Source organism: Leptinotarsa decemlineata, unplaced genomic scaffold (assembly GCF_025532065.1).
Source record: "Leptinotarsa decemlineata unplaced genomic scaffold, Ldec_3_MD MMD2_tig00026299_RagTag_RagTag, whole genome shotgun sequence".
Taxonomy (NCBI): Eukaryota; Metazoa; Arthropoda; class Insecta; order Coleoptera; family Chrysomelidae; genus Leptinotarsa; species Leptinotarsa decemlineata.
This window is the reverse complement of record NW_027412676.1, coordinates 6,642,477-6,764,372: the sequence shown is the minus strand read 5'-3', so window position 1 is coordinate 6,764,372 and position 121,896 is coordinate 6,642,477. Positions and strand designations below refer to the sequence as shown.

At 34.3% G+C, this 121,896-nt stretch overlaps 2 protein-coding genes across 5 annotated transcripts; both read left to right on the top strand.

Moving 5' to 3' along the window:
• The first annotated feature begins 16,069 nt into the window (after positions 1–16,069).
• LOC111510310 (putative inorganic phosphate cotransporter) lies at positions 16,070–119,762 on the top strand. Of its 4 annotated transcripts, XM_074180771.1 has the most exons (9): positions 81,611–81,730; positions 84,672–84,753; positions 87,752–87,891; positions 91,924–92,236; positions 100,788–101,005; positions 108,932–109,081; positions 114,084–114,216; positions 117,826–118,070; positions 119,555–119,762. In XM_074180771.1, the coding sequence occupies exons 1-9, from the start codon at positions 81,722–81,724 to the stop codon at positions 119,750–119,752; spliced, it is 1,488 nt and encodes a 495-aa protein (XP_074036872.1). In that variant the 5' UTR covers positions 81,611–81,721; the 3' UTR covers positions 119,753–119,762. The 4 variants fall into 4 exon arrangements, with proteins under 4 accessions (XP_074036873.1, XP_074036874.1, XP_074036875.1 ...); XM_074180772.1 differs by lacking the exons at positions 81,611–81,730; positions 84,672–84,753 and adding an exon at positions 16,070–16,226; XM_074180773.1 differs by lacking the exons at positions 81,611–81,730; positions 84,672–84,753 and adding an exon at positions 45,637–45,850.
• On the top strand, positions 28,647–29,885 carry LOC141484983 (uncharacterized). The gene is made up of 2 exons (XM_074180770.1): positions 28,647–29,262; positions 29,322–29,885. Exons 1-2 carry the CDS (start codon positions 29,092–29,094, stop codon positions 29,622–29,624), a joined length of 474 nt encoding a protein of 157 aa, XP_074036871.1. The 5' UTR covers positions 28,647–29,091; the 3' UTR covers positions 29,625–29,885.
• Positions 119,763–121,896: the final 2,134 nt, after the last annotated feature.

Here is a 121,896-nt window from a genome sequence, read left to right as displayed (position 1 = left end):
AGTGCAACAATCTTCAAAAGCTAAAACAGGTATGTCTCTTTCCAATCTGTATGATAAACTTGAAACCCAGTTAAGAGCTTTGGAATCCCTAGGAGTTACTAGCGAAAAATATGCGGCTATGCTTTTCCCTCTTGTAGAATCGGCTTTGCCTGCAGAAGTTTTAAGAACTTGGGAAAGACATCGTAATTTCAATCAACGAAATGAGAAGGATGATAATGACACTTCCAAAGGTACTAATTATTTGAATATGTTATTAGATTTTTTAAAAATGGAGGTTGAGTCAGAAGAACGAATAAATTTGGCACAAAAAGGATTTGGAAAAGGACACGAGCACAACAAATATCATGACAGTAAGGATAAATATTTTCCAAAACAAGGTGAGCCCGAATTATATACAGCAGCTGCTTTGTACACAGCTAATCCCAAAGATTATTTAAAAGATAAGCAAAATAATTGTTTATTCTGCGATTTGAATTCACATGCAAGTAAGGATTGTTTGAAAGCTCAAAGTCTTTCAATTGATGAAAGAAAATCTAGAATAATGAAAAAACGTGGATGTTTTTCTTGTTTAAAATTGAATCACATTAGTAAGAATTGTCGAGCTGTAATTAGGTGTTTGATATGTTCAAAGAAACATTACCCCATTTTATGTCCTAATTTGCATGTGAACAAAGGTATCACTGATCAAGATGATAAAAATCCAAACAATAAGGTTGAAAATACTTTAACTAACAATTTTTCGAACGAAACTCTATTGCAAACGGTTGTTGTCAAAATTGTCAATAATGACAAACAGAAATTGATTAGAACGTTACTTGATTCAGGATCGCAAAGATCATATATTTCACGACAATGTGCAGCTGAATTACGATTGGATAGTGTTCGTCAGGAAAATATTGTACAAGGTGTTTTTGGTGGGTTTCAGTCAGAACCAAAAATACATGATGTGTATAATATTATTATTCAAAATCCAAATAATACGTTTGAAACAGAAGTGAATGTGGTGGAACAAGTGAAAATATGTAACAACTTACCTCGTTTGATTGATTTATCCGTTATAGACTATTTGAAACAAAGAAATATAATTTTGAGTGATACTAGAAACTTTGATGTTTCAAATGAAATACAATTATTATTAGGAGCCGATGTTTTTGGTAAGCTTTTGACAGGAAAAATCGAAAATTTGATGAATGGCTACGTTGCTCTCGAAACTTATTTAGGTTGGACAATAATGGGTCAGAGAGTAAGTGAATGTTCGACATATTCTACTATATTTGCCGGTTTTACTGAGTTTTCCATTGCAGATCTATGGAATTTGATGTGATAGGAATAAAAGATGTTGCACATATCAAAACCAAAGATTAACATGAAGAAGAAGTTTTAAAGAAGTTTAATCAAACGATAACTTGGAAGGAGAACAGATATGAAGTTCATCTACCTTGGATTGAAGGTCATCCAGAAATAATGAGAAATGATGAAATGGCCAATTCTCGATTGATGTCTACTACAAAAAAGTTAAGAAATACAGGTAAATTACAAGAATATGAAAAAATTCTTCATGACTGGGAAACACTGGCAATTATTGAGGAAGCAAAACAAGCTGAGGACAAAAAAGTACACTATTTACCACATCACGCTGTCATTAAAGAAGTCAGTATAACCACAAAGGTGAGGCCGGTTTTTGATGCTTCGGCAACTGATAAGAGAGGTGTATCTTTGAATGGGTGTCTAGAAAAAGGTCCAAATATGATTGATTTAATCCCATCAATTTTAGTTAAATTCAGATTAGGAAAGATAGGAGTAACAGCTGACATTGAGAAAGCATTTTTACAGATCAGTGTTACTGAAAAGGATCGGGATTTTCTAAGATTTCTTTGGTGGCAAGATGATTCATATGAAAAAATAAAATTTTTTAGGCATCGTCGAGTAGTTTTTGGTTTGAAATGTAGTCCATTCCTTTTAGCTGCAACTATCAACTACCATTTATCTAGATCACCTCCAGAATTCCAAGACACAGCTTATTTGTTGGAGAAATCGTTTTATGTAGATAACTGTTTATGTAGTTTTGATTCTGAGAAAGATATGAACAAATTTATTATTGAATCCAAACAATTAATGTCTTTGGGAGGCTTCAATCTTAGAGATTGGACTTCCAATTCCAATTCAGGCATGAAAGATGAAGTAGCTCAAAATGAAAATATATATGTTTTGGGATTCAATGGTTGCTCTCACATGGATTAAAACACAAGGTTACTGGAATACTTTCGTAGGTAACAGAGTGAAAGAAATAACTTCAGTGAGCAATGTTAATGATTGGCGACATGTACCTGGTCACTTAAATCCGGCAGACGTTGCTTCAAGAGGTTGCTCGAGTAAGACTTTGGTTGAGAAACAATGGTGGAAGGGACCAGAGTGGTTGAAGAATGATCCAAAACACTGGCCAAACGTAGAGATTTACTGTACGAATGATGAAGTTGATAAAGAAAGAAAAAAGACTGTAACTTCTTGTGTCAGTAATCAAAACCAGTGGTTTACACAAATATTCAAATATTTTTCTGTGTTCACGAAAATTACTAGGATGATTGCTTGGCTATTCAGATTTTGTTATAATGCGAATAAAGAGAATCATAGAAAATCAGGTCCATTAACTTTCGATGAAATTGAACATGCTGAAATTTGTTTATTCAGAGCAATACAGAATGAAAGTTTTTCTGAAAATATGGACGTTCTTCAAAATATCAATTTGTTTCGTTCAGAAGATGGTCTGTTGAGGGTAAAAACTAAATTAATCCTAAGTGATGATTCATTTGATTTCAAATATCCTATTATATTGCCATACAAACACGAACTTGTAGAAAGAATGATTAGACAACAACATCGAATACATTGTCATATAGGAGTCCAAACTCTTCTAGGATTATTGAGAGAAAAATTTTGGATACTGAAAGGAAGGAAGTTTGTCAAGGATGTTGTGGCAAAATGTTTGATTTGTATGAAACATAAGAAAAACCCCGCAGATACACCGTATGCACCGTTACCTTTGAATAGAATCAAACAGTCTTCACCATTCCAAGTAACTGGTGTGGATTTGGCAGGACCGCTTTTTCTTAAAGGAGGCGAGAAATCTCGGATTGTTATCTTCACGTGTGCGGTATACAGGGCAGTACATTTTGAATTAGTGCGATCCCTGTCTACTGAGGATTTCTTGATGGCACTCAGACGATTCGTGGCGAGAAGAGGAAATATTTCTGTAATCTATTCGGATAACGGTGGGAATTTTGTAGGTACTTGGAATTTGCTGCAGAAAATTTCGTGGAAAGAGATTGAAGAATATTCGACAACTAGAAAAATTAAATGGATTTTCAATTCTCCAACTGCTCCTTGGTGGGGAGGATGGTGGGAGCGAATAGTCAGAATTATAAAGGAACTATTGCGTCGTAATTTGGGAAAATCATCGTTAAATTACGAAGAACTCATGACTGTTTTGTGTGACTGTGAAGCAAATATTAATGCTCGACCTCTCACATATATCTCAAGTAGCGAAGAGGATCTGATTCCATTAACGCCTTTGATGTTTATCAGTTCAAATTCAAGCACCGATACTCCAGAGTTGGATATGGTTGATAGAGGTCATCTACTGAAAAGGTACAAGTATCTGCAAAAACTTCGAGAGGGCCTCCGTAGTCGATTTCGGAAGGAATATCTGGCAGAATTAGTCCATACTGGTCAAAAAAGGGTAACTTCACTCAAAATTGGAGATATTGTACTCATTGGAAGTGACAACAAAAAACGAGTAAACTGGCCATTGGGGAAAATTTTACAACTGTTTCCAGGAAGAGATGGAATAGAAAGGGTAGCACGTGTTAAAACAGAACGAGGGGAATTAATTCGTCCTCTTCAGCGATTGTTTCCATTAGAAATTGAGGCAGACACGGCGAACCAATTAAAGGAGACTAGAGAAGGGGATACTAACGAGATACCAGAAAATCGAAATGTAGAAAACAATAGCATATACAATGGAAAGGTAACACAGCAAGGAGAAGATGAAGAGGGAGAAAATAGATGCAAAAGAAGACACCAAGATGCGACGGCTTCATCACAAGTAATAACAAGATCTGGAAGAAGAGTGAAGATACCGAAGCGTTTTGGGTTGGAATGATTTTGCAATTAGATTGCAAAATGGGGGGAGAATGTTGGAATTGTTTATTATAATATATCGATGTTAATATTTTATCTCCCTATAGGAATAATTTTGTTTTATGTTTTTAGTAACTATTGTATAGAGTAGAGTTCAGTTGTTAAAATTATTAATAAAAGTCATTACGAGAAAAGTCAAAGTCTATTTTAAAACCGATAAAATTATAAGAATCCATCCCATTTACAATACAATCTTCAATTACTAAATTCGACCCAAACAAACAAACAGGGCAAGCTGAAAAAAACCGTTTGATAATAAAAACATCAATTCATGACAGTTTATCTTAATCCGATACTAGACGGATATCTATGTATATAGGAAACTCGGTGTGAAGAAGAAATTTGTAACCTGAACTTTTCGACATAAATAATTGGTACAAAGATACGGGATCAAGTATATTATTCACTACCGTTAATCAATAATGAATGATGACTCAATCACAATGAATAGAATAATCACCCACGATAATATTTAGAATTGATTGCAAAATGTGTTGCCTACAGAACGGAAGAGTCTATCAGACTATCAGAAAACTTTTTTACTTTTTCATAAATATTCATCACCTATTTGTGGCATCATTTCAAATGAAATAACTTTATAATAAGAAAAAAAACTTGAAAGCGTGAAATGAATGTATTGAAAACACTGTTTCCTTATCAGAATAAACATACTGAGTATTCAACTACAACTTTATTGTTAGATTTTTACTTCACAGTTTACGATAACGCCTATAGAATAATCTGAACACGCCTGAGAAAGCTATTTTATAGCGAAACATGTGTTGCGGTTTTGTAAATCGTTCAGTGAAAATCTCACAATGAAGAATCACATATTGTGTGAGTGCCCACTGTACCATCAAGAAAGGGTGAATCATCTGTTTTCAGAGACAATAGAAGATATTTTGGGTGAAAATTGCAACTTTAGGAAACTGTTTTCATTTATGAACAATATTAATCTATTGCAACGTATTTAAAACAATATTTTTGTACCAAACATTACCAACATTTTTCAATATGTACTGATTCGTCGCTAATAACCCTAGCGGTTGATGCGAATTGATGAATAAAAAAAAAAGTGTTTCTTGAATACGCTATCTATGGATTCACACTTTTGAATGATAGTAAGGCCCACTTTCACCAGACATTCAGTCAGTTAGTAAGATGAGTACAGGTTTGATGACGCGTTAGAGAGTATTATGTTTCACTAGAAAGTATCGAGCAGTTGAAGTTGGTAACGGTTATTTTAAATTAATTGTTCGATTTGACACCTGTGAAATATAACATCACAAATATTCATTCAAAAATGAAAGTGATGGAAGTAGCTGGGAATTTAATATTCGACTGTGATAGTGTCGAAGAATTAGATGGAGCCCATAAAGTTAGGTGACAAAAGATCATTTTACTGAATTTGATGATTTGGACTCTATCAGAAGATTCAGGTTGTCGAAAAGATGTACTCTCCAAAAATTACACTTTCTGTTCTTTTTCAAGGACTACAAGGAAAACTCTTAAGGTGCTTTAAGAGCGGTGCCTGAGCGGAAGTAACGATTCGCATTGGATTTGAATCGTTTAGGTTGAATTCATCCGAAAAAAAGTTCTCAGGAAGTTTATTCTACATAACCACAGTTTATCCAATATGACCGCAGCTCGGCCTTAACCATGTCCTCGGAAAATGGAATTCCTTTTTGTCCTAACCAACTCTGCATGTCTGCTTTTCTGGTGGTCATAGTTGCAGCTGTTCTACTAATCGGCTGTGATATGAAGCGTTATCCATTACTATTACCGAATTTGGCTCGACTCGTGGAAGAAGGAATTTAAACCGTCCTTCAAAGCATTGGGCGTCCATGCCTTCGTGATAATCCCCCGTTTTTTTGGATAAAAAAATTAGTGCACTATCGTTTAAAAAACGACTCTCGCTACCTATATGGGCGACAATTAGTAGTTGCTCTTTACCCGTTGGTCCGCGTAACCCTGTTGATAAACCACAAATGCTTGAAGATAACTAGTAACAAAAGTATCTTGCCATACCTTAGAACTGTGTGGCCAGCATTCACCACGTTTCGTGCAGATAATAAGTCTTTTTGTGAGCAGAACGCATTTCTCTAATAGAGCGAAGATATCTCCGTCGCCATGAGACTATCTCTTCTCTTTCTATTAAGACAGATTTACGGGATCATTTGACATATATAAATTTTAAATCTTCTTTTATTATTTTCCTCAACTTCTCTATGCTCATTTTTGGAATGAGATCATTATCCATTACCTTTGTCCTAATGGATTCGAAGGTTGGCTGGCGCTTTATTCTCAAAAAAGAAAGAATGAATGGTATAGCGTACAACATTTTTCTGGTACTCGCCAATTCAATTTTTTTTCTACCACGACAATGTACTTTTGGAGCTTGCACAATCCCAGTCACCTTTTTTCAGGTACGATGCGTTCAATTGTCGACACGGATATTCCCGTTAAAAATTAACACTGGGCTATAACTTCCACTGTACCAAGTGTATTTTTTAAATTTTCGAACACTTTACAAACAATCTGTTTTTTTCTAACGACATAAAATTCTGCTTTCTTTGTATATTACTTGGACCTGCTACAGCATCCATCTTAATACTATAAAAATAATATTATTCAGCTAAATGTCAGTTGTTTACTTACCTCAAAAACTATTTTAAAGTCGATTTTTTTTGAGAAACACTTCATTGTGAAATTTTCACTAGAACAGATTAACAAATCCGCAACACGTGTTTCACTGCACAGTAGCTTTTTCAAGCGTGTCCACTAACAAACTGAATTCTACGTGCATTGTGATTCATATATACTTTTTGAAATAGGTATTACTATTTATCTAGAAACCAATAATATTCTAGGAACTAATTAATGACAGTTATACCTAAACTGACCATACGTCCCGTTTTAAACGGGACTATCCCTTTATTCGACCACACGTCCCGTTGTCCCCGTACAATGATCCGGGACGCAAAATAGTCCCGTTTTCTGACACCGCGCGAAAATTTTAAATATTGGAATACGTCAGACACGATTGCCGAGCCGCCGAGCGGTGCGAGATCGCGTCGTCGACCAATCCGCAATTCCCGCCCGCGCGCGCTATCGGTTACCTAGTAACGGGTGTAGGTGGGGGAATTTCTTCACTTAGCCACGCACATGCAGTCTTCTCATTATTGTATTGTTTTGAGTAATTTTCTTGAAGTATTATAGTGTTAAACTGGTGACTTATTTGAAGATTTCCGTTGTTTTGTGAGATTATTATTATACAGTAATATGCCGAAACGCAAGTGTTCATTTAATGTAAACCTACAAGCAAAGTACCCGTTTATTAAGCAAAGTAATACTTCTTCGGATGTCAGATGCGAAAAGTGTCGCACTGAGTTTAGTGTTTCCCATAGTGGTGCTGGTGACATTGAACAACATTTGAAGTCCGAAAAACATAAAAATGCAGATCGTGCCATAGCGTCTAGTTCTTCAATGTTGAATTTTTTTAAGGATTCAAACGAGCCATCTTCAAAAGATTTGGATGTTGCCGCGGCGGGAGATAATTTCATTTTTTATGCAATAGGAATTGAAACATTTGGTACCTTAGGCCCCCAAGCATTGGAGTTCATTCGTGAAATCGGCAATAGGATATCCAAAGAAACGAATAACCCAAGAGCTACCTCTTTCTTGATTCAAAAAATTAGCATTCTGATTCAAAGAGGAAAAGCAGCTTCATGTTTAGGTACAATTCCTCAATCAAAAACCCTAAGTGAATTATCAATGTTTCCCATGAACAAAATGTATCGGCATGTACAGACAGTGCAAGAACTGGAGTTGTGCAGTTTGGTGGAAGACTCGCAGCAAAACCGTCAAGCTTTGACAGAAAAGGAAGTGGGAACTCTAAAAGAGGCTGAGTTTGGTCCTCTGGCTGAGCCCTCAAACGAACTAATATCTAATTCAGTTTTGAGCAGTTTTGCTTCGAATTCTTTATCCTACCAGTCCAATGAAGGGGTGAGTCATCCTATCCGTGTTTACTCAGAAGAAGATAGTAGTGGCAAACGTAGTTGCAACAGTAGATCGGTGATACATTCTTCAATCAAAACTCTTGGGTTCAATGGTTTAAAAAATCCTGGAAACACCTGTTTCATGAACAGTATAATCCGATGTTTATTAAACACGGGATGGTTGTTGGAATACCTAAAAAAGGATGCATACATGGAAGATATCAATACTAGTATTTCTAGTATGAAAGGTGTTTTAATCAAATCGTTCGCGGAAGTTATCAAGGAATTATGGTCAGAAGATTCATCTGATAGAGTAATTAACACAGTCTACTTCAAAAATCAGATTCAAAGATTTGCCCCTCGATACAAGGGTTCCGCCCATCAAGACGCCCACGAATTCCTTCGATATCTTTTAGAAGGTTTACATGAGGACCTCAAACAAAATTACTGAGAAACCTGAACCAATCTTAACTGAGATTGACGAAAAATTGAGCGATAACGGAAAAGCACAAGAGTCCTGGCAGAGATATTTGAATATGAACAACTCCAAGATTGTAGACTATTTCGTTGGTCAATTAAAATCCACTATGAAGTGCACACACTGTGGACACTCATCAGTAATCTTTGATCCTTTCTGGGATTTGTCCCTTCCCATACCACAAAGATCTGGCCAAGTGAGTTTGTCACATTGCTTGGATTCTTTCACAAGAGAGGAAACTCTGGATGGAGATGAAAAACCAATGTGTTCGAGGTGCAAGCAAAGGAGAAAATGTACAAAGTCCTTATCAATCTATAAGTTTCCCCGTATTTTAGTAATTCATTTGAAAAGATTCTCTCCGACGGAAAGGTTCAGTGGCAAATTGAATGTTTCCATTGACTTTTCTTCAGATGGATTAGATATCAGCAGTTATGCAGCAGACAATGTGGCTCCTTGTCATTATAATCTATATGCACTTTCAAATCACAGTGAGACTATTTACAACGGACATTACACAGCATATTGCAGACACCCATATAGTGCCACATGGCATGAATACAACGATTCACAGGTGTTACCAATTTCGCCAAAATCAATTGTGAGCAATGAGGCATATGTCCTCTTTTATGAACAGGAGGGAACGAAGCAGCACCTTTGATGTGTTTGTTTTTTTTTCTTCTTTCCTTTTTTCTTAATAATCTTAGTTCTTTGAATTGGTTTGTATTTCTAGTTGTGTCACAATATATATATATATATATATATATATATATATATATATATATATATATATATATATATATATTAAATCTTGATAATTATGAAAAAAAAAAAGTTCGTACATTAATAGTAAAACTAAAAGATAATGGCTCTAATATTGATGAAGATTTTGTGAAAAGAACAGCTACAGAATTTTACAAAACGAGCAGTGAATATCTCGAAGAATGGACTTGCATCCTTACTAAAAAAATGGAGATTTTTTTTGGGCTGATTTAAGAACAGTACCTGCATGGGTAGATGTACAAAAAGCATTGGATATATTAATTGAAAAGGGATACATTGACAGCAATAAAGATACAGAAGTATTTGACGAATTTACATTAATATTAAACTACGTAACTTCACAGAAAATTTCCGAATGGAATCATTTAAAAGTTCACACTGAAACTCGTTGGGTTGAAGTATTTCAACACTTTTGCGCCAACAATCTTAAGCATGAAAATTTTAGTCTTTTAATTGAATACATTTTATGTTTACCCGGTACAAATGCTTCAGTAGAAAGAATCTTTTCTTTAATGAATAAATTGTGGACGTCTGAAAAAAACAGCTTACAGGTTTCAGTTTTGAAGGCGATGTTGATAACTAAGGTCAATATAAACAAAACGTGTCAAGAATGTTATGCTAATTTAAAATCAACACCTACTTTATTAAAGCAAATTTGTTCCTCCGAAAAATATAAATATAACTAAAAAATATGTTGTATATAATTTAGTAATTACTGCCACAGAAAAGTTGCTTTATTGAAGCTGGTAATAACTTTTTTCTTTTTCTTATAATAAAAATAATTTTAATGAATGTGCACACAAAATAAAGAACATTAAAAAATTTGTGTTTATTTTCATTGTTAATATTATTATATATATATTATATGGGTTAGACGCCTTTGTTCATTTTCCCATTTGGTCATATTACCTAATAGATATATAATATCATATATATTATAGTGCCTATGGTCCATCCATACAGATAATATATGGACGTCCCGTTTTGAGCTTAAAAAAAATGGTCAGTTTAGTTATACCTGAGTTTAACGAACATTTATACCTGAGGTTAATGACTAGGTCAACTAATTATCTCACAATAAACTGTGACTATGATGAAAATCTATGATAATGTATTTTGAAAAACAAATATGGGCCAACTCTATCTTATATTTTAAATTTTAATAAATATAACAGACTATTTGATAAATATAATAAAATATATTTAATAAATAGAAAATAAAGTCACCTTCACAAGAAACAGAACTTACTACGCCTATAAAGATAAGGACGCTTGATAATGAAGAAACCGGATCTATTTATGGCATTTTAAGGACGCAAATATAATAGACCTGCGGAGTGTTGATCAGTTTACCGATATTTCAATGTACGAAATGGTTTACCTATTAGCTCGTATATCCTATCGATATGCCGAAGCTATCTTGTTACGGGGGTCAAATTTTATGGAATCATCTTAGTTTTCAATTATTCATAATGGCGATGCATAGACAATAAAAATGACCCTGGTAAGAATTTACTTCTAACATTTAACATTGTTGCCGTTAGCTCTCAGTTCAATTTGTATATGAGTTACATTCAATTGAAAATTGTTAGACTATAATATGTGTTTGTTTTCGAAAGCCATATTGATGATCACTCAAGATGTAGAAGCCTTCCAAATATTTAGAGATATGGTGGTTCTGGAATAATGCTGTGTCACCCATGAATCAGGTGCTCCTTTGCCTCAGATTTCATGCTACAGGATGTTCGCAGCTTACTGTAGGTGATTCCAGTTGCATGAGTGGCAATAGCGTATAGAATCATCATAAGGTGTCTGGAGCTATAGCCTCACTTTATAGAGATCATATCTTTCCCCCGAGGACATCCGCTGAGATGTCTAGAACACAAATGGAATTTTACCAAATTGCTGGTTTTCTTCAGGTGTTGGATGCTGTGGACTGTACTCACATTTGAATATGTTCTCCCGATAAAAATCTACATGATGAAATTATATTTCTCTACATACTGTAGTTTTCTAGCTGGTGATAATGCTGAATATTTCAGAAAACGGAAGAAAACGATCAAATTGTCTTCGATCAGAAAAGTTTGGTTTGAAGAACAGCGTAATTGTAATGTTGTTCTTCGTGGCGACTCTGCATATCAATGTAGACGATATATGATGACACCTTTAGCTGAATCTGAAGAAACACTATACAATAAATCTAAAATAAGGATACGGCTGTCGGTGTATTTTTACACACTTTATATTAGCTTCACCTGTATGTATGTATGTATGATTGTTTGTATGCATGTTTGTGTGTAACTCTCAAGATCGGAAGAACTGTATTGACAGAATTATCAGCATCATTGCTTGATCTATTCGCGGGCTGATGGCGCTATACGTAACTATCAATTATTGCTTGATCTATTTGCGAACAGATGGCGCTGTACGTAACTATCAATTATTGCAATCAAATCAAAATGTACTTTATTGTTGAAGATGAAATCTCATTGACAAAGTGTTACTATTCTGAGAAATATAAGATACACAACTTAAAAGATAAAATATTATTGTCAAAGTGTTATTATTTTAAAGAATATAAGTTATACAAATTGAAAGTAATAGTTGAACATTTGGTGATTTCAGCATTTTGGGGTGAAAAAGTGGTCAGAAAGTGATAATATATATGCTACATATTGAAATAAATAATAATAATAATAATAATGATTCTCATACTTACATAAATGTAAGTATGAGAATATAAAAACTATAAAGCATAAAAATATAAAAGTGAATAGATAGAAAATAACAGTATGAATTAACTTCGCTTGAGCTATTTGCGGGCAGATGGCGCTATACGTAACCTCCTTGATAGGTTGTTCAAAAGAAAATCAAAATGAAAAACATATTTTGAGAATTATAAGTGTTAGACGGAAGATACATTCACTGAAAAAATAGTTTTAGTTCATTAAAATTTTGAATGAAATTTCAAATTAAAACATCAAGACTGAATTGTTTTTTGAAATTATTACTACAAATTCTCTCTTTACTTCGAAACAAATTTTACAACTGTTTGCCCTCTGTTGGAGACTTACTAAGACCTCAAACCAATGTTCAAACTTTATTATATTGTTTGAGAGGAATTTTACGCCGTCTTCGTGAAAAAAAAGTATTTTTAACAATAAATCGGACTTAAAAGTGAAAAATAAATATAGTTTGAAAAACTAAAAAACAAGCTTTTGAAGAACATCGAACTAAAAAGTAGAAAATATATATTTTTTTAAATAAACTTAAAACAATAACGAACGACAAACACTATTATTATTATGAAAAAGGCGTGGGCGCTTTGTGCCATATTTTTATATATCAAGCGCACCTCGCTTTTTTCACAATGATACTAGTATTTTTCGTTCGTTATTGTTTTAAACTTATTAAAAAAAATATTTTCAACTTTTTAGTTTTCCGAAAGCGTGTTTTTTAGTTTTTTCAAACTTATTTTCATACTATACTTGACTACATGAAAACTAATTTTTATACTTCTGCTCTGAATTGGCCAGAAATATAGATTGAATAACAACTGACTTTCTCAAAATATTTGTAAATAATGGTGTTTCATTTTTCCAATATAGAATTAGAGTGTCATTAATATATTATCGTTTTATTTTCTTACCTCAGTCCCGAGGTGAAGGGTCAAATAACAAATAAAATCATTTATTGGAAATATTCAAGCAAGATGAAACAAGTTTCCTAATACTCTGATGTATATACTTGAGAATAGTGACGAATGAACTTCAATTTTATGCAGCAGAAAATAATTGATAGGTTTTTATCGAGTCTCACCTCAAGTTTTCGCAACACACAGCAGATGAACAGTTTTAACACTCCAGAAAAGCGCAGCAATTTGCCATATGGATTGCGTACAACTCTCCAACGAAAATTTTGACAATATTTTATTGCAGAAATATTCAATATCATTCACCAACTGGCATGAGACATTTGAAGAAAAGATTTCTTTCAAATGAGATTCACTATAGCTTTGATGAATTTAACTATTTATTTTTCTCGTACATGAAACGATGAAACTCCTGATCGTTTTGAGGTTTAACTCAGGACACCTCGAATTTGACTGTTTAAGAACTCTTTCATTTGAAGAACTGCGTTTATGTGGAATAAACTTCCTGAGAATTTTTCCAAGTAAATTTAATCTCAAGGAATTCCAATTCATCTTGAATCGCTACTTTCTCACAGGCACTGCTTTCAGAGCGTCTTGAGATTTTTATGTAGTGCTTGCGTTTTGTCCTTAAATAAGGGGACCAGACAGTGTTTACAGAGTTTCACTGTGATTTTATGGACTCGACCTGTTTAAATGATTAATTTCTCATATGTCTCAAAATTTCGATTTTAAAACTGAGTTTTTTGAGTTAATATTATCATTTTCTTCTTTTGAGAAAAATCTTAACATATATCCCTCATACACCAAGTCCAATTAATCAAAGTGAGTGTGATTCCACAGTTTAAGAAAATTTACTGTTGAGCTAATTGTTTCATGTAAAATAATTTAAGACAAAATGAAATATTATGGGGTAATGGAGAAAGTAACTATTATAGTTGATTCAGTATCATTGCACACGTCTTCTAAGTTTCTTGTAGTAACTGCATTTGTTATTATTATACCTGTTGCTGTGCTGAGTTTTCCTTCTGGGGTTATGTGGTCTGTTTGCTTTTAGTGAAGAGATAAAACGGATCTTTTGCTGATTTTGTCTATTCACAGAGCACAAGTACTACAAAAAAAAACTTAAAGGTGCTCTCAGGGCGGTGCCTGTGCGAAAATAACGATTCACGTTGGATTCGAATCGCTGACGATTGAATCCATTTGAAAAAACGTCCTCAGGAAGTGTATTCCACATTAACGCAGTTCTTCAGATAAAAAAGTTTTCAAACAGTGAAGTTCAAGGTGTACTGCTCTTGCACCGCTCTTGGTGGAATCAAATGTGCCAAATCACTTGAACACCTCCCGTGAAACTATCTATAGAAGAGAGACAACTCTCCAACCTTTTCTCGACGTTCCAGGCTATCAAGGTTGCACGTGATGATCACGTCTCCAATCAGGCGAATGATTGTTTTCTGGATGGAATCCAGCAACTTCAGGGTATGTTTGAGAGTAGAGCTCCATACATGAGAACAATTCTCTAAAGAAGGTCTGATCTCAGCTTTATAAAGCATCAAAAGTTGTTGACGTGTGTATAGTTTTGTGGTTCGGAACAGTATTTCTAGTTTTTGAGAATCAGCTTTTGCAATTCTACCGACACGATTGTGCAAAGACATATTGGTGTTCAACAAACTTATCGAAGCAGAAAGCGGAATTATCTGACTTGATATTAATATATCCGGTTCGGAGACATTTATCTTCTTGGAGAAAACCGATGCCTGGGTTTTTGTGGCATTGCATTGAACCTGATTACTTTTACCCTAATTCGAAATCACTTCTAGATCATTATTCAGATATACAACCTCCTGCCACACTAATGTGCTGCTGTCGTCAGAAAAGCAATATACTGGATTCTTGGTTTTTCCAATAAGTCGTTGATATACAAAAAAAGAGGGTTGGAGACAATATGGATCCCTGGGGATCACCAGTGTTGATGGTGAAAGTATTCGAGAGATATCCATCGACGGCCACTTGCAGGGAACGTTCTTCCAGGAGAGCCATACACAGAAATGATTCGACAAGCCATAGCATCGAAGTTTGGCCAGCAAACCTTTATGCCACACACGGTCAAAGCGCAACAGCTCTTGATTCTCCATGTTCCCTGATTGCGTTATTCCAAATATGGGTGATATACGATAGAAGGTCGCCTGTTGATTGTTTCTTTCTGAAAGCCATATTGATAATAATTGTCAAGATGTTGAAGCCTTCTAAATATTTGAGGATAGCAAAGCTACAGGTCTATATTCATTTGGGAGATTTTTCTTGCCCTTTTTGGAAATAGGCTGAACGCGAGCAATCTTCTAAAAAGAAGGAAAATACCCTTTTCTATAAGACAGGTTGAAAACGCCAGGGCCAGACGCCTTGTTGATATTGAGCTGTTTCAAAATTCGCCTGACTAGACGCTGTCGAAAAGTAATTTCCGGCATCGTGGATTCTACTGTGGAAATAGTAGCTGGTGCCTTTCCCATTATGTCGATTGAGGAGTGGGACGCAAATTGTTTAGCTAGCAGTTTCTGTTGTTGCAATTGAACCATCCGCTTTGGTACTTCAGGTACCGGTGTACTGACCCTGATTTTGCTCTGTTCTTGAACCGGGCCTTATCAGAAAATCTGTTTGACGTATATTAATCTGGGATGAATTTTTTTCATTTTTTCCATTATAAAAATCTTTCTGAAAATATATAAAAAGGGATTCATGATCAACATGTCGCTGTTATTTATGCACCTGAGTGTGTATAGAACAGCACAATGATGAACTATTTGTAATATGACCTCAACATTAACCTCAAATCTAATCACCGACCCAGTTGGTATATTTGATATGAAAGCACTCGATGTGAAAATATCTGAAACCTAAATTGATTTCAAGTGATAGACAGATATAAACATCTTTGAGTTATCTCCAAGAGAGACATTTTCGTTTGTGATTCTTCACCGTTGTGAATAATGTTATTTTAGTGCTGTTCAATTAGTAGTTAACGAAAAACAGATTTCAAAACATATTTCAAAAAATCAGATTTTTGATTGAAGAAGAGTTTTTGACCCCAAAATGACTGTAATACATGTATCGAAATCTTCTGAAGTGGGTAAGTTATTATTTTATGACTTTTTTTCCCCAAAAATACATCATACCCATAAAACCTACGATCCTGAATTTCAAAATTCAATTTTTGTTCAACATTTCACAACCTATTTGAAAAGGGTTCATTAGTGATATATAGTAAAGGTGCATACAGTTAGAACCAGAGAGTATACATCAATTGAGTACATATCAAAAATACGCGACGGACTGTGGCTGCTCATCGTTTTGAAGTTCAACCCAGTACATCTTGAACTTCACTCTTTAAGAACTCTGGAGAACTCCGTTTATGTGAAATTGACTCCCTGAGAACTAAATAAATGTATTCTCCAGCTATTCAAATCCAATGTGAATCGCTACTTTCGTACAGGCACCGCTCTGAGAGTGCCTTAAGGATTTTCCTATAGTGCGTGTGGTTGGTCCTTGAAGAAAAAATTCAGCACTGATATTTCATCAGAAAATTAGACTGAAATTATGACCTCAGAACTTATTGGACTGATGAAAATTCAAAATAAAAAAACTTCCAGAAACTTCATTTCTGGTAGAGACCTAGTATAATTTTTCAGTGTCACTATTTTTCGAGTTGGATCCCTGTTGCCTTCCGTACCAATGGGCTATGGTATCCCTGGGTTCTGTGTTTTCAAACAGAATCCTGTGTTTTCCTTCAGTGAGTGCGTGCTCTGCCACCGCCGACTTGTCCGTTTGAATCTAGTCTACAGTTTCTTTCATCTTTCTTCAGCGTTGTTCCCATGGATCTTTTGGTAGTTCCAATTTATACCTTTTACACAATTGCTCCGTATGCGGTGAATCCCTGCTGGTGATAGTTGGTACCTTTTGTCCTTAATCGACCTGAGGTTCTGCTGTATCTTCCTGGTGGGTTTGAAAACTGTTTTAATGTCGTTCTTCCCCAATAATTTTCCAATTCAGTCTGTAACCCTAATGATATATGGTAGATACGCGCGTACAACCATGTTAACCTTCTCCTCGTTCAGAACCGTATGACTCTTCAGTTTCAACAGAAAAGAGGAAGCGGTGAACCTCAATCGAATATGGAATTCCATTCTAAGAAGTTCTAGGATAGCAAACAGCAGGACGGCAGGTAAAAAAAGGTCAGTGTATGTTACTGACAAGTTATCTTATCAAGGTACCTGACACAACATTAATACGCGTTACGAAACTGTAATAATCAGTAATCGGATATTAACCCAAGATGTATAAACCTCTGAAGTAGGCAGCCACTCACGCCAGTGAAACGTTAGGAAGAAATTCCGACCTTCAGACCCGAAAAATAGAGACACAACAGCAAAAGCCTCAACCATAGTATCATTTCTTCCCTTTTCTCAATTAATGAATGCTACATCCCTTTTAGAGATCATTCACCTAATTCTCATTCTTCTCAGAAACAACTGTTGTCAGTACACCACAATATGCGGAGAGAAATACGAAAGTTGAATATTACCTGAACATATCAGATGAAGATCAACATAATTTTCTTGAGCGAAATAAAAAAATGGAGCTGGAAATTTCTCATTCGAAAGTATATCTCACTTTGAAATATATAAGTTTTTGCTTTCTATCCGATCTCAAGCTGTATTTTTAATGATTCCTTAGTGATTCCTGTCTCAAAAAAAATCATCACCAAATGAGTTTTCCGACTTACGCCTGATGAGCATTCTTTCATGTCTTTCTGAATATAGATGGACATATTTGTGAATACTTAGATACTCATTATATCTCACCACATTGCTAGTCTGTTTATGGTAGTGGCACATAGCGGCTTATAATGTCCTAATGTTACTCGAGTAACTCTATCCTAGTGTCACTCGACTATTCCAAGGTATTTGATTTACTATCATAGTCTGGTCCGGGATATGCCGAACTTCCTGTGCTTCTCTCTCTCAGCCTGTCAACTTATTGAGAGCTATTTGAAACGAACTGAAATATCTACGTCACTATATACATCATCAGGGGTTCTTCAATGCCCTATTTAGGGACCATAATTTTTCATCTTCTGTAATTCACAATTTCCATCGAATGAAGCTATGGATATAAGTTTTTGAATGTTTTTTCACATATGTCTGAATAGCATATTCCCTAGTGCGTTTGAATCCGGTTACAGTGTTTTTTTCATTTCTTTACACAAAATCTTTGAAATTTCATGCCCATTTTAATTTAGATACTAGTTGATGCCTTTTATTTTTCACCAACTGTTAACTTCCAACGTATTTTGTTATGAAATCTGTTCGTTAGAGAGAGTTGTCGATAACTTCCTGATTTCAGTTTGAGTATGTTGTTTTTTTCTGTTGTATTTTGTACAAGCTCAATAATAGTATCTGTGATCGAAAGGTTCATTATCACCTCTCGAATCAATGGGCCTGTTTCATGATTTTGGGTTTATAGTTCACTTGATAGAAATTTCAAATTGAAAAACAGTGCTAGGCCGGTGACGTCACGGGCCTTTTCCCACTTATTGTTCGATTGACCGACCAATAGGAATGTCAAACTGTAAGATTTATAAAGCCTATAATTATTAATTTAATTATGGAAGTGTATATGAACCCGTTAACGTTTCAATTATTGAAAAATTCTCCACATTCAATACAATGTACACAAAAAATCATGTTTGGAAATAAAATCTATATCTAAAATCAGTACACAGAGTCGAAAGATCACAAAATATTCACCCAAACTATGATTTTATGCATTATTTGATAATACACAGTTATGAAAATAAAAAAATATAGCAAACTGGATTAAAGAATCAGTTCAAATTTTTAATTTATTCTACAATCCTCAATCTGTACAACTGCAATTTATTTAAAAAAAAAAAAAACGATTCCTGCATACATAACTCTTTCTAATATTGCAATTAAATTCAAGCCTTATCCCTTATCCCTTGGGTAATCTGTTGAATCTTTCAAAACGAGAGGAATGTTGAAAAAGGTTAAGTATAGACAGAACTGATTGTACTTGAACTGATACAACGAAAGCTTCTGAGGTAATACCATTAATCATATGATGAAATTTAATGAAGTAAAATGAAAAGCATTTGATTTTTTTTCAAAAACATTAATTCATTTTATTTCATACTTTCAGCAACATTATTAACTTCAGATGATACTTTCTGTGAAGAATACTGCTGAAATAAAAAACTGTGTCATCAAATTCAATATTTCTGTTCCCCTTTCATTTATAGTCACTTTTTAAACGATTTCTATAAAATCTTGGAAGAGTAGAAGGATTGTAGTTCTTTCTTTTCAATATCTTCACCCATTTTTTCCATATCATTTCATCCTTTGGGAACCTAAACTCATTATATGAAATAACTCACTAGAAAACAATGCGCATTCTGTTTTCTTATTCCTTTCCGCACAATTAAAATCAGCACAAGAATGAACTATATTAATATTCAAATATATCTCTAAAAGACTTTTAAAACACATACAAACTAAACTCGATGAAATAACGAATTGTTCCTACGCGAGCTGTCAGCTGAGAGAAAGTTGAAACTCTATGTTGCAAAAACAAGCAGAATGGATCTGATATGACATGCATTTTCTATGGCGAATAAACCAATAAATTGTGATAGGGGTACTTCATTTTTCTGAGAAAATGAACGATCAAATAAAATTTTCTGTAATTATTCATTCATTTTTGTTAGGAATGAAGCCAGCAAACAAATAAATATACAAATAATAAGATCGCTCGAATCCACGAATCAAGCATAAAAATGGACAGTAATACTTGCCTTGGTAACTGATATAGTACAAGTTATATCTAAATATGATTCTAAATAGAAGTTAACGAGCTGTATTTTCAAATGGTTTTCGAATGGTCATGAACCCTAGTAAAATAAATCAATTTTGCATTCATGCCACTCACCAAAAATAAGAAAGTCAACGTTACTGGTACCTATCTTAGCCATATTGTCATCCAGTCAGCCAGCGCCCTCTGTAGTGTATGCGACAATGTGCTCTTTCTAATGTCAATGGTTTCCATACATAACTTCGTATTTTTGTTAAAATAATTTCAAAATGAATGTTGAGCCTAGTTTTGTTGAAGCTGACTCCGACAACTTACCAAGAGTCGATTAAAATGATCGATGAATTTTACTTGTAAAATTTGGAATACTTTGGTACCGAAATGAAGAATGGAAAATTGAAACGATAGGTGGTATATTTAGTAGTTTCCTTTTATTTATATGACATCCATACCAGACTTTTTGTCTGGTATGGATGATCTGTTTTTATAACTAGATATAAAACATATTTCAATCATTTTGGTGGTAGTAATGGTAAAATTCAATCCAAAAATAACCTGAAAAAATATTTTTCGGAATGTAAACTGATGACACGGAATATGCAGCAAAATAGGCACCCACCGATACCTAACTTTTACAAAAAAAACAGTTGTATTCATACCGAGTGGACAACAATAACAACAGAAATGGCGTCTGTCAAATTGGATCATCAGATCTATGATTGGATATTATAAACCAATACACTTGGCAACTCCGCTCTAGACACGATCAATTTTATTGGTCAACAGACACGCGGCCAATTTAAATTCTAGCTTTTCGAATTGTTCTTTTTTCTGCAAATATAAAGAGATCTCGGGACCGATTAGGCTTGATAAGTATAATATTCCCTTAACTCGATCAGTCTATAAGCAAACCAGTATCATTTTCCCTAGCGTGAAACAAGCCCATTGTTTTTTGGTTCAGTTCAGTTCATTTCAGTTCGGTTCTATTTTGTTCATACATCCGAAGGACTATACATATTTTGTAATTACCTTTCTGCAAAGTTCACTGAGTTTCATTGCAAATTTTCTCTACAACATGAAATATAGTTGAAGTTGGGTGGATTGTGCTGTTACGAAGCTATTGGGACTGCGAATAGTTATGATTTGAGAAATACCATCAGCAAGGCATTCTGAAAGATAATTTGAAAAATTAAATTTTTATTTGATCATCCTCATTTGGATATCAATAATCTAGATGAGAAGATACACCAAAATACATGATATAAATGTAAAAAAAATAGTTATATTGAAATACTCATTAATTCAAGCCTTGTTTTTATTTTGACATTCATGGAGTGAGCCTTATGCGAATTCTATAGATGGCGTCTTCGTAAGGGGAGATATCATCGCTGTTTTTTACTGGGGTTTGTATTTTGAGTCCAACAATGCATTCCTGATTCGGCCTAGTACCACTGATGACAACTATGGCAGGTAAAAACAACGCTTCATGGTTTCTGATAACGAATGAACTCTTTCCATCTAATCCAAGGGGTGTTTATTTCTTTGGGGGTCACAAATATACAGCAACAACATCGCATGAAGACGAAACTGCAAATTCACTTGACACTATTAATAACAATTTCTATCGTTTTTTCGAGGGAATTTATTAGTTGAAGTTGGGATGTTTCGGCAACGTTACATGGCTGACGGACCGCGAATAGCCGTGATGCTACCTAGATGACAATTATTAACATTGCCTACCTAGTACACGAGAATAATTACTGAAGTAGTCAATGCCCAAAAACAAAAAAACAATTTATATCAAAGTTTTCCAATACATTCACAAAAGTTATTAGATGTGAATTGAAAGGGTTATTTTTTTGTTACCATTCATTTAAAGTAGAACTCCTGTGAATGATATCTGATTGTATTCCATAACGAACATTCTTCCGTATAATTCAGTGTTCACATATTTCATATATTTCGAAAGAATTTTCTTCTTTCGTGTAATTCAATGTTTATATAAAAGTAGCTGTTTCAGGAGGGTTTTATTTCAGTTTGTGTCTGAAAGTTACTTCTTTGCATGATCTACACATCTATGTATAGAGTTCTTATTTTCAAATTGATTACTTTCTTTCCTTCTTTGGAAGATTCCCACATTTTTTTTTATATCGAGATGGAGTAGTAGAAAGCCAAAAACTTTCTTCCCAACAATTATTCACTCCTAAAAATATAACCCCTTCAATTCAAATAAGATTCCTCTTGGCTGGAATTTAATCAAATAGGTGAATGTCATCGATGTCATCGATGACATAAGTAGATCAAAATTATTCCGTGACATTAAAAATCGTAATTCATGAATAAATTGTGTTTATTTTCTATAATGTTATCCAGTATGGTGAAGAGCCTTAAGGCAAAAGTCTTACGTTGAAACATCGATGCCTACCAGTGAGGATTACATTGTTGCATGTAAGTGCAATTTATTACCATTCATTTAAAGTAGAACTCCTGTGAATGACATCTGATTTTATTTCATAACGATTGTTTGGAATACAAACTGAGTAGAGAAAAGTATTTTCTGTATAATTCAGTGTTCATATAAAAGTATTTGTTTAAATGTTTATATGAAAGTAGCTTTTTCAGGATGGTTTTCTTCTAGTTTGTATCTGAAAGTTATTTCCTTGCATGATCTACACATCCATGTATAGAGTTGATTATTTGCAAATTGATTATTCCCTTCCTTTCTTTGGAAGATTCCCACATTGTTTTTGTATCAAGATGGAGTAGTAGGAAGTCAAAAACTTTCTTTCCTAAAAATTATCAGATATATTCGAGGGGGTGATACACTAGCCCATGTAGAACATATTCATATAAACATTCTTATTTTCTAGGGCGTTTTTGATTTTTAAGGGAACTTTTACGATTTTTAGTACAAAAACCCAAAATTGGTCAATTAAATGCTAATAACTTCGAATCTTAACAGAAATGTCCGGTTTTTTAAATTTATTTTAGTAGTCTTATGTGTTCCTAATCGTACTGAAGTAGTTTGAAGCACCATTGTGTCCAAAAAAGTTATGTACAGAGCATTTAAACTTTACAAAAAAAGAAAGAAAATAAAAAATCTGACCTTTGATGCCCATTAAAAAAATAAATGAAATACATACAGGTGTTCAGACACCTTTTAAAACATGCTTAGTTATTGCTCTTTCGTTTGAGGTGTCATTTACCTAGCTAAGTCTTAAACTTTTTTAATTAGGGTACCTGAACCAGTTAAAGGTCGTAAATATGGATATTTGAAAAATTTAAAAAAAAGTAATTTAAATCAAATTCAGCTCAAAAACCTTTAAACGAAAATCCTAAAGCGAAATGCGATATTATTTTTAGACTTACATGGAATAATGAGAAACTTAGCCAAACTTGAAAGAAGAGAAAACTGAACAAAGGCCGGTGCCGGTGGCATTTTACAACAGAGAATTTGACCTGAGGCTAGTCATTAATTGGAATGCATTCTGTTGTTATGATTTAGGCCTTATGCTAGGGCCATAAACTTGCTTTTGAGTTTATCAATTTTTAGGTACCTGAGTTGAGTAATCATCTTGGACCCCTCGCCTGGTCGGTTTGGTTGGCCAAACAAGTTCTCTAGTCACTGCTTTGCCCTTTCGAGTTGCGAGTAGACGTTGGTTTTGTGTTCCCCATTTTTGTAATTCACCGTGTTCACTTGTAGCCTTTCGCTCCTGCAGGTGTTGTTTATTTTGGACTATCGAACTTTTTGTTGTGTGTGCTGCCATGGCTGAGTTTACGAGTCATGAACAAGCCGATATCATTTTTATGTATGGCAGAGCTGATGGTAACGCATTTCTGGCACAACGTTTGTACCAAGAACGTTACCCGAACCGCAGGTAAATTGATTTCTAATCGTAGCGGTAGTTGAATTTTGCCATTTTCACCTTCAAAAGATGTTAAAAATTAGTTATTTTATTTCAGGGTGCCTAACGTCCGTGTGTTTTCCAACACATATCGTAGGCTGCCTGAATCTGGTATTCATCATGCTGAACCTGCAGTAAATCCAGGAAGACATAATGTCTATGTTGAGGAGCAAATTCTCGCAGCCTTCGAAGCGGATCCTACCACCAGCATCAGAGTTGTAGCGAGAGATTCAAACCTTTCGATATGGAAAGTGTGGAGTACGATGCACAACGAAAAGAAATATCCGTTTCACAGCACGGGTGTGCAAGGCTTGGAGGAAACGGATCCGGCGAGACGGATACGGTTCTGCCGTTTTTTGCTAAACGCAGATATTGACGACGCGTGGTTCTCAAAGTCCATCCTCTGGACTGACGAATCGAAGTTCTCCAGGGAAGAAATTACTAATTTCCACAACCTTCATGAATGGGCTGATAAGGACAGCAATCCAAATTGGAAAAAACAGGTAAATACATGATTTTTATTATTATTAGTTTATTACCCATGTTCAACACGTGTTTAATTACCTGAATTACCTGAATTCAGATTTCTTTCCAAAGAAAATTTTCAATAAATGTGTGGGCTGGGGTCATCGGACACACATTGGTTGGCCCACACTTTTTGCCTGACAATTTGAATGGACAAAATCACCTCGAATTCATGATGCCGAAGTGCCAATATAGGACCAGGACAGGCCGATCACATTTCAGCAAGATGGATGCCCAGCATATTGGGCTGTAAGCGTCCGCGAACACCTGAACCCCTTTTTTTGCTGGCAACTGGATCGGGAGAGACTGACCCATCCCCTGGGCTGCCAGATCGCCCGACCTGACTCCGTTGGATTTTTTGTGTGGGATCGGGTGAAAGAACTCGTATACACAACAGAAATCACCACGAGAGAAGAATTACTTCAACGAATAGAGGCAGCGTTTGAAATTATGAAACAGGAAATGCAAATGAAAGTAACCACAACTGAAGTACGAAATCGTTCTAGAAAGTGTATACGCAATGGTGGAGGACATTTTGAACACCAACAATAAATTTTTACAGTACAAAACATTTTTTTCTTTAATTCAACAAAAATCCATATTTACGACCTTTAACTGGTTCAGGTACCCTAATTAAAAAGTTTAAGACTTAGCTAGGTAAATGATACCTCGAACGAAAAAGCAATAATTAAGCATGTTTTTAAAGGTGTCTGAACACCTGTATGTATTTTAATTATTTTTTTAATTGGCATCAAAGGTCAGATTTTTTATTTTCTTTCTTTTTTTGTAAAGTTTAAATGCTCTGTACATAACTTTTTTGGACACAATTGTGCTTCAAACTAATTTAGTACGATTGGGGACACATAAGACTACTAAAATAAATTTAAAAAACCGGACATTTCTGTTAAGATTCGAAGTTATTAGCATTTAATTGACCAATTTTGGGTTTTTGTACTAAAAATCGTAAAAGTTCTCTTAAAAATCAAAAACGCGCTAGAAAATAAAAATGTTTGTATGAATATGTTCTACATGGGCTAGTGTATCACCCCCTTAAAGGTTTGCACCCAGCTACCAAACACCCTGTATATTTGAAGGAAAGGCAAATGAATTTAGTTCGAACTTGGAGTAAACATTTTTCTAAAAAAAATATTTTCGTAAATGAAAATAGCCGAAGCAAAAAAGTGGCACTGATATCAGAAGGTTATTTTGACCTACTTCATTTATTATCTATACACTAGATAAATATGTAAACATATTTTCTTTCGACTTCGAGAATCACATTGTGTTTTTTATTTTCTTGACAATTGATTCAGAGATAATATACTGGGGAATGTAGACATGAAAAGCATTGTTGTTGTTTATTATTTGCACGATCTATTCCCAATGCATATATTATCTTAGCTGATAATGACATTAATTTCTTATCACAGATACAGGATTCATGTTGATATTGTTGGAATGGCAAAGTAAAGTTCTCTACACCAATTCTCCTAGGTTTTCGTGATCGTACTAGTATATTACGCAACAATTGACAATACCCAAGTTAGTAATATTAATTTCAGGTACATTATCTCGAATTTTCACTGACTATTATATTTTTTAGAAATAGAATAGATATTTCCGACTGGAAGGAAGTGTTTGTGAAATTCCAAATTGGAAAAATTGAGTCATATCATTTTAAATTCTAATTCTGAACGTGGTGGTTCATATATTGGGTGAATATTCGTTTTGAGGGCACCCGACGATTTTGAGAAAAATTTTGAGTGTACTTGCGTTTTTTGATGCATAGATTACGAATCCGAAAAAAAACAGCGCCCTCCCTTATTTATAAAGTTACGGCCCTTCAAAGTTCAGAAAAAGGCAAATTTTCAACTTTCTTTTTTTACAAGATAAACTATTTTGAAACACAAGAATTTATTCACTAGGTCACCTTTATACCTTATTCCTCCTTAATTGTAATATTCATTACTACACCAAAGGTTCCAAACAGTACATCATAAGTAATATGCCATTAACCTTAAAAACGTAAAATACAGACGTTTGTTTTAAAGTGATCAACAATGTTTCATGACTTCCATTGTCTGATATTATATAAAATGATTTGAAATCCCTGAAAGAACTGAAAAAGAAGAGATGAAAATTGGAAAAAATAGAAATGAATAGCGGAGAAAACAATTATATTAAGCAAAAACACCAGAAAAGAAAACACCAGAAAAGAAATAATAGAGATATAAAATACAAGAGATTCCAAGCCAAGTTACTTCACGATCGCTATTTTCACCAGTCTTAGCCAACATATATATGGAGTGGTTTGAAACTCTGGCCATTGAAGAAGCCCACAAGAAACCTCGTGTCTGGTTGAGATACGTTGATGACACTTTCATAATATGGAATCATGGGAATACTGAACTAGACACCTTCCTGAAGCACATCAACAGCGTGAGACTTTCCATCACTTTCACAATGGAAAAGGAAGCCCACAACAAATTGCCATTCTTAGATGTATTGTCGAAGAGAACAGACACTAAGTGGGAAACATCTGTGTACAGAAAATCCACTCACACAAGACAGTATCATAAGCACAAATCCAACCACCATCAATCGACTGCTAAAGGAATCATCAAAACTCTATTAGACCGTGCTTTCGGACTTTGTAATACGAAGGAAGGTCTCGAAAAGGAACTAGACATCATCAAAAATGATCTTCAACGAAATGGTTACTCAAAAGCGATGCTGGAACAGACTGGCTAAAAGACAGCAGGAGCCCCGAAAGCAAGAGAAGCCATCCCAACCAGTGCTTGCACTTCCCTATATCAGAGGATTATCGGAAAAGATACGAAGAATTGGATCCAAGTACAACATCAAAACATTCTTCAGATCCGGAGACACTATCCGTAGCAGCCTCACGAAAACCAGGCCACCAAACGCGAACTGCGATTCCAAGAATTGCATTTACCGGATACTCTGTGAGTGCGGAAAATCCTATATCGGTGAAACTAAGAGGCCATTGAATGTTCGCATTGCCGAGTACAAGAAACACACATAGTGAGGAGAAACTAGCAAATCAAGAATAGCAGAGTATGTTTGGACCCATCAACATAACATCGAATGGTCCCAATCTGGGACCATTCGATGTTATGTTGTCGATGGGACAATTCAAAGAAACCGCATATATGTTATCCAACAATGTATTGAGCCAAGCTAGCGTAGAGACAACATATGAAAACCCTTAATCAAACGAGAAATGGTCAACTCCCGCCAAACGGTCATTTCCCACTAAACCAGTGAAGCGGAAAAAGGAAAGCAGAGATAAGTGAAAGTACTCAAATGACCTATAAATAGTCAGCTCACGGAGAATTCAGTACATACATCACCCGAAGACGATTGTGGATACTAACAATCGAAACGTCGTGAAGTAACTTGACTTGGAATCTCTCAATTTTTCAATTTTATTTTCATTTTTTGTTAAATTTTTTCCATTTTTACTTGTATTTTATTTCACTATTATTTCATTTAAAGTTTTTTGCTTAATATAATTGTTTCTTCAGCTTTTCATTTTTATTCTCCTTCTTTCATTTTTAATTCTTCTTTTTTAGTGCTTTCAGGGATTTCAAATATATTTTCAAAATCGCCGTGACATCCTGTATAGATCCTGAAAAATGTGCTCACTGAGTTCCCAAGATATATCATTTCGAGGTTCTATCTTTTCAAACTATTTTATCAAGTAATTTATTAAATTAGGTTACCTTCTTGTTTACGTTTTGCAATATTCTTATTTGAATATACTTGCGTGGAAGAAATCATTATTGAAATCTTCAATACACAACAAGGTAACATTATTCAAAAATTTGAAGCAATTCACCTCAAGTTTGCAACCAGATGCAACCAATTTGTATTCATGCTTCATTATTTGCCCTTGACCCATATTAATATACACGGTATGTTAATTCCATTGGCACAGTCGGAAATAAAATTTGTCAAAACAAAATATATTTCATTGACAAAAAGTACACGTTTTTCATCAATGGCTTCTCAATATGAGATAAGGATATCGAAAATAAAATATATCACATTACAGACTTCAAACACGGATATAAAAATCAATTTATATTCTATTCACATTCTTAGTCGTCATTGATAAGTTAATCGGAAGACTTGAACCATTTTAGGCAAAGGCACCTGACGTGAACCACGTATGAACTTTGTAATATGTTTTTCATTCAGTTCGAATTGAAAATTTGATTCTGCGAAACTTTGACGCTGTATCTAATTTAATGTATCTAATCATCTATGATGTTACAGTGAAAGAGGGGTCAAACAAGAAGAGTTAATAGTTATTTATGTATCAAGGGAATTAGGAGGGCCTTAATTACCGATGGCAAAGTTTGCGTCCCGAGGGCCTCTGGCCCGAGGGACAGCAATTGCCTGAGGTTATTAAGGCTCATTAATTCCCGTGGTACATAGATAATTTTATTTCTGACCGATTTCAATAAAATTTTGTTCATTTTTGAAACGGAAAAATGTACCAATTCATTACCTTCCCGGTATATTTGAATCAGGTACCGTTGATTATAGTAGAGTTTTCTTGTTGCTAGGTTGTTGCTATGTTACTTGTTTATAAACAGAACTTTGTTATCAAGCTGTGTTTGCGGTGAAAACGTGTTTTCTACCCCAAATATAATGGAGGATATTTTGAAAAAAGCTGAACAAGCAAGAGAATCATTAATTCCATCGAAAAGTGAAGCCGTATACCAAAAAGAATACAAGATATATCTGGACTGGCTGACACGGAAAAATGTTATGCCAAAAGATGTCACTGAAACTGTATTTCTGGCATATTTTCAAGAACTGGTAAGGAATTTTCTATGTTTTTCGGTAGATTTGGTAGTAATTGTGTTTATTCGTTTCAGTCAGAAACGTATAGTTCGAATTCTTTATGGACTAAATGGTCAATGCTAAAATCGATGGTGACTATACATGAGAAACGAGATATCACCAAGTTCAATGAACTACAGGCTTTTTTGAAACGGAAGAGTAAGAGTTATAAGCCGAAAAAGTCTGCTGTTTTATCTCCTAAAGATGTTATAAGATTCCTAAAGGATGCTCCTAATGATATTCATTTATTGCATAAGGAAATTTTTTTCTTATTTTCCTTTTTGCCTTCGTCGCACTTCTGCTACTGCTCTAGCCAATGCAGGAGCAACTATGACTAACTTAAAAAGACACGGAGGTTGGAAAAGTTCCACGGTGGCGGAGGGGTATTTGGAGGATAGCATCGAATTGAGAAATAAAACGGCGCGTATGTTATCTACTTTGTCATCAGAAGAGGCAGGTAACTCGACTGTAGTGAACAGAAGCTCCAGCCATACAAAAGAAGAAATTGTTTCCAGTGGCGGAAGTAATTTTCAGGGAACATTTCAAAATTGTACATTTATTATTTGTAATGACGTGAATAAATAAAATATGGTTCAGTTTTCATTTCTATTTATTTTTACTTGTGAAAGGTAGAGGGAATTATAAAATCTATAATGTCCCAAGGTTATGACCCTCTTTATTGATAGCGTAACTATGACGATATAAGCTTATAATATCCCGGTCAGAAATAAATGTTTTTATTTCTGACCGGGATATTATAAGCTTATATCGTCATAGTTACGCTATCAATAAAGAGGGTCATAACTCCCTTGGGACATTATAGATTTTATAATTCCCTCTACCTTTCACAAGTAAAAATAAATAGAAATGAAAACTGAACCATATTTTATTTATTCACGTCATTACAAATAATAAATGTACAATTTTGAAAAGTTCATTGAACTTGGTGATATCTCGTTTCTCATGTATAGTCACCATCGATTTTAGCATTGACCATTTAGTCCATAAAGAATTCGGACTATACGTTTCTGACTGAAACGAATGAACACAATTACTACCAAATCTACCGAAAAACATAGAAAATTCCTTACCAGTTCTTGAAAATATGCCAGAAATACAGTTTCAGTGACATCTTTTGGCATAACATTTTTCCGTGTCAGCCAGTCCAGATATATCTTGTATTCTTTTTGGTATACGGCTTCACTTTTCGATGGAATTAATGATTCTCTTGCTTGTTCAGCTTTTTTCAAAATATCCTCCATTATATTTGGGGTAGAAAACACGTTTTCACCGCAAACACAGCTTGATAACAAAGTTCTGTTTATAAACAAGTAACATAGCAACAACCTAGCAACAAGAAAACTCTACTATAATCAACGGTACCTGATTCAAATATACCGGGAAGGTAATGAATTGGTACATTTTTCCGTTTCAAAAATGAACAAAATTTTATTGAAATCGGTCAGAAATAAAATTATCTATGTACCACGGGAATTAATGAGCCTTAATAACCTCAGGCAATTGCTGTCCCTCGGGCCAGAGGCCCTCGGAACGCAAACTTTGCCATCGGTAATTAAGGCCCTCCTAATTCCCTTGATACATAAATAACTATTAATTTTATCCAACGTTAAGTTATAACCATGGGTGTTTAACTATTCGGGCTTTGCATTTGTTATCCCTGTAAATACATGAGGATTCGAGGACTTTATGATTATCCCTTGGTTTAGATTAGTTCTCTTCTACTTCGAATTTTGAGGGATACGTTTCCATTTCATCCTCTAAGATAATAAGGCTATGGAATTTCACTTGCTTTCGGGAATTCAAAAATTTGTACAACTGTCATTGAAAGTGACATTTTTAATCGTTCAATTTATTTATTTCATCACGTTATGTACAGAATACATTTATGAAAAGTCCAATGGTATTATACAGTTTTTAGTAAAATACAAAATAATAGATGAGTGTCAGCTAAGTAGATGTGTGCGTAAGAAGATATTGTATATATAAAATATGTAAAGATAAAAAGGTAATATATAGATAAAATGCATGAAATTAAAAGCAAAAATAGTAGCAATGTATTGTATGGAATGTCTAGTAGAAACTACATGAAGTTTATCTGGAAGAATATCGAATGCTCGTCGGAAAGTGAAGATAAATAATTTTAATTTATTTTTGGTAAGAAAACTACATACTTATCAATTAGAAATTGCCTACGCTAAGGACTCTTCTACCGAATAAAAATTGAAATTTTCTAAAAATTGTCTAATCTTCCTTTTAAAAGGGGTGAGATTGAGATTTCTCCATTCACGTGGTAGCTTATTGAATAATTGTGAAAATCGTTATTTCTGTCAATATCACTTTTTCTTGTATGTATTTTGAGGATACTTTGATAGATATAGATAGAAGAAAGACATAGAATCTTGAGCTTCTTGAAGTCAAGTATTAAAAGATGAGCTTCACAAAGTAGCGTGTTAAATATATTTTCAATACTAGTGTTAAAAGTATTTTTATCACGATTTTTTTTGACTAAAGGGCATGAAACAAAACATAATTATTCAATTTACAAGAAAGGCGTAACATATCAGATATTTTATTTTTACAAAAAATAATAACAAACAAAATAAATTGTCCATCGTTATTATCAATCATTTACTTAAATGTTCCAAATAGAATAATCAGAGCACATGAATTATTTAATTTACCTTTCAAGAGAACAAACTGTTCGCAGAACTCTCCTCTATGTCGATGCGTTAAATGGGGTAATTCTCTTGCAAACTACTTCGATATTTTTAATACTTCTTTGCTTACTGCCAAAAAAATATTGAAAGATTATTTTCATAAATTATAATTAACACATTTCGTCAATAACTATTAATCAGTTTTTATTGTTATTGTATTTGATTTTAATTCATCCTTTACTTTAGACACTGTGTACATGTGTAGTATAGATATTACTTTAATTTAATATTAATTTAATTATGTGGATACTGTAGTGGATTTTTTTCTGTTTGAATCCCGAATATATAAATAAATAAATAAATAAATAAATAAAATAAATGAACAATAGATATAGATACAATTTAATTCTGTTCAAATGTATTATATACATTAATTACAATATTATTTTTATTATTTATGAACAATTATTACATTAATTCCAATATTATTATTATTTATGAACATTAATATAAAAAGTACAATCAGAACAACTGCCGATATATATACTTTGCGATATTGAAGAGCCTTGTAATATATTTGAACAATCTGAATTGACAATTTCATGGGCATTAACATGTAATTCTTGAAGTGAAGAAGATGATGCTACAACGCTGTTGGAATTATTCTTTCAGCAATAGCTTTTTTATAAGGAATATATTGATTGATGTAACTCTCAGCTACTGCTGTAGACTTCCATCCTCCGTGCTTCTTAATATCCGTTATATTTGCTCCTGATTCTGCTAGCAAAGAAGCAGAAGACCTTCTGAAACAGTGACCTGTATATTCTATTGGTTCCGGGAGGTTCAGAAACTCAGCAATGGTAGAGGGCATTTTTCCAAACGTATTTATAATAAGTGGGTTGGCAGTGCATTTATAATTTGAGTATTTCAGAAAAAAAACGTTGATTATTCATAACAAAAGGGTGTAATGCAACGTATTCATTAAATAAGTCAATGTTTCTCCCAACAATGCAAAAAGAACGACCTATTTTCGTTTTTGTATTTGGAATTTGAACTATTAATGATTCATCCATTGATTTAATGTCTTCTATTAATAAATGGCACAGCTCTTCACACCGGCAAGCTTCATGTATTCCGAAAATAGTAGCAATTTTCATAATGAAATATTTTCCATCGTCAGGAACACACAATTCCTCACTATTGTTCTTCATTATGCAAGACATGAAACACCAGCAAGAACTTTAAATGTGACTTTGAATAAAACGCGTGAGTTGTAAACAATACTGTTTGTTGGTAACCAGATGATTTGGCGTCACCTGACACGGCCACTTCACAGCAACTGCGACAACATGAAAACAGTTAACTGACAAGAGATGTCAAAATGTGTTTTATAGAAATATTAAATTTATATTATTTTAATATGAAAACAGGGCAGTTGTATAAAAAATTTTGTATGATATTTGTGTTGAAAGTAATTTTTATTTTGTTATTGAAATTGCTCAACTCGCTATGCTCAATTCGTCATGCTCAATTCGCCAACTTTTTCACTCACAAAATAAAACCTTACCTCTAACACTCATATCATACATAGCTGATATTATCGGCTAGATTGAGCCTTCATTTCCACGTTTCTTTTGAAAGTAGGTATTCTTCAAACATTTCAGTTAATTAGGAAATCTCTCTGATTCACGGATGAATCAAAGTTTTCAAGACGTTTTGTTTATTTCATTTTGTAGTGGCATCAGGTGGTTGGAGTTTTTGTTGAGATAGTAATCGGTTTTACATACATCCTCTCTGGATATTTTCCATCATCACGTCTATTCACAAATACCTACATATTCTTGCCAGCTGATTGTTCTTTGTTGTTTCCCGTTCAATTGTTTGTTACGTTTCTGGACTGAAGGTGTCCATATGAATAGAATAGAATATTTATTTCGCACAAGGGACAAATTATAAAATTTGTATAGAACAAGTCAGAAGGAATCGTGTACATTTTCATCTCATTACATCGGGAAGAGATTTGTTAAACACATTAAAAGGATTACGAACAACATATAACATATTGCTAGAGACAATTATCTCTTGAAAGTGCCCTCATCCACATCTTCCAAACCATATGGTTCAGCTGCAATAAGCATTTGTTTTAGTTTGTGTTTAAATACATTGTGCACTTTAATGTATTTTATGTTTTCAGGAAGTAACTTGTAAAGTTTTAGACATTTATAAAAACAGCCTTTTTCTAGGAGTGTAGTTTTATGTTGAGGGTACCAGAATATATTCTTATTTCTCATGTGGTCCGAGTTGTCATTTCCATAAGGTATAAATAGTGATTTATTTTTGAAGACATAGTTCAGACACTCAAACACATATACAGCTGTTGGAGTGAGTAGGTTCAGATTTTTGAAATATCCTCTATAAGATTCATTTACTCTTAGTCCAGCTAGAATTCTAATTGCTCTCTTTTGGATTTTAAAGACCACTTTCTGGAGTTCCTTCAAAGAGTAGCAAACTCTACTAAGCTTGCCGCAGAGCAGTTGAATGTGTTTCATCCAGCACATGTGTCTACCAATGATGACCCCCAGGAATTTGGTGGAGTCAACAAAAGAGACTTGCGTGTTATCGATTTCGATGTGTGCTGGGAAATCTCGTGTATATGTTTGAAGGAAAATATTCATTTCATTTTCTTTAGCATATGCTATTTCTAGTTCTTATGAAAATGTTATTACTTACAGGACCTAACAGGGTTACCATTGCAGTACCATCTATTTGTTTACAGAAAATACCATCATACCCTTTCATCAATGCAAAACCTTTTAAACTCATTATGGATCGTATCGTGAAAAATTTTCGGAAAGTATAATATAAAATTGGTATTCAGGACAACAAAAATCATCAGTGTGAGTTCAGGGTTCGTGAAGAACCTCAGGAGTATCTAAGAAATACAAAGGAAATACCGGATCACTGTTGATTAGTCTAGTTAGCAATATCGAAATGTTACTTTTTTTTTCTCAACACTCAAAAAAATGTCATATGTGATGGAATAGGATACTCGATGAAAATCCATAATGTATTCAAAACAACACTTCATTGTGAGATTTTTCACTAAACGGCTTTACGAAAACGTGACACGTGTTTCGCTATACAATAACTTCTTCAGGCGTGTCTATACTACACGTGTCGCGTTTTTGTAAGACTGTTTAGTGAAACTCTCACAAGTTTTTCTTGAATTCAAGAAATTGTCGTTTGTTAGCTAAATAACTCAGCAACTTAAATATCACGCCAAATAATTTAATCAGTGGAAACGAAGTCATGCCTATACCAAATGGGCTAAAATCAGCGAGGCCAACTCCAAAAAAATAGTGTGTTGTGTGTGATAGTGACAAATGAAACATTGTGTCTGTGGTTTTACCGTCTTTGATAATTTCTACTAAGATATACAGGGTGTTTCAAATTCGATCCTCATCATTGGCATCTTAAAAACTATGAGAGATACGAAGATAGTTGAATTAGGGCAAAGTTGCGCATTCAAGTTGGTTTTTATTTTGTTCTGGCTTTATTTTTTGGAGGATTCGAAAATAAATTGAACTTCCACATTGCCACTTTTTCCCTGTTACATAATGGTGTTTTCAGATTTGCTATCCAACGTTTCGTCCTCCGGCTACCATCATCAACTTTATTTTCTCTCATGGATGCCACATTGAATTCTTCCTCTTTTGAATAGAACCAGATTTCACCTTTTCGATGATGTATCATAAGTTATCATTCATTCTCGAAAAATTAGAGATATTGAAAAAAAAATCATAATAATCTTTGACTTTTATGTTTCTAAATTTGACTTTCAATTTGTTACACTCAATGACATTTTGTTATTGCACAATTCATTAAATTTTTGGCAAAACTAGCTTTCACGGATGGAGAAAAAAAAATGATACATATATATTACAAATACGATAGAAATGGTGTTAGGACATCGGAAATGTATTGAAACTTGTATCCCGAAAAACAATAATCACATCGAACTATGTTCAAGTTATTGGATCAAAATCTAACCGAATTTGGTTCGTTTGAAAAGCAAATGTGAGGTGAATTAGACATTGTGTACTTTTCAATGAAAATATAACTTTGAACTAATAACAATAATTAAGTGAGATGTAAAGACAAAAGTAAATCACAGCAAATGCTTAAAATGTTGGCCTCGTTCATGATAATACAAATGTGCCCATCTCCGAATATTATTCTCTGCTCTATCAATTTCCCTCCTTCTCAAGCTTCCGAACTCTCTAACAATGCTGTGTTGAAAGCCCTCAATATTTTGAGATTCCCTCTGACCAGAAACTCTATTTTTCAGTGTACCCCATTAAAATGTATCCATAACTCTTAAGTCTGAAAACCTTGCTGGCCACCTCACCGGCCCATTATTTCCTATCCATTCATCACCAAACCTTTCAGTCAACCTACTCGTCTGGTAGTGTGCGGTGGAGCACCATCATTGAATATCCCACAATTCGTAAAAGTGCTTCCATCTGTCCAAATAACATATTCCAGGAAAACAGGAAAATCATGTTTTCTCATTAGCCAATTACAAAATTCTGACGTGTAGATTTCCTCGGGTTCATGTTTATCTGCAAATTAATAATTTTTATTGAAAAGGACACAATGTGTAACTTTCCTCATACATACCTCATTTATCAAATTTTCTTTAGTTTTCTGGTCCATTATGTCTCCGTATTTTTTCCTCTGCTTTTGAAATGAACCAAATTCTGTTGAAAATCTGTTTTTCCGCAAAAGCGATTCCTATCGATAGGTAATATAATTATAATCAAAATTAAAGAATTTTTCCATATCTTGGACAAACAAATGAACAAGTTGCTTCATTTTTAACAAGACAAAACAAGATACTTAAATTGCATATAGAACAGGTAACTATATACGTTGGGAAAGTTAGTTGAAAATAATCAAAACAAAATATCCAAATTTGAGAAGTATATAAGGAGTATATGAATTAAAATGTGGTGCGTGTCCTAAGGTATATATTGGTCAAACTGGCAGATGATTCAGAAATCGTATCCAAGAACATCATAAAAGCTATACCTAATAAGGAAACACTTTCAACATATTCAAATCTTTTAGAAGAAAATCATATCTTCAATAAAGATTTCAAAATTTTACACACATAACATTAAAGTTTGAACTGAACTATTTGAAAGCAATGAAAATTAATGAACTTAAAAATTTTAACAATTATTACTCCTACAAAACAATGGAATGAAGTATCTTGATGAATAAATAATACCTTATTCATTGGGAAAGAAAGTCCTCCTAAAACTTTCATATAAACATTGAATTATACGAAAGAAAAAAATTCTTTAAAAAAATACTTCTATATGAACACTGAATTATACAGAAGATACTTTTTTCTACTCAGTTTGTATTTTCAACATTCGTTGTGGAATAAAAATCAGATATCATTCACATGAGTTATACTTTAAATGAATGGTGACAAATTGCACTTACATAGAACACTGTCATCCTCACTAGTATACACCGAAGTTTCGCCTTAAGACACTTGCCCCAAGACTCTTCAGTACCATATTGGAAAACATTATAGAAAATTCACACACGCACAAGTTTCTCAACTTCTGAGAGTTGTCGTTCGTATGGGGGCGACAGCTGATAAACGGAAAAACAGATTTCAAATAGACAGATTTTAAACTTCCATACATGATATACATATCTGTGTGAAGAGTCCATACTGAACTGAATTACTTTCTTCATTTCCTTGGAAGATTCCAACAAAAGCCAAAAACCTTTTTACCTATTCAAATGATATTGTTGTGATCTTTAGTCTACAAGTCAGTTGTAGACAAATGAAATAATATTCAAACTTTTTTAAATCAAATTATGTTACTTAACGAAGTATGTAGCATCATAAAATTTGGTCCCTATTGTAGGGTTAGAACAATTTTTATTTTGAAGAAATATCTAACTTTAGTATCAATTTAGACACATAATGCATTCTGAAATTGAAAATGAGTAAAATAATTTGTTAGATGTGTATAAGGTTAGGTTGTTTCGAAAGTTTTGTTTGTTTTTATGAGTCTACTTCGTACTGTATTATCTCAGTGAATTGATACTTATTCAATTCAATCAAAATAGGCATCATTTGAGTCAGTGTACTTCTGCTAACGTAACACATGTCGATTATTTCTGTCAGCATAAAAATTTAGTACTCGGGATTCGATGAAGTCGACGAAGGCTGTTTTTGCCAGGTCCTGATCGGCAAAGTTTTTATCGGTGTAGATTTATCGAAGTGCTTGAATAGATGATAGCCGTTTGACGAGAGGTCTGGGATGTATGGTGGGTGAGGCAGAACTTCGACGCCAAACTCTTTCGGTTTTTGGACGTTGATTTGTGAAACGTGTAGACGGACGCTGTCATAGAGCAGGTTCGGACGTCTCCTGTTGACCAGTGAAGGCTGCTTCTGACGAAAGTTTTGGTACATTTCGTCAGTTTCTTTACAATAGTACTCTGTTGTGATGGTTCGTTGAGGTTGCAGAACGTTATTGTAAATCACATTAGCCACAGACCATCATACAGTAATCATGATCTTTTCTGAGGGTTTGTTGCCTTTGGATAGTGCCTGGGTGGCTCAACTATCCTGTTGTCGTAGAGTCGCAGATAATCCACTTTTCTTCACACGTGAATATCCGATCCAAAAGAAAAATCGTTTTAGTTACCCAAAAGTAAAGAGCAGGCTTCGAAACATAACAATTTCTGTCTGTCGTTCATATCCTGGAGCACCCACTTTTCGAGTTATTTATTTTTCCAATACCATCAAAAGCCTTGGAGCTGACGCCCAATTCTTCCGCCATACCAGACAGAGTTTGGGATGGATCAGTTTCCACAAGGGTCCTCAAATTTTTGGTATGGATTACTGCAGGTCGACCACTTCGCGGCTCGTCTTCGAGGCTGAAATATCCGGAGTGAAATATCGGAAACCAAACAGTGTATTCATTCTCACTATCAGTGCCAAATGCTTGGTTAACATTTTAGGTTGTTTTGAAGGTGATTGATAATGTTACATGATGAATTTCATTAGTTTGGACTTCCATTGTCTAATATTATGTAAAATGATTCGAAATCCCTGAAAGAACTGATAAGAAAAATTAACAAAGAATAGCTGAAAATAACAATTATATGAAGCAAAAACCCTGAAATGAAATAAAAGGGAAATAAAATACAATTCAAAATAAAACAACTGAACAAGAAATGAATAAGAATAAGAAAAAGTTAAGAGATTCCAAGCCAAGTTACTTCACGACGTTTCGATTGTTCGTATCCACAATCGTCTCCGGGTGATGACCGGACTAATTCCTTCGAGAGATAACTATTTATGGGTCATTCGAGTACTTATCTTCGCTTTCCTTCATCCGTTCCGTCGATTTAGCGGGAAATGACCGTTTCGCTTGATTATGGGTTTCCATATGTTGCGTATCTCTACACTAGCTTGGCTAAATGCGTTGTAGGACAACATGTATGCGGCTTCTTTGAATTTCTTTCTAATAATGATGATAATGATTTATTATTCACCATAACATGAAATATTATTCTGATCACATAATGAGGTAAATAAATGGATTATGTTAGGTCTTAAAACCAAATTCTTCCACATAAACCAGAACGAAAATAAATAACAATTTTCTAACTATAGATACACCAGGATATAAATAGAACTCAAATATAATTGGGGAGATATTCTAAAAAAAAATCTTGTTTCATTGCTTCTCAAACTAATTTTTTTGTCATTTATTTTAAAGTGTGAATTGATGTAGAGAACTTGGGAACCTCCAGGAGATTGCCGTGAAGAGACATCTGGTAGGTAAATGACCTTTTATAAATTAATTTATTGTGTGCAGGAATATGGATCATATTTTTTTCTCCGAAGACTGCACATGCCCTATATATAACTTTTCTATATAAATATTCAGGATTTTTGAATTTAAGTATTTTATAGTAAACATGAACCACACAATGTCACAGTGATTGAAATGGGACAATGTCATAGTATCGCTCAACATTTTCTTCACTTCCAAACTTAAATACATTCTCTGCTGATATACCAAATTCAACGACGCCTAGGCCTCTCGAAGTTTTTCCGTAACATGTGCTTTAAAACGTAATTTAGGATCTATGAGTAAATCTCAATTTTTGCAGCTGTCTCTGAAAGTGAGCATATCAGCCCCTAAGTTTATTTGCATTTCACTCAAAGCTTCATGTTCCTGAGTATCGCTACCAAATAATACAGCAGAAGATTTATTACAATTTATAGACAAATGATGATCTCAAGAAATGTTTCAAAATCACGGTTGATATTTATATTAGCTTTCCTCATATTTTCCAATTTAAATGCACAATAAATTTGCGTGTCATCAGCAAACATTTGGCAATTGCAATATGTCAGATGATTATGAGAATTAGAGGTATACAATGTATATAAAAGTGGTCCCAATACACTACCTTGTGGAACCCCTTTGGTGAAGTACTATGGTATTTGATATTTCGTTTTCTATTTTAACGCACTGAGTTCGGTTTGATGAATATGATTTGAGAAAACAACAAACAGAATTACTCAAACCAATAAAATGTAAAATTGCAGTTGATATTTGATGATTCGATGTTCCTCCCTGTGTATGACCTCAGCTTGGGACCACTCGATGTTATGTTGACGATGTTATGTTGACAGCATCAATGTATATAGTCCAATAATCTATATTGATCAGTATATACCAGGACATAGTGGAATAAATATTCACTGATACAAGGAGCTACAAGAATACATGGACAAGACTTTCAAAACCACCTAATAACAAGCACCTTGAGTATGTCTGTACAAAGTATCCTTCGATCCAATAAAATGTGGTTTAATAACATATGTATTTCCTCGATAGTTATCAATTAAAATATATCAATTCCAGTTCAACATTCCTGAACTACTTAAGATGAAGTGAATGTAATGGAGGAAGTTTGCTCAGGAAATTAATGATATTATCAATCGAGGGACAATATTGAAGAGAATTTGTAGTACAATTCTATTAGTGTATTCTAACTGTTTGGTATATTGTTACAAATTCTAAAAACCGTTTTAAACTATTTTTGGAAATGATAGACTATAAGATGTATATCAGTTGTTCAAGGTAAACTGCTGCAATCATCGATTTCATTGACTATGAAAATGAGATTTGAACAATGTTAATGACGACAATAAATATGATGAGCCTAATAAAATATTTTCTGAAACTAAACCTAGCAGAGAAGTTGTATCAGAACATTTCATGACTATCACAAATCATCAGAAAACTACAATATTTCAGGATATCACCACACTCAAACGGTTTCTGAAACACCAATAAATTGCTAGTTCCATTAAGACACATCTCAATTGGATCAGCACATCAGAATTGAACTGAAAATCCATTTTGATTCAAAAAATTTATATATTGATGGTTTATGAAGAAACTATACCTGGATGGGTCAAAGTGATTTTCGTGTAATGTTCATATGAAAGTAATAGTTTTGATACGATTCATTCCTTCGCTGTAATTCAGTGTTCATGTGAAAGTAATTGGTCCGAAAGAAATTTTTTTCAGTTTGTATCTGATAGATCTACATGATCTACATATATTCATGAAAAATTCCAATTGAATTTATTTTCTTTCTTGTTCAGTTTCGAGGTTTCCCGCATTTGTTTGATGATGGAGAAGTAGATAGCCGAAAAGCTATTTTCTAAAAAACTAATATCTGCTAAACATCATATTCCTCTTTCAACTTGAACAAAATTTCTGTGACTGGGATTGAATTAACTATGATACATATGAATAAATCATTTGTGATAAGAGCAGAAATATCTTTTCATGTGATGTGAAGTCGCATGTTATGTAATGATGTTGTGATGTTATCCAAAAACGGTGCTGATATGGTAATGAGATAAGTAACGATGAGATTGGAACCTTTGGTGTGAAAGTTGAATAACTTTTTTCGAGATCAATTGCCCTAACATCAAACTGATATTTTTGCACTCGACGCGCGTTTCGCCAACAAAGTTAGCATCCTCAGGAGAAGAAAATTGATACCTAGTCTAGTCTGGTTAATCCTTATATACTAAAATTTGTTACCTGAGGTTGTATACCTGAAGTCCAATATGGAATTTCTCGGTAATTAACTACCTGCAAGTTCTTAGTAATTATTCTCTTCTTAACAGAATATTAAAAAGCGGGCGTCGAGTGCAAAAATATCAGTTTGATGTTAAGGCAATTGATCTCGAAAAAGCTACATTTTGCTATTTCTAGACTCTCACATGCATCGAGTAGCCTGGTGTCATGCACATGCTTAATCAGTTTCAGATTGTTTTCACCAATTCTGTGGTCCTTGTCTAGAGCATGTTGGGCGACACTGGATTTTTCTATCCTTCCGTATTTCATGTGTGCACAATGCTCCTTGAAGCGAGTTTTAATCGCTCGTCGGCTCTGGCCGATATATTTGCTGTTGCAATCTTGACAACTGATTTCGTAAATCCCCGACCTTTCTGGGTTTTCTAGTCTATCTTTTGGATTACCAAGAAGCTGTTGCAATTTATAAGAAGTTTTATATGCAACTTTCATGTTTACTTTATCGAATATCTGTTGAAGCCCTCTCGTGTATTGGGGTTCATATGGGATTACTATAAACTTGTTATTACTCTCCTCTTTTTGATAAGTCGAATATTTACGAAGTGCTTCCCTAAACTAGCATTTTCTAATTATCTTGTCAATTATATCTGGGTTAAAACCGTTTGCTTCAGCTACATACCGAATCACTCTCTTTTCATTGTCTTACTTATCTTTCTTTAAAGGAAAAGCTATAAACCTGTGTACCAGATATTGCAGTGCCGCCATTTTGTATTGTGGACAATGATTCGAGTCATTGGGAATGTATCTGAAAGTGCCCGTGTCTTTCCTGTGAATGTCAAATCCTATTTCGTTCTGTTCGTTCCTTATGACCAATACATCTAAAAACGGCAACTTTCTTGTTATCTTGTCAATTATATCTGGGTTAAAACCGTTTGCTTCAGCTACATACCGAATCACTCTCTTTTCATTGTCGTACTTATCTTTCTTTAAAGGAAAAGCTATAAACCTGTGTACCAGATATTGCAGTGCCGCCATTTTGTATTGTGGACAATGATTCGAGTCATTGGGAATGTATCTGAAAGTGCCCGTGTCTTTCCTGTGAATGTCAAATTCTATTTCGTTCTGTTCGTTCCTCATGACCAATACATCTAAAAACGGCAACTTTCGTTCTTTTTCTACTCCATATGTGAATTTCATACTCTTACACCTGTTGTTTAGAGCTGAAAGGACATTCTCAATTCTGGTTATCCTTGTATCCACTACAGCGAATATGTCATCAACATACCTGATCCAGACCCTAGGGAAGTTCTTTCCCAGGTCATAAGGAACGAATAGAACGAAATAGAATTTGACATTTACAGGAAAGACACGGGCACTTTCAGATACATTCCTAATGGCTCGAATCATTGTCCACAACACAAAATGGCGGCACTGCAATTTCTGGTACACAGGTTAATAACTTTTCCTTTAAAGAAAGATAAGTACGACAATGAAAAGAGAGTGATTTGGTATGAAGCTGAAGCAAATGCTTTTAACCCAGATATAATTGACAAGATGATTAGAAAATGCTAGTTTAGGGAAGCACTTCGTAAATCTTTGACTTATCAAAAAGAGGAGAGTAATAACAAGTTTATAGTAATCCCATATGAATCCCAATACACGAGAGGGCTCCAACAGATATTCGATAAAGTAAATATGAAAGTTGCATATAAAACTTCTTATAAATTGCAACAGCTTCTTGGTAATCCAAAAGATAGACTAGGAAATACAGAAAGGTCGGGGATTTACGAAATCAGTTGTCAAGATTGCAACAGCAAATACATCGGCCAGAGCCGACGAGCGATTACAACCCGCTTCAAGGAGCATTGTGCACACATGAAATACGGAAGAATAGAAAAATCCAGTGTCGCCCAACATGCTCTAGACAAGGACCACAGAGTTGGTGAAAACAATCTGAAACTGATTAAGCATGTGCATGACACCAGGCTACTCGATGCATGTGAGAGTCTAGAAATAGCAAAATGTAGCTTTTTCGAGATCAATTGCCTCAACATCAAATTGATATTTTTGTACTCGACGCCCGCTTTTTAATCTTCTGTTAGGAAGAGAATAATTACTAAGAACTTGCAGGTAGTTGATTACCGAGAAATTCCATATTGGACTTCAAGTATACAACCTCAGGTAACAAATTTCAGTATATTAGGATTAACCCGACTAGACTAGGTATCAATTTTCTTCTCCTGAGGATGCCAACATTGTTGGCGAAACGCGCGTCGAGTGCAAAAATATCAGTTTGGTGTTAGGGCAATTGATCTCGAAAGAAGTTATTCAATGAAATAAGTGTCATGTCCCGAAACTTTGAGGTACATCGTTCAGAATGATAGTGTACCATGTAAGTGATATTTTATTCAATACTCTTTCATATATTACGTCAGGTAACGTTTCTACGAATAATATCTGTTTTAATTCCTGAACTGATATTTGGAGTAACAAGTGAAAGAAAAAAAGTAATTTTTTCTTCCGTATAATTCAAGGTTCATTTGGAAGTAATCTTTTGTTCGAAGCTATTTGTTCTTCCAGTTTGTATGTGAAAGAACCTTCTGTGAATAATCTACATATCTCAATATCTCATAAAGTTATATCTCATCACAGTTATTTACTTCCTTTTTCCCTTCTGAAGTTTCTCACATTTCATTCAAGTAATTTCACCGAATAGCGGTTTGGATTGTTTCCATAAGGTATTTGTTCGGATTATGAAACAACTTGAGTTGCTAGTTCATAACCTATAATTCCTCAGAAAATTTAGTGAATTATGTAACTATTGAATAAAAATATATTTCATCGGCCAAGTTCATTAAAAATAAAATTTTAGACGTATATTACACACATGGTGAAATTTTGGTTGTCTGATTTTGTGACAATTACCTACAACATTTTGACATTCTCTAAGGCCGTTCGATAGATTTTGCTATTAATTAATAACTTATATTATAAATAGTTACTTGCATGCAATTTCAAAAAATAATCACTAACAACATTCAGTCATCTCCACATATGATAAAACTGATTTTGAAAAAAGTGATTTATCCAAATCAAAATTCAACCGACCTTTTTCGATAAATGTGATGCATTGTAAACAACTCTCATTGTAATCAATTTAGTACAATGATATTATTCGTGACACAAAACCTTACAATTTTTTTAGAAAAATGACAAAAATGACACTAAATTAAGAAGTTAAAATACGAAAGAAAATTATGTCATTTGCGGTATTCTGGTATTATCGCACAAAAAAGTGAAATAATTTCGATTCAATTAAATTTGTATGGTTACGAAATTTAAATAAAACGAAATAATTTGTTGAACTGAATCAGATTGAAGAGAAGGTAATTAGAGTACCGTGCTGTAAACAATAGTGCATCCACCCGACCCCATATGATTGAATAACCTTGTTTATAGAATCTGGTGGTAAGTACTCACTATATAGCTTATGGAACGCTTTATCGTTACTCAGTGTCAAACCTTAATCAAACATTTTTGTGCCAATATGTCGCGACGGTTGAGTGAGTGTGTTGAAATATTCAGTCTTTGGTACCCACTGGATATTCGTTCATCAATTTAGTGAAAGTATTGGGAAGTTGATGTTGCAAAGTTCTCCGTTAGATTTTATCAAGAAGTCTTCTGAGTTCTGAAACAATTTTGTTGAAATGGAACTGAAAGGTAATTTCTATGGAATATGACGAAGTTGAAAATTAGAAAATGTTCATTTAAATTGTATGGTGTTTCAAGTGTCATGACAAAGTATATGGTTATCATTTCAGAGGAGAATCATTCGAACTTTGTAGCAAATCCTTTATATAAGGAAGAATATGAAAGAAAATTGTAAATGACGAGGTGAAACAGTAATACTTTAACCAGGAAAACTGTCTATGGTAGGTTAAACGCGTTGATGTAAAAAAAATCATAGATTGCGGTTTGAAATTCACTAGGTAGATATAATAATGATAATAATAATTACTTCATTCTCAAGAGTAAGAGTACATTTCCTAAGGTAGCAAGTTGAATAAAGTATCTAGGCGATAAGTGCTGTTTGGCAAACAATAATTAATGAGTATACATATAATGATACAAAATACAAAAAATACAAAACAATAATATTGCATCATCAAAAATATTAATGACGATACAAATTTAATAAAATGGTTAAAACAATGTAATAATAATAATGATTTTATTGCTTCTAATATATATATATATATATATATATATATATATATATATATATATATATATATATATATATATATATATATATATATATATATATATATATATATACATCGGAAAAGTCTAGGGATATTTTTAAAAATGGCAATAATTTTTTTTGTAGATCGCTAGAGGGAAAAAAAGTTGACGGGTGATTATTGAACGAATGTAACTTACAACAAATTTTATTAAATGGTCAAAAATACTGAGTGCGCATATAAGCAAAACTAAAAAAATATGGCTCTTCTTTGGCACCCCGAAAAAAAATCATAATACAAAAAAAATTGGAATCAGTACAAAGTATGGCCTCCACGCTGGTTTATTACGGCCCTTCATCTATCGTGCATCGACAAAATGAGATTGTCAATGTCTTGTTGAGGTACATTTGCCCATTCAGCGATTGAAAGCTTTCTCAATTGAAACGTTGTGTGAATGTTCCCTATATGCGGAGTAATTCTTCGCTGAAGCATGTCCCACACATGCTCGATGGGATTAAGGTCCGGTGATTGTGCTGGCCATGACAATACATCAACTCCTTCGTTGGTGAGCCAGTCAGTCACTAGACGCGCGACATGTGGACGAGCATTATCGTGCATTAGGTGGAAGTTTCCACCAACAGCACCAGCAAACGGACGGACGATAGGTAGAAGAATGGTATCGAGGTACTGTCGGGCTGTGAGGGAGCGATTTGGAAAAACGAGATCGGTTCTGCCGCCAATCATGATTCCGCCCCATAGCATTACTGTACCACCTCTGTATGTGTGGACTTCCTGGACGTGTCTCAAACGTTCATTATTTCCAGGTCGTCTCCACAGTCTTACTCGACGAGAATCTGGATGAAATTCAAATCTGGATTTGTCTGTAAACAAAACTGTGGCCCAATCATTTGCATCCCAGTTTTGATGTTCTTGACACCACTCTAATCTTCTACCGCGATTGCCTCTCGACAAAGGTGGACATCTAAGTGGCCTTTTGTTGTGGATATCTAAGTGTGCTTCATGCAGTCGATTTCTGACAGTATCACGACCAATGGTTACCTGGTGCGTCTGCTGCAACACGTTAACCAACTCATGTGCTGTGATTGTCGGTTGTCTTCTTGCGGTTAAGACCAAAAATCGGTCTTGAACTGCAGTTGTAGCGCGTCCTCGCCCTGGATGTTGTTCGGCTGAACTGCCAGTTTCACGGAAACGCCGCCACAATCGACTGATAACACTTTGGGAGACCCCCAAACGAAGAGCTACATCATTTTGTCGCATGCCACCTTGAAGAAGCCCTACAGCTCTATTCATCTCAGCCAATGGTAAGTGATGGCGTTCCATGTTAAAGCACAATATTTCCAGTTTAATTGCTGAGCAAGAACTGCATTGAATGTACAAACTCGACACTTTCAGATTATTCATTTTAGCCGAAAACCTACAGTTTGTAAAAAACTTGATAAAAGATCAGTTACCGTTTTTGCAGGCTTTGTTCAACCCATAGAAATCTACGTGGTGGTCGAGTGTACCAATTTAATCGAAATTAAACGACCTCATGCATTTATTTTTATGATATTTAGTATGTTATCAAAATATCCCTAGTCTGTTCCGATGTGTATAAATATTTTATATATATATATATATATATATATATATATATATATATATATATATATATATATATATATACATATATATATATATATATATATACATATATATATATATATATATATATATATATATATATATATATATATATATATATATATATATATATATATATATAAATTAAAAATTAAACAATTTGTGGACACAACACTCAAAAAAGGGGGGCAAACGGCGGACACGTGTTTCTGGCTATTGGCCTCATCAGCGCGGTGCAGCCAAGTGTAAAGTTGGGAAACACTTGTTTGCCGAAATCAGGAAACAACACAAACGCACGGAGTCAACAACAGGAGTCAACCGCACATTTGTGGTTCCAGTTAGAAGACCTAGAATTCCCAGGCTACATCTAACATGACCACGGAGTCAACAACTGGAACCACAAATGTGCGGTTGGCTCCTGTTGTTGACTCCGTGCGTTTGTGTTGTTTCCTGATTTCGGCAAACAAGTGATTCCCATCTTTACACTTGGCTGCACCGCGCTGATGAGGCCAATAGCCAGAAACACGTGTCCGCGGTTTGCCCCCCTTTTTTGAGTGTTGTGTCCACAAATTGTTTAATTATTGATTTATATCATGCACACTCGATAAAATCTATATATATATATATATATATATATATATATATATATATATATATATATATATATATATGTATATATATATATATGTATATATATATATATATATATATATATATATATATATATATATATATATATATATATATATATATATATATATATATATATATATAGTATAGATATGATTTTTCATATAAAGAAACTTCATTGGACCATCCCTTGTTAAGATACAGGGGTATATAAAATTTGTATAACAATTTTTTTGACAAGCACTGAGAATGTTACAATATTGAAATTAACCTGACGTTTTCTACGTGAGTTGAGCAAGGTCAACAAATTTCTGAACACGTAACAGCACACCTTGATAATGACAAATGAGATTTTGTCGAAACGTCGGTGAAATTAGAGATAATATCACATACACGGATCAAATACCCGGAAAAACCAGTTCAGCATATTCCTATCCGTGAAAACTTCAGATTTCATATTCAATACCTTAACGGGGAGATGAGGTCGACTAAGAAGAAGAAGAACGCAGGTAAAACTCAACAACGTTTAAATAGTAGGTAGTAGAGGGTTTATGGACTACTCTATTTCTGAACACATAACGAATACCATTTTACCATTATAGTAAGAAGTGAGTTGAGCAAGGTCAACAAATTTCTGAACACGTAACAGCACACCTTGATAATGACAAATGAGATTTTGTAGAAACGTCAGTGAAATTAGAGATAATATCACATACACGGATCAAATACCCGGAAAAACCAGTTCAGCATATATATATATATATATATATATATATATATATATATATATATATATATATATATATATATATATATATATACAGGGTCCTGCAACAGTGGCGCGGTGTTCCATATCTCTATATAGGAAGCAGATAGGAATCTAATTTTCTATAATGTTACCTTATTGCTCGAGCTCGACAAAATAAAAATATTGGCGGTCACACAGGGTGTTCGATTTTTTCTGGGCGGATCCCAACTGTGTCTTTTTAAATGGCAACCTATATTTTTTATCGCTTTTTCGGTTTCTTCATAGAAAATAAAATAAACTTTATGTATATCTGCACTTCGAAAATATTGACGGTTTTCGAGATATCTAGCATGACAGGTTTTTTTTTCCAATATTCGTCACTCAGAATATTTGAAATTATAAAGTGGTGCCAAGTCCAGTTGAATTTTTTTTTTGGTCGAATATTCTACATTGGTAACTCTCTCAAACGATATATCTGAAATCGACCTGTGATATACAGGGTATGAAAAACCGCTTGCCAAATATTGTAAATGAAAATTTGCAAAATCTTCCTTATATTAAATGGAACACCCCGTATATTATTGATCCATAAGAAGCGCCAACGAAACCTCTACAAATTTCATTGAGTATTCCCTATGGCTAAGTTCAATAGTTTTTCTTAAATGAGCATTTCTTTCGAAAAATGGTCATTTTTTCAAAGCGAAATCCATTTGACGACTGATAAGAATATACAAAAAATACCCTTTCCTTAAAATATCGCCCATTCCTAAAATTACCTGTTGCTAGATAAACAAGTTGCGAATTACACCACAAAATGGACGTTCTTGAATAGTTACAATAATTTCAAAAATCTCGGAATTTGTGCCATATTCTTTCGGTCTAAAACAACCTTTCAGCGAATGAAATATTTATTGGAAATCAAGTAGTCTGGCAAATGACAGAACAAAATATTTGGCTGCAAATGAATATTGAAATTTTTAGTCAATCGTGAAGTTGAACTGTCGGTATAATTTCATCAGAATATTGTTATCAAAAAGTGATTTGATTGATATGATTTTCATATTAGGTGAATCAGACAGGAATTGTTTATTGGCAAGTAGAATTTATTCTCAACGGTATCCAGATAGAAGGCATCCAGATGAAAGATCTTTCCGAAAGGTCTTGGGACGATTCGTTGAAACTGGATCTATTAATTATTCCAAACATGAGCGCATCAAGCCAGCTACTAATGAAGATAATGAATTGCAAGTTCTTCTTGCTGTTGAAGAAGATCCTAGTAGGAGTCAACGACAAATTGGGGAAATAGTGGATATAAGTGAGAGATCAGTGCAACGAGTATTGAAGAAACATCGCTTGCATCCATACCACGTTCAGTTACATCAAGAACTACTGTATGCTGATTTCGAGAAAAGAGTGAGATTTTGCAATTGGGCCATGAACAAAATTCGTCGAAACGAATATTTTTTCAATAATATTTTATGGTCGGATGAATCGACATTCCATAAAAATGGATTTGTAAATCGACATAATTACCATTATTATGCGACAGAAAATCCTCACTTATTGAGACAGGTGGATTATCAACATAGGTGGTCGATAAATGTCTGGGGAGGCATCATTGGAGAATATGTAATTGGTCCATACTTTTTTGAGGGACATATGAATGGTGCAATGTATCTCAATTTCTTACGAAATGATTTGCCAGGTTTGTTAGATGATATTCCTCTTGACCTCCGCAATAGAATGTGGTTACAGCATGATGGTGCACCTGCTCACTATTCGGCAGAAGTGAGAGATCATCTAAATGAAGTATTTCCCAATAAATGGATAGGACGGAATGGGCCTGTACGGTGGCCCGCTAGATCACCAGATTTGACGAAACTAGATTTTTTTCTTATGGGGATACATAAAAAATATGGTTTACGTTGAGCCACCAACTTCTCCCGAAAATATGCGACTTAGAATAACGAATGCTTTTCGCAGCATTACACCAGCTGTCTTACGCAGGGTAGAACAGTCTTTCAAACATAGACTTCAGCTCTGCATTCAAGAAAATGGAAGACATGTTGAACATATTTTATAAAAGTTTCATTATCAACCTTAATTAAACTCTCCCTTTTGTAGTTTTGTAATTTGCCAGTTGACAAATTTGAATATCTAGAACTCAAGCTCTGAATGAATATAATAACATGAAAAAAATAGTTATTTATAATGTTTCTTTCTTTTAACTTGTTTGGTTTGATATTGCACGATTTATGAGTGAAATTCTGCATCCAATGAAAAAATAATTTTCCATTTAGCAAAAAGTGATAGGTACATACATTTATTTCGTTAAAAAATATTTATTTGGACACCTTCTAATGTACAAAATTGAAACAAGATATCTTTCGTATATTTTTATCAGTCGCCAAATGGATTTCGCTTTGAAAAAATGACCATTTTTCGAAAGAAATGCTCATTTAAGAAAAACTATTGAACTTAGCCATAGGGAATACTCAATGAAATTTGTAGAGGTTTCGTTGGCGCTTCTTATGGATCAATAATATACAGGGTGTTCTATTTAATCTAAGGAAGATTTCGCAAATTTTCATTTACAATATTTGGCAAGCGGTTTTTCATACCCTGTATATCACAGGTCGATTTCAGATATATCGTTTGAGAGAGTTACCAATGTAGAATATTCGACCAAAAAAAAAATTTCAACTGGACTTGGCACCACTTTATAATTTCAAATATTCTGAGTGACGAATATTGGAAAAAAAAACCTGTCATGCTAGATATCTCGAAAACCGTCAATATTTTCGAAGTGCAGATATACATAAAGTTTATTTTATTTTCTATGAAGAAACCAAAAAAGCGATAAAAAATATAGGTTGCCATTTAAAAAGACACAGTTGGGATCCGCCCAGAAAAAATCGAACACCCTGTGTGACCGCCAATATTTTTATTTTGTCGAGCTCGAGCAATAAGGTAATATTATAGAAAATTAGATTCCTATCTGCTTCCTATATAGAGATATGGAACACCGCGCCACTGTTGCAGGACCCTGTATATATATATATATATATATATGTATATATATATATATATATATATATATATATATATATATATATATATATATATATATATATATATATATATATATATATATATATATATATACAGGGTATTCCATATCCGATGTTCTATTAGAAGTATCTAGAAAACAAAAAAAGATGAAAAAGATGAGAGTTTCAAATTTTGGTTACCGATGTAGATGGCTGTGATCTATCGTTTGAAAATATTTTCATCTCCGCATTGTTGCCACATCTACATGTAACAGACATCAACTTGGAAATTTCGAATTCAACCAACCAATGTGAACAACTTTGATCAACTATGTCCTATACCTATCTCTAACCCTTTATGAGATATGAATTATTTAAAAAAAATTGCTCCTATGCAAGTATGCAAGCATAGAATTTCCAATAAAATTAAAAATCAAGTGCATCAAATGACAAACAATCAAAGCTAGATTTTTTTGAAGGTTTGATTTTCTGATGGTTACATTTGATACTGAATTATCCCTCCCTAATGCTTGCCATTTACCTAAAAACTTCGATAGATCGACGTCATAACCCTTTATGAGATATGGATTATTTTATAATTTTTTTGCGTCTTTACAAATATAACATTTCAAATACAAAATTCGGTAAAAATGTATTATTGAACACATCGAATGATAAATAATAACTTCATATTAGTTCAGAAAGGTTTAATGGAATTCATCAATGGACCTTCATAGTGGGTGTAAGAAAAACATTACTATTTCAACAGAACGAACACTGTTCAAAATTGAATTGACAACCAATTAAATTGACAACCAAAATAATTCTAAAAAACAAGAGATGATATTGTGAAACTAGCTTCGCAATTATTTGATATTTGATACTGACATGACAAAAATTCAGTAGCTCAGGTGCTTGAAATGCTGGCCATTCACTTGTAAACATTGATGGATCGATGTTAAAACGTGATCAGTCGTGGCTATGCGGATTTCCGACGGGTCAATTTCCTCGAAGGCCCGTCTAACCCGATCTTTCAGTTCCTGTTTCGTATGGATAGGTGTTCTATATACCTTTTCTTTGATTTTTCCCCAGAGGTAAAATCTAGGGGAATCAGATCCGGTGATCCAAGGACCCAAACGTCGTATCCACCGATCTTCGAACATATCGGTTAGTTCCCTACTCACTTCACTTGTGCAATGTCCAGGAGCTCCATCCAACTGATACCAACAATTCCGAGACAAGTTCAGCGGCAAATTGTCCAAAAAATCACTCACAGTCGATCTCAGAATATATAAATATTTTTCGGAATTCAACTTTTCTTCATAAATGCAAATAGAAACTTTATCATCCATGAGCATACAAAAAACATTAAAACTGATTTTTTGTTGGAATCCCCTTTGTCTGATGAAATGAGGATTTTCTGATGCCCAGAAGTGATTATTTCGACGATTAAATATTCCCTCGCGTGAAAATTGTGATTCATCAGTCCATATAGTTTGGATCTTCGTATGTCCATGTCAGTGCCATTTCGCAAAATTCTACCCGTTTTGGTGGATCATCTCTATGCAAAGCTTGCAGCCTAATGAATTTATAATCGTGCATATCATGTTTTTGTAAAATTCTCCATATAGAAGTTCGAGATATTCCTAAATCAACCGCAGCACTAGATACTGATGTTTGAGGATAAGCATAAAAATATCCTGAAATGTTTATTTAATTTTCCATATCACCAGTCACCGGACTCACTCGATTTTTTGAGGTACGAACTTTTCCATAGTTGAGGTAATTTCGTTCAAGTCTTCTGAATTTTCTTTCATTCATTGCCGGTAAGTTAGGATATAACTCATTAAATCTTCTACAGGTCCTTGATATGATTTTAGCGCACTCTCCATGAATATAAAACAAATTTAGGATTTCAGAGTTCGAATAACTATTATTATCCATATTCACTACTTCAATATAACAGTCGGACTATTTAAACAAGTTATTGACAAATCCATTCTTTTGTTTTTCAAATCAGACTTGGATCATGACACACCATTATCCTTGCCGAAATTCAGTTGCAAAATTCAAAATTAATTTTTAAAACTCTTTTGATATTCGAGTAGTTGATTGGAAATAGAAAAAAAATCACCATGTATTGAATTTTTCTTTGATTTGATAATATTCAAAAAGTATTTCTTGCAAAAACAATCTCATTTTGTCATAATTTTTAATCTGAAGGAGTAAATTTCCGAAGGCCCGAGACCTACGTCCTATTGCAAACCTGAAATTTTTAAAATGTGTGTATTATATGTATGTTATTGAGAACGTATGCATATTATTAGGAATTCCAGATCACGTGATGTCTGGGTGGCAAACACCAGTTTTACTATGGAAATCACACTTTTGAGAAAAAAAGCAATGTTTCTGGAGGGCAGATGCCGTCCTATTGGTTCATTTTGTCATATAGCCAGCTTAATTTCGTCATTTGACAAGTATCTGGAATGCCTTATTAGATATTTACAGATGAACCAACTTTCAATTTGAGGTTATGTTCCTTACTGAAGTTAAAAATCTGTTTACACCTCAACGGCTTTCCGATAAACAATATCGAGCTCTCATTGAATTGAAAGGCCAATCATCTTTACAAACACGAGAACAGTATTAGACAAAAGGCAATACTTATCGTGCGGATACTATTTTGGCACATAAATACGAGGTGAATTTTGCGCACGGGTCCCCCTCTTTTATAGTCATGAAATACTTGTGTGAAACATGTTTTTACAATTTACTAAATAAAACACCTGTGTCAGAATCATTAAATTGTATGACACTTATCCATTTTGTTTCTGCTTCCCTCTGAATCACAAATTTGAAGTGTCAAAAATAATGTGGATGTTCTGAAAACGACTGTGAGGGAATGCCTGAACAATAGTTTGATGACGTGAGCACAGAACTTACTGATATTTTCGAGAATCGGTGGGTACGACTTTTGGAGACTTGGTATTCGGTCACCGCCCGGTGTTCAGAATACCTGGGATTAGATAAAAAAACACTAGAAACTAGGGTGTCTTCAAAATAAGCGACCCGCTGGAAATGTGCTGTGACATGACTGACTGATCATGCAATGACGTCGATCTATCGAAGTTTTTAGGTGAATGGCAAGTATTAAGTAGGGATAATTCAGTATCAAATGTAACCATCATAAAATCAAACCTACAAAAAAATCTAGATTTGATTTTTTGTCATTTGATGCACTTGATTTTTAATTTTATTGGAAATTATATGCTTGCATACTTGCATACGAGCAATTTTTTTTAAAATAATTCATATCTCATAAAGGGTTAGATATAGGTATAGGACATAGTTGATCAAAGTTGTTCACATTGGTTGGTTGAATTCGAAAATTGAATAATATACAGGGTGTTCCATTTGAAAATAATTAGTTATGGTCGTTTATCAAAGATACAAATTGAGACGTATTTTTCAGACACTCTGTATAAAATAAGATTTGAGTTTTGTTCTGAAATAAAAACCATCATAACTTATCTCAATGTTGCCAGAATTTGAGTTCAGTCTATCAGTTAATTCATGCGATATTAAATAATAAAATTACCATGGTTTGGCCAAAAAAAATTACAAAATAATTAATATTTTAAAAACGGTGAGAGATAGGTATAGAACATGGTTCACAAAACTTATTTGGAATGCGATGCAGAATTCAAAAATGATATAATATATAGGGTGTTCCATTTGAAATTTCCAAGTTGATGTTTGGTACATGTAGATGTGGCATCAATGCGGAGATGAAAATATTTTCAAACGAAAGATCACAGTCATCTACATCGGTTACCAAAATTTGAAACACTCATCTTTTTTTGTTCTCTAGATACTTCTAATAGACCATCGAATATGGAATACCCTGTATATATATATATATATATATATATATATATATATATATATATATATATATACATATATATATATATATATATATATATATATATATATATATATATATATATATATATACATATATATATATATATATATATATATATATATATATATATATATATTATATATATATATATATATATATATATACATATATATGTATATATAAATAAACTGTTAGGGTCAAACTCAGCTGAAAATCAACTTTGAATGGCATTGTATTATATAAGGTTGAATTCAGCGTGGCAAATATTTCGAAAAGTGTCATAAAATATGCAATTCCGTATTGAAAACAATTAGGTTGAGGGTGGCCCAGAGAGTACAAAACGTTGAGTTCGAAATCAGATGAGGTTCAATTGAGGAGAATGTACTATCAAATAAAAAGTGTGAGCAACATTTTTTGTTTATTATTGAAATAACGAGGAAAAAACCAAATGGCAGAATTTACTTTTCTTATGATATCTCAATGTTCGGCCTTGATATTCTCAATTCGTTTGAACTACGTGACAATGCTTCTATAAATTCAACTTTTTCTCCGTTTGACCGACCTTTCCACTCTTATGGTTTATAAGTTATCAATACAATTCCATTAAAAAAGTGGCCACACTGTATACTGAAAAGGAAAGAGAATGTTGAGTGTTTTTTGTTTAGAGTATTTTGGTTGTATTGGATTTTGAATGTGGAAAACAATTCCAAATTGTTCGTCAAATTCCTTCGGTTTCCACAAATGTAAAAATATGACATGAAAATTGAATTTTGACGAATGTATTCATATGGCAATATATTTAATATATTGCCAATCATACAAGTCTGAAAACAATCCAATGTTTTCAAATTTTACTATTGTCCATAATGTGTTCGAATACAGCTCGTTTTACAGAATATGTAGTCGACAAAATAGCACAGAAACGGAATATAATTACTCTGCGACTGCCCTCTCATCATTGCGAACATTGTACTTGATTGGGCTCAAGCGAAGGGTTTTATTGCAAGAAGAAACGAAACATTCAAAATAGAAGATGTCAAAATAGGTACTCTTTGAAGGTTTGAAAATGGCGAAAATATATTATGTTATAAAAGAAGAGGACAACATGTGAGAATTGTAGAACTATCTAATCATAACAATGACGATTCATCAGATGATAACACAACATAATTTTTGCTTGTATCTAATATTTTCTTGAATTAACATACTCATTTATTATCATGTATATATTTTGAATTGAACTGCTATGAATAAGTTATATAAATAATTGAATATAGTCAATAGTTTCAAAAAGTATTTTTGAATAAATACCATCTGTAAATGTTTTTATCGCGACCCGTTTGCGATACAAAAATTGGGTGGACCCGGTAAAGTGTTATAAATTCGCCTCATACTCGATGTGGCAAATCATAACGAAATAATAAACATTTTTTTCAGCACTTTGTTAGTGTTATGTATTCATAATGAACCTTTATTACTTTTTACTATTGGGAAACAGAGTATAGATACATACTGGAAGATTTCCAATTTTTGTTGTTCGAAGGGGAAGAATAAAGCTGAAACGTTTTTTTTGCAATTATTTCAACCATAAACACTGTTATAATTATGCTGTTTTCTTTTAATTTGTCATATCCCACTTTTTTTTTATATGGTCCACACTGTCTTTCGTTTCATAAAGTCAATCTCAAATGGATAAGCATATTGATTAATTATTCACATTAACTGAATCGTAGAATACTCCATACATTCTCATCTAGATTGATCTGTTTATCTTCTATTAATCTTGATGGATATATATGGAAAATGTAGGATATTTTCAATTAATTAGCCTTGATTGATTCTATTGAGAGCGAACAAATCGTAACTATCTTCGCCAGTATCTTTATTTTGAATTTTGTGGATAGGAAGAATAAAGAGATCAAATGTTCACTTATGCAGTCCTAGCTGAATAAAATATCTTCGTACTTCAAAAAAAATGTGAATGATTAATATTCTTTACATAGGAAGTGCAAATGGAATGAGAAAATTTCATTCTTGAAGGAGCCGAAGTTTCTTACCTCTTCAGAATTTTAATTTTCCCCAATCTGAAAAATAAATGAATCTATATCAATCTATACTATATGAGTGTATAACAACTGGAAAAGTCATGCCAAAAAGTAATTGCATAATAAAAATTTTTGAAGAAAAAGACTGATCAGTGAGCAACCTGTCGCTTCGATAAATTATGACTATCAAGTCATATATATATAAATACTTCATTGAGTCAAAGACTAATAATACAGGTCAGTGAGTAACAATTTCAAAAGAAATCAATAAAATCTAAAAATAAAATTGATTTGTTGTCACTTGTAGATTGTCATAAAGCAATAAAGTATATATACATACATATACACACATATATACACACTCATGCACACAAAATTGTTAATTACTAATTTACATCTCGTCTCGAATATATAAGCATAAAATCTTGCGAATACATAAAAAATATAAAAATTAAAATGAAATTAATGTCATCATATAGAAAAAGTAAAATATGTATAGGTATTTAGGTGCCCATCCTGTTTTGATTTTAAAAATGAAAATAAATGTCTGGTGTAATAGATAATCTTCAATTGCTAACCATCCTAAACTGTCGCAACATGGTTTTTAAGGGAGTGCGTCTGCTACATGACAAAATGATACGCATCGATCGGTTTTGTAGTTTTTGGAACCTGTTAATTTGGTTTTGGTTCAGTAGGTATAAAATAGTGAAGCAATAGTTCGAATGGGGAAGTATAATACTATTGTATATCATCGTTTTTGTCTATCCATTAGTCCATAGTCAACTATAATACCCAAGTATGTGATTTTTTTCACTTGTTCGATTGGGTTCCCGCATAGTTTGATTTCCAAATTCTGGCTTGGTAGTATTTTAATCTGGTTTTCTCTTGTTTGTTTTATTTCCATTTATTTTAAGTGAATTACTACACCACCATTTATGAATACAATTTATTGTAGAGTTTATCGTTTCCGTCAAAATTCCATGGTCTGTGGAAGAAAAATAGATTAGGGTGTCATCTGCAAATACATGGATTTCACACATTCCAGCTTCTCCTACTATATCATCTATATAAATAAGGAAGAGTAAAGGGCCGAGAATACCACCTTGTGGCACCCCAAATTTATTTTCTATTTCTAAATCCTGTAAATTATATCTGATTCAATTTTATAACGAATGTTTGGTGTACAAACTGAAAAGAAAAAAGTATTTTTATGTTATTCAATGTTCATATAAGAGTAGTTGTTTTGAAAGTATTTTTTTTTCGTTCCAGTAATTGTTTCGAAAGTATTTTTCTTTCTTCTCATTCAATGTTTATATATTTCGAGAGGGATTTTTCTACCAGTTTTTGTCTGAAAGTAACTTCTTTGCATGATCTACAGATCTTTGTGAAGAGTTAATTTTGAACTTCTGTTTTTGTTTAAAAATCTTTGGAAGATTCCCACATTTTTATTGTATTAAAGTAGAAACACAACATCTTATTTTCCAAAAACATCGACGTTTCTGGACGTTTCAATACATTTGTCTAAGTTTTGTCACGAGTCCAGATCCTACTGCAAGTTTGTTCTTTAGTTACTTTAGGGGTTTCAATGTATAGATTATTTTGAAAATTATTCTGATATCATCCTCCTAACGGGATTTTTGCGCCCACGGGCAGTGGCGCAAAAATCCCAGTGCTGAAAACCTAACTAGGTTTGTTAATGCTCGCGACAGTTGTAAACTTAAGATAAATAAAAGCAAAGAACTTCACAATCAGAGAATTAGGGATAAACTGCTTTCCAATATCAACGGGAACATATTAGAAATTACTTTTTGACAGCGTCTAATCAGGCGAATTTTGAAACAGCTCAATAACAACAAGGCATCTGGCCCTGATGAGGTGGCCGTCATCGTTCTCAAAAAGTGCGCAAATGAACTCGCAACAGTATTTTGCATACTTTTCGACCTGTCTTACAAGAAAAGGATTTTTCTTTCTTGTTGGAAGATTGCTCCCGTTCAGCCTATTCCCAAAAAGGACAAGAAAAATCTTCTATCGTATGTCACCCATATTTGGAATAACGCAATCGAGAAACATAGAGAATCAAGAACTGTTGCACCTGATATTTCTAAAGCCTTTGACCGTGTGTGGCATGAGGGGTTGTTGGGGTTGTGTGTGGCATGCTATGGCTTGTCGGATCAATTCTGTGTATGACTCTATGGCTTCCTGAAAGAACGTTCCCTGCAAGTGGCCGTCGATGGATATATCTCGAATACTTTCACCATCATCCATATTGTCTCCAACCCTCTTTTGTATATCAACGACGAAACACAAGAATCCAATATATTGCTTTGCTGACGACAGCACACTTGTCTCGTCATTCCATTTGGATTTCAGGACATCGGCTACGGAAGCACATCTTCACCGGCAGAAGGAGGTTGCATATCCGAATGAGGATCTAGAAGTGATTCTGAATTGTGGTGAAAGTAACCAGGTTCAATTCAATGCTACACGAACTAGGGCATTCATTGGTTATCTCCAAGAAGATAAATGTCTTCGAACCGGATATAATAATATCAGGACAGACAATTCCGCTGCTTCGATAAGTTTATTGGAGGTTGTAATTGGGTTCTTTATTGTTTCGATCTTGAAAACCTATACTCGACAGCAGGTAGCAATGGCTAGAGTGAAGATGTAACAAGGTACTCGAAACATCAAAACCAGGTTTATTTGGAAACGAGCGGCTATTTTCAAATAATCAGACTTCTCTGTGGTAGCAAGGTGTTACTAGTCAACTACTGAATTGCAAAACAAACGTAAATTTCAAAAGTATATTAAAAGACCCACATATTAAAACGTATACAGTATAAGTTTCACAATTACGGGCTATACTCTAATCAAAACACAACTAATAGCTTTTTCAATTACATGAGGACAGATACTCATCATCAAATATTTCACACTGAAATAAAGCATTCATATGCGTACTACACATTTCGTCTCAACCATTAGTTACAACTCTAATCATCGAAAACAGCTGAGTACATATTACTTTTACATCTACAAAAAAAACCACACAAAATTCTAAAATCTTTCCTAAAGACATCTGTCATAATTAGTAGAAGCGTAACGTTATTGTTATAATTTTTCCTGACATATAAACTTTAATCTAGAAAACCAACCGACACCAGAGACCATATTGTCATAATACATCAACCTTCTTATAGTTCGCTTATGATCATTCATTATCAAATATATATATCCAACCAAAAATACCTAAGAGGTGTTTGCCATTCACTTACATTTGAAAATCTGAGAATAATAAATATTTGTAACACAATAATAATGTACCACATAACAAGTTGCAAAACAAGACATGAGAAAAAGCATACATATAATTCAGTACAGAAATACACACATAGTAAATAATCAATTCATGCATAATCATTCGAGATATGAGAAATGTCACCAGACGTGTTATAACTTCAGTGCAAATTGGCACTCAACAACTCAATCAACATTCGGAATAAATAGTTGTGACAAACATTAAAATCATAAATCATTTCAACACATAAGGGGGTTAGTTATCAATATTCATGGCACTCAATATAATTTTACAGAAATTTATATGAGGAAACAACTAGTCGCATAACATCGTAGTTCGAGCTTCATAAGTATTTATTCAGTCTTCCTTCATATTACTCACGTATGTAAATCGTTATCAACGATAAAGCTTTCCGTATTCCAAGTTCGGTAATCTGTTGCTGCGCCATGACTAATTCGAAGTTTTCACTAATACATAATTATTCGAAATCCGAAAGAGGGACGTATCAACTCTTTCATTCGGTCGCGTTATTTAACTTGATACAAGTTCCTTGAAGAATATTACGCTTTCGACATTTTATCCACTGATCTATTTCATCCGAAATTACTCTGACTGAATTTTACATTTTTACACACCGGAGCTAAACTTTTCGTTTCCAGAGACTGACACTTTCAAACACTACATGATAATTGACTCAAACTGGAATAAGACGGACACACTGTCGACTGATTAAGGTCTGATTCAGAAATGAACTTTTTGGAACTGGGCGATTTCAGATTATTTATACCGTTTTCGAAACAAAAGAAAATATTTGTATCACCTGCACTTTCGACGGAAACATTAATTGGCATCTGCTTATCCGCGGCTTGTTTGACTTCTTTGATTTACGAACCATTATTCATACTTCAATCATTCCGACCGACTTGAATATCTTTTCTACATTATTTCGACTCTTAGGTTTTATCCTTTGAAATTAACCGCTTCTTGTAACATACATCTGTTTCCAGTCGATGATTCAAAATCTTTCGACCTTTCGCAAGGCTGTTTCATTGTTAACAAAATAAAGGTCTGACCTAGTTTTCGCATTCTGTATACACCGTTGTTTACTAGAAAATGCTCTAAAGGCATTTAGCTGAATTTTAATCCGTCACAGGGTGTTAAAATGGATAACAATATGTCTTGGCACAATCATGTCGCTGGAATTGCAAAGGCTGCTTCTCAAAAGCTTGGAACATTGTACCGAACCAGAAAACTGTACACACCTCAGCAACTTTTGATGCTTTATAAAGCTCAGATCAGACCTTCTTTGAAGTATTGTCCTCATGTATGGAGCTCTGCCCGCAAACATACCCTGAAGGTGCTGGATTCCATCCAAAAAAAGCCATCCGCCTGATTGGAGACGCGAACATCACGTGATAGCCTGGAACATCGAAGAAAGTTGAGGATTTGTCTCTCTTCTATAGACGCTGTCACGGGAAGTGTTCAAGTGACTTGTCACATTTGATCACACCAAGAGCGGTACATATCAGAAATACGCGACGGACTGTGGCTGCTCATCGTTTTGAGGTTCATCTCAGTACTCCTCAAACCTCACTGTTCAAGAATTCTTCCTTCTGTAGAATTGCGTTTATGTGGAATAAACTTCCATATAAACGCACGTTTTTCCAAATGGATTTAGTTTCCAGCGATTCAAATCCAATGTAAATCGCTGCTTTCGCACAGGCACCGCTCTGAAAGCGTCTTAAGGATTTTCCAGTAGTGCTTGTGTTTCGTCCTTGAAAAAATGAGGTTACTGAAAATTTTCAATCAGTTTTTCGAGCATATCAAATTTGAAATATTCACTTTTCTGCCTGAAAACGACTACTTTCCCGACTAACATCACGATGGACATTGAATTATATAACATAGGTATTTCTGTACAAGTTTCCTCACAGAGAAAATTCTTGCAGATGCACGAATTAGATTGGAAAGATTGGATAATTCCTTGTAGGATAGATCCCATCTTGACAGCAGTGTGATCGTGACCATCTTGTTACTTGCCCGGGAAATTAGTTGTTTTCCGAAAGGTATTTACCACATTCTACTGTGTAGGAAAGTTCAGAAGAGACCATTTCAAAATCCATTCGAAATATTCATTTTCTTTGACAAATTATTCTATCAGTAACTGAAATATCTCTGTTAAGTGGAGAGATGTGATTATTCAAGCAGTTTATTTGTGCAAATACATTCAGAACAATGAATTTGTTTAATATATTGAATTGATGAATTTTACTAATTCGAACTTCCATTGTCTAATATGTATAAGAAATAAAACCACAAATGAAGATACAATAAAATATCATATTGGTTTGATAACACTTAAAAGGAAAATAAATCATACCAATCGTTCAGTAGTTATAAACTGCAATGGAATATTTTAAAGACGAGGCCATTATACGGGAAGGTAATTTAATCACGTACCAAGTTCAATGCATTAGATGTGTCTCACATTCCTAATTTCAATGCCGAATTCCGAATCAACTTGCTATAAACTAATATCGAATGTATCAAAGATATATAGAATGTATCAATGAAAAAAATGTTACGGAATTAACTACCAACATACATAATATTACTGGAGTATTATTCTTCCTCTTGAATATGATAACTTGGTGATTGTCGAGGTATTGAAAATAATGGTTTGATGTTGGGAAAAAACTCCAGTAATATTCATTACTACACCAAAGGTACCAAACAGTGCATCACAAGTACCGACACACAGATTGTCTAATAAACTTGTTGACTGATCAAAGTTTCTTTTTGAAATAGGACACCCTACATATTTCGATAAAAAATTTAAGTTATGGTGAAATATATGCATTCAAATCCAAATGTCTTCTACTTTCATTCAGATATTTTCGAGAATAGCGTGTCTTTATTTCGTATCCATAACTTCAACAGAGGAAACCAAAAGGCAAGATCACTTTCTTTAATATTTTCAAATGGAAAATCCTGTAAATGAGGCTTCAACAGACTAGTTTAATCATGAAATTTCGGAAAATATAGTGTCTTCGTATCTCGAGGAAAAATCACAGAAAAAACGATGTTCCTATTCAACACGGAAAAAGACAATTTTTGAAAGTTCAAATATTCAGCAGATGTTCAAATAACCTGTCATTTTGATCTTTGGATACATTCTTCAATTTATTTCCGAATGTTTCCCTTGAAATCAATTGAAAAAACTCTCTATATAATTTTTACTCTTGTGTCGTTAGTTTCTTGGAGTAATATCATTTCTCAACATATTTTCAGGTAATATATGAAAAATGGGTTCTGTGGACACTGCAGATCCATATATAAATTGTTATTTCCCTTGTACAGTTCACTTCATCGGTAATTTTTATTCTCTTCCACGCTTGCACTCTCTTGATTGGGAGAATTGCAACCCTCAGATGTTTTAGTCATCTCTTGACTATGTTAACTTGAATTGCGGAACGCGCGTCGAAAAACTTTATTTTTGATCTGGTATGGAAAAACTGTTTTCAATAGATTAACACTAACTGAAATATCTCTTCCGAAAAACAGTTTGTGAAACCGTAACGCGGGTAAAGACTATTACCCCCCTATTACTCAATGGTTATTATTTTACATTCTAGGAACAAACTCATTCAATTGTAACTGTAATGAGGTGAACTTACCGAAGCTGACATTCTTTCTTCTAACATTTTTCTTCATTTTATAAATACAGGTTTTGATGCAACTCAACTTGTTAGTATATAGGTTGGTTTGGAGAAAATCTCAAAACTGAACCGGTTTCACACCAACATTTGTTACTTGGACAATACATACATCATCATCATCGTCCCAATTCTGCTATTTCATTAGTAGTAACCCATATGATATGAGTATCAAATGAAAAGGTTCTATGATCCTAACAAGGTTGATCCAATTTATACCTAGACGTCTCCTCATTGAGGAGCTTCCAGAAAAAACATACTACATATAAACCAGGGCTGAAGCCTTCCATAAACGTTAAAAGTGAAAAAAATATAATAGTAGGATGAAACCCATTAGAAAATTTTCGAATTCGAGTTTTTTTCGATTTTTTGCATTTTCTGTGAACATTTACTACAGTGAAGTATATATTTTTTACACTGTCAGAAAATAGAGATTTCAACGGACAAAAAGCACACCAACTTTTTGAAAATAGCTGATATTTTAAATCCAGAGTTTTCGATTGAAAATAAGGGTACTTTTTTGATATCAAGTCAGTGTGTATTTGGGACATAAGGAAAGTTTTCACCAAATTTCGTAGAATTTTTTTTTGAAAAATAATAATTTTGAGGTTATGTGAAAAAATTATGAATACAAAAGTTGTAGATATTTTCATTACCTACAACTTTTCTATTAAACTTTCTTCCATACGACTCACCCCCTTCCATTTCCCGATCTCAGATCGCTCGTAATTTATTTTCTGTTCTTTTTTATCACATTCTCCTCCTTTTTTGATGGGTTTCATCCTACTGTTATTTTTGTTGGTTTCAAAAATCATCGACCCTGGTCTAATAATAATAATCCATCAAAATAAATATTTGGGTTGAGATGTAGAAACTAAAACGCATGAAATGAAATATTTCCAAAAGCAAGCTTTCATTGAAGTGTATTGAGCTAAAAAATAATGTTTTTCCCAGAATAAACGATTGATTCTGATGAAAATAAATTTTGCTCATCTACTCATTGAATATCATTATCGTTGATTATTGTATTTTTATTTGATTCATAGTTTTGGTAAAATTCTGTCGCGAAATTGATAAAATTGATATTAAAATACGCACTTTCAATAAATTTTAGTGAATTGAACCCTATTAATATATAGCACAATAGTTATGCTAACTATGGAATAAATACAGACTGTAGTCAATAATATTCTAATATTTATTTTATAGAAATTCAATATGAATATACGATGAAGAAAATAACTCTAGTTCGATTAAACTGACGCATTTCGACAAATAAGTCTTTAAAGAAATAATGATACAGTCTATGATGTGCTTCCATCTACTAAACTAATTGTCAAAATTCAGAAATTCAAAAGGAGGAAAGTTGCGTAATTCTAGTTGGTCATTGAGGGTTTTTGAAGTTTTATACAATTTATTTATTTCCAATGCCTTCAACAAATCAATCTCCCTTCCTTTATTGCACGTATGGAGAATTTTCCTGTTTTCTTAATTTGTAGTTCGGTATATTTCTTGTAGGTATCAGATAAAAAATCAGCTATATATGGATATCTGCAGAGAACAAACCACACACTAAATAAAGGGAAATTTTCCATACGTGTAATAAAGGAAAGGAGAATAATTTTTTGGAAGCATTGGAAATTAATAAATTGTATAGAAACCCCAATTTCATAACCCTCAATGACCAACTAGAACCATGCAGCTCTCTCCTTTTTAATTTGTGAATTTTGACAACTGGTTTAGGATTCATCGGTAGTTGGAGAAATCCATAAGTAGGTTTTTGTATCGATAGTTGGTAATTTCGATATGTTATACAAGTTGAATAGTTATTGGTATTGATAATTCAGATAACATTTATTATTTCAGATACCTATTGCAGGTACCAAAAGCACATTACCTGTATGATTGTATATTCAAGGAGTTGTATGTCAAAATGCGTCAATTTACTTGAAAATGGTTCAACAAACCGAAACCTGTCGTAACAAATGAAAAATTCATAAGAAATTTAAAAAAAGTTATCTTCTTCATCCTATATCAAATAGGTAAGTGAAAATCATTTCTAGTAAGCAAAATGTATTCGTTCGAGTATATTATACAGTGCATTTCTTCAATGTCCGTTTTTGAACGGGTCAACTCAAAGAATTGGAATTTGGGATAATGAAATTAATGCAAGAATACTTCATTCTGAAGTGAAATTGACAGATGAAATTTGGCGACAGGGCGCCATCTGGGAAAAAAAATAAAAAGGGGGGGGTCTTGTGATACATTTTTTTGAAGCTCCTGACAAATGCTCCACAACCCTAGAATATAATGTCAATATCTTCAATTACTACAAAATGGCGGAACTTTCAATACTTGCTTGAATACATTGACATTTAACTTCATAATATGAGGTAATAAGCTTGAGGTCAGTTCAGAAAATGCTCGAAATGGATGCCCTGAACTTCTTGATGTATGAACAGCCTATCCGATACTTCACGCCGAACATTTTCGAACACAGTTAAGTCAATATCTCTACAAATATTTAATATTATCTGCCGTATATCCAAAATTGAAGCAGGTTCAGTTTTGTACACCTTCTGCTTCAAATATCCCCATAAAAAAGTCCAAAGGTGTTAAATCTGGCGAGCGGGCTGGTCATTCTGTATGACCTCGACGGCCAATCCAACGACTGGGAAAAGTAGTATCCAAATAGTTTCCTACTTGTCTGGAGTAAAGTGGTATTGCTCCATCTTGTTGGAATACAATATCCATATCGAATTCTTTAGGATTTGCTTCGACGAGGATCAACAGTAGTTCCCAGCATATTCAAATATAGTTCCCCTGTTGAATTTTGATCAATAAATAGAGGTCCCACACTATGATTTCCCGATATTCCTGCCCAAACGTTAATTTTTTCTGGATATTGACAATTATGTTCATTGTCATACTGACATTTTTGACGTTTTCATCAAGAAAAAATACCTTTACAAACCTTATTGAGTTGTTGAAATTGTCATATGGCAATGTAGAAATATCGATATTAATGTGTTTGTCTTTAGGAAATTATTAAATGTTTTGCCATTCTGTAGTAGGTGAAGATATTAACTTTATATTGTAGGGTTGTGAAGTATTCGTCAGGAGCTTCAAAATGATATGTTACAAGACTCCCCTTTCTATTCAATTATTTCTTCGCAGATGGCGCCCAGTCGCCATCTTGAAAGTTTTATCTGTCAGTTTCATTTAAAAATGAAGTATTCATGCATTAATTTCATTATTTCAAATTTCAATTTTTTGAGTTGACCCGTTCAAGAAATGAAAGGGGGAGACATTAAAGAAATGCACTGTATATCTTAATAAAACATTTTTTCACAATTATTTTATTCAATCCTTTTTCATTTTCACTACTTGTATGTTATTAAAATTTCAGCTATTATTCAATATATGTCCCAATTCATTCCGTTTCAGGTCAATATAATTTTGCTTTCTCTACAAATTACCATTGTTATACTTTCACCTTTCATTTCCATGATGTATTTCCACTCATTTTTTTGATATTTTCAAACTTTTTCAAAGTCTCTCATACGAATATTTAAGTTCTAGTTATTTCACTATTTTATAATTTTTTTCATTCTCTCAGAATCCAAATCTGTTGAAAGATTTTCAGACAATTAAGATCTGAAGCTGTGAAGGCGCGTGTATGTCCATTTGTAATAAATGGCTTGGTGAAGATAGAGTACTGTTGCATTTTATCCGTAACACATTAATACGAATAACCGAAGGAGGCGAAAGACTCAACGACAAATTGGGACAAGTGAATATGTATCCCGTATTTTTGTGTTGCATGATTGCATGATTGACATGGCCAAAACTCGAAATGTGTCAAACCACCGTTGCATGAGGCGTTATTTAATACCTCAGGCAAAACTTAAAATATTCAAAGAAGCAAACGCGTCATCTCGCAGAAAGCTAAATCTGTACGGCGCGGCGTTGCGTTACGGACTCAGATGGATAGTCGCCTACAAGTCGAACAATTTTTGCATAAGGCTCATATGGATAAGCATCTATAATACGTCGCAAAATAATTGATACAGTGAAAACTCAGAATGCCTTTGTGAGCAAACCGTGTCATCTTGCCACGAACCGGTCATATAGTGCATTTCTGTTTCTGTTTTTTCCGTTAAGCAGCTGTCGCACCCCTACGAACGACAACCCTCAGAAGTCGAAACTTGTGCGAGCTAAGGATTAACGAGGTCTTACCTTTTAACGTGTGATTCCTAACACGGGTTGGACGGTAGCAAGTGAAGATCGCTTGAACCACCGACCAACACGGCAGTCAATTCGAGTGAGTGAACAAAGCACCCACGCCGAACCGCTTGGCTACCGACTGACTGACCGAATGATACATCATTTTGAAGCTCCTGACGAATACTTTACAGGCCTGAAATATGAAGTCAATATCTTCACCTACTACAAAATGGCGGAACATTTAATAATTTCCCGAAGACAACCACATCAATATCGATATTTATAGAAATACCTATTCCTTATTATCAGCCATATGGCAATTCCAACAACCCGATAAGGTTTGTTTAGTTATTTTTTGTTTATAAAAACAACAAAAAATTTTAGTACGACAATGAACATCATTGTTCAGTTAAATACTCTCATTTAGTTTTCGGTTTTACTAGTAGAAAAGTATCACGTTAACAATCTCTAAAATGGTCAATTCTCGTCCATTGGAAAAAACATTGAAGCGATTTTTATTTACGGTGCGACACGTAACTTTCACGAGACCGAAAGGATTTTCAATGAACGTTTTCCGAATCGTCCTATCTGTAGAAAATATTTGAGGGAACTTGTAATCCAAATTCACAACTACCGGCAGTGTACACAACAAAATGCCCACAGGTCATCCGTCCATTCCGAAAGAACAGCAAGTGCAAATAATTGGTGTGATGGTAGTAAATCCTGAACAGTCTACTCATTTCGTCGTGAATTTTTGTGAGAATCTCCTTCTACTGTGTAGATACTTTCGAAGAGGAATAGGTATCATCCATACAAAATTAAAGTGGTACACCGATTAATTGAAGATGACCCTGATCGAAGAACAGAATTCTGCAAAATCATGACGCAAACTATTGCAAGGCATCCTACCTATCTCCACAATATTTGTTTTAGTGACGGATGTTCATTTTTTTCAAACAGCAATATTCACAACTAAAATTGCCGTTAATGGAGTGATACCAACCCTCACGTTATCCGGGAAACACTTAACCAATATCCAGAAAAAAATTAATGTTTGGGCAGTAATATTGGGAAACCATATTGTAGGACCTCCATTTATTGATCAAAATTTAACAGGGAAATTGTATTTGAATATGCTGGAAACTACTGTTGACCTTCTCATCACTGGAATCATCGTAGCGAATCCTAATGAATTCGATATGGATATTGTATTCCAACAAGATGGAGCAATACCACAATTCTCCAGACAGGTAAGAAACTATTCGGATACTATTTTTCCCGGTCGTTGGATTGGCCGTCGATGTCCTAAGGAATGGCCAGCCAGCTTGCCAGATTTGACATCTATGGACTTTTTTTATTGGGCTATTTGAAGCAAAAGGTATACGAAACTCAACCTTCTTCAATATTGGATATATGGCGGATAATAATAAATATTTGTAGAGATTTTGACATTACTGTGTTCGAAAATGTTCGGCGTGAAATATCGGTTACGCTGTTCATATGTCAAGAAGTTCAAGGCAACCATTTCGAGCATCTTCTGAACTGACATCAAGCTTATTACCTCATATTATGTAGTTAAATGTCCCTCAAATATTTTCTACAGATAGGACGATTCGGAAAACGTTCATTGAAAATCCTTTCGGTCTCGTGAAAGTTACGTGTCGCACCGTAAATAAAAATCGCTTCAATGTTTTTTCCAATGGACGAGAATTGACCATTTTAGAGATTGTTAACGTGATACTTTTCTACTAGTAAAACCGAAAACTAAATGAGAGTATTTAACTGAACAATGATGTTCATTGTCGTACTAAAATTTTTTGTTGTTTTTATAAACAAAAAATAACTAAACAAACCTTATCGGGTTGTTGGAATTGCCATATGGCTGATAATAAGGAATAGGTATTTCTATAAATATCGATATTGATGTGGTTGTCTTCGGGAAATTATTAAATGTTCCGCCATTTTGTAGTAGGTGAAGATATTGACTTCATATTTCAGGCCTGTAAAGTATTCGTCAGGAGCTTCAAAATGATGTATCATTCGGTCAGTCAGTCGGTAGCCAAGCGGTTCGGCGTGGGTGCTTTGTTCACTCACTCGAATTGACTGCCGTGTTGGTCGGTGGTTCAAGCGATCTTCACTTGCTACCGTCCAACCCGTGTTAGGAATCACACGTTAAAAGGTAAGACCTCGTTAATCCTTAGCTCGCACAAGTTTCGACTTCTGAGGGTTGTCGTTCGTAGGGGTGCGACAGCTGCTTAACGGAAAAAACAGAAACAGAAATGCACTATATGACCGGTTCGTGGCAAGATGACACGGTTTGCTCACAAAGGCATTCTGAGTTTTCACTGTATCAATTATTTTGCGACGTATTATAGATGCTTATCCATATGAGCCTTATGCAAAAATTGTTCGACTTGTAGGCGACTATCCATCTGAGTCCGTAACGCAACGCCGCGCCGTACAGATTTAGCTTTCTGCGAGATGACGCGTTTGCTTCTTTGAATATTTTAAGTTTTGCCTGAGGTATTAAATAACGCCTCATGCAACGGTGGTTTGACACATTTCGAGTTTTGGCCATGTCAATCATGCAATCATGCAACACAAAAATACGGGATACATATTCACTTGTCCCAATTTGTCGTTGAGTCTTTCGCCTCCTTCGGTTATTCGTATTAATGTGTTACGGATAAAATGCAACAGTACTCTATCTTCACCAAGCCATTTATTACAAATGGACATACACGCGCCTTCACAGCTTCAGATCTTAATTGTCTGAAAATCTTTCAACAGATTTGGATTCTGAGAGAATGAAAAAAATTATAAAATAGTGAAATAACTAGAACTTAAATATTCGTATGAGAGACTTTGAAAAAGTTTGAAAATATCAAAAAAATGAGTGGAAATACATCATGGAAATGAAAGGTGAAAGTATAACAATGGTAATTTGTAGAGAAAGCAAAATTATATTGACCTGAAACGGAATGAATTGGGACATATATTGAATAATAGCTGAAATTTTAATAACATACAAGTAGTGAAAATGAAAAAGGATTGAATAAAATAATTGTGAAAAAATGTTTTATTAAGATATACAGTGCATTTCTTTAATGTCTCCCCCTTTCATTTCTTGAACGGGTCAACTCAAAAAATTGAAATTTGAAATAATGAAATTAATGCATGAATACTTCATTTTTAAATGAAACTGACAGATAAAACTTTCAAGATGGCGACTGGGCGCCATCTGCGAAGAAATAATTGAATAGAAAGGGGAGTCTTGTAACACATCATTTTGAAGCTCCTGACGAATACTTCACAACCCTACAATATAAAGTTAATATCTTCACCTACTACAGAATGGCAAAACATTTAATAATTTCCTAAAGACAAACACATTAATATCGATATTTCTACATTGCCATATGACAATTTCAACAACTCAATAAGGTTTGTAAAGGTATTTTTTCTTGATGAAAACGTCAAAAATGTCAGTATGACAATGAACATAATTGTCAATATCCAGAAAAAATTAACGTTTGGGCAGGAATATCGGGAAATCATAGTGTGGGACCTCTATTTATTGATCAAAATTCAACAGGGGAACTATATTTGAATATGCTGGGAACTACTGTTGATCCTCGTCGAAGCAAATCCTAAAGAATTCGATATGGATATTGTATTCCAACAAGATGGAGCAATACCACTTTACTCCAGACAAGTAGGAAACTATTTGGATACTACTTTTCCCAGTCGTTGGATTGGCCGTCGAGGTCATACAGAATGACATACAGAATGATCAAGTACGTCTCTGCTATTATGGGGTGGTGCTCCATCTTGCTGGAAGTAAATTTGCCGTAAAACTTCTAAAGGCATATCATCAAGATGATCCTCGATTTCATTTTGAAGAAAACTCAAGTATCTAACCCCTGTTAACTGACCTTGAAACAATATTGGACCAATTATTCTGTTTCCAATGATACCAGCCCAGACTTTGACGCCAAACCTTTCTTGAAAATTGCCCTCTCTCATTGCATGTTGATTTTGTTGGGCCCAGTACCGACAATTCTGCTTATTAAACATGCCATTATTTGTAAACCGTGATTCGTCGGAAAATAGAATGAAGTTGATAAAATTTGGGTTAACTCTATGATTTTGAAGCAACCAATCACAAAATACTACTCTTCTATTGCCGTCGTCAGCATACAAATGTTGATGTAACTGATATTTAAATGCTCGATATCCGTGCTTTTTCAGTATTTTTCTTGCTGATTCGTGACTTATCTGCATTTCTCTACTAATTTCTCTTAAAGAAACCGTTTTGTCAACTTCTACCATAGCAAGAACGTTAATCTCAGTCTCCTCATTTATGACAAACCTCTGTTCTGCGTCTCGATTTCCCTCTTGCCTAAAACGACTCTCAACATAGGGAAAATACTGATGAGATGGGTGTTGCCGATTGGGATATCTCTGAGCATACAACTCAGCAACTTTCCTTGAATTTCTGTGGCATTCTCCAAAAAATAACAACATATCCACTTTTTCACTTTGAGTATACATTATTTCGACGAAAAATTAAACTAAAATTAACGAAAATCAAGAGAAACTTCTACTTTCTGCTCATAAAGCTTATGTCACTGTCATAACCTAGGTGAGCGTTTTGTTCTCCAAAGTGGACTTGATGGAAATAACCGCAAAATATTATGCATCATTCCTATCCATGGCACCCTTGACAAAAGTAAATGAATTTGTATCGAGTATTTTCCTCAGTAATATTTAATGTATGTTCTTATTTGTAATCCAATCGCAAATAAATTAGTATCGTTAGATTTGTCAAAAAATCCTTTTTTCGGAAAGTGCTTGTCAAAAAATGGTCGCTATTTGAAAAATAATAGTTAGACACGAAAATGTTATTTTGTAAACTTGTCTCATTCATATTCAACACACTAGTCACTAAAACTCCGCTATTGCAATTTTCTGATATCACCTGAGGTCCATAGATTAGTTTACGTCCGATCATGGCCACCTAGATGCAATTTTAAAAGTGACTCTGAAAAAATCAAGTAGGCTGAAAAACTTCCGGAAATGTCAGTTTCTGATCCAGAATTGTCTCAGAAATCCAAAAATGTTACAATATACAGGGTGTTCCATTTAAAAATTCTGAACCGGAGCCATTTCCGCTGAAACCGGAAGTGACCGGAAAGTGAAAAATATGTAAAAACTCTCCTCTCCACATACCATTCATCTGTACCAAATCTCGTTTTGATACACCTAATAGTCTAGAAGTTATGACTTGTTTAATAGATTCGTTGACACCCGGTATAGGGTGCTCGGTAAGCCGGTCAAGTTTCATTTATTTTTCAACAGACATAATTTAACTGTTTCAAATGGAACACCCTGTAGTTTTTCATTTGTATGAAATTTTTCAACATTTCACTAGTTTTATCACAGGAATACTATACAGATATTTTACAAATTATACCCAGTTTTATTAATTATTGTTAACAACAAAAAAATTCATTTATTTACGTTCACTTACTCAAAATTTTTTCAATATGAACAATAACGCCTGAATTTTTATTGAATAGAGGAGTCCAAAAGATGTTTTTCAAAATAGAGACCATTTTCTGCAACATAAAATATCAGTCTTTTTTAAACGAATTCTTTACACGTTCCAGCATATCCTTCAGGATTTCCGTGAAAGCTTTAGTGATTCTTCGTTTCATGTCTTCTATAGGTGTTGGAGGAGTTTGGTAGACAATCCATTTGATATACCCCCATGAAAAAAATCCATTTTGGTCAGGTCAGATGATCTGGGTAGCCACGCCACTGTGTCCACCCCTACCTATCCATTTTTTATTGAAATGATCGTTGAAGTATTCCCGTACTTCAGTTCAAAAATGTGGTGGTGCCCCGTCTGGCACATTTTAAGTTTTGTTCCATATGGAACCCCATCCAATAAATTCGAAAACTGATGACGAAGAAATCTCACATACTTTCTTCCAGTGAGATGCCCAATTTAAAAATAAGGGCCGATAACTCCCTAAAGATTCAGTGACCAACGCTGTTGATGGTTCAGGCAACGAACGAAATGTGGGTTTTCCATTACACAATAATGCATGTTATGCCGATTCATAGTTCAATTTTTATGAAAAGTCGCTTCATCAGAAAATAACACGACATCAAAAAATTATTTTCCTCCTGTATGCCAACTGCAGGTGTCTCTTCGTTAGGAATCCAGGTAGCCAACTTTTCACTTTCTTTTTCGATACCTAATTCTTCTTCCATGAAGATAACATCTCTGCTGATAACAAGAGTCTTCTTGACAGGATTGTATGGCCTGTAGCCCTTAACATCTTCACTATAGCCAACTAATATGTGCTCTTCAGACTTCTTATCCCACTTCAAATGACGTTCTTTAGGGATATGTACCATGACTTTACATCCAAACAAACGTATGTGGCTTAGGTCTGGTTTTCTCCCATACCATAATTCATGTGGAGTTTTCTGAAGTCCCGATGCAATGGATCTATTTTTTAAATAGACAGCAGTGTTTGCTGCTTCCGCCCAAAATTTTTTATCCAGCTTTGCATCAAACATTAGACATCTAGCCTTCTCCAACACAGTACGATTGGCTCGCTCACATAGGCCATTCTGTTCAGGTGTATAATTATTTGATCTTTGATGGATTATACCCTCTTGCTTTGAATAATTCTCAAACTCTTTGTTGGTGTACTCCAATCCATTGTCTGACCTTAGTATTTTTATCTTTTTATTAAATTGATTTTCCACCATTGTTTTGAAGATTTTGAAATAAGTGAATGCTTCATTTTTCTTTTTAAGAAAATATATAAATGTCATTCTACTAAAATCATCGACAAACAGTATAAAATACCTTGCACCACTCAATGAACTAGTTTCCATTGGTCCACAAAGGTCTGTATGGATTCTGTGTAGTGTATCTGTGCTTCTTTCACTCATACTCGAAAAAGGTAATCTTTCCTGCTTTCCCTCACAACAAGTTGAACAGTGAGACTTGTTTATATTGAAATTGTTTTCAAATGACAAACCATTCACCATATTTCTCATTTTATTCATGTCCTGACTATTGATGTGTGCCAGCCTTCTGTGCCATAGTTTTCCACTTACCACTGGTCCAGCCAACATACAACTCCTTGTATGTAATCTCAGCTTATATACACCATGTGTCAAATCAGCTGTGGCTACCAAAACATTGTTTGGTAAATTTTCCTTATGCGGACACCCGGCGATTTTGAAAAATTTTTTGATTGTACTTACGTATTTTGATGCGTAGATTACGAATCCGAAAGAAAAAAGCGGCGCTCTCCCTTATTTAAAAAGTTACGGTCCTTCAAAGTTCAGAAAAGGGCAACTTTTCAGCCTTCTTTTTCACTAAATAAACTATTTAAAAACACAAGCATTTATTCACTAGGTCACCTTTACACTTTATTCCTCCTTCTTTAACACTTTTCACTTCAATAATCATTATTTTTCTTATAAAAAACTTAATTTAAAAACGAATGCTTCTCCTGGTGACATTATTCTATTTTTAGGTTAGTTACTAGTGACATTTCAGAAAAAAAGCGGTTGGTATTTGCCGTCGCCTACTATTTCAAATTCGTAATACACCATCAAAAACCAATTTACGATCTAAAGAATGAAGGTAAAAAACATTTGAATTACTTCAGGAATATGGACTGCATCAGTCGTACCAACCATATCATTAACCTTAAAAACGTAAAATACAGTGATATGTAACCAAAAAGCAGCTCCGTACATTTTTTAACATTTTTATAAGAAAAATGTTGATTATTGAAGTGAAAAGTGTTAAAGAAGGAGGAATAAGGTGTAAAGGTGACCTAGTGAATAAATGCTTGTGTTTTTAAATAGTTTATTTGGTGAAAAAGAAGGCTGAAAAGTTGCCCTTTTCTGAACTTTGAAGGGCCGTAACTTTTTAAATAAGGGAGAGCGCTGCTTTTTTCTTTCGGATTCGTAATCTACGCATCAAAATACGTAAGTACAGTCAAAATTTTTTTCAAAATCGCCGGGTGTCCAGATAACGAAAATTTACCCATTGTTTTTGTTTCGTATGTAACAGTTTTTTTCATCAAAACTGACATTATTTCCGTTTTTAATAAGTTCACTTACAGATAATAAGTTTGTTGTCAAACTAGGCACGCATAGCACATCTTTCACAGTAATGTCGAAATCTAAGTCAGAAACAATATCGACGTCTCCGGAACAAACAACTGGCACTTCTGATTCATTTGCTACCACAATTTCAGGTAAACACGGTGTGGAGTTCATGTTTCTAATAATCCAAGTTTCGTTCACCGTCATATGTGCGCTTGCGCCGGAATCTACGTACCACTCTGTTTTGTTAAATTTTCCATTCAGGAAAACTACATTAAATACATATTTGCTATTATTTTTCTTCAATAACGGGCACTGATTTCGATAATGACCATCTTCTTTACACTTATAGCATGTTATTGTTTTCGTAGATGAATCTGTCATTGCTGTCACTGTCTTTTTGTTTGACGTAGAGGGACCGCCATACTTCTTTGGCTTTGTGTTGTCAGAGTAAAATTTATTTCGCGCTGCAAACGCAGCTCCGGTTTCTGCACTATCATTGTCACTGGTCACTTCCATGTCAAGTAATTTCGACTTTATGACATCTGCAGTTATCGAAATACCTGAGTGTTCGATTGCCATGATCATGGGCATATAACGATCGGACAAACCTGCTAATAATAATGAGCCAACCCATTCGTCTGTTATTGTAAAACCTGTGCCATTCAAGCGCTGTGCTGTCTCGACTATTTGAGTCACATATGTCGCCATAGAATCACAATTTTCTTGTCTTATGGATATCAGATGTCGCAGCAATGTTATTTTTCTTGAGAAACCTGAATCATCAAACATGGTCTTCAATGTGGTCCATAATTCTGCTGAGCTCTTGGTATTCTTGATATGCACGTACAATGACGGGTCTACAGTCAATATTAGTTTTGCCTTCGTTTTTGCATCGTCCACTGGCTTAACTTCAAAATCTGGCGTCGGTTTGATGTATTTGTCCATCCCTTCGAGCACCGCGAAGCTCCACTCATCATAGTTCTCTCTTCCTTTTAGTTTAGGAACATTGGCAATATAGTTCTTAGTCATGTTTCCGCGATACAACTTTCACAAATTATCTATTTTAGAAAAAATAACTGATAATTTCGGGGTAAGCCCATAACCTGTAATGAAACGAGTGAATGTCGATAACATACTGATACTTTTTATTAAATCAGGTATACAGATTTTTTAAAAAAGATACATACATCAACAATAAAGTGTATACTTTGCACAAGAGATGGCGTTACCAGTAACAAATAAGTAATATTTTTATTTTTATACATCATTCTAACAGTGTAACAAATTGCGCTTACATGGAACACTGTCATCCTCACTGGTAGACATCGATGTTTCGCCATAAGACACTTGCCTTAGGGCTCTTCAGTACCAAATTGGATAACATTATAGAAAATACACACAATTCATTCATGAATTACGATTTTATTCCATAACGAATGTTTGGAATACAAACTGAGTAGAGGAAAGTATCTTCTGTATAATTCAGTGTTCATATAAAAGTATTTGTTGCGAAAGAATTTTTTTCTATCGTGTAATTCAATGTTTATATGAAAGTAGCTGTTTCAGGAGGACTTTTTTCCAGTTTGTGTCTGAAAGTTGCTTCTTTGCATGACCTACACATCCATGTATAGAGTTACTTATTTTCAAAATATATGAAATATGTGATATATCAAAATGGAAACAATTACAGTTCAATCGCAATCGTAGTTATATTTGGAAAGGCATGGTCTGACATCTTCTCTTACGAAGACGACTACATGGGATCGACAGGTGGTCCATAGCAAAGCCAAGCTTCGACATTAATAACCGAACGAGATTCGTTATCAGTCTTCCACTGAACCTTTTATTGCAGAGCAACTAGTTCAAACCAGATCCAGCACAGCGTTTGTGATCCAACACCAGACAGCGTTCAGAACCGCCATACGTTTCATTAGTAGGACTGAGGTAAACTACGAATGCTTTGTTGGACCAAGACTCAATTGCAAAGTTGCAAAGCCAAGCGTTGACATTTAGCGCCGAATAATATATTATGTCCTCTGTATTCCATAGTAGTTTCCACTGCAGAACAGCTAGTCGAAACTGGAGCCCATTTCTTCGGCTAGTCGAGGAATGGACCTAATATTTGCGAAATGTTTTATGACATTTTCTGTTTCTGCTTCGTAGTATAATAGCAACAACACATACAGCTCTCTTAAAATCCATCTTCAAACTGAAAATCGTGTCCAGTTTCGCGGTTTCTACCCGTAGTGTGTGCGTCTCGGGCGGTTTGGCGGTTTACCGGTTTACCGCCGCTGGTGGGATGTGCGCTAGTGCGATGTCAGGCTTAGTGGAGTTTTTTCATGTTTCGAATGACAAACATGACCGAGAGAGGGCGCAATAATGTGAAACTACATTATTGTAATCATTATAATCACAAGGATGGGACAACCGTTATATTTCCAGATATTTATTATCCCTCACTTTTGAACACTGTTTGTGCTGTATTCATATGAATATGACTACTGCATGACATTTGAATGTCAAATTCATTCAATGATTCTACAGTCTCATCTCCAAAATATGCACCATATGGGAAACTTATTAATTGAAGAAAAGAGAAATGAAACTTCCTATGTTTTTAACCACTTTTATTTGTAATTAACGTTACTGCAGTTTCGTCCTATATGGACATTTTCAAACTTAAACAATATCAATATCGTATAAGTTTGAAATAAAATAGATATTTCGGAACAAACTCATTGATTTCCTGGAGATTTTCTTGTTCAAAATAAGTATTTTGAGTTGAATCTCCAGAAAATCAATGAGTATGTTCCGAAATATCTATTTCATTTTGATGTTTTGTGATTTGATATTATTGAATATTAAGTTTTTGTTACAATACTGTACAATTTTAAGTAATTTTTGGTGTTAAAAAAAATAAAATTAACTTTGCACCAAAAACTTTGAAAATAATTAATTTACTTTTGAAAAAATTGACTGTGGTTAACACTATAGTTGTATAATTTGTATTATTACAGGCTTTTGAAATGAACCGTCGTATACAGGATGCTGTCCATCGTTTAGGCAAAATTTTTTTTCGTAGTCATTTAAAAAAATGGGTGAAAAAATAAAACTTCACTTAGATGGCAATGACTTCCAAATTTAGATGTATTTTTCAATGCTGAATAACTTTTTTAAATATTATATCCTGATATATTTATATATATATATATATATATATATATATATATATATATATATATATATATATATATCCTGATATATATATATATATATATATATATATATATATATCCTGATATATATATATATATATATATATATATATATATATCCTGATATATATATATATATATATATATATATATATAAATATATATCAGTTTTCAAAATAAGAGTACTTTACTCCTGTCACAAAATCAAATATTTGAAGGCTCCTCGTATATTACGTCTGTGTTGCCCTGTATTTTGTTGGTGCATATTTTCCCAAACTTTTATCAAGAATAAGTTTTTGTCGAAAAACCCTCAATAAATAAGTGTCTCATTAGTGCATACTTTGGGGATGACACTGTATGAGTCTCAGCAAATCTGCGGATAATAGTCAATTTGCAGTCAAAGGGATATTTCAGTGTACGAAAATCATGCCCAGTCGAGGTGACATCACATTTATTTTTGCGAACAGCGAATTGAAGTGCTGCAATTAATTACCTTATCGATAAAATTTTGTGTGTTTTTTGAGAAATTTCTTATCGTTTGTCCATTGAGAGTTAACAATAATTGGATGAGTGATAAGAAGTCATTATACGAGTATATTTATTGTTTCAATCAGTCAGCAAATATTTATAACTTCCAATAGTTTTCGTGAAGGTTTCGTTAAAATCAACTGAAAAAAGTTTTTGTTTGGTTTGCTATGTATCAGGTAAGTTAATCTGTGGATATTGCTAGTAGATATCGAATGAGAAAGCCAGTCGCAATCTATGCTTCATAAATATGGAAAATAGTTATTTTAGTAACGTGTTTCCAGATCTTTGTTTTCATAAAAAAATCGACATCGACTGGAAATAATAATGATGAACTTCCATATTACTAGAAGCCTAATAATTTGTCACAGAAGTGAGTTTTAATAATAACACTGAGTTAAAGCAAAACGAAAAGTTAAATTTTTGTCGCCACGCCAATAATTATTGCCATCTATCATCAGTTAAAACAATTCAGACTCCTGTCAGATTCGGTTATATATAGGAGTGCTAACATAGGGAAAAATTTGGGTTTCTTCAGTATTTTCGCGAATTTGTTTTCTAGATTTTGCAGATTTTTTTTTATATCCCGCTATTTTGTCTCAGCAGATCAATTTCATCTCAGATTGCCCTGGACCTATTACTAGTATGAGATTTTTACTGATACGAGTAATCCAAATAGATCGATCAAATCACTTCGCCTGCTCCTTTAATTTCTGTCTACCAATTACCGATCCATCTATGTTACATATTTCCCTTGTGAAAATGAAAAGAAACAAACGATACAACAAAACAGTTGAATAAATATGAATTCATCTATGATATTATTTTCTTGTTTGAAGATGGTTGACAATGTTTCGTGGTGTATTTCATCAGTTCGGACTTCCATTGTCTAATAGAATATAATTTGATTTGATAACCCTGAAAAAATCAAAAAAAGAGATTAACCGAAAATAACAATTTTATTAAACAAAAAACTGAAATTACAAAGAAATAACATACAACAACAACCAAACAAATAAAAATTGAAAAAATTAATGAAAGCTGAAAAAATTGAACAATCAAAAATATTATTAACAAAAAATGAAAAAATAATAAAAATTAAAAGATTTCGAACCAGGTTATGTCACAACGTTTCGATTGTTAGTATCCACACTCGTCTTCGGGTGATAACTATTATCTATAATATATTAGACAATGGAAGTCCGAACTGATGAAATATATATTATTTTCTGTTTTCGTGTATGTAAGCCGTGGTCTGAAGAATTGTGGGTCTGTAATTTTGTCTACAACCGCAATGTCGCATTATTTCCAAAAACGTTCAGTCCAAGCAAGCAAACGTACAGCAACCGTTAGACTGTTAGAAACCGGTCGTGTACACACGACCGGAATGTCATTTTTCTAATCGCTTATATCTGTTCCAGAGATCTAATTAAATATTTTGGGAACCATTCTTCATTTTGTTATTATGATTAAATGTTATGATATCATGAAGTCTCGTATGAAATTGAAAAATTTCCTTTTTCTTTTATGTTATAACATTTGCCTCAAATTGTTTCGCATACCGAATATAAAAGGTTTAATATTTCAGAACTGTTCTGAATATGGTCAAATGAATATGATGGAAATGTATTTCCCAGAAATGATATTTTGTTGTGACTCTGATAGCATTTTCCACACATTTCAATGAGCTAATGGAGGTATCAGCATTGAAATTTTCAAAAAGATTAACCAAATATAACAATGTTATCAAACAAAAAACTGAAATTACAAAGAAATAACATACAAGCAACAACCAAACCAATAAAAATTGAAATATTAATGAAATCTGAAAAAATTGAAAAATTAAGAATATTATTAACAAAAAATGAAAAAATAAAATTAAAAAATTTCAAACCAAGTTATGACACAATCGTCTTCGGGTGCTTCGGCTGCTACGGATAGTGTTCACAGATCTGAAGTAGGTCCTGGTGTTATACTTCCGTCTTATCCTTTCCGATAATCCTCTGATTTAGGGAAGTACAAGTACTAGTTGTTGCAGCTTCTCTTCCTTGTGGAATTCATGCTGTCTTCTAACTGAGGCCTGTTCTACCAATGGTAGAAATGGTAGAAAACCAGGCCACCAAACGCGGACTGCGAATCCAAGAATTGCATATACCGGATACCCTGCGAGTGCGGAGAATCATACATCGGTGAAACTAAGAGGCCATTGAAAGTTCGCATTGCTGAGCACAAGAAACACACACAACGAGGAGAAACCAGCAAATCCGGAATAGCATAGCATGTTTGGAATTATCAACACTACATCAAGTGGGTTCAAGCTGAAATCATCCACAAAGAGGAACACTGGTTTAGGAGGAAATTCATAGAAGCCGCATATATGTTGTTTAACAACGCCTATAGTCAAGCTAGCATAGAGATACGTAACATATGGAAAACTCTAATCAAGCGAAAAACGACCAACTCCCACCAAACGGTCATCTCCCGCCAAAACCAATGAAGCGGAAAGAGGGAAGAGGGGATAGATGAAAGCACTCGAATGACCTATAAATAGTCAGATCTCGGAGGAATGAGCCCAGTTATCACCCGAAGACGATTGTGGATACTAACAATCGAAACGATGTGACATAACTTGGTTTGAAATTTTTCAATTTTTTTGTTATTAATATTTTTAATTTTTCAATTTGTTCAGCTTTTATTAATATTTCAATTTTTATTTGTTTGGTTGTTGCTTGTATGTTATTTCTTTGTAATTTGTTTTTTGTTTAATAAAATTGTTATTTTCGGTTAATCTTTTTGATTTTTTTCCAGGTTATCAAATCAATTTATATTAAATTAGACAATGGAAGTCCGAACTGATGAAATAAACCACGAAACATTGTCAACCATTTTCAAACAAAAGTTTTATTCTGTTTTCATAAAATCAGTTATAATTTTTATCAGGAACCTATTCTTTTATCATGAATATACTAAGGGAGATTACCATCCAGTTCATAAATATTGCTTGATATAACCGCTTGATGATTTTTCAACCCTTCACCGTCAAATTGAATATTCATTCACAGATGTAGATAATTTGAAACCATCCTGTATATATTCGTTCACACGATATATTGTTTGTAGAAAATGGTAGATGATGAGAGAGAACCGCTACTATCAAGTAATTATAGTAATCCCGAAACAGATGATACTTCGCAAATAAAAGGTACATAGTAATTGTTTTACATGTTATGCAGGCTATAGGAACAGTCATTTTTATGACAATATACATTCAATTTTGATTCAATTCATTAACTTATTTGATAATAATACACATATTTTAGTTACTGCTATATAGAGGCATCTGGTTTCCTGTTTAGGAGCAGAAATTGCCTAGGCAAAGAAACCTGTATTGCATGTACATAGAAACAACGTTGCTGTAATGTTGATCATATTGTGAAAAGGAATGCTTCGATTTCATTTGATAATGATAATAATAATTTCAACAAAACATTCACCTACGCCTACAAATTGACGATTTGTTAGTAATTTTGAGCAGAAGTTCAAAATATCGTCACAAATTTATCAAAAAATAATCTTGGCCGACAGTTATTTAAAAAAAAACATTTTCAAAGCTTATATGTTTGCAACGAAATTATCAAATGTAAGCATTTTTTCCAATCTAGAACTGAAGCCGAGCTCCGACATATTATAAGATATTGAACCTTGTAATTCAGATAGCATTTTCCATGTTTCTTCCGATAGATTATACTTGACTCAATTCTAGCTTGAAAGAATTGTTTTTTGAACAACAAGCCATTTGTGCATATTTTATGATTCTTTAAGTTCCAGATACATTTTTTGAAAGTTGAAGTATTTCCTCCATCTTAAGCAAGAGCATTTCACTTAGTCCTTAGTTTTATATTTTTAGAAACGCAGCAATGAGGGAAATTCCATATTGAAGTGGAAAAGATATATCGTGGAAATAAATCAAACGCAGAATGATAGTCAATGATATTATACAATTGCGACCATTCCTCCCGTTGAAGATCAAGTCTGAAAGCTTGTAGTGCCGTTTGTTATATGAACGACCATTAAAGGAGTTTACAACCTGTGACGCCAAAATCGATCTTGGACAAGATCATCCTATGATCTGACAATGGAAAATCGAGTACACATGAAGACCCTTTGTTCGGAAAATTCAAGTATATATAATCAATAGAAGAGACTGTTGTCCGTCACTCTGGTTAGCGGAGAAATCAAGCTACGAAAGTTATACTGAAGCAAAGCATTATTTACTTCCTAATTTCAAATAATCCAAATTTAAGTCACCACAGATAATAATAAATTCAGGTTTATAATACCTATACATAATTGTAACTAATTGAGTTTCAAGATCTTCATATTTTGCACTTAGAGGTCTATAACAACAAGTGATGTACATTCAAATCTTTTCATTTTTACGTATTTTCAAATTTGAAATAGAGCTCTTTGTAGAACATGGTTCATTGATACATATCAATTTTACATTCTTCCAGTTCATTTGTTTTAGCATTGTTCAATGTTTGAAGGTTGATGAAGAGGAAGTAGGCTTCAAGAAATTTATCATTTGCAATGATGTTGTAACAGGATGTAACATATATAGGTGTAGGTCCACTACTTTGGAAATCACCCTGATTTCCACTCGAGAGCCATCCTTCTTACCAATCAAAACCTTAGGTTTGCGTTTTCTGTAGGTCACTTCCTGCCTTTCCTTGTTTGGGTGTGATTAAGTCGAATCGTGAATATTTTCAATGAAGCCAGACAAAACAGTCCTCTGCACATTAGTAATGCCTTGTTCGACTTGCTGTGGAGTTATCAAAGTTTGATGTTGATGCGAGGATTGCGAATCTGACCTTTTGGTAGCGCTGAAGAAAGATCTAGATTTTGTACTGGTATTTATATCAATGTTATGATCAACTGATCTACTTGGTGATTTACTGTGATTAATAGTTGAAGATGATGAGCCGACAACATTACGATTTGATAAATCTACGTTATTGTTGAGTTTAATCTCATCTATGAGCGACTTCTGGGTAAAAATAGTAATTTGTTTTTTCTGAATTGATCTTTCTTGCTCAGCATTTACTCTCTTCAAACAATCGATCGTAAATATGGCGGATTTTAACTCACCCTCTGTTGATGAAATCTTTAAGGTTAGTTCACCATCAACACTTGCTGTATTACTGTTCACGTTAAGTGAGTCGAAATTACCTTTTTCTTTCACAACTTTTCGAAAATTTTTACTTGAATTCACATCTAATGGTATTTTTTTTCTGTTGATATTATCTCTATCAGATTGATTTTTGTTGATTTATTGAGTTCTTTAACAGCATTGTCTTTGTCCGCCATGTGGTTGGATATTCTGAACGAGCTATTTGAGGGCATGGTCAACTTATGTGGATGAGATGTGAACTGATCACTGAAATCTTGCGATTTGACCCCATTAGACTTTTCCTTGCTATGTAAAATTGAAATATCAAATTGTTGTTATTTTTCAGGAAATAATAGTGCACTGTAATATCGAACAAGTACAGCCCAGAGAATACCTTCGTACGCTGTTTTTACTGTCGTTTGTCCTACTAACTTTTCTTTACTTGATTACTTGACCAGCAAGTAAGTAGACAAAAGACTTCCATAAAAGAGACTTCAGTAAGCATTTCGTGGAGTTCAATAAAAAATGAACCGAAAACTCTTTCGCGATCTTAGTAGAATGACCCGCATAGAATTTTGTCACGATACATATACCTTATTGCGCTGTTTTCACTGTTGTTTGTCTTACTAACTTTTCTTTATTTGATTACTTGACCAGTAACTTCATAACTTGTGATGCACTATTTGGAACCTTTGGTGTACTAATCGATATTACTGGAGTTTTTCCCAACACCAAACCATTATCAATACCTCGACACGTGTTTCGATCACCAAGTGACCATCTTCAAGAGGAAGATGTAAATTATACTTTTTTTTTCATTACCAGAACGTTTTTCATTTTTCAGAAGGCATACCTAAAGCAGTGATCACATCTATATAGCTTAGCACCCGAAAATACTTTCAAGATTCACAACTCGAAACAAAAGAGAGTGATTTATCCTACTCTACCATTTCCTTCTTCATTTCACTATCACCTGAACAAAATTGATGAAACCGTTAGCCATCAAATATAATATTTCTTTCATTTCTAGGACCATCTTTGGGAATACGACATGTCCAGGCTATGCTCATGTTTCTACTTCTATCAATTGGAGTTGGAATGAGGGTGCACTTATCGGTTGCAATAGTTGCAATGACAGACAATACTACCAGTTCAAATCCTGATGTACCGGTAAGAAATGACATATATTCATAATGATACTCTCGTTGGCCATTAAAATAGACTTGCCTACACTTAAAAAAATGGACAGATCATGTATAAGGACTGGTCAATAACAATAACATAATAAATTATTAAAACTTTCTACCGAGTTTGTGAATACTACGGTGAGTTGAATTGAAAGCAGTATATTTCTAGGAGCGATTTGATTTTGAGAAAGAATTTTTTGTCTTACTACTTCCCCATCTTCATCCAAAAATGTGGGCGACTTTCAAAGAAAAAAATGAAGCAAATGATTTCAAAATGAATCCTTCACAAACCTATGTAGATCATGCTGAGAAGTTATTTTCAAATACAAACTGAAAGAGAAAGCCCTCACGGAAGAACTACTTTCATATGAGCATTAAACAACAACAACAACTGACAAAATGGTTTGGACTTTCGCGGCTAAGGTTTTCAGTGTCACTGTTTTTCGAGTTTGAAAGCCGTGGAATTTTGGAATTTCTTCCTGACGTTTCGCTGGCGCGTGTGGCTAGCTTCTTCAGAGGTTCAATCTTGCTGTCCAATGACTAAGTTTTTGACTTCGTAAAACTTATTCATGCCTTGCCAGGTAATCAGTTGTATTGGTACCTGTATTTGTACCTGTACTTGTACCTGTACTTGTACCTGCATTTGTACCTGTACTTGAGCCTGGAACATTAAGAATCTTGCTGCCTGTTATCATTCCGTTCGTTATTCTCGAATTTTTCAAAATAGGGTTCCATATTCGATTGAGTTTCACCGCTTCTTCTTTTCTGTTGAAATTCTCCGTGCGTTTGTGAATCTCTGTTGCCTCTCGTACCAGTCGGCTATAGTATCCCTGTTGGGGGCAATTATTTCTATGCCGACTGGTATGGGAGGCAATAGAAATCTACAAACACACGGATAATTTTAACAGAAAAGAAGAAGAGGCGAACCTCAATCGAATATGAAACCCCATTTCAAGGAATTCGAAAATAACGAACGGAATGACAACAGAGAATATGTGAACCAGAATATCTGGAGAGGGAACTAAAATCACTGAGATTGAATGGATACAGTGCCTCCAAGATCAGGAAATCAGGAAAGCCATGAAACCGAAGAGCACCACGATTCAAAAAGCGAAAAAGGATCAGATGGTTGCACGCGCATATCTACCGTTTATTCGTAGGGTCACGGACAGAATTGGAAAACTATTGGATAAACACGACATCGAAACAATCTTCAAGATACAACAAAGCATCAGGTCGGCTAAAGACAAAAGATATCCATTATCAGCAGCATGGCTATATCGCATACCGTGCACTTGTGGGAAAGTATATATCGGAACTACCAAACGATCTATGGGAATAAGACTGAAAGAGTATAAAAGGAACTACAGACTAGGCCAAGCGGATAAGTCAGCTGAGGCAGAACACGCGCTTAGTGAAGGAGACCACATAATTTTGTTTGAAAACACAGAACTAATTGCCCCCAACCAGGGATACTATAGCTGACTGGTACAGAAGGCAATGGAGATCTACAAACACACGGATAATTTCAACAGAGAAGAAGAAGCAGTGAACATCAATCAAATATGGAACCCCATTTTAAGGAATTCGAGAATAACGAACGAAATGACAACAGGCAGCAAAATTTTCAATCTTCCAGGTTCAAGTACAGGTACAAGTATAAGTGCAGGTACAGGTACAAAATCAGGTACCAATACAACTGATTACCTGACAAGGCATAAATACGCTTTTCGAAGCCTAAAAGTTAGCCATCGGACAGCAAGCCATGATGATTAAATCTCTGAAGAAGCTAGCCACTCGCGCCAGCGAAACGTCAGAAAGAAATTCCAGAAATCTACGGCTTTCAAACTCGAAGAAAAATAGTGACACTGAAACAACAACTTTTTCATGAACATTGAAATATATGAGAACACTTTCTCCTATTATTTAGTTAGTACCCCAAAAATCCGTTATGGAATTGAATCAAATATCATTCGCAGGAATTCTACACAATATCGTATATGGAAGGAATGAAATTTCACCCACATGGAACACTCTTATCCTCAATGGCGGCCATCGATGTTTCGGAATAAAACACTTATCTCATTGCTTCTTCAGTACCAATCTGAATAAAATTTTACTCAATTCATTTATAACACTACGACTTTATGTCACTGATGAGTCAATTCTACTCATGATCTGTCAAAAATAAGCAAAACGTTAACTTTATCCTAGTTGCATAAAATTCGGCATATGGATATAAAATTGCCGTAGACACAACTTCTTCAAGTAACTTTTTGTTAAATTTGATCTAGAAATGCTGAACGGCAGTGGGTTGCAGTTGGCCGCATCATTTCAAGTTAAATTTAAAGCACAAACAAGTGCCGAAGTTAAACTTCATTGAAACTTTTCGAAAAAAAGTTTTCCATATGGTGCGCATTTCAAGCTAGGAGTTTCGTTTCCTGACATGACTCGTGAGACCTTAATCCCAATTAGAATGCACTTACTTCGCCTGTACGCGAACAGCTCACCATCTATCCTTCCCATTCTTCCCTCACCACGTTGTCTACCCAATCATTCAAAAATCGTATACATTCATCCTTTTTCCCATACACATCCCTCATTATAATTCCACCATTTCATCCTTTCCGTCCTCTCCTTCCACTCTCGCAAATCAATAGTTCAATCACGTGCTCTTCCGTTTCAGGCTCCCTATAGTCACAGGGGCAGGGAACCTCCGGACCCAGGTTAAATCTTGTCAGGTATCCCGGAAAGTTCCCCTGTCCCGTGAGCAGTTGGAGAGCCTTCGCGACGGATCTAATGATCCATATCCGACTGTTCTACAAAATATGTAGAACAGCTGCCCAGTCGTACCGGTCTCAAATCCCTTTGCCATTCTCTCCTGATATTCTATTTTATTCTCTTTCTCTCATCTAACTTACTATTTGCTTTTCCTCCTTCCCATGTGGCCTCTGTTATATTCATACTCTTGGCGGCTTCCTCATGAGCCTTCGTATTTCCTACGTTATTGTCATCGTTTCCCCGATTCCACGTGATCTGGGTACGTACTCCCCTAGCACTCCTTTCATCGATCATCCGCTGAATCATTGCTATCCTTTTAATCCCCACTCTTCCTGCTGTCACTCATTTTACAGCCATAGCAGAGTCACTGATTACTTTCACGCTCTCATCCATGCTCCATATGCTGATCACTCGCTCGATCGCAATCAACTCTGCCTCGTTCAAGCTGCTTTGTCCGGTGATTCTTCAATTCCCTGTGGTCCATTCATCCTCTCTTCTTTCATATGCCCAGCCTATCCCCATTCTTTCATCTTCCATTCCTGCTCCGGCATCTGCATATACTTCAATCACTCCTCCGTCCTCAACCAGGGAAATATCCTATCTTCTCCTTTCACCTTGTCCTCAATTTTTTTGTCCCGTTCACTCTCGATATCTGGCCCATTCTTCTATCTGTAATGGCGCCATTTCGGTGATGCCACTGAGCGCAGCCGTTGGCGTCATCCTGTAAGAACCACACTAGGCCAACAGGAAGGGCCTCTGTACTGCACTCAACTGTCTCTTCACCCTGCTATCATGCATCCTATTCCCCCACACCAGTACTCCATACAAAGCCGCAGGTTTGGCCACCCTTTCATATATCACTCTTACACATTCTCTCTTCAGTCCAATGTTCCGGTCCACCTTCTCATTTTTCTCGCCAGATTACCTCCTTGTGGTGGAGACAGGAGACACAGGAGACAGTGCTATAGTTCCAATGTGGAAAAAATGTTTTCTTTAGATTCATTCTATGCAGAGATTCCCATCAAATATTATTTGATTTCCAACTCAATATGTTTGGCTGATTAACCACTTTGAAAATTGATGTGTTTTCTACTCGCAGATCCTGATTTAACATGTATTGTTTTTCCACCGGTATTGTTTTTCTATATAAATTCATAAGTGAATGAAAAGACATGGGCTGAATATATTCATAAAATACAAGTATATGTACACTTCATTCTAATTCATATTGCAGACTTATGACTGGACCAACAAGAGTGTGATATTGTCTTCGTTTTACTGGGGCTACATCTTGCTGCAGCTCTGGGCGAGCGAACTTGGAAGAAATTATGGCACCAAGAAATTTCTCATTGGCTCAATGTTCATCAATTCGACTGCTTCGATGTTGGTCCCAGTTTTGGCAGAACAGCTAGGATCCTATGGGGTTATGGGATGTAGAGCAGTCCAAGGATTATCTCAAGGATTCTTCTACCCTTCGATGTACAATATTCTCGGCAGATGGAGTCCAAAGGAAGAAAGATCGACTTTGGGATCTTTAGCATTGAGTGGTAAGTCGAGTGTGATTTGGGATAATTTTGGGACATGTAGCATGAAATAACTTGTATCAACCTCTCATTTCGAATATATCGAATATATGATTTCAGATATGAACAACAGCAGCTATAGAAATCAAAGTACTCTCAGTGACTTCTATCAATGAATCATTCATCAAATTAGATCTTCAAAATTTTCAAGCAAAAGATATGATTGTAATAATAGAAAAATTGCAACTATGTTTATATCTCTAGTGTTATTTTTCTCAAAAGTGTATTTTTATTTCTATCATTGTTCAATCAATACTATGTTTTCTACTTCTTGGGAAACGTCGACTCATCTATTCTTCCCAAGTCTCCGGAGAACACTGGGACTATTACGTTTTTCTCCCATCTTTTTCATGACACGTATTTCAACAATGTTGTCTCTGTACCAGTTTGTACAGGTCCCTTGATGAAATTCATATCATATTCATCTGGACATCATTTCAGATGAACACATGATGTAATGCTTCACAATCACATAAAGTATGACGAGCTCTCTGTCCCTTTATTATATTGCCTGCAACTGAGGTCTTTGTGAATTTTATCAAGACTGTAAATAAAGTCAAATTTCAATTGGTCCTTATTTCGCTCTATTCATTCCAAAAATCTTCTCAGAGTAGTATTTTCTCTAAAAAATTAAATGGAATTGCAGTTTTTTCGATATTTGAAAATGGCAAGAAACTTTGTTCAAACAATTATAGACCAATTACCTACTGTTTTATCGGTTTCCTGAAAAATATTGAAGAAAGTCGTGAATTTTAAGTTGATCAGGATTTTGGACAAACATATTTATTATTCAGTGGTCAGAACGGATTTCAACAAAAGTGGGATTTCGGAATTGAATGTTTTGGAAATTTCCAACAGAAAATAGATCATTATCAAAAAATGCTACTTTCAATTTTTTATTGCATCTAGATCATGGGGTGCAAATACAAATATACTAATTAATGTGATCTATAGATCTTTGATTAGTTCAAAAATGGATTATGGTTCTATAGCGTACAACTCCGCAAAAAACGGGACCTTGAAAAAACTGGACACCATCCCAAATTGTGCTCTCAGAATTGCTCTTGGAGCATTCCACAAAAATCCGGTTGAAAGTTTATACTGTGAGTCAGGAGAACCTCCATTGAGTATCCGAAGAAAACAGCTCAGCCTCACATATGCTGCTGCAGTTCAATCCAACCCAGATAACCCTGTTTTTCATAACGTTATAGGCCAAAAGTTCATAAATACATTTGCAAAAAGGAAGAGAGTGGCAATTCCATTCTACGAGAGACTCAATCGATTCCTTTCCAACTTACTACTCAATCGACCTGAAATTTTCAACACTTTAAAAATTCCTAATCCTCCTCCATGGAACTTTCCAAGCATTAAAATTGAAAAAGGGCTTGTATAATTGGAGAAAAATAACACCAACCGTAGTTCAACTCACGCAACTTTTCAACAACTATTGCAACAATTCGAAAACTGTATCCAAATATACACCGACGCATCCAAATCAGAAAGAGGAGTGGGGGCAGTATTTGTCAGTACTGCCTCCAATAACTCTTTCAAATTACCAGCAGAAAGCACTGTGTTCTCAGGAGAACTTCATGCCATATGGAAAGCACTTGAATATGCAGAGAAAAGCGATCATTCAAAATTCTTGGTAATTACCTACTCACTGAGTACACTGGAGGCAATAACGAAGCTGAACTTAGAACACCCCATCATACTTCACATCAAACATAAGCTCCACTCGATCATCCAGAAACGTTAACATATCCACTTCATGTGGGTTCCATCACATGTTGGTATAGCAGGCAACGAAAGGGCCGACCAGCTGGCAAAGGATGCTATTACTAACCCACTCACAGATAACTTCGCTCAAATGTCAAGGTTTCAAATGTTTCCTTTGATTATCGTGACGTAGTACACGATAATCCACCTGCACACTCGTTATCGCTTGTTTGTAATTTTTGGCCAAAAACATCATCGTAATCATGCGTCAGCCACCGTATTAACCAGATTCTGACCATCTGCGACTTTTTCCAATTTCCAAGATTGAAGAGACCCATGAAAAGGCCGCGTTTTTGCGGGGATTGAGGGAATGAAAACCGAATCGCTGACAGAGCTCAAGGACATACCAAAAAGTGCATAACAGAAATGCTTCGAGGTTTTTTTCAAGACAAACCACAAGCACTACAGAAAATCCTTGAGGCGCAATTAGAGCGGTGCCTGTACAAAAGTAGTGATTCACATTGGATGTGAATCGCTGGAGATTAAATCCATGTAAATCATGCAAACGCAGTTATCCAGATGAAAGAGTTCTTAAACAGTAAAGTTCGAGGTGTACTGAGTTGAACCTCAAAACGATGAGCAGCCAGGATTGCAAAAAGTGCTGGCACAAGTGTATTATACCTGAGGGGTACTACATTGGAGGGGACAAAATAGGAATTAATGAGTAAATGAATATTTTTTTAATTGAAAATTTTATTTTTTTGAACATAATTGATGAAATTTCAATTCGAAAAGTAGATATACTGAAAATAAAAGCCAAAATTATTTCTCTGCTGTGTATTTTGCACCAAATACAAAATGGGATTATACACCGACTCGTTACTTGATGAAAGTTTGAAACACTATCCAGGATACTTTGGATGCACTGTTTGGAACCTTTGGTGTAGTTAGTTTGATCTTCCCCTTGAAGATGATCGCTTGGTGATTGAAACACGTGTTGAGGTGTTAAAATAATGGTTTGGTGTTGGGAAAAATCTCCAGTAATATTCACCATCCATGATGAAAATTTTCACATTTAGACTTCATTAAAATTTCCTTTCGCTTCATCAGTTGAACTTATCCGACTGTACGGTTCAAATGGTGGAATTAGCATGTAGCGAAGTGCGTCTCAAATGAAATTCACGGTGAGAAAATGGCATGATTATCATTATGGACAGCGAAATTATGATCATTTACTTTTGATATGATTAAGTGACACTCATTTGGGGCTCTACCAAAATAGTTTGAATGAAACCTTCAAAATAATTTCAAAACAAGGTTTAAAATTGGATCCATCAATCATAACATGTGAAAATGACTGTACATTTATATAAACCACAATATATTTCAGATATTCAAACTCTTCAAAAATAAGAATATATAATATTGAAAGTATCCATGGAGAAATTGAAAATAATTTGAGAAAAATCATTTTTGAAAAAATATTTTTCAGTATTTTTGGGAAAGAAAGTTTCTGACCTTCTACCACCTACTCCATCTTGATATAAAAAAAATGTGGAAATCTCCCAAAGAAAGGAAGGAAGCAATCATTTCTTAATTTTAAAAGGAATAAATCTATACATAGATCATGCAAAGAAGTAACTTTCAGACACTATTATTTTTGTGGAAATCGGAAAAATGTTTTTTTGTTATTACATGTTGAGTAACTTTTGGGAAGAAAGTTTTTGGCTTTCTACTACTCTATCTGGATACAAAAAAATGTGATAATCTTCCAAAGAAAGGAAGTAATCAATTTGAAAATAAGTAACTCCATACATGGATGTGTAGATCATGCAAAGAAGTAACTTTCAGACACTATTATTTTTGTGGAAATCGGAAAAATGTTTTTTTGTTATTACATGTTGAGTATTTTTGGGAAAGTTTTTAGCTTTCTACTACTTCATCTTGATTCAAAAAAATGTGGGAATCTTCCAAAGAAAGGAAGTAATCAATTTGAAAATAAGTAACTCTATACATGGATGTGTAGATCATGTAAAGAAGTAACTTTCAGACACTATTATTTTTGTGGAAATCGGAAAAATGTTTTTTTGTTATTACATGTTGAGTATTTTTGGGAAAGTTTTTAGCTTTCTACTACTTCATCTTGATTCAAAAAAATGTGGGAATCTTCCAAAGAAAGGAAGTAATCAATTTGAAAATAAGTAACTCCATACATGGATGTGTAGATCATGCAAAGAAGTAACTTTCAGACACTATTATTTTTGTGGAAATCGGAAAAATGTTTTTTTGTTATTACATGTTGAGTATTTTTGGGAAAGTTTTTAGCTTTCTACTACTTCATCTTGATTCAAAAAAATGTGGGAATCTTCCAAAGAAAGGAAGTAATCAATTTGAAAATAAGTAACTCTATACATGGATGTGTAGATCATGTAAAGAAGTAACTTTCAGACACTATTATTTTTGTGGAAATCGGAAAAATGTTTTTTTGTTATTACATGTTGAGTATTTTTGGGAAAGTTTTTAGCTTTCTACTACTCCATCTTGATTCAAAAAAATGTGGGAATCTTCCAAAGAAAGGAAGTAATCAATTTGAAAATAAGTAACTCTATACATGAATGTGTAGATCATGCAAAGAAGTAACTTTCAGACACAAACTGGAAAAAAGCCCTCCTGAAACAGCTACTTACATTCGAACATTGAATTACACGAAAGAAAAAAATTCTTTCGAAACAAATACTTTTATATGAACACTGAGTTATACAGAAGATACTTTTCTTTACTCAGTTTGTATTCCAAACATTTTTTTGCATCAAGATGGGGTGGTAGAAAGCCAAAAACTTTCTTTCCCAATAATTAATCACTCCTAAAAATATAAGCCCTTCAATTTAAATGTTGAGTATTGCTTATATAGCCCATATATGAGCAATTGAAAAAATGAGGTGAGTGGAAATTTTGCGGGCTACGTACATTTAATTATCGGTTTTTTTATTTTGTTATGTTGATACACTCGTCTCGAACATATGTGCACAGTTTGAGCTATTCAGCGTGTTTAATTTGTCGGTGGAAGACATAAAAGTTAAAAGTGTTTTGCGTGTTTGTCGATTTTCTGCTACCGAAAAAAATTGGATCGAATTTCGTGTAAAAAATGGAATTAAGTGCTCATAAACACTTGAAATATTGACAGCAAATGTCCCAGCACATCAAAAATCGATGAAAATGTTGAGGAAGTGAAAATAATTGTAACGGAAAATCGTCGAATCACTATTAGAAAAGTTGCTGAGGATGTCGGTATATCGGCTGGCTCATGCCATGCAATTTTTTTGAAAATTTTGGACATGAAGCGTGTGGTAGCGCAGTTCGTTACAAAATTGCTTAATTTTGTCCAAAAATACCCACGCTTGAGCAAAGCTCAAAAATTGTTGAATGACGTTAATGGCGATCCAGATTTGCTCAAGAGGGTCATAATTGATGACGAATCATGGGTATCTGGTTATGATATCGAAACCAGACTATAATCATACCAATGGAAGAGCCCAGGGAGCCAAGACCGAAAAAAGCACGTCAAATTCGGTCAAATGTCAAGGTTTTGCTCACTGTTTCCTTCGATTATCGTGGCGTTTTGTATCAGGAGTTTTTGCAACACGATCGTTCGGTCAATAAGGGGTATTACCTCGATGATGTAGATGACATAATAAGGAAGAAGAAGTTTAGGTCAAGAATGAACGAAATCTCGACTTTCAGAAAGGACAAAAACCAAGATAAATACATCTCAGTTCCATACCACCAATATACGAAGAATTTTGGAAATATTTTCAAGGAACTAGGTATGAAGGTGGTTTTTAAAACAGGTCATACACTACAGAGCCTTTTGGGAAGTCCAAAAGATGAAGTCGAGAATTCGGAAAAGTCTGGAATTTACGAAATTAAATGTAAGGACTGCGATGCAAAATATTATGGACAGACAAAAAGATCTATCAAAGTAAGATATACGGAACACAGCACACTTAAAATATGGAAGACCTGAAAAATTAGCAGTCGCCCATCATATTTTGCAACAAAACCATTCCATAGACATCAGTTCAATAAGATTAGTTAGACAAGTTGACAACAACAGGCAACTAGATGCCTATGAGAGTATAGAAATAAGTAAACACAATAATAGTATGAATAAGGATGACGGACCTATACCAAAGAGCATACTATATAGCTTGTTGAAATAATATTGTTGGGTTTACTGATTACTACATAAGGACACAGTTCAAAAATAAATTTAAATAGGCAATATTGTAAAATTGATCTTTATATAGCTGAAAATTGTTCTATATACAGCTATAACAGTTAAACATATATTGTAAAATAATAGATAAGGCAAAATTGTAAAATTAATTTAGGTTGGTATCCCTGGATATATATATATATATATATATATATATATATATCCTCTTTGAAGATGATCACTTGGTGATCGGAACACGTGTCGAGGTGTTAAAAATAACAATTTGGTGTTGGGGAAAAACTCCAGTGATATTCGGTATTATCTCCAGGTTATGCGCCGCTTGCGAGAAGCAAACGTCCGGTATTGTGGAAAAGCAATCCATGGCTTTTGCATCACAATAATGCACCAGAAACAATACCTCAATCATACCAAAGAGTGCATATCAGAACTGTTTCGAGGATTAGTAAAAACGCTGGCACAAGTGTATTATATCTGAGAGGAACTACTTTTAAGGGGACAGAATAGAAATTGATAAACCAATAAATATTTTTTGAGAAAACTGCAGTAACGTTAGTTGCAAATAGAAGTGGTAAAAACATAGAAAGTTCCAATTCTCTTTTCTTCATTATGATTTCCTACCACGTAGTATCGGCTACATCCATCAATTTATTGGCTGTATATCTTTTTTGATAATAGAAATGTATAGAGTCTTCCTTTTCCATATTCATGGTGAATGTGATAGAAGGGTGGGAAGAACTGATGAAATTCAAGAACTTAGTCAACTGTCTGTTCGTTCCTTTGAAACTTTCCAGGATATCATCCACATATCAATACCAATACACAAAACTTCCTACCAGTGGGTCACTGTGTATTTTCTTCTCCACTCGTCTATGAAAATCTCTCCCAGAATGGGACTAAGTGGGTTTTCTCAATGACGACTTGGAGAGGAAAATACAAAGTAACCCACTGGTAAGAAGAATCCTGGTATGATTCACGTTTCACAGAAACGAACAGACAGTTGACTAAGTTCTTAAATTTCATCAATTCTTCCCACCTTTCTATCACATTCACCATGGAGATTCATCGCAAACCAGCACATACAGATATTATCATTGATAATGTGTCCACCCACCCGTATCAGCACAAAGTAGCAGCATGCAACAGTATGATTCACAGGCTGATAAATGTTTCCTTGTCAGAGGCGAATTTCAATAAAGGACTGAACATAAAACAAATAGCCGTCAACAATAATTACGATGGCAGTCTAATACATTCTCTATTATCAAAAAAGTTATTCACCCAAGCTTTGAAGGAAGTAAATCCAATTCGAAGAGAAGAGGCCTACCCACTACAAATATTTCAGATTTTCTGCACTACAAACGTGTAAATTTTGTTTTCAAAACCAACAACGAATTGGGCATGCACATTGGGAATAATGAAGATAAAATTTCAATTCCAGAAAAATCGGGAGTGTATAAATTATCATGTGGGTCATGTCCAACGTTTTATATAGGTCAAATTGGAATGTTCAAAGCCCGCATAAAGAAACAAAAACATTGTTTTCGGAATGGAACAATAAATTCCACATATGCCACTCATTTAATCATAGAGAGACAAGAGTTCAACCATAAATTCGAGCCCCTCCATTTCCAGAAGAAAGGTTTGAAACTTAACCTGTTGGAGAGTGTAGGAATAAACAAATTGAAAAACTCTCAATATCCTATGAACGATCAAACTGAACTGAATAATTCGCCATTATTGAATCTGTTTATTTCCAGGTAAGAATAGTAGATTTACGGTAGGTACTTTCGAAAAATTTAATTTATTCATATAGATAATGAATTCATACCTGACCTTTTCAGATCGATTCATTCATTAGAAAGTAGGCATATAAGTGGGTAATATGTTGGAGTATGAAATGGTTATAATTCAGAAGTAACTTTTAGTGTTACGCTTGAGAAAGCTATTGTATAGCGAAACACGTGTCGCGCGGTTATTGTAGAACCCTTTATAGTGAAAATCATACAATAAACTGTATCAATTAGTTTTAATGAACGTTTTATCCCTTAATATGTTTCAAATATATGTATATATTACACCCTTAAATAATGCTAATAAACATTATTAGCGAAAGTTCGGACAGCTGAAATGAGTATTATTTACTTTCTTAATAGAACGAGTTCCAGCATAACCACCCTCATCTATATTTACGATGAGTATGAAATTCCAAAATATACCAAAGAAATGAAAAAATAGTATCAAATAGGTTGAAAAATATGTGAAATGTTTATAGTATGCAATAAATATGAATACAAAAAAGAAGATGAATGAAAAAAAATGTAAAGATCGGAAAATAACAACAAATCAGAAAACAGATCTCAAACCACGCTAATTCATGACGTTTCGATTGTAAGTCTCCACAATTGTTTTTTGTTGATTACTGCCCTATTCTCTCTTCTTTCGTATCCCCTATTCAGTGCAAGTATCTCTCGAGCATTTCCGAAAATTCAAAAATATATCTTGTATATGGTACATGTACTTTCATTCGCACTTGAAGCACATACCTAATTATTTATTTTCCAGGAAACGTTTTCGGAACCATATTGACTATGCCAGTGGTGGGATTCTTATCTTCCTCCTGGTTGGGATGGCCGTCAACATTCTACCTGTTTGGTTGTTTGGGTTATGCATGGATATTACTTTGGTTCACTTTTGGAGCAAACAGTCCTTCTGAACATGGTAGCATTACTGATTTGGAAAAAGATTATATTTCAAAATCATTGGGAAATGAAAACAAGGAGGTGAGAATCATTTACTGATTTTTTTTCCACTCACAAAATTGATTGAAAGAAGAATCAGATTCATTTCGATTAATAAACTCGATAGTTTCTCTTGGATGCCATGATTGACCATTTGTGGAAAACGCTGATGAATAGCTAACATATAAAATAATGTATATTATGAAAATATTCTAATATTTCCAAAAAACATTTTTGCTTTTCTCTCCGCATCCTCCTCTATTAACCTTAGAGGTTTGACGTATTATCCTACAAACTTTTCTCATCTTGATAGTGAAATGAATCTATTAAAAACACCCTCCCAACGCCAGAACAAAAATAACGACATAATAATCTCCTGAGGACGGTAACTTGGTAAGTGAAACGCGCGTCGAGATACCGTAATATTTGTTCTGGCGTTGGGAAAGTGTTTTCAATATATTCACAATTTATGTTTGAAGGTGCTTGACAATGTTTCGTGGTGTATATCATCAGTTCTGACTTCCATTGTATACATTGATTTGAAATCCCTGAAAGAAAATTAAAAAGATTTACCGAAAACGACAATTTTATTAAACAAAAACTGAAATTACAAAGAAGCAACATACAAGCAACAACCAAAAAAAAAAAATATTAAAAAAAGCTGAAAATTTAGAAATCAAAAAATATTAATAGGTAACAGAAAATGCAAAATAAAAGTTAAAATATTCCAAACCAAGTTACGTCAGGACGTTTCGATTGTTAGTATTCACAACCATCTTCGGGTGATAACTGGACTTATTCCTCCGAGATCTGACTATTTATAGGTCATTCGAGTGCTTTCACCTATCCCCTCTTTCGTCTCTCCGCTTTATTGGTTTTAGCGGGAGATGACCGTTTGGCGGGAGTTGGTCGTGTTTCGCTTGATTAAAGGTTTCCATATGTTGCGAATCACTGCGCTAGGTTGACTAAATGCGTTGTTGGACAACATATATGCGGCTTCTTTGAATTTTCTCCTAAACCAGTGTTCCTCTTTGTGGATGATTTCAGCTTGAGCCCACTTGATGTTGTGTTGATGAGTACAAACATGCTCTGCCATTCCGGATTTGCTGGTTTCTCCTTGCTGTGTGTGTTTCTTGTGCTCAGAAATGCGAACTTTCAATGGTCTCTTTAGTTTTACCGATGTATGATTCTCGGCACTCGCAGGGTATCTGGTAAATGCAATTCTTGAAAACGCAGTGCGCCTTTGGTGGCTTGGTTTTTGTGAGGCTGCCACGAATAGTGTTCCCTGATCTGAAGCAGGTCCTGATGTTATACTTGAACCCAATCCTTCTCAACCTTTCCGATAATCCTCTGATGTAGGGAAGTACAGGTACTGGTTGTGGCGGCTTTTCTTCCTTGTGGGGCTCTTGCTGTCTTCTAGCTAAAGCCTGTTCTGCCATCAATCTGGAGTAACCATTCCGTTGAAGATCATTTTCGATAATGCCTAGTTTCTTTTCGAGACCTTCCTTTGTATTACAGAGCACGAAAGCACGGTCTAGTAGAGTCTTGATGATTCCTCTCTTAGTCGATCAATTATGGTTGGATTTCTGGTTCAGATACTGTCCTTTGTGAGTTTTCGATATACAGATGTTTCTCATTTAGTGTCGGTCCTCTTCACCAATACGTCTAAGAAAGTCGATTCTACTCCCTTCACCATTGTGAAAGTGATGGAAGAACTTACGTTGTTGATGTGCTTCAGGAAAGTGTTTAATTTTCAGCTTTTATTAATATTTCAATTTTTTATTTTATTGGTTGTTGCTTGTATGTTATTTTTTTGTAATTTCAATTTTTTGTTTGATGAAACCGTTACTTTCGGTTGATCTTTTTAATTTTTTTCAGGGATTTCAAATCAATTCATATTATATTAGAAAATGGATGTCCGAACTGATGATATAATATTCACAACTTATGTAATGTTTTTATGTCGTTATGTCGTTATGAAATAGGTGTATAACCACTATTTCCTGAAATGTCTTCAAGCTTGTCGAGTAGGCTGAAAACTAGACACTCTATCAATATGTGTTTTGCCGAGATTGCTAGCTCAAATATGTATCGAGAGTTTGTTTCTGTTTACAAGGTATACTCGAAAAGATGAGAGAAACCTTGTTAACCATAAAATTAATTCATAATATCTAGAGAGGTTTGAGCACTTCGAAAATGGGAAAGTAATCACATGACGGTAGAAATAATTGATTGACAAATGTAAAAAAAAAACAATTACACAATTTTTTATTGAATGCTTTGAATAAAACCAGAGATATCTGCATCTCTGACATGAATCTCTCAAATTTATTTCGAAGAATAACTTTTTGGCATTTCCAGTACTGCTTTATTCGGCAGATATGAATTACGAATGAAAACATTTCTTAAGAACTACTTACCAGAAAAATCTTTCATTCTAGTTCCTGTTTCATCCCAAGACTAAGATATTTGGAGGACGATGTTTGGAAAATAATGAAACAGCAGAGCACATACCTACTTTGTGCCTGCTCCGCTGTGAGACGAATCAGGTTTTCACAGTTTGGCAGAATTTCACTCTTGCTTTTTCACGCGAAAGCTCAATCACCGTATAAGCTAGACTCATCAGAGTTTGAATATGTGTGAGCCACAATAAACTCTCACGGGTTTGGACGTAACATAACCACCCAACGTCTCAGCATAAACACAACATTAGCTCTTGAAATTTTTTTCTGCACTGATATTCATGACGTGAACAGTATCATTTTGAAAATGTTGTGGATTTTACAGCCCATCACTTTTTCCTTCTTTGAAACCTCATTCGACCTTTTCAGATTCCTTTTATTATACCACTACTCAATAAAGTATTGGTAAGTTTGGTAAACGATAGGATCAATCACTACTTAGGATCCAATTGAATCATCTACCATGTCGGTTTTGTTCCAAAAAAAAGTCTCTGTTGCGTGTCGTTGCAGACTTACTCGAGACCCTGGAGTGAGACAAACAATCACCATGGAGTGAGAGATTTTCTTAATGAGAAGTCGCGATTTGCTTCAATGAATGACAAGCGGTCATTTCCAATTCAGAATAAACACAAGGTTAGGTTAGTTAGGTCCAAACTTCTTAACGAAGTCGATTAGTTTGTATGGTGAGTGGTCAGATGGTAAGAGTACGGCTCTGCCGAACTCTAAAGACCTGATTCGGTCCCCGGCGGGTCAGGCACAGAGTATATGCTCTGGTAATTCTGGTAATGAGTTGTCGGATTGTCAAGTTGCAAGATTCCCACCTTGATACCCATGACAACCATCTCATATGACGTACGCCGCTCAAGAATTTGGTGTAAGGCGGTTTTATAAGGAACCCCGCTCTTGAAGAGATGACTCAGTCGTTTCCTGGATGCACCACCAAACCTTTTTTTAAGGTTACTTTGTTGGATCAGGAGTTGGGGAGTTGAGAATCTCTCGCTCCTGAACTAAATTTACAAGGAGGTCAGTTGAAGTCGTAAGCTCGACATCCATCTCTTCTGTAGACTCGCTCCTGAACTAAATTCACAGGGAGGTCAGTTGGAGTCGTAAACTCGACATCCATCTCCTATGTGGATTCGCTCCTGAACTAAATTTACAGGGAGGTCTGTTGAAGTCGTAAACTCAACATCCACCTCCTCTGTAGACTCGCTCCTGAACTAAATTTACAGGAAGGTCAATTGTAGTCGTAAACTCGACATCCATCTCCTCTGTAGACTCGCTCCTGAATTAAATTTAAAGTGAGGTCAGTTAGAGTCGTAAACTCGACATCCATCTCCTATGTAGATTCGCTCCTGAACTAAATTTACAGGGAGGTCCGTTGAAGTCGTAAACTCAACATCCACCTCCTCTGTAGACTCGCTCCTGAACTAAATTTACAGGAAGGTCAATTGTAGTCGTAAACTCGACATCCATCTCCTCTGTAGACTCGCTCCTGAATTAAATTTAAAGTGAGGTCAGTTGGAGTCGTAAACTCGACATCCATATCCTCTGTTGACCTGATCTAAGTTTACAGCACAGTGGTTCAGGCAGTGAAAGATTAGACAGCCAACCCGCCTTAACCTCAAGGTTCAGTCTTGGAATCCCTACTATGCATCGTTCACATAAATACCTCGATAACCAATACACGAAACTGATAGCTGATGACAGTATTTTTATAATTCTTTACAAGTGCGTTCAAAATTTTCAAACATATCGATAGGTAAAAGGACAAATTTTGTATGTCCAAAAAGGTAGTTTTGAGTTAAATCGATTTAAAAGTTGAGCTCACTGCGGCAAGCCTGCCTAGTTTGTTTTAGTACTGCAATAGTAATTCATTTCGTCTTACAACTTTTCTCTCGTTAGTTTTCAGATTTTTGTTTCCGTTAGTGCTAATATTCACCAAATTTCTGTCATTTAACTGAATAACGGTAACCGATCACTTAGACATACAATAATTGTAACTTAGGTTACGGACATATAGTATCATATATTGAATATCCTTATTCTTATTGTCCACAATAAAATGTTACGCTATTGAATAAATAATGCCAAAATCGAAAATTATTTGAATTGAAGGGGTTATATTTTTAGGAGTGATTAATTTTTGGAAAAGAAAGTTTTTAGCTTTCTACTACTCCATCTTGATACAAAAAACAAGGATGAGGGAATCTTCCAAGGAAAGGAAGGAAGTAATCAATTTAAAATAAGTAACTCTATACATGGATGTGTAGATCATGCAAAAAAGTAACTTTCAGACACAAACGGAAAGAAAGTCCTCCTGAAACAGCTACTTTCATATAAACGTTGAATTACACGAAAGAAAAAATTATTTCGAAACAAATACTTCTACATGGACACTGAATTATACAGAAGATACTTTTCTCTACTCAGTTTGTATTTCAAACATTCGTTGTGGAATAAAAATCAGATATCATTCACATGAGTTCTACTTTAAATGAATGGTAATAAGTTGCACTTACATGGAACACTGTCACCCTCACTGGTATACACCGATGTTTCGCCTTAAGACATTTGCCACAAGGCTCTTCAGTACCAAATTAGATAACATTATAGAAAATACACACAGTTCATTCATGAATTACAATTTTTAATGTCACGGAATAAGCTTGATCTGCTTATGTCATCGATGACATCGTAATGTCATTTATTCACCTATTTGATTTAATCCCAGCCAAGAGGAATTTTAATTGAATTGAAGGGGTTATATTTTTAAGAGTGATTAATTTTTGGGAAAGAAAGTTTCTGGCTTTCTACTACTCCATCTTGATACAAAAAACAAGGATGACGGAATCTTTCAGGAGGACTTTCTTTCAGTTTGTGTCTGAAAGTTACTTCTTTGCATGATCTACACATCCATGTATAGAGTTACTTATTGTAAAATTGATTACTTTCTTTCTTTCCTTGGAAGATTCCCTCATCCTTATTTTTTGTATCAAGATGGAGTAGTAGAAAGCCAAAAACTTTCTTTCCCAAAAATTAATCACTCCTAAAAATATAACCCCTTCAATTGAAATAAGATTAAATCAAATCAAATAGGTGAATGAATGACAGTACGATGTCATCGTTGACATAAGCAGATCAAGCTTATTTCGTGACATTAAAAATCGTAATTCATGAATGAACTGTGTGTATTTTCTATAATGTTATCCAATTTGATACTGATGAGCCTTGTGGCAAGTGTCTTAAGGCGAAACATCGGTGTATACCAGTGAGGGTCACAGTGTTCCATGTAAGTGCAATTTATTACCATTCATTTAAAGTAGAACTCATGTGAATGATATCTGATTTTTATTCCACAACGAATGTTTGAAATACAAATTGAGTAGAGAAAAGTATCTTCTGTATAATTCAGTATTCATATAGAAGTATTTGTTTCGAAAGAATTTTTTCTTTCGTGTAATTCAATGTTTACATGAAAGTAGCTGTTTCAGGAGGACTTTCTTTCAGTTTGTGTCTGAAAGTTACTTTTTTGCATGATCTACACATCCATGTAGAGAGTTACTTATTTTAAATTGATTACTTCCTTCCTTTCCTTGGAAGATTCCCTCATCCTTGTTTTTTGTATCAAGATGGAGTAGTAGAAAGCCAAAAACTTTCTTTCCCGAAAATGATTATAGTAACTGAAATATTTTTTATTGATTCAACAATAAGTTGAAACATAGTTGAGATAATCAGATTCACCTGGTACAAAATCTCTAACTGCTTCAGATGTAGGTAACGCCTCCACAAAGTTTCTACAGTCTTTATGGATTACTTTCTCGCGTAGTAAATAAAGTAGGTACTTTTTTCACCATTTGAAATTGGCAGGATTTTACCATACTGAGGTACAATTTGTACGTTACGTACCTATTCAAATGTTTTTCGTGTCCTCCTTCTTTTATTAGTACCTTCTTGAATGTTAAATGTCGAAAAACCTTCATTTGTAACATCATACTCAAATAGAATGCTTGATGGATTTACATTTGGGAAACCTAACCATTCAACCCCACCCAACAAACAATACAACAAAAGCACTTATTGGTATCCGGTCAAACAACAAGTTTAATAATTTAAAATTTTGGATATGAGTGGCACTGATGAGTGGCTAATGAGCCCGAAACCGGTCTGCAAGTGTGTCCGTTCCAAAATTGATGGTCGACTCTTTCAGTTGTATTACCAATTACATATGCAGGAAATTTTCTGTGAAGATTCCTGCACTGACGCCTGTCGGATATAATTCAACGCCCTTCGTGGTATTAGCCAGGGGAGTAGTTGTTTTCTGATAGGCGTCAGTCCATTCAACCTACTGCGTAGGTATATTCGAGACTGGCTCTTGAAGTTAATTTCTTCAGATTTTAATAAATGCGATTTTTTGTTAGAATGCAGATAAGTGCCCAAATATTGAATGTGACATAGTGCATTTGTGCACTATGATTATGTTTTTCTACTGGACATGTCTTGATTGCTATCTTAATAACTTTCAAGTGGACGTACAATATTAGGACATCATAAAGATTTCACTTCGAACGAAACAATGATCATAATATCTCATTTTCGACAAAAATGGACATACAATATTTGTCCTCTCAGCCATCGATATTTTGAATCTACATTAGAAATGGCAAAGTAATGATAAAAATGAAAGATATCCAAAAATTCAGCTCATATTTTCATTTTCCTTTCCACCTTTTCGCCTCAGTAATTGTTAAGTAATGGGTACAATTTATTTTATAGAGTTCGTCTAACAAGTTCCTTTTCACATTCAACTAATGTTGACGGAATCATTTTGATTATTTATTTTAGTATCCAATTATGAAAACAAAGATTCTTATGTACAATAACATTTTCATGTATATTACATATTCATTTCAGTAGGAACCAAAAAAAGTTAATAATACTTGTTTTACACTGCTGTGAATTGAATAATAATTTCGTCATGCTTATAGATTGCAGTTTTTATTCAACCTGTTTGTGACCCCGGTGTGTTTTATAGGTCAATAGTCACTTTGTAATTGTTTGTATTGTAGTATCAATAAGTAAACATCACCTTGTGATCATATGCTGAAGGTGACATGAAATAGTTATACTCCAGTTTTCATTGGGAATGAGATCTGAGAACAGAAGGAGAATTTCACAACTGTTTGGTAACTCAGGGAAACTTCATTAAAGATATCATGATAATAATGTTATTTAATTTCTGTGAAGACGGTGATCGTTATTGACTTTGATCTTTAGATTTCCAGAAATAAAAAGTCTCAAAAGTGAACTGTTCTGGAAAATTAATCGAAGACACATGTGTGAAAAAGAATAAAGTGAATGAAAACATGAATTTTCAATGGAGTGGTATTTTACCATCATTTTTTAAAATTGAATGTTCATGAAACCCGTGGATGAGCTCAAAGATTTAATTTCGACTAATTTTCATTTCAATAATTGATCTATATTGATTTTATTTTATTAATTTCAGAAAACTCCTGCACCATGGAAAGCAATACTCACATCATTACCTGTATGGGCAATTGTTATTACGCATATTGGACAAACATGGGGCTACACTACATTGATTACTCAAATCCCGAATTATATGAACAAAGTGATGAAGTTTGACATAAAAAGTGTGAGCATTTTTTGAAACACTCCTCCTATTATAAAAGTAGAGATATTGTATAAAAGGGATAAGTATTTTCTTTATCTACACTTTTACTATCTCAACTCTTTCTGTTCATTCGAACTCCTGTTATTACTTATACATCAAATATCACCTACACTGAAGAATAAACTATCATTACAAACAGTTATTGCAAAAAACTGAAAATTAACGAATCCCCCACTGGAATGGGAATTATGTTATTCAGGCTAGGTGATTGTGGTCCAATGGAGATTTTGGAAGCAATGTATTGCGACTTCTTACTTAGTAGACTTGTTAATGAAGAGGTTATACTGACGCAACTACCGCTGAAGATGCCTATCGCAACTATTGGCGAAACGTTTGGAGACAATCTCTCCATTGGCACACGGCTACTCAACCCGCATAACCATAGTTTTATTCAACTTGCGATTTCATGAATCACCCCGACCAGGTATAATTGCTTAATGATGATTTCACGAGTTTTCTATGTAAATCACATCAATGCCTCCTCAGAACATTACTAAAGTCTTCACAAGACTGGTGGGAGCTGTCTGAGCACACTCAAGGAGCTAAGTACCCAAAATAGGGTCATTGTTGCTTGGGTACCCAGACATGAGGGTCATAAGGGCAATGAGGAGGCCGATGTTCTAGCCCGTGAAGGCGCATCCAAGGCTATGATTGGCCCAGAACCTTTCTGCAGGGTAGCAAAAACATGTATAAAGACATCCATAAACTCATGGATGCAATCCGAATCGATAGATTGATGTAATGAACTCCCAGGAATGAGGCAGGTGAAAGAGTTCATACAAAAACCATCGCTCAGATTCACGGAAGACCTACTAAACCACAACCGTAAGGTTATAAGGGTAGTGGTGGGTCTACTAACGGGACACAGCCGGCTCAGGAAATATATGAGCAACATGGGTCTAACAGAAGTAACCCAATACAAGTTCTGTCAAGAAGAGGAAGAAAACGTACTGCATGTGCTCTGTGAATGCGAAGCGATAGCAAGGCTGAGATACGCAAGATCCGGGGAAGAAAAACCAGAGGTTGCCAGCTATATGAAGGAGTCAGTGTCAAGGCTATGGAGTTCTATCAAAGCATCAAGCTAGACAATGAGCTCTGATGACCAATGAGCACCAAAATGGATATGAAACGGTTGCAGTGAATCAGGTCATGAGCTAGCTCCCAACAATCTAATCTAGAACATTACTATTTATGCTCTGCTCAAGTTTTCATAGCCACATGGCATTCAAAATAGTTCTAATGAATATTCATCATTTTTTTTAATGAAAATGATCAAATTGTTTTGGTCTTCTCAAGAGGTCCCAGTTTTGAGTTGAGAGGTAGTTTTTCAAACTACCTCTCAACATAGTGGCTATCTTTTGATGACATTTCTTGCTCAACAAGATCGATAATTTTTTATCTCTGGACTTCATATAATTATTCTGTTATTGCGTCAAGTTGAATCCTACAACTGAAAACATTTTTTCTATGCTACAGTAAATTGGAAAGTTCACCCCAAAAAGTTACTGCGTAATATACACCACTGAATCCAATCAGTCAGTAACTTGTCGTATTCATAAATTTTGTCTACAAATTGAAAAAAATCAATTGAAAACATTGAAAATTATTACTCAGCTTCTTTTAGTGGTCGATATTTCGAAATAGGAATTGGATGTATCATAGTTTGAAGCGAGAGTTTCATAGTAAATTGCAGTGAAAACTGAAAAGGATTGTTATCCGAAACGACCACTAAAGAAAGTTGAGTACTGATATATATTTGTGATGCACTGTTTGTAACCTTTGGTGTAGTAATGAATATTACTGGAGTTTTTCCCATCACAAAACCGTTATTTCACCACCTCGACACGTGTTTCGATCACCAAGTGATCATCTCCAAGAGGAAGATCAAACGGGTTTGATCGTCAAACTGGTTTGATCTTACTCGTGAAGATGATCACTTGGTGATCGAAACACGTATCGAGGTGTTGAAATAACGGTTTGGTGTTGGGGAAAAAACTCCAGTAATATTCTTCACTGATATATAATTTTTTCAATTTGTTTTTTATTTGTAGGCAAAATTTATTAATAGTTACGACAAGTTACTGATATATTGGATTCTTCAGTAGTGTATATTACGCAGTAAATTTTCGTGGTGAATTTTTCAGTTTAACCTTTATTATACTTCAGCAGATTCTCTTTTGATTTAACTTTCAATTTTCAGATTTTGGAAGGTTATATATCCAAAAAGCAGTAAAAAATATTGAGTCCTTCACAAAACATATTTTCCAAAGATCGTCATATCAAATTCTTATCGAATTAAATGAAAAATTCCGAATGGAAACGGTTGTAGCATTATGACAATATATTAGATATGAAAATTATACATAAATGCTTCTTCAACCAAGAAATCTTTGAGAAAATAACCAGAACCAAAAACGAAACATTTGTAATCCAAAACCAGACGGCATTGTTCCGACTCACCATAGGTCTTAGCAGTGGTGCTAGGCTGAACTACGCATGCTTCTGTTGAACTGTCCTTTCAGGAAAAGCATGAGTGAGCGAAGGCAATGACATCCTATCTTACAAAGATGCCACCTACAGGACAGAAAACTCAACTCACAAATATTAAATATGAACGAGGCTTCCTGAAGCAATCTGTTGTGAAGTCAAGCTTCGAAAACAACCGCTGAGCAAGATCATCCTTATTACTTTTACTGTAGAGCAATTTGTTGAAACCAGATCCCAAAAACGAAGCATTCATGATCCAACACAAGACAGTTTCGACCCGCCATATGTTTCATGAATGGTGCTGGTTAATTGGTCGGAAAACCGCTTTCTGTGGTTTGATCACGAATGCTTCACCTCTAGACTCTAGTTTTAACCTTTTGCCTCCCAGTGAGACAAAATACCAATATCGGCCGTAGGTCGATGTCGAAACTTGGCTTTGCAACAGACCGTGTTGACTCGATAGGTAGAATTTGTAACCTCTGATGTAAAATGGATCTTTAAAAAATTTCTTTCTCACCAGAGCAAAAAACTGTCTACAGAGAGACAGTTTCTGGTGTGGCAAGTGTTTTCAATAGAGACCGTGTTGGGAAGCTACGTTTATCTTCATCTTTGATATTCGTTGATGATTGAATCTTCTGTCAATTTCATCAATGATATCTTCGTGAGAAAGAATGTATTTATCTTCATGAAGGAAAGAGAATTGAAACTTTCTATGTTTTTTACCATTTTTATTTCTAACTAACGTTACTGCAGTTTCATCCAATAAAGACATTTTCAAGCTTATATATAAATTAAACTAACAATGGTTTATTACATTACCCTTTTTATATCACCCCTGTAGGTAATAATAGAGGTACTTGCCTTGATTGAGTGCCTGAATTTACAATTTACAGTATGAGTGTGCTAATTTGAAACGGAGATAGAGAAACTGATAAATTTCTTAGACTTGATCATTGCACACAACCAGAATAAATTTGAGGTCAATGTTTTCAGAAAACCTAGCTATACAGACATTACCATCCCAAGCGATTATTTCCATCCAGACAGTCATAAATTACCAACCTATAATTCAATGTTGCACAGAGCATTCTCACTGCCTTTGTCTGCTAATAATCTAGCTAGCGAAATTGATATAATTACACAGATAGGTCATAATGATGGTTTCAACACAGATATTAGTATCTAGACGTTAGTCAGAAAACAAAGCCGTAAATTCCATGTACGTAGAACATCCATGGTAAATTCACTTACAGATTAATATACCCTCAGGTCAAACGACCAGAAATCAAGAAATGGGTTACTCTAACATATTTTGGAGAAAATTGTGGGTTTCTTGAGAAAAAACTATGTGGAAGTGGCATTCAGACCACCTGCCAGGTTATCTGATTTCCGTTTCAATGCCAAAGATAAGGTGGACAAGTTGGAGAAATCTGGAGTTTATAAGCTTAAGTGTCCGGAGTGTAATAGTGTTTATGTGGGGCAATGTGATCGAAATTTCCAAAAACGGTATGCTGAACATGAAAGGTCCTTCAGACTAGGAAAAAATGATTCAACGTTTTCAAATCATTCCTTGGCATTATGCAAGGAAGAGTTACAAACTCATTCATTTAGAATCCTTGAAAATTCACAAGCATAAACATTGCGGGTGCAACCCGTTGAACGATCAAATCGATTTAGTTTACTCACCGTTTTTCAAATTAGCACATCCGCATTGTAAATTGTGAATTCAGGTACTCAATCAAGTCAAGTACCTTTATTATTACCTACAGGGGTGCTATAAAAAGGGTTATGTTATAAACCATTGTTAGTTTATTGAAAAAGTTTGAAAATGTCCTTATAGGATGAAACTGCAGTAACGTTAGTTAAAAATAAAAGTTGTAAAAACATAGAAAGTTTCAATTCTTTTTCCTTCATTATGATTTTCTACCACGTAGTAACGGCTACATCCATCAATTTATTTACCTTTACTTACTCGGGTTGTTTTTTAAGGACAGTTGAGCCCAGCAAGACCAGACAAATGGCCGATCGAAACATCGCTGTCTGGATTTGAAATGCTTTGGTTTTAAGATGTAGTTTCAAAAAGTTATATTTCATTGAAAGCTGCCGAGGAATACAGAGAAATAATTCCAGTGATCGATACTGAAGTTTGGCTTTGCATCGTACTGCCTTGCTAATCCCCGATTATCTTTGATACCCGCGGATTGAGTCTTCTGGCGATCATCAAATTGACTTTGAATAGTGAAGAAGGAATTCAGAGGTCCAACTACACAAATTCGATCAATTGAAAATATTTGAAAATCAATGGCTACTTCTTAGGCCAATAACGAAATATGTTGTAATGATGCTAAAGATGTCCTTGATCAAATAAATATAGTTATACATAATAAGATCATTTTTTTGGGAGATGTCATTTTTGAGGATTCATTATTGGATTGGAAAATGAGATTTGGAAGTCATGTTATCAACTTTTTTACAGAACGGTCTTTTATCTGCTGCACCTTACCTGGGCTTCTTCTTCATAACTGGTATATGTGGGGTTTTGGCTGACTACGTCATAAATAAGGCAATATTTTCTATATCAACTACAAGAAAGATTTTCACAGCATCTGGTAAGTTCACAATCGATTGGTTTGTTTTGTTAATCACAGTTATCTAATTATACCAATTTGTAGACGAGAAAAAAAACTATTCTAGATAAGACTAGCATTCAATCAAAAATCTGATGGTTTCCATATCATCAAGTGATATATAAAAATCAGTTTTGTAACAGAGCTACATACAAATGAAATTAATGGTTGAATATTTTCTCATATACCTATCTTTCTTGAACTCCCTGAAAAATTATTCGATTGGAAATATGTATATTTTTACTTTCCTAACGTTTTACAAATTTGAAAACCTGCAGCGTATCTGTTTCTCCTCATTTGGTACGCTATTTCATAAAAAACTATGTTGAAACTTCGTTTAAATACATGCGGAGGTGGATGTGGAGGTTCGTCTCATACGGAGATTCTTCACTTACGGAGGCAGAAGTGAGGTTCTTTTACAACCCTGATGACAATGAAGTCAAACATGATGAAGTCTGAAAAATGTTGATTATGCTAGAAACTTGAGGATTTTTATAAGATGCTGGTGACTACTTTGAATTCATTATTCATATTCATGTTTTCTGTTTTTGTGAGGAATATTTATTCATCGTTACACTGTGATTACGGTTTATGTTGATTTGTTCATTTTCCCCTAATGAACATGTGTGTTCATTGAAAAATGAATGTGTTATGAGTTCGAGTAGACTTTGGATTGTTGATAAATTGTTCATGAAGCAGATGACACTCAGAGAACAGAATATCGGAACTACACAGATGCAAAAGTAAAGTCGGCACCTTTGATGTTGTGGGGGCAAATTTCAGTAATCTTGAAATCATATGTTGAGTGAAATCATGCTTCACATACTGAGTAAAATTACTATGTTCATCATTCAAATATAAAACTTGCTACACACAGAAAAGTAATTCAAAACAACATTAATACTTCATGACGGTGTAAAGGGTTGAATGTTTTGATGAATAATTTGAAGAGGCATTACATAATTCATTTCTCAAATCTGAAAGAGTGAATACTCAAACAAGAAATACTTCAAAAATACTAGTACCATTCAATATTACTGACTCTCAAGAGTATCTGTGGTTCCGAACCAAAGCCATTTTATTTATACACTTGAAACATACGTCACTGGTCTTTCGGAAAGAAAAATATTTTTTTTGTAGTTCCTTCTTGGTTATACATATTTGGAAAAATATCCACGATAAAAACACACAGTACCACATATCGATGCCATTTCAGAATCATTGTTAGAAAATAAGTAAAGTAATCAAGACAACTAAATTTCACTGCCTGGTGCTTAGGTGAAGACGTAACTATTTATTAATGTGAGAGTATCTTTCATATTAAATATTACTGGAGTTTTTTTCTCCAACACCAAATCGATTTGGTGATCATTGATAATACCTTCAATTGAAATTCTGTCCAAGTCCATTGGAAATTCTGCCTCTCAATGAGAATCTAATTTGTCTCTTGAATGGAAAAAATCTAAATTTTGAAATATTTCTGAAAATGTTATGTGTTGAATACTAATGACAAAATTCATATACTACATGTTTTTGAGCAGATTCGTGTAAAATATCATTCCAGTGAAGTGAAATTAACTTTCAACGCCTCCATCTTTGGTTTGAAAGCAATTGCAGGTAGAAAACACGTAATGATTAGGTATCATATGGGTAGCAAATAACATTAGGGACTAGGAATTGATTTGATGCCCCCCATTATGTAAGAAAATGGTTAGTCGGTCGGTTTGACGTGGGAGCTTTGTTCACCTACTTGAATTTACTGCCGTGTCGGTCGGTGGTTCAAGCCCTAGGCTGAACGCTCGATTTTCACTTGCTATCGTCCAACCCGTATTAGGAATCACACGTTAAAAGGTAAGACCTCGTTAATCCCTAGCTCGCACAAGTTTCGACTTCTGGGGGTTATCGTTCGTAGGGGTGCGACAGCTGGTTAATGCAAAAACAGATTTAAAACAGATTTTTTGAATTTTTTCATTCTGTTGATGAGAGTTTTTTCATTCTGTTGATGAGAACGTGCTTTGAATAGATGCATTCGAATCAATGTTACGGAGAACATCTTTTGTTATAAAATTTGTTGGGAATGATGTAATAAGTCTCTAGATCATGAATGCCAAATTATTTATGACTGTAGTCTCACAAAACAGTTAAATCGTCCCAGCATTCCTCTCTGATAATATTTGGCCTACCTAAACGTTATTTTGAAATTGTGACCCAATGTTGTAAAAAAGTTGTTGTACGGAGTGGGCCAAACTGGACGCTTTTAAAGGGAAACTCCTAGATAGATGAAAACTGATGACTTTGAAACGCACACTTTGATCAAGTAGGTTTTGGACGATGCTGTGATGAAACAGAATGCAAATCTTTACTGGTAGCTGTTAATTTATAATGCAAGAAGTAAAGATGAAGTATGAGAATTATGAAAAATAGGATATGGTAGTCTGTTTCATACAAACCGGGGAAGATGCAGAAGCAGCAAGCAATTCATATCACTAGATATATCCAGAAAAAAGACAACCTTCTTGAGACATTTTTGCAAGATTGCGACACAACCTATTTATGGTAGCCAAATAATTTTCATTAATTTCTCATTTGAAAAAACAAGTTTCTTACATGTTTTTGACACGAAAAAAGTTATAGCAATTTTCAGAAAATGCATATTTTCGAAAAACATGCTGTAACTCAGAAACTATGATAGATATCAATATGCGGTGTTCATTATTAAGTTTGTCATAAGATGTAAACCTCAGACACAGCTATCAATTTTCATCTATAAGAGTGTCCAACTCGGCCCACTTTGTTAACCTTGTAGTAACCCTAGAAACTGTTTCAATAAATTTAAAAGCAGTGGATTCATGGATATTTATTATATCTGCAGTTTATTGAAGATGACCAGCACCTAACTATAATATCATAAACAGCTGGTCCATGGGAGAAGCACTATTTCTTCTAATATGATTGAATTGAACTGGGCGATACTTGATGAAAATCCATATTAAAAACGACTTAATACAGTTTATTATATTATTTTCATTATAATGCAGCGTAACTTATGTTATTGGTATTCAACCGGACGAATCTCTGGAACACTTCTTTCAAACATTGGTTGAAAAACCAAATGTTCTGATTTAAAATGGAACACTTTAGAAGTAATTTAAAATACCACAAGGCCAAAAAGCCGATAGTAGCTTTCTTCAATAATAGAACAGAACTGGCTGATACTTGATGAAAATTCATATTAAAAAACTAATTTGTATGATTTCCACTATATAATGAAAATCATACAATGTACTTTATTAGTTTTTTTCTTCTAATATGCATATTATATAGCTTCATAATGAATAATTAATTACATCATTCATTGTTTGGGATTAATTTGGTAGATCAAAAACTTTTTGACGAAAACCATATTCATTGTTCCATTTTGTTTCACGTCGTCAATAAAATCACCAAAATATTATTCGCAAAAGTTAAATTCTCACAAATGAATATAAACCTAACCTCAAAAGAATTTCAAGGGATTTCTCTAGTGGTTCCTTGAATATATGTTGATAGAAGTGTCCATTAGACAAATACATCTCACACTTATTGTTTCAGCAAGTGTTATACCAGCTGCAGCACTAATGATCCTTAGTTTTCTACCGGATGATGCAAGAGCTTTATCTGTTACGATGTTGATAGTGGCGATTGCTTCAAATGCGGGAATAAATGCTGGATTCAATGTGAATCACATCGATCTTTCTCCAAAATATGCCGGCATTTTGGTAGCTTTAGGCAATTCTTCAGGAAATGTATTTGCAATTCTGGCTCCTCTCCTTGTACAGGTGATATTAACTGATGAGGTAAGTGAAAAATACAGAAAGTTTATGGAAGATGACTCAAAATAATGCTAATAGTAAAAAAGCTATAGTGAGTGGTAATATAACAATGATGATATAATGATAAACATACATGAGTACGATAGATATCCACAAAACTAATTGCAGTAGGTATCGATGATGAAAAATATTAGGTTTATCTTCTCCTCTCTGAGATATCATTGAATCTGAGGATTTTTTTTCATGTAATACATTCATTATTTCGTAACTCCTTCAATCAGTTACTTTGAGTTTTCACTCTCTTGTGAGTAATAACTGAGTATTTTTGGAGTTCATACTGCGCCAGAAGCTTTCACGAAGATAAAACTATGATTTACTGTGACGATTATGTCATAGTACTGTTCTCATTTTCAGGCTAAACATTGAATACCTGGAGTTGGTTCTGATACTAGTGAGAATTTGAGTTTCATCAGATCAGAACCCATAATTGACTTTGTCAAACAAATACGGAATATCAAATTTCTGTCAGAATCTACCAGGGTTGCCCCATTTCAGGGATTTTATGCATGAAGCATGTTACTTACCAATTAATTGTTAGCAGGGATAAACCACATTGTCTAACAGATCTGCTGCTCCCAAACATCAGAACTGAAAATGAACATGAGATGAAGTACAGTGTATATATAGTCACTTTAGCCAACAGTTCAGTCTTTTTGAAATGAAGAACTGACCTCTACTGATTCAACACTTTCTGACAGTGTAAAATTCGCAAAAGCATTTCAATGGTTACATTTTTCGTATGTCATCAGAACACAATCGGTTACAGAGTTTTCCCATTTTCTATGTCGATTAATTTTTGTTTTCAATATGCTAACCAGAAGTCTTCATAGTACATATACAAAACAAAAATCAGAATCAGCTTAAATCTAAAGTATTTAGAATTGACATTCGCTATTAAAAGATTAGAAAAATTTTTATGAATCATTTTGATGAATGAAGTACGAAGTGATATTTTTATTACTCCACATTTCATAATTTTTATGTAGCTCGTATCGGATGGCTTGACAATTTTCATTTTTTAGTTCTCATTGGTGATTTCTACCCTGAAGTGGGATTGATTTTGGTCATTTAAATTTTTTGTAACATGCATTAGATTTTTGCAAAGGTTTCAAGATATTTTTTCTTTGACACTATATCTGAATGAGCCGTGTGTCACACTTGAATATATTTGGAAAAATATTGAACCAATTCTGACGAAACTTGAAACGTTCCTGAAGGCGAAGTAAATGTAAGCTATTATAAACAATAGTCACAATCCGACCATCCAAAAATTCGTGTACAAACATACATATGAATATACATACTGAAATACACTTATACAATTATTGTATATTTGACATAGATGTTACATTCTTAAATGTCGAATTGATAACCTCCTTATCCTAAGTTGCTGATAATACTAACTAACTACTACCATGATCATGATCCAATATTTATTTTTATTTCAGACTGACAAATCATTATGGAGGATAATTTTCGTAACTTCAGCTGTTTGGTATTTAGCGTCAAGTGCATTTTATGTGATGTTTGCTGCTGGAACAGTTCAGTGGTGGAACGATGTTGACGAAAAACCGAAGAAAGACGACAAAACTGATTCTGTACGTGATATTCCGATTCGAAAAATGTCGACTATAATAAATACTTGATTATTTTCAATGTGGTTTCATTCAGTCTATCAACATTACAAGTGTATATTACCGGATTTTTTTCCCAACACTTAACCTTTATTTTAACACCTGTACACGTGTTTCGATCATCAAGTGATCATCTACAAGAGGAAGACCGAACTAATCATACTAACAAATCTATCCTTTTTTATACCATAGATACTTGTTCTTGGTACCTGTGTTAACATAAATTCAGATATCCTTCATCAATACTTGCATTTTCAGGATGTGCGTGCCTAATAAATCAGGAACAAATCTCCCAACCAGTAGTATAAAATATTCATAAACAGTATGTGGTCTTCAAAATTGAGAAAACTGGATGAACTTGAGAAAAATTCATAAATAATTGAGCAAAATACATGCATTGAAACAATTTATGTCCCCTAAACTTTTTAGTTTTTCAGTATCATTATGAAATGAATGAATTTTTCTAATGAATGGTAAGTCAATGGATAGTGTGAATAAAAATTGAGTTTATATTCACAGCATTGTGTCTGAGATCCTAACTGAAATCTGTTTGTTCGAGCTATTGCTCAAAAGTAACCTTTCACTTCTTTAACAGTTGAAACCAGATCCCAAAAACAAAGCATTCATATTCCAATACCAGACAGCTCCAGTTGAAACCATAGGTCCCATCAGGCTGAACGACAAATACATTGCTGGACTCAGCTGTCATGGGTGAGTTGAGGACAAGCCTGAGTGAGTTAAGGCTTACAGTGAAAGTTTTTGTGAAAGACAGAAAATCAATTTAGTTCGGCGGTTAATGTCGAAATTTTGGTTTGACAACAGGCTGCCTAGCGGAACCTCGTTTATATTTTTTATTGTTGTCTGTCGATCCTAAAGATGGCGTTTCCGTGAGAGAGAATATTACTTCCACTCATTCAGTCTATCCTTTGAGGCGAGTTGAATCCAACGTACATTTGCGATAAAACAGCGCTGTCTGCTGATGGATCATGAATGCTTCATTTTTGGGTTCTGATTGCAACTAGACATTTTATAAAATAAAAAACGAGTCTTGTTCGGGTATTAATGTGGAAGCTTGCAAACAAACCCAATATAAAGAACATAGTTTCAGACTGTTTATCCTATATCCTATCAACTACTGGTTTCACAAAGTCACCACACTGATTGAAATCAATATGACAAATATTTTTGTAAACAACTTTTTCATATTTTTTTATTCTATCAATATGAGCTAGGTTAGTGACCAAATGATGAAACTTCCATCTCAAAACTATGAAATATATTATTTCCATAAGATTTCGTAATGCAAAAATTGATAGTGCGGTATGCAGACATAAATGACAGAAAAACCTGATTCTGCTAACAAACATGACTCAATCTAGAAACTTTATACCTTTGAAATTAATATATATATATTTATATATATATATATATATATATATATATATATATATATATATATATATATATATATATATATATATATACAAATATGAAAGTTATTGAGTGTCTTGATATAACGGGTGATTTTTTAAGAGCTTGAGAACTTTTTTTTAAAAAAAACGCATAAAATTTGCAAAATCTTATCGGCTCTTTATTTGAAACGTTAGATTGGTCCATGACATTTACTTTTTGAAGATAATTTCATTTAAATGTTGACCGCGGCTGCGTCTTAGGTGGTCCATTCGGAAAGTCCAATTTTGGGCAACTTTTTCGAGCATTTCGGCCGGAATAGCCCGAATTTCTTCGGAAATGTTGTCTTCCAAAGCTGGAATAGTTGCTGGCTTATTTCTGTAGACTTTAGACTTGACGTAGCCCCACAAAAAATAGTATAAAGGCGTCAAATCGCATGATCTTGGTGGCCAACTTACCGGTCCATTTCTTGAGATGAATTGTTCTCCGAAGTTTTCCCTCAAAATGGCCATAGAATCGCGAGCTGTGTGGCATGTAGCGCCATCTTGTTGAAACCACATGTCAACCAAGTTCAGTTCTTTCATTTTTGGCAACAAAAAGTTTGTTAGCATCGAACGATAGCGATCGCCATTCACCGTAACGTTGCGTCCAACAGCATCTTTGAAAAAATACGGTCCAATGATTCCACCAGCGTACAAACCACACCAAACAGTGCATTTTTCGGGATGCATGGGCAGTTCTTGAAC

Coding starts and splice junctions, on each gene's coding strand:
- LOC141484983 (XM_074180770.1), top strand. CDS start 29,092: ATGGAGGATATTTTGAAAAAAGCTGAACAAGCAAGAGAATCATTAATT. Junction 29,263..29,321: donor TGGCATATTTTCAAGAACTG/GTAAGGAATTTT, acceptor TATTCGTTTCAG/TCAGAAACGTATAGTTCGAA.
- LOC111510310 (XM_074180771.1), top strand. Junction 87,892..91,923: donor GTTCAAATCCTGATGTACCG/GTAAGAAATGAC, acceptor TTCATATTGCAG/ACTTATGACTGGACCAACAA. Junction 109,082..114,083: donor TGAAGTTTGACATAAAAAGT/GTGAGCATTTTT, acceptor ACTTTTTTACAG/AACGGTCTTTTATCTGCTGC.